At 50.1% G+C, this 121368-nt stretch overlaps 1 protein-coding gene across 2 annotated transcripts; it reads left to right on the top strand.

Annotated features, from left to right (window-relative positions):
- Window positions 1-31982: 31982 nt before the first annotated feature.
- On the top strand, window positions 31983-117390 carry MYO1C (myosin IC). 2 transcript variants are annotated; one of them, XM_078612014.1, is made up of 33 exons: window positions 31983-32237; window positions 61652-61724; window positions 85534-85677; window positions 86291-86406; window positions 86995-87193; window positions 88954-89034; window positions 90094-90273; window positions 90927-91025; window positions 93150-93263; window positions 94110-94181; window positions 94746-94865; window positions 96022-96089; window positions 97724-97829; window positions 98036-98116; window positions 98783-98874; window positions 101005-101099; window positions 101432-101478; window positions 102187-102267; window positions 103105-103210; window positions 103601-103718; window positions 103879-103992; window positions 104724-104800; window positions 105178-105246; window positions 107679-107763; window positions 109126-109285; window positions 109946-110029; window positions 110579-110672; window positions 111381-111436; window positions 112328-112463; window positions 114885-114961; window positions 116126-116217; window positions 116784-116883; window positions 117301-117390. In XM_078612014.1, the coding sequence occupies exons 3-33, from the start codon at window positions 85552-85554 to the stop codon at window positions 117325-117327; spliced, it is 3072 nt and encodes a 1023-aa protein (XP_078468140.1). In that variant the 5' UTR covers window positions 31983-32237; window positions 61652-61724; window positions 85534-85551; the 3' UTR covers window positions 117328-117390. The 2 variants fall into 2 exon arrangements, with proteins under 2 accessions (XP_078468140.1, XP_078468139.1); XM_078612013.1 differs by lacking the exons at window positions 31983-32237; window positions 61652-61724 and adding an exon at window positions 79558-79729.
- The last annotated feature ends 3978 nt before the right edge of the window (window positions 117391-121368 follow it).

Genomic DNA, 121368 nt, shown 5'->3' on the forward strand with positions numbered 1-121368 from the left:
AGCCGTGAGAAGATTTAGTTGGGGTGGGGGGGGTTAATGTGCTCTGGCACCCGTATGTCAGAGTCACCAGCAAAGCAGACGGTCTCTTTGAGGCAGAGGGAGGCCCGTGAGTGATCCGGCTGGTTTTAATTACGAGGAAACCGCCCGTTACTGTGGCTGAGACAGCAGCGAATTTCCAGCGTTTGTGCGATATGTCAATACGTGGCCGGAGACCGTTTCTGTCGTTCCCGATGGAGACAACAGGACAACACCGCTCCTTGCGAGAGGGAGCAAATGTGGCGAGAGGCTTTAATTTGTGAAACTTGGACTCCTTGAGGATAGTGCAGCCCCATGGCCGTCGGGTCTCAACGTGATGGGAGTTCTGCCATGATAAAGGTCACTGGTGTTATTTCAGTGTACAGCATTTCCATCTGTGACAGAGAGTTTTTGTGGGGGTTAGATGCGTAAATATAAATGCGTCGTTAAACCCGCCACAAAGCTAATTAGTAAGGTTTGTCACGTAAAAAAAACATGCCAATTTGTGACTACTTCAGCACACCGGTGTGTTGGAGAGTAAACCCACAACATTTACAATTTACAACATTTACAATGCATTCGAATTGTAAATGTTGCGGGTTTACTCTCCAACACACCGGTGTGCTGAACGAGTAGCGAATTTCCATGTTTTGTTTACTCGACAAACCGTATTAATTGGCAGTGTCGGCTTTAACGACGCATTTATATTTACGCGATCTAACCCAAAAAAAACCTCTTGTGGATAACATCGCTAGCGAAAGCCAACTTCGTGATAAACATTGTTACCATCCGTCAAGATTTCTGGACCTTCTTGTTATTTTTCGTGACTGCAGGGATTCATCTTCTTGGTTCTTTCGGTAAAGTCACGAAGAATGGAAATAATCAAATAAAAGAAAAAAACATTATATTATATTATTGAATTATGTTTTATATTATTATTTTATTATTTCCATTCTACGTGACTTTACCGAAAGAACCAAGAAGACTTCTTGGTATTCCCACGAATACCAAAGGTCCCAAGTGAAATTTTTTTTGTCATGCATCTCACAAAAGGTGGCAGCCAGCCCCCCCCTGCCCCCCCCAACCGGCGGTGACGAGCTCCGAGGGGCCCTCACCGGGATCCACCATGCTGCGGCCGATGCCCAGCGGGTCCTTGCGCTGCCACTTGTGGATCTCCTGCTCCATGCGGCCCACGCGCTCCGCCACCAGGCTCCACAGGCAGCCCTTGCGGGGGCCCGGCGCCACGCTCGCCAGGGAGGGGGCCAGGGCCGCGGGGCGCGGCGGGTGAGGGGGGGGCCCCCCCATGTTCGACACCATCACCTCCACCTTGCGGAAGCACTTGTTGAGAGAGAGGTTGTGCCGGATGGAGTTCTTCCAGCCGTCCGGGGCGCTCTGGAATCGCAGCGGACGTCGGTGTGACGACGATGTGATGATGTACCGCTCGATCTATTACCCCCCCCACGCCCCCCCAGTGTTATCCCGATTCCCCTATCGGCGTCACGTCAAGGGGCAAAGGAGCCGCCCCACGCAAGCGACGGGTGTAGTGGGCACCGCGGGCAGCATCAGGGGCCAGTGAAGCGAAATCCACGAAACTGTTTCTGCACTTTCCGCCACCGTCGCCAACCCGCGCTGACCGGCGTGGTGAAGTATGGTCGATATGTCTCCAGCAGCCCGCAAAACGGCGTGGGGGTGGCTCTCGTCCGACAGTGGATTGACACGCAGCTGTTACTTGTTGATGGCGCGGTGCTGTCCAACACCCGAGTTGGATTCCTTGCCGTGGCTAACAGCAGCGGTCATTGTTATAAATTGGCCTGGGTCCCCCCCCCGCCTAGATTGCCTCCGCCTTAACGAATTACTCGCTGTTGTCTATAAAGGAAGCCGGATTCAGCTTCGGTCACGCAATCCCCCCCCACCACGCACGCGCGCACACGGACGCACACGCGCCGTGCCGTGCCGGCCTCAATAAGGGCTCGCAAACTGAACGCGCTAAACGGGGAACGCTTTGCGTTTGTGGAATGTGCGAGGATTTACCCGGAAGTAGGGGAAGTTCTGGAGGAGGAATGCGTAGATCTCGTTGACGGGAAGACTTCCAGTCTTGCTGTTCTTCAGCGCCAGCGCGATCAGGCAACTTCACGGAGGCACATCGGGGTGAGAGGTGGAGTTGGGATGTGGATAGAGTTGGGATGTGATGTTGGGTTGAGATGGGAGGTGGAGTTGGGATGTGATGTTGGGTTGGGATGTGATGTTGGGTTGAGATGGGAGGTGGAGTTGGGATGTGATGTTGGGTTGGGATGTGATGTTGGGTTGAGATGGGAGGTGGAGTCGGGATGTGGGTAGAGTTGGGATGTGATGTTGGGTTGAGATGGGAGGTGGAGTTGGGATGTGATGTTGCGTTAGGATGTGATGTTGGGTTGGGATGTGGGCAGAGTTGGGTTGTGAAGTTAGGTTGAGATGGGAGGTAGATCTTGATTTGAAGCTTTCGTGACTGCAGGAATCCATACTCCTTTGGCCCTTTCGGTAAAGTCACGTGACATTACCAAAAGAACCAAAGGAGTATGGGAGGAAGAGTTGGGATGTGAAGTTGGGCTGAGATGGGAGGCAGAGTTGGGATGTGAAGTTTGGCAGAGATGGGAGATGGGAGTGGACGGCGGGCTACAGATCTCACCTGTAGGAGAAGGCCGGCTTGGGGTACGTGCGCTGGGGCTGGAAGGGCAGGGGGGGCCCCGCATGCCGCACGAGGAAGGCGCCGCTCGCGAACAGGAGGTCGGGCCCGGGGGGCGAGTACGACGACGATGACCCCGGATAGGTGCCAGGAGACGTGTGTCCGGGCAGCACCTGGGGTAGGGGGGGGCGGGCATCCAGGATGAATGCACGCAGATTACGGTGGGAAGCAACAGAACAACAGGTCCACGCGCAGCCCCTGTCCATCCACACTGCTGGTAACTGGAAAGCGAAGACTAAGTTGAATACGTAGCAGGCTTTCAAGACCACCAATTTCATCCACGATACGGGGGGGGGGGGGGGTTAGGTTAGTTCCTGCCTCCACCACTTCGCGATCACAAGTGACATCACCACATCTGCCCCTCTATATAAGGAACGAAACAGGAGGGTTTCTCCACAAATCTGGCTGTCGCCTGATGAAGCTGGTTGTAATTACTGGCGAAACGTCGTACTCAGATTGCAAATGTTGTGGCTTGGCTCTCCAACACACCGGTTAGTGCTGTGCTAGTGACGAATTGGCCATGTTCTGTACTCTTTGGTTCTTTCGGTAAAATCACGTAGGTAGAAATAATATAAAACAAAATGTATTTTTGTTTATTTAAATAACATAAAAAAATGTTTTATTTTATTTCTACCTACGTGACTTTACCAAAAGAACCAAAGAGTATGGATTCCTGCAGTCACGAAAGCTTCAAATCTAGATTGGCACGTTCTGTTTACGTGACAACCCTTACTAGTTGGCTGTGTTGGGTGGTGGCGGGTTTAACGACACATTTATATATTTACACGATCTAACCCAAAAAACCTGTATAATGAACAGACTAAGTGTTACTAACCCAACACTAAAACTCACAATAACATTTGTAAGAATCACAACCAAGAGACCAACAATATATACACAATTTAACACATTCCTGCGGAGGGAGCTGGTAGGAACGTTGGGTTGCTCGGTCAATGGCCAGGGTCAACGGCAGCGTGGTGTATTCCGCAAATATGCCCGACTGTGAGGGCGGGCACAAGCCGGCGTGAGTAGGTTAAGCGTTGAGTTTTATAAGGGCACCACGGGGTGACCAGCCCCTCCCCACCCAGCCCCACTCCTCCCACCCCCCACCCAGCCCCACCCTCCCCACCCAGCCTCTACCCACCCTCCCTTCCCCACCCAGCCCCACCCCTCCCATTTTTGGATGCACGACGGACGGACGGACACAATAATCCCCTGTGGGCTGGTGGAACCAGGTGCTTCTTGCCAGTAACATTTTTTTATATAAAAACAATTCATTCTCAAAACTACGCGGGACACGCACCAGCTGGGTGCCAGACCAGGCCATTCAACCCACGGCGAGCGCACCACCGCTCCGAGCCACCTCACCTGCGCATTGCGAGCGGCGTGCTGTGCTCGCTCGTAGAAGCAGGCCGAGGGGTCCTCGGTACCCTCTGCAGGAGGAGGAGGAAGATGATGATGATGCTGCTGCTGATGATGATGATGAGAAGGGGCCGACGGTTGGCACTGCGGCGCGTCGCTGCACCTCCACCCGTGGCGGTGGCCGCCGTCGATCGCCGGCTGCAGGTCGAGCGGCTCGAGGAGCACGCGGCTCTCGGCTTGCGCGCGCTGCCGTGGTGGCGGCGGCGGATGAGTCGGAGGAGGCGGATGAGTCGGAGGCGGCTGGGCGCAGTGAGACGTCTCCTTGGCCCAGCACCAGGAGCTCTCGCCTGGACAAGACGCACGAGGCAACACTCGGGTCACGTGCACGGTGGTCCAGATGTCTTGTGACCCGTCCCCCCCCAATTTTTTTTTATTGGCCCCTAATATTTGTGTTCTTTTGCATATATAAATTTCAGTTTTGAATGAATCCTGCTTAACAAAAAGGATTACAGCTCCAGATCATTCATTAATTGCCCCCCGAGCATGTTGTTTAATTGAACCTTGGTTTAAAAACGGGTGTCACAAGACATCTGGAGATCGCCCGAACGGAAGCACGCGCGGCCCGCGCTCGTCAATCCACCGCTGGACGAGGGCCTCCACCGACGTCGCGCGGCTCATCAGGGTCGTCTGGCCGCCCGGTGGGGGTGGGGCAGGGGGTTGGTTGGTGAAGGTCAGGGGTCGGCAAACCCGCGGCTCCGCAGCGGCAAGCGGTGGCTTTGTAAGGACTGCCACGCGACATTTCTCGCCTCTTGAAATACTGAGGTTGGGTTTTTTTTTTGCGTGCGTTTGTTTCACCGAATTCGAATTAAATGTCGCTGCTTCTTCTTGCTGTTACTTCGGTGGCGGAGCCCAGAGCATGCGTTAGCGGTGTGCCAGAGTCCTGGTCCAAATTTGCCAAATGTAACCCACTACAATACTCGCGAATGACTTAATTGATGATAAAAAAAAACCCCATACGCGGCAAGACAGTCCCTTGCTGGCGGGCTTAGACCCACTTCGCAGGCCGGCGCTGCGACCTGACGATGCTCGATGGGGTCTCAAGCTACACGGTGAACGCGATCGCTACACATTTGCTCGTGAGAGTCGTCGTCGCTGTTCTTCAACTCACCGGCGATGCTAAAGCAACAACAATAACAACTGTCGCGTCGTTAATCGCGCGCCCACGTAAACAATTCCATCGGGCTGTTCCGCGAGTGACACTTCGCGTCACGCACGGCGCACATTTGTCCGGATCATAAAGCGTGGCCTGAAATCCAACACCGATCCATCGTGAATGCTAAGTATTTTATATATATATACAATGTTTTAATGTGTTCAAAGCAATGCGATTTGTGTGGCACGGAGGCACTGGCCACCTGTTTGCGGAGGGCCGATGAGGCCCAGACCGTGCAGGTCGAATCCGGGGCAGCGGCCGGAGTCTCCCCGAGTGAGGGGGCTCCTGCCCGGCAGCCAGTCCAGAAGGCCGCGCTCCCGGTGCCCCTCGACTTGCGTCAGCTCCTCCAGCCCATGGCTGCCCAGGACAAACTCCCTGCAACGCCATCACCCACCAACATCAAAAGTCCGTGGTTTTGAATTGGTCTTCATTGGCACCAGCTTCAGCAACAGCCGGAGTCAAAACAACTCCTAGATGAAGGTCACGCCTCCCCCCCCCACCCAATTTTTTGTAGTGCACTCTGACCCCAGCGTCCGTGCTCTATCCGCTCTCACCAACCCGTACCAATGAACCCCCCCCCCTCCCCAAAGGACCCTCACGGGCATTCGGGGTTGGCCCTCATCAAGCAGTGGGTTGACAAAGCTGCAGGCAGCCAATGGGCTGCAAGGTGGCCTGCAGATGGAGCATCATTTTTTGAGCATTAGCCACGTGCACGTGGGTTCTACTCCCGCGTACAAAGTATTTGGCTGATTAATCGGCGATTTCAGCGGCGGACTTGGCTGCGGTTGTACGCGTTGTCATGCTCGTGCGGGCAACGGGCAGAACTCATTCTCGGTGGTGGAAATGTGCGTGTGTATAATGTATACGTCCGACTCGTGCGCTATCGCGATTGCATCGGCACCACTTTCTGAGTGTTTCAAGTTTGATTTATTAGGTATAGCCCTGTGAGCCATGCGGCTCTTGAGTCGGGTGCAACGGCAACAAACAAAAAACAAAACCATGAACAAGAAAACATCTTAAAGTGAATATGTGACTGAGTGCAAACAAAAAATCCAATTAAATACAGCAAAATATTGCAGAAAAAACACCGTACACCAACGCTGTGTGCAAAAATCCCAGTAGGATGCAAGTTAAACAACCAACAACCACAAGACAATTTAGATTAAAGTTATCAGGCCAACTCCGCACTTCCGCAAGAAACATGGCTTAACCATATGTTTTCGAAATCACTAAAATAAAGCTGTAAAAACAATGTAACAACAGTAATCATAGGAACTGTGTGAGTCGCGTGTCCTCATCCGGCACCAGCTGTCAGGTTTTGAGGCACTGGAGTAATATCACAATGACGGGTGCGTGCGTGTGTGCAATGACAATAGAGCCTGCATGCGGCGTGAGTGAACTGGTGGCCACGGGAGGTAATGACAGGCGAGTCAGCCTGCAGTACGAATGCACTAGTGGCCACGGGAGGTAATAACAGGGGTATCAGTTGTGAGTGTGAAGGGACTGGTGGCCACGGGAGGTAATGACAGGGGAGTCAGCCTGCAGTACGAATACACTAGTGGCCACGGGAGGTAATAACAGGGGTATCAGTTGTGAGTGTGAAGGAACTGGTGGCTACCGCAGGTAATGACAGGGGAGTCAGTTGTGAGTGTGAAGGGACTGGTGGCTACGGGAATGTTCGAGAAGGGAGCGTGGTCAGGTGACGGAAGAGGACCGTGGAGTTTGCCGGTGGAGCGAGAGTCCAGAGTCAGCGAGAAGGATCGAGAAAGGGGGCGTGGCCTCGTGTCGGTATATAAGGGGGAGATGCGCGGGAGACTCGGGGCTGTCGCAGTGGGGGTCTCCGCCCGATGTCAAGCGAACGTGACTTCAATAAAGTGCCATCTCAAGAGAAGTGTGTCAAGTCGTCACTGCACGTGTACCAGTAGCCTGCGCTTTGTAGTCCTCGCAAATGGACAACGTTAGGTCGAAGGCAACCGTCCACGTCAAATCGACAATTTGTCCAAAGCTGCGGAGTTTAGGTAACTGCGAAAAAAACCAGATGAAGTGTGAGGTGTTTGAACATCCTGCCACCTCCTGTTTTGCTGCCAAAAAAAGTCCCAGTTTGAAGTGTGAGGTGGTCAAAGCGCACCGTAAGCGCACCGCTAACTTCCACGACGACAACGCAATTCAATGACTACCACGGAGTTCCACCCCTGACGGCCACGTGTCCTGCCCAAGCCCAGATGCGTGGTCACGACTCGCTGCCCCAGGATTTTGTGTGCGTTCTAAATCGGACGTTATTAATACGGGGTGCTTCCAAAAATGTTTTTTAACACTTCTGAGAATTTGCAACAATACCGCAAGAAATGTGCCTCCGGGCTCTGGAGACCACCTGGAGAAGATTCCAGGCCACGCGTTGACAACGATGGCGAACAAGTGGAGACTCTTTGACTTTTTGAAGCTACGAACATACTTTTGTCATCATGTTACAGTGTGTTATTATCAGTTTTTTTTTCCATTGAAAACGATAGTCCCATATAAGTGTTACAAAATTAAGCACCCTGTATTATTATTTATCCCATCTATTCTTATTAACGGTTCAAAATACCTTTTTACAAGGCCGTAGCCATGGAGTCAACATTGGGGGGATCAAATCTTCCAGGGGGTCTGGGGGTCCCCCCCCCAGAAAAAAAATCTAAATTTGAAAACGAATTTCCTGCCATTTCCTACCTAAAATATCAAACAATTCATTAACACGTAGGATGGACTTTTTATTTATTTTTTACAATAATGTTTAATAGTGTATTGTATTACATTGCTCTGTTTTTCTATTTTCCTTTTCTTGTTTCATTGTATGTAATGGCAGAGATTAGGGATTAATAAAATACAACCATAACCACAATCATATAAACAGAAATCGATTTTATAGCAATATATTGGGGGGGGGACATTTTGAGCATATTTGAAAATTGGGTGGGATGTATTATAATTACGGCCTTATCTTTTATCCTGCGCGTGTTCCCTAATCCATGCGTTCAATGATGATGACGACGACGATGTCGCTGCTGATTATGATGATTGCCATGATAACGACGATGATAACCACAGGGGGGTGGGGTTTTCATTAAACAAATATAATCCGCATGTCCCCTTAACGCCACAACTGTGCTCCACAGGGGACTGTGGTGGTTTATTTTTTTTGTGTTTTGTTTAAACAAATAAAAATTAAAACCCTGGGATCTATTTCCCCAGCTGTTGCGCCATCCCCGTGCATTTTTTTTTCTTTCAGTTGCGTTGAAGGGGGTTGGATGCAGGCAGGCAACTCAACGGGCAAACAGCGGCAAACACTTCGCTCGGTGCACAATGGGGACTTCTGCCATCTGTCAACCGGGGCTATGTCTGTTGGTTGCCCTCAATCTGCGGGGGAAAACTAAAAATCGCTCTTGACCAACTGTCTCGCCGTTTGCTGTTAATGGGCGATTGATGTTACTTGCTGATGCTGATGCTGCTGCTAGCACTGACAAAGGCTCGTAAATAATGCTGCCTGCTGCTATTAAATGCACTATCGCCACACGCAGTCGAACATTTACGTGAATTGAAATCGATGTATCGCTAGGAATTATGGACTGCTCTCTTTGAGACCTGTCAACGTTGGTTGTGTCCCCACGTGATGTCCGGCGCTCTGCTGTTCTGGACGCTTCTTCTGGAGCTGGTGCTGCACGGAGGTTATTCAGGAACTGAAATGAAAGCTTTTGGGTGAGATCGCGTAAATAAATGTGTCGTTAAACCCGCCACCACCCGACACAGCCAACTGGTAAGGGATTTCACGTAAACAAAACGTGGCAATTCGTCACTGGTACAACACACCGGTGTGTTGACGACAAGTTTAAATTTACGCGATGTAACCCCAACAAAAGCCCCTCTATTATGGATGATATTGGTCGCGAAAGCCTCACGACGCGTTAAACCGAAATGGAAGCTGCCGGAACGTGGTGGGAAATGTCGGAGGAGTTCACTCTGAACAACAAGACCTCGGAAAGCTTCGTCGCTCAACTGCAGCGACAAAAAAAACCCCGACGCGGTCCAATGATCGATTTCCATTTAAAGGCGACTGAAATGCCTTTACTCGTACTGCTTCTACTGCGAGTACTTGCGGTTAGGAGAATAACCGCATTTACCGCATTTACAGAGAGTGAAAGTCAATCAACAGTTGACTTAACAACACAAATGCCTGCCCTCTGCAAAAAGGGGAAATGAGAAATGAAACGGACAATATGGTGATTTGGGAAACTCCTTTCGAATGCTAATGGTCCGAATTCCGGTGAGGTTTTTTTTGTGTGGCCCGGGCATGGTCACGGGCAACGGGAGTTGAGTTTGGGAGGATCGCCGCTACACTCCACCGTAGCAGCAAGTCGCAGAGGAGTTGAACTCAGCTGTGAAATGTTAATTATGACGAACGTTAAAAGCGTGACATTTAAGAGGTAAAATTTCAATCGAAACTAGGAATCCATCGCAAATGAACATGTGACATTTCACGTTATTTGAATAGTTTCCAATGCAAATAGCAATTTGTTTGGAGGAGTGTAAGTGTTTTTTCTCTCTCTCTCTCTCTGCAGGACTCAATCGCAACGGGATTGAGTTGTCAGTGACTCGTGAGTGCAACACATCCTAGCCGAAGAAATGTCTTTTAACATCTTAGGCTGAAAATGTCTTCATGCTGGGACGCTGTCGTACGAACTTGAACAAATCTCCGCTTATCTGATTCGTCTTTTTATTACACGCTTTCATTTAACTCACTCTGTCTGTTGTTGTTGTATCCTCAATTATTGTAACTCAATTTTAACCCACTTCCCAATGTGGTATCGACTGCAAACTTGGTATACTTATGGCATACTGATGGCAATACTATATTCTATCATAAGAAATAGATTTTTTTAAACATTATTTTTATGTTATGTTTCGGCTTCGGTCTAATTGTCCATGGTCAACTGACGTTGGCTGTAATTGGCCACGGCATCTTACGTTATGGCAAGCTTCAGGGCCACTTCCTGGAGTCGTGGAATTCTTCCATTACTAGTACATTTCAAAAAAGCGTGTTTTTTAAAAAGTTTTTTTTTTTAAATATGACTTTTTCTTCTACAAAATAAAACAACATGCCTTCGACAGCATTTCATTACTCGTGCCAGAATTAATTTCAGATTTTTAAAAAAGACAATCTTTGAACGTCCGTGCAACGCATTCCCAAAGGGCACACCTCGAAACGCAAACCCACCGACAGACAGACACCACAGACGCGACAGCTCCCAGCCGGAGTGACACACAACGCCCGCGCAGTGGCACAGCGCGCAGTGACACACACACACAGCAGCAGCACCTGACACATTAAGCGAACAATGGATGTTCGCGAAATGGGCCTATCCTCCCCCCCACACCCCCCATCTGCCACGGATTAATTTGTCTGCGGAGATGATGCTGCTGCTGCTGCACGTGGGTTAATCTCTGGAGTCGTTAGGGGGGGGGGGTGCTCGTCATTGTGGGGTGAGGGAGGCGGTGGGGGGTGGGTGATGGGAGCAAACAGGGTTAGGGCGAGTGGGAGGAGGGAGGGCGGTTGGGGTTGATGAGCCAAAAGGGTTGACCGCAAAGGGAGAGAGAAGATGGGTGTGGTGTGCGTGGATTGCGTCATAGGGAGGGTGGGTCATGACTACTGAGCGGGGAGGGGATTCAAGGATGATGACGATGGTGGTGGCGGCTGCACGAGGTGCACAAGCCAATGGGTGACGTGGCCCCTGTAAAGTTCGCAGTGAGCAAGTGGTGGAGCGGCCACGTGACCCACCAGCATTGCGGGCTGCCCCCTAATCCTGGCGAGCCGAGTTCAATTCCAGGCCGCGGCTAACGTCACTGGCGAGTCGATCGATCGATTGATAGATGTTTATTTTAGGTGCCAAATATCGCCCCTCAATGAAGTGGTCATCGGCGTAAATTGCAGCAGAATATCGGAACCTGTCCAGAACCTCCCCCTACCTCCCCCCGCCACTAACTTCACCAGCCCCCACTGACCAGCACAGCGAAGTATTGTCAAACAACCCCCGACGACTGATACGGAGTGGGGAAGCCTTTGTCTCGAAATTGATTTTTATATCTATATAAAAACTGCAAACTAAACCAAAAAAACACTCACAAAAGAACACAGTTCAGGGAAAAAAAAACGTTTACCCACCATCCCTCTTATCTGAAAATCATAATATTTGCAAGAGGAAGACGAATCTGCCATCCAATAAAGGAAACACATACTAATTAAATGATTACTAATCAATGATATAATTACGATACCCCCCCCTCCCCCGCGTCTGATTTCTGCACATGATGGGTTCAGTGATGACGTCATTTTGCTGCACTATTTAAGACCGGAAGCAGGTGGATGGCGTCACTATTCCGGCAACTCGCCTGATGATGCTGGATGCAATTACCAGCGAAACGTCATGGAACTCAAATTGTAAAATGTTGTGGATTTACTCTCCAACACACCGGTGGGCTGAAGTAGTAACTAATTGGCGTTTCATTTACGTGACAGATTCCTTACTAATTGGCTGTGTCGGGTGGTGGAGGGTTACGACAACATGTATATTTTACGCGATCTAACCCAAACCCCATTATTACGAATCCTTCTCGTTATCTCGCGGATTGCCGAGGATTTCGGCAAACTTGTGTGGGGTTTTTTCCGAATGCTCCCGGTGCCGCCCCCACACGCAAACACTCCCGATAACGCCATGCACAGAGGATCGCAGAGCTTGGGCGCAATTTTGACGCTGAGTCGTCGCCCTGCTGCTGCTGTCGCTGCTTCTCTCGCTCGTCTTTGGTTTCTCCTGCCACCCATGAGCAGTGCCGGATTAAACTAGTGCGGGGCCTGTGGCATATGTTATAAAGGGGCCCTAAATAAAAAAACATACAAATAAAACACACACAATTTTAACTTGCATAGTAAAGTAATTGTATTTTTTCATTTGCTATACAGCCAGATAATACGACAAATCGCTAACCTTAAACAGCCAGTCGTTCATAAAAGTTGAAGGTGGTATAGTACTATAGTAATCGAGCAAGTGCAGAATCACTGAACCGGAATTGATAGCTTGAAAGCATTTAGCGCGGGGCTCTTGAAAGTGCGGGGCCCGTAGCATGAGTAGCTACTCTTGCTACTAGGATCATCCGGCACTGCTTTTGAGTCATCATCTGTCTCCCTCTCTTTGCGAGCGAGCGAATGCTCTGTGCGGCGTGTTACAAGTTGGACATTTACAAACAACAACAAAACCCTGAGCATGGCCACGACAACCCGTGCCGAACTGCATTTCACGATCCCTGACACGGGCCAACACTTCACCTCGGTTATCCTGAACGTTGTCCAAATTGTAGTAAACACTGCCAAGATCACGCGTGGATTTTTTTTTGATTTTCTGTTTGCACTTAGTCACATAGTCACTTTAAGATGTTTTCTTGTTCATGTTTTTTGTTTGTTGCGGTTGCACCCGATTCAAGAACCGAATGACTCACAGAGCTATACCAAATAAATAAAACTGTCGCTGTTACTCTTCTACCCAAGGAGCGCAGACTGCGGTAGTAGTTTTGTTTTTAAATCCTTTATATTAAGTTCGCTTGCTTGCTTGCTTGCGCGCTTACGACCGTGCAAATCTTTCGGTCGTTTTTTATTTAAATCCTTTATATTAAGTTCGCTTGCTTGCTTGCTTGCGCGCTTACGACCGTGCAAATCTTTCGGTCGTTTTTTATTTAAATCCTTTATATTAAGTTCGCTTGCTTGCTTGCTTGCGCGCTTACGACTGTGCAAATCTTTCGGTCGTTTTTTATTTAAATCCTTTATATTAAGTTCGCTTGCTTGCTTGCTTGCTTACGACCGTGCAAATCTTTCGGTCGTTTTTTAACCCACTTCCCGTGATCCAATCGAGCTGACATTTTCCACACAGACTCGTTGTGCGTGACAATTAATTTTCGTGAAATTTTTTTTGCTAAATTTGACACTTTTTAGGAATTTTTTTTTTTATATTTAATTACCAATTGCTTAATGCTGCCAGGCAATCATCTGACCCATAGGTGGCAGCCATCTCAAGCCAGAGGACGAGAGGACTCTAGCCGCCACGCATATAAAGGATTTATAGTGAAAAACTTTGTTTTTACGGGTTAATTTTTTTACTGCATCACCAGCACGGCCACAGTGTCACCCATCTGGCGGCTTGTGTCTTTAACTTCTCCATCAAAAGAAGGATGTGAGCGCATTGGCCTGTTGATACCACGAACAATTATAATCAAATTAGAACCAGTGGCTCTTCACCTGGGGGTGCGAGATGCCCTTTCTGGGGGTGCGAGACGTGACCACATTTTTTGTTAGAAACACGGGCACGTAAATTTCGATTTAAAGCTTTCGTGACTGCAGGGATTCATCTTCTTGGTTCTTTCGGTAAAGTCACGTAGAAGGGAAATAATACATTAATAAAAATAAAACATAATAAAATAATATTTTATTATGTTTTACTTTTATTAGGTTCTTGCTTCTTTCGGTAAAGTCACGTAGAAGAGAAATAATAAATTAATAAAAATAAAACAAAGGGAAATAATAAATTAATACAAATACAACATAATAAAATAATATCTACGTGACTTTACCGAAAGAACCTAGAAGACGGGCACGTAAGTTACAACTTGCTTTGTTTCATCAAACCCCTATGCACTTAAATTTCAAATTTAAAGCTTTCGTGACTGCAAGGATCCATATACTTGGTTCTTTCGGTAAAGTCACGTAGAAAGGAAATAATAAAAATAAAACAATACAATTCTCACGACGTTTAGAAGAAAAGGGGTGCAAGGCTGCAGTGAAGGTTAAGAATCACACTGCATCAGCAACTCGGGGGAGATATTTTTCTACTTCTTCTTCTGAAACAAAAATCTCTGCATTTAGTTCATCGACCGATATCTCCCGCGATCATCGCCGAGTCCCACCCCGCCCGCTTGCTGACTTCATTGCCGGCGACATCGTGACTGTAATGTGTTTAACAATCAGGTTTGGGTTTGATCGAGGGGGGAGGAGGCAATGTGCCTCTGGAGACTCGTGTGTGCGCACACGTGTGTGTCTGTGTGCAATGGCAGTTGGCTGTAAATCATATTCACACAGCTGCTCACTTAACACGCCTGGATGCCCCTGAATCACGGGCCACACGCTGTGCTCCACCCCGACCGCCCTTATCCCTCCCCCGACGGGTGAAAGGGGGATTGGGGGGTGAGGGAGGATGGGGGGGAGGCTGGGAGGGTGGAGAGAGGGCCTCACTGGAGCACTTCCCGTATCGATATTTGCATCATTACCCCCATAGGACCCAACACGCCCCCTTCAGATTAAAAAAGAAACTCATGCATAAAGACCACGGTTGCCAACTGTCCCAGTTTGCCCAGTATTGCCATATTTAGAGGCTGTGGTCATGGCAATTCTACAAGTTTGTTTTCATCCTCTTGGTTCTTTCGGTAAAGTCACGTAGAATGAAAAATAACATAATAAAATTATTTTGTTATGTTTCATTTTTCTTATTTTATTATTTCCATTCTACGTGACTTTACCGAAAGAACCAAGAAGATGAATCCCTGCAGTCACGAAAGCTTTAAATCGAAATTTAAGTTTGTTTTCCATGAAAATAAATTCTGCAAGTTTTTTTTTTTCATCCAGGACATCGCCCGGATTTTTGTTGGTCAGTTCATTCGTACCAGCAACTATTCACCGCTCAAAGATGACGCATTTACACGCAGCCCTCTCCGCTTACGGGATCGTTAAATATTCTTCTTTTTCATTATTCCTATGACATGTCCCGGTTAAAAAATGTTTTTGCCGTTGTACCTCAAGAGGTGGCAACCTTAATAAAGGCCCCGTCACGCTGCGTGATGCGATTCTTGCGTGACCGCACGAGGGACATTGGTGACCACCGCGTGTGTCACGATGCATCGATTCCATCCATAAGCTAGTGGCCACGATATTCACCAAAAAAAAGGAATGACCGTATTCTTGAATCGAATCACCGCCCTCAAAGCCAACATTTCATCGAATCGCCGGGAATAAAGGGTGTTGAACCTACGTGACTTTACCGAAAAAACCTAAGAGTATGAATCCTTGCAGTCACGAAAGCTTCAAATCTAGGGAATAAAGGGGTTTAAAGACCCATAATTACGCGTCTAATAACTGGAATTCGTTCTCTGAAAATTGTATTTCTTACAGTGCAGAGTTACAGCATTGGCCTTGCATCATTTCAATACGGTCACGGAGGCTTTGTTTGTACTGTATGTTGAACTTATCTAGTACTGTACGTAGCCAACCGTGCTAATCGGAGGTGCGAGAAATTTTCCCGCCACGGACGTGCATTGTGTCATTTTCACACAATCGTGTCATTTTCACACAATTGTGTCATTTTAACACAATTTATGTTCCCGCCACGAACGTGTATAAGAGCTTTACTCAGGTTTCTGCATCGTCTATAGCGGTCTGTACAGTGGCTCCAAAAGCCACAGTTGATTCCACAACGTGTGTTGCCCCAGGGGCTGGCTGTTACGTTTCCCTAAGAATCCTCTCTCTTTCTCTCTAAATTGCACATAATCCACCACAGGACACAGGAGGAAGTATCCTGCGTCTTGCGTGTGCTACAATATATATGGGTGGAATTTAAAAATGTATTTTTTTCCGGTAGACTCACATTAATCAAAGGGTCGTCCTAAGGAGAGAATGGCCCGAGCTCTATAAATGTGGATCTTCTTCATCCACCACTGGCTCATGGTCAAATACACAAATGTGATTCATATTCTTGGTTCTTTCGGTAAAGTCACGTAGAAGGGAAATAATAATGTTTCATATTTTTCATATTTTATCATTTCCCTTCTACGTGACTTTACCGAAAGAACCAAGAATATGAATCCCTGCAGTCGCGAAAGCTTTCAATCAAAACATATGTGATTGTTAAACCAAGCATTGAGACACCAACTGTGACATTGAAAAACATGGTAACCTCACCCCGGCTCCACTCCCAATGTTATCCCGATTGTGCTGTCAGCATCACGTCACGAGACGCAGAAGCCCACTGCTCACAGAGCAGTGCAACCCATTCGTGTTAGACAACGGCTCGCGGAAGAGAGTGTCTCAGAGCTACATCTGAGATCCCTTCCAAGTGATCTCTGGTCCACGAAGCAGGTGACAGCCCGCCTTCCCCCCCCCACCCCGTCCGCTCTGCCCACTTTCCAGTAATGCTCGTTGCACGAACGTCAAGCGATTATATCCTGTACATTTCTAGAGCTTGGATTCAGCCAAATTAATTGCAGACACTGAAGAAAGTCGTGTGTGTGTGTGGTTTTTAAAAAATGAAATACGTCTGTGTCATCGCGCCCTTACTAATTGCACACGAATTGATGCAATGAGTATCACGTCGCGGTCTGCTTTTCGCTGGCAAGTTTCAGATTTACTGCAACACACCCCCGGCCCTTGGACGGGCAAAATGCGAGTTAGTTAATAGTTACCGATGAGCGGTTACCGATACAATAATACTGCACTTTGTCAGTTTGACACGTCGTCTTTTCCCGAGCCAATATTATCCATGACAGCGTTGTTGGGTTTTTTTTGGTGCGGGTGGTGCTGGTGGTGGAGTTGGATCGGAAACACATTCCTGCGGAGGGAGCTGGTAGGAACGTTGGGTTGCTCGGTCAATGGCCAGGGTCAACGGCGGCGTGGTGTATTCCGCAAATATGCCCGACTGTGAGGGAGGGCACAAGCAGGCGTGAGTAGGTTAAACGTTGAGTTTTATAAGGGCACCACGGGGTGACCAGCCCCTTCCCACCCATCCCCACCCCTCCCACCCCCCACCCAGCCCCACCCAGCCCCTCCCCACCCTCCCCACCCAGCTTCTCCCCACCCTCCCCACCCAGCCCCTCTCCGCCCTCCCCTCCCCACCCAGCCCCACCCTCCCCACCCAGCCCCTCCCTCCCCACCCAGCCCCTCCCTGCACGACGGACACAATAATCCCCTGTGGGCTGATGTAACCAGGAGGTTCCTACCAGTATTAACAACGCATTTAGAGTTACGCGATCGAACCCAACAACAACAAAAGTTGTTTCCCATTATTCCGGACCCCCTTTCTCACACCCTGGGCCACGGAACGCCCACACCAGAGTCGGCAAACGCGAAGCAGCCCCGCCACGATGCATTTCTCGGCCGTCGGAGGGGGCTCCTTCACTCCGCATTCACCCTTTGCGGAACGACACTGAAACGATGTCGCGAAGCTTTTACATCTCCAGCGAGGCCGTCGTCGCGACTAAAAGAACCAGTGCCGAGCGCAATGAGCGCCGGCGCCGAGATCACGGAGAGGAGAGGAGAGGATGCAGGTCGCCTCGAAGGAACTTCCCGTGGTCTCGCTCCCAGTGTGTGGGCGCAGCGGTGTGGTGTGGGGGGTGGTGTGGGGGGTGGTGGGTGGGTGGTGGTGGGTGGGTGGTTTGGTGGGTGGTGGTGGGGGTGGTGGTGGGTGGGTGGTGGTGGTGGGGGTGGTGGTGGGGGTGGTGGTGGTGGGGGTGGGTAGTGGTGGGTGGGGTTGACACGGGCATTGTTCGAGCGGCGTCACGAGCGTAACGGCCGCGGCGTGAGCGAGCTCCCTTGGGGAGCCAGGCGCGTGTGTGTGTGTACAGGACACGTGTGTGTGTGTGTACAGGACACGTGTGTGTGTGTGTGCGCACAGGTGCTCAAGTTTAACTGGAAAGCGTTAAAGGTGACTGTGATTTTAAAGTATTTCTCTCTCCCTCTCTGTCTGTCTCATTAACATGAACAGCGCGTCCAGCCCAGGATGCACGCGCAGCCTTGGCGTGTAGCCACTGGAGCCGTTATGCCGTGTACACAGGCACAGGGTTGGTGGATCACGCAGAGATCAGCGCGTGTGTACTGCGAGACTCCAACACCCCCCGCTGCGAGATTACGAAGAGACGGCGGTACAGCAAGTTGGTTCGCGAAACGCCTGCGGCCTTTTGTGCTGTTCCTTCGCTTTGTCCGGTTACTCTGTCTGGTTTCCTCCCACATCCATAATTATACTTTAACATCAATTGGCCAATCATCCGAATTAACCCTCCCCGCCTCCCGATACAGAGTCTTGGGACTCGGCAATGAGTCTTCTGCTGCATGGATGAACGCACAACCACCGCGCGTGGCGCAGCGGTTAGAACGCCGTTTGCTCGCTAACAGAAGGGCACGAGTTGAATCCGCGCTCAAGGTCCGGTCGACTTTTTCAACCCTTCGGGGTTCCGCGAGTGCCGTGGCTCGTGCGCGCATTGGTCAGCAGCTGACTGCGACGTGGGGAGTCAACAGTGGCTGCGAAGAGGAAATCCCTCGCACCCGCCACTGGAATATGGAATTTCCACCACCGCAGGCTCTCAGAGCAGCCGAAAGACGGAGCGCTAACGTAAATTCTGGCTTAGCAATCATCGGAAGGATTTGATAAACCATTTCGGGTCTTAATTGATTGTGTTCACGCTTACGGTGATTTTCAGACCGCATTCCATTTTCTGCTCCCCCCTCCTCTTTTCCGAACATATATGGACTCGCCCATCTGGCCAACTGCCAAATCGCTGTCCATGGTGCTGACGTTAAGGAAAAACCGCCACTTTTTTCAAATGTTCTTGCTGTGGATTTCACACCTGATTATGATTGCTTGTGTTGCAGTCGAAACGTCGTGAGAATTTTTATTGTTTAATATTATTTTGTCATTTCCCTTCTACGTGACTTTACCGAAAGAACCAAGAATATAAATGAAACTGTTCGCGGTGGTGCAGTTTCAATTCCTGTGCGCGATGCATTTATTGTGCAGCCTTTGTCACTCAAACAAATCTGGCAAAAAAGCAGTAAAGCACTATGGGAACCTCATTTGCCAGTAAAAATATGATAATTGTTTTTTTACCCTTCTATCTGACAACAAAACTGACACCTTTTTACAAGGAGTCATGTTTGCATAGACCGCAATACCTGCAGTCATAATACTCCACTGTGTTCAAGGACCACTCAGAATTCACGAGAGCTCCCCCCCCCCCATGAATATTAATCGCGACTGCTCGACGCTCCGATGTGGACCGCCTGAACATTCACGCAAGAGACATTCATTCAGTCTGCCAGAACATTCGAGAAGTCTGCCTTTGGAGTTGTCCGTCAACCTGCCTGAAGCTCCATGCGGTGTCCATCAGCACACGCCTGACATGACCACTACTTACAGGTTACAGGTTTGCACGCCCGTGTCGATTCTCGTATCGGCGGTTACCCAACTTTACCAAAGAGCTGAGCGGAGGCGTCACTCGTAAGAGCCACCCCACGTTGCCGCTTCATCGTAGCCGCGAGCCGTCGATTTGAAATTGCGCCCGCAGCAACGTTGATTTATAAAGGTTCATATAAATATATATATATATACATCAGCTTAAATCACGTGACTTCTGTGTGACCACCCCGTCTCTGAATCACTGCCCCGGCTCCACTCCCCCTATGAAAACAGACGCTGCTCCGCCCCGCTCACTGTCGCTTGCTCCTTCACTATTACGCTCTTCGCTGCCCTCTCCGTCACCCTCCAAGTCCCCGACGCCTTGGCTCGGTCATTCCTTCTCCTTCCTCCCTCTCCGCCTTCCTGCTGCTCATCTTGAGCCGTGCGCCCTCTGAGCAGCCTCGGGGAGTTTCGTCACCGGCATCTTTTCACATTTGGCCGGTCACCCTGCCCTGCCCTGTCCCTTTGCACGACCTTTCCGTTAAGTCCTTCACACTGCTCTCCCTTTCCCGCGGTGGCGTGCTACAAGTTTACAAGCGTGAGCTAACCTCGAACTCTGTTACATTGTAAAAGTTATCGGTGGCTCACAGTTCCGCAGGCGCACGCTCATGTACGCCGTGCGTTACATGATGTGGCGACACCGTCCCGTGTATGTGTCACCTTAACAAGCGAATCAATTGGTGTAACGCTATCGCAAGTGCTCATTTGTATTCATGCATTGATAACGTGAAAGATACATCTAGATCGGCAGTTGCCAGAACTTGCATCGCGTTTCTCTGTGCAGCAAAATTTTCTCACCGAAAATTTCCCCCCCCCCAAAAAAAAAATATACCGTAACTCACGGCTAATGTATTGACTTTTAGGGAAATGCGGCTCGCTAATTGAAAGCGATGTTTCACGTCAAGGAGGTGGCCTCGACGCCGCAGGTTAAGAACGCGGAATCGATTAACCGGTTTCGATTCAAGCAGCGCTGTCCAGGGTGCTGAAGCAAGGAGCTGCTCATCTGTTCAGCAAAACGATTTGTTGACGCTGCCGCTGCTGCTGCTGAATCGTTGACAGTGGTGAACAGGTAACAACGATCAAAAAAACAACTCAACACGTCCGTCGATAATAACATTACGGCTATAAAAGGATAAAATGTGAATAATAGACCACGTGTTGGGAAATGGAAATTCTTTCTTCTCTACCTGATGACGACCGCTTGTGTTGCGATCGAAACGTATCTACGTGACTTTACCGAAAGACTCAAAGAATATAAAAATGGAAATTCTGTGAAGAAGATCCATTGCCCGGAAGGTGACCTATCGTATACCGTTCGTCTTCATGTTTTACGGCTAAGACATTCTGCAATGAGTACCGTGTCCTCGTTTCAAACTAAGCAAGGAGATATTAAAGCATTGCAGTGATGCCATGTTGTCATGGGAGGGCGGCAGGGTGGCGAGATGTTAACTACCTCGCCTGGTATACAGGAGGTCGTAGGTCCGATCCCGACCCTGACGCTGCTGCTGTATATTTTGAGTTTGCGTTGTCTCTCATCATCATCATCACGGTGGCTAGGAGATGTTAACTACCTCGCCTGGTGTACAGGAGGTCGTGGGTCCGATCCCGACCCTGACGCCTGCTGCTGTATATTTGGAGTTTGTGTGTTCTTTCCGTGGCCGCGTGGATGTTTCTCCGGGTCCTCCGGTTCCCCCCCCCCTCCACATTTAGAATGAACATCGCGCGGTTTAGAGTATTTTGGCTGCTAAAAAAAACGTCCACACGATAAGCCACGTTTCGTTGAGCAGCTATCATTTGTGTTAGCCAGGTCGCTTCATGAAGACGAGCTATAGAGCTCAGTGGGGGTCTGGTCCTGGCAAAAAAAAATGTTGATCGTGTTTTGTGGCACTGTGCGTTGACTGTTGGTGGAACGTTCGTGTCGGGCCGTATCAGCTGTCACACCCTGGGCCACGGAACGCCCACTCAGAGTCGGCAACGCGAAGCAGAACCGACAGCTACACTTCTCGGCCGTTGAGGGCACTTCACTCCACGTTTAACCTTTGCATGATGACATTCAACAATTTTTAAAAAGTTTTACATTTCCACTACAGTCGTCGCACGTTTACTGTGAACCGCGTACGTTTTCTCACCGTCTTTGCAACTCATCTCAATGAACAGAAGCGTGACAATGTCTACGATATGGAGGATATACTCATTCAATCGACGTTAAGCATTCGAATACAGCACTATAATGCGTGGCATTTATTCCACACATGTGTATGACAGATGCAGCCTTGAAGAGCTTGATGAGATATAATATATGTAACGCGTTTAAAACACGATCGCGAGGCAATTACAACAGCGGCTGGTGTTGCCTGAGACTGCGTGACATGAACATGAAATCGTCAGCGGCCACGGTCCATGCACTGCTGGACGACGGCGCTTTAGCATCCCACCCCTCCTCGCCAGCTGATTCGTGGTTCCATCTCCACAACGGAGGTTCTTCTCGGGCGTGGGACCTCTCTGGGTTCCCAGTCTCTCCACACTCACAGGTCGCCATCCCTACAATCTGGTGACGTGCCCCGCTTATTTTTTCCCATTAGCAAATGCGACGTGTGGTCAATCTGTGCATGCTCTCTGATCCGCGCTTCCCCCCCCTCCCCCCCCCCCCTTGTTGCCTCGGCAATTTCCCCAAGCATGCACTTCCGCGCACTACTTTTTTGGGGGGGCACTTTTCAACTTTTGTATGCATTGTATTTGTCAACGTGCATGTTTCCCGTCCACGTGTCGTCATCGCAGCTAATTATCGACGCGGATCAACTTTCTTATTCAAGTACATCGAGATGTTGTGTTTCATTATTAAATCGTGACTTAAAGCTTTCGTGACTGCAGGAATACATATTATATGGGTCTTTCGGTAAAGCCATGTAGATAAAAAAAAAATATCACGACGTTTCGATCGCAACACAAGCAATCGTCTTCTCACTTGAAGATTATTATTATTTTTCTATCATCGTGGCTTTACCGAAAGACCCATAGAATTTCGATTTAAAGCTTTCGTGACTGCAGGGATTCATCTTTTTGGTTCTTTCGGTAAAGTCACGTAGAATGGAAATAATAAAATAATTAAACGAAAACATAATAAAATCATTCTCACGACGTTTAGGCCACAACTTTACCGAAAGAACCAAGAAGATGGACCCATAGAATATTTCATTATTAACTTCAGTTTTTTTCCCTCTCATCCACTCATGGTGCATGAAAGACATCATCACTGGGGAAGACAAAGGCGGCCGGACGTGGTGTTGGCCACCCCCTCCTGTGCAGTGCCGGCCTTCATAGGTGCTCGCTAACAGAGAGGCTATACCGGGGACATTTTTCTATTAGCTGTCGACCAAACTGAACGAAACCCACTTGGCGACGATTCCACAAGTTATCTGGCGATGCTGCTGCTGCTGCTGCGTCGGCAGTGATGCACAGTCACAAATAACCAAAACAAAAAACTCAACACATTCTTCAACAACTCTGTCAGTTGATCCGGATCCGCCTTCAACAATCGCCCTGGGTGTACGAACAATGCGTGTGCCATCTGTGTCCCTCCAACAGATATCTGCACTTAAAACAATGGAGGAGCTAGGCACGTTGAGATGTCACGAAGGGCGTAGCAAACGTTGTTCACAGCGACGCTGTCAGACGTTTACACAAAAATTCGACGGGGGGGGGGGGGGGGGGGGAGGATTATGGCGTAAACAAGAATGGTGAAAATATTTATTATCTCAGATTTAATGATGGATGGCATGGTCACGATGTGACGACCAATGGAAATGCATACGTAGCCCACCGTGCTAATCGTAGGTGCAGTGTGGAGTCTATGGGCAGTGTTAGTCTATGGGCAGTGTTAGTCTATGGGGAGTGGGTAGTGTTAGTCTATGAGCAGTGTTAGTCTATGTGCAGTGTTAGTCTATGGGCAGTGTTAAGTCTGTGGGCAGTGTTGAGTCTATGGGCAGTGTTAGTCTATGGGCAGTGTTAGTCTACGGGCAGTGTTGAGTCTATGGGCAGTGTTAGTCTATGTGCAGTGTTAGTCTATGGGCAGTGTTAGTCTATGAGCAGTGTTAGTATATGGGCAGTGTTAGTCTATGGGCAGTGTTAGTCTATGGGCAGTGTTAGTCTATGTGCAGTGTTAGTCTACGGACAGTGTTAGTCTACGTGCAGTGTTAGTCTATGTGCAGTGTTAGTCTATGGGCAGTGCTAGTCTATGGGCAGTGTTAGTTTGCAAATCAAACAAAATCATCTGGCGCTGCTGTTGCTGCTGCTGTGATGTGCAGTGGTGCACACTCACAAATAACAACAACAACTGAAACCCAACACGCTCGTCGACAACACCGTGGCCTTGAAAAAAAAAGTAAATACTGGGCGATGTTTTCGTGTTCGAAGTGCCTGAGAAGGAGGGACATTATTTGGCAGTGGGATTTCGACGGTGCTTCGTAAAAGAGAGAGGTAGAGAGATTAAACAAACGTGCTCACCTTTTAACCACGGTCTGCAAGCTATACTGGTGATCAGATGACGCGGAGAGCATGATTTAGGTCCTGAAAAAAAACAGAGAGACGGTGCATGCGTATACTGTACAGGCACACGGAGACATGGCTCATACCCACACGCGCATTCACAATTATCTTAATAATTATATTGTATAATGCGCGTTTCATCCTCGGATCCCAATGCACAATGCGTTAAAAGCAGGAGACCAAAAGCAGAACCGGGGCAACCGACCCAAACTAAAGAGGGAAGGCCACTTTAAAAGAGATGGGGTTTTCAAATCAGACTTAAATCTATCTACCGACTCTGATTTCCTGACTTCAAGTGGGATGGCGTTCCATACACATTGACGCATTTGCGTTGATTGCATGATTTAAAAAACAATACCACCACCTTCGTCATTAACAATGCATTTTAACATAAACATGCACATCAGGCTATGTTATAATCATAATAATCATAATAGTAGCCCCTTTGTCAAGTCACTACTTGATGAATGCCTCCTCCCCCCATGCAGTTTCGGCGGGGGGGGGGGGGTATGTTCATACTTCCCCTACCGTGCAGGCTATCCCGTATCGGGCTGCGAAAAAATAATAACGACGCGCTTGTGCACAACAGCAAACGCAGCCTCATGAAGGCACAATTATCACGCATAGTCCACTAACACACACGATTTCAATTGAACCTAACCCTGCTAAACACCCCCCCCCCCCCAGCACACACAGACACAGACACCCATCAGAGGGTGCGAGACAGTTGCATTGCGCGCTGGAAAATGATCGATACACGTAACGCGAACACCGCTCAGAGTCCAGGCAGACAGAGAGAGAGACAGACAGACAGAGACAGACAGAGAGACAGAGACGTACCCCAGGGTGAGTCGCGGGCAGGGATGCTGCAGTGCAAAGTGCCGAACGGGAGACGGTTTTTAAATGTTCCCGGGCATCGTGCGACGAGCATCACGGCGCAAGCGCGCGAGGCCTCCCCAGTTGCCCGGGGAAACACGTGACCGGAGATCTTATTGGATGATGACAATTTTGAAAGAAAAAAAAACGGAGATGAGGTTTGGGGGAAGGGGTGGCGGGGGGTGGGTGGAGGAGAGGGTTTGGTGTGGGTGGGGGGGGATGGAGGGGAGGGGGTGGGTGGGTGGGTGGGGGGAGAATGATGGCAGCATCATCATCATCATCGCCTGCCAGTGCGTTACAATTCTTAGGATTCGCAGTGGAGAATCAGTTCGCAGTTTTACTGCGCATGCGGGGGGAGGGGGGGGGGGTGCCAATTAACCCCGACGAGAAGATGGAATTAGCAAGGGGCACGATGCACAATGCAGCGCAACAAAAAAAACACTGCGATTAATACCGCGGGGGGGGGGGACGTCTCTAGAAGGGACGATGGGTGACGCTGGTCACGAACAGTGGCGGAGCGTGTATTGACGCACACGTGTCAACTTCTTTCGCACCGTACGTAGCCCGCCGCGCTAATCGGAGGCGCGAAGTGGCATGAGCCTGGGCACGGGAGGCGTCCCGTGCGAGCAGGACCACCGAAGGGAGATGGAGCGATGGAATGAGATCGTGCGCGGGTGCTAGGGGTGGATTGTCAGGATCGCAGAACGGTGAGATGACGGTGATGAAGAATTGGCGGTAGGTCTTGGATGGTGCATGGCTGATGATTAAGAGTCACACCGACATCCAGATATTTTAGTGGATGTTGGGCAGTAAACCCAAACGACTGTACAGTCGAGTGATCCTGGGTGTCATCGGTATCGAACATTGGCTCTGTTTTTGATTCGTGGAGTGTGGAAACCCATCACGACATATTAAACAATATATTGTTAAGCTCTGTAATTGTTCATACGTCAATCACACCCTCACTGACACGTGTGTGAGTTTGATCCTGGTGATCATCTGCATTGAACATTATCTCTGTTTTCAGTAACAGAGTGTGAAAAATAATCACCATGAAATACAAATAGTGTTAAGCTCTGTAATTGTTCATTCGTCCATCACACCGTCACTGACACGTGTGTGAGATACCGCCCTGACGTCACGACCACCGCGTTGACGTCACGCGTGCTCTGATTTCCTGCCTGATGCAAACCGCTCTCATTAATTAACGAAAAACGCCTTCATATGTAGAGGATCGCAGAACTTTGTGTGTATGTGTGTGGGGGGGGGGGGGGTTATCCGGCTCACCACCGTTTGTTCGCCGTTACTTCTGGGCCCTTTGAGTCGTCGCCTTTCTCTTTCTCTCTTCGAGAATATATTCTTGACATTCTAGATTTGAAGTTTTCGTGACTTCCAGGATCCATACTCTTTGGTTTTTTCGGTGAAGTCACGTGGGTAAAAAACTAAATAAAATAAATTAAAATGAAAACATCTAAATGAAAACAAATCACGACGTTTCGAAGGCAACACAAGACTCCGTCAGCAGGTAGCTGCTCCAGCAAAATTACTTAACGTAATTACTTTACGTAATTACTTTACGTAATTACTTAGTGTAATTACTTAGCTAAGCAATTTTGCTCGAGCAGCCACCTGATGACGGAGGCTTGTGTTGCCTTCGAAACGTCGTGATTTGTTTTAATTTAGCTGTTTTAATTTTAATTTATTTTATTTAGTTTTTTACCTACGTGCCTTTACCGAAAAAACCAAATAGTATTCTTGACATTGGTATATTATGATTATATAATATTCTTCATATTCTTATATTATTACTATATAATATTCTTAACATTGTGGTATTATTACTTTCTAATATTCTTGACATTGTTGTAGTATGTATACGTTGACATTATTATATTCTCTGTGCTGACATCCCAATGCAGTATCACGCTGCTTAAGAGTATCAAGAACCCGTTAATCCTTTCTAGGTGGATTAATTATTGTTGCTGTTGTTAACCAATACATTATTAAAGGCGCAATCATTTCGAAATCATGATTTTTTAAAAAGGGGCCGTCCATAAATGACGTCACGCGATTTTGGACGATTTTTGACCCCCCCCCCTCTCGTCACACGGCGTCACAAAAAGTCAGACCCCCCTTAAAATATGACGTCACAAAGCTCTGCCCCCCCCAGAAATAAAACATGCTTCAAATCGCTTTCAACTATTGTCATTGTAGTGCGTATTTAATGTGGCGCTGCACTCTGATGTCGTAGGAGAAAACATTTAATAAAAAGTCAATTTAATTAAGTAGAACGTGTTGTCTATACTTATTTAAATTTGCGCATTTTGATGTGATGTCACATTTCTCAAACCCCCCCCCCCCCCTCGTCACACATCATCACAAATGTCTGACCACCCCCCACCCACCTCCCCTAGGTGCGTGACGTCATTTATGGACGACCCCAAAGACAGAAACATCTCATTCTGACTTAATCAGAGGCTCGTCACGCCCCCTGTCGGTCGGAGGAATGTTGTACAGTACCGCCGCAGGTCTAATCATTGCCAGCTCGCCCGCTCGCTCGCTTTCGTGAAAAGAGAACGACTCAGAGTCGCCAGGAGCAACCACAGAGACGTGCAGAGGAGGCGACAGCCACGTGACGAGCCGGCGACAACAACTGCCCAAGCTCTGCGATCCTCTACGTGCAGTAGACTCTCGACGGTCCGCGTGCGGGTTTATCCGATGTTTGCGGATTAGCTCATCGGATTCCTCTAGGTATACATATTCAGACTCTGAAAATAGTTGAGTTAAAATTTTAGTTAAGTCTCTCATCACATTTCTAGATTTGAAACTTTCGTGACTGCAAGGATTCATATTCTTAGGTTTTTTCGGTAAAGTCACGTAGGTAAAAATTTAAATTAATAATAGTAAAATAAAAATCACTACGTTTCGGAGGCAACACAAGCTTCCGTCTTCAGATGGAACCGTCACAGCACGCTTGCTGTATCAAGTAAGTTACTCAAGTAAGAGTCTCTTACTTGATGCAGCAGTCATGCTGTGACGGTTCCATCTGAAGACGGAAGCTTGTGTTGCCTCCGAAACGTCGTGATTTTTTTTTTATTTTTATTTTACTTTTATTAATTTCAAATTTTTACCTACGTGACTTTACCGAAAAAACCTAAGAATGAAATGTATCTTTATAGCTCATCGGATTCCTCTAAGTATAAATATTCAAACTGAAAATAGTTGAGTTAAAATTTTAGTTAAGTCACTCATCACAGCCAGCTGTGATGCCACCGCCCACCCTTCCCGGAGCCCCGCCCCCCGATCCCTATCGGGCCACGCCCACCCACCACCCGAAGCCCCGCCCCTATCTAAATTAGGCTCCACCCCCGCAGCTCCTCCTACTCCTCGAGCCGTCTTCTGATTGGTCGCAATCGAACCGTGTGCCCAATGGCGCGCGCGTTGCCATTGCCGCGTCACGGGGGATTCGCGATCCACCAATAGGGAGACGGAGTCCTGCCGACCCCCCGTGCCCTTCTCCCCCCCCCCCCGCGATCTGGCGAAGGGGCGTCGATCGATTTATCGTCTCAGCGATTCTTGCAAATCGCTCCGCGGATCGATTCCTTTACCTCTTATTCCTGGTACCAAAAGCCTCTGCAGATTGTAATTTTATTCGTATTTTTTTAATGTATATAATTGGTAGCTAGTGTGAATTTACAACGCTATGAATCTATAGAAATATGAATTAAGGTAATGTCGATTCATATCATAATAATGCCAAAAATAGTCACACAATGTATTATGTCTGAATGCATTGCATCTAGAAATATGCCATCCATACCATCTGTAGGGCTGTACATTTGTCAGTGGTAGAGTTGATGACAGTCTTTGGTCTATAGCCACGTGACGAGCAGCAGAGGGCAGCTCGGCAACGTTCATTGGCCTCCTTTCGAGTGCTGTACTGTACTTCTATGCTCCCACGTTTGATCGCTTGCCTTCGCCAAACCGCAGTGACCGGCGTGGTGAAGTATGGTCGAATAAACCGCACGACACGTGGCGTGAGGAGGCCCTAATCCAGTGGATTAACAGCTGCACATGTCTGTCAAGGTGCGGACATGTAATATTTAGAGGTGCGAATATAGTGGTGAGAATGTAGTGTTGGATCTCTAAAGATAACGAATCCTTATAACCTATAGACAATATTGTGATATTGGCAGTGGTACACGAGCACAAATGACAAAAAAACCTCAACATATTCCTAAATAACGTTTCCCTAAAATTAAAAACCTATAAATGTATATTCTAGCACCGTGCGTGCATTTGTACGGGATATAACTTAAGTCCAATGTAAGCGATATGGATTTCGTATGAGTAGCCTCCGCTTGAAGTAATTTATCAGACTTTCGGATAGACAATATTGGAGGTATATATACTTCTCGATGACCCTTGAATTTCCCCTCGCCGTTTGGTATTCAGGATGTTGACCTTGCGACATCCTGTAGCCTTTCTAACTCTAGACAAAGCAACGTACAGTTGTGTGAAAAACAGGTTGGGGGATAAGTGCAACCCAATTTTTTGTGTTCACTTCTGCCCCCGTGTCTTGTTATGGCCGCAGCAAATACCGCACGGATTAGAAACTGGCGTCGCTTTAGAATAAATGGCATTGTGGGGTTTAAACGGCACTAGCTATTTCGATCATTCAAGCTGCTATCTGTTACACACTGCACGGTGGTTTATTAATTATGACTTGGAACACGGAAATATGAACTCGAAGATGCTATTCGTTTCCCAACGACACTCGCCCGCCTGCTTTTAAGTGCCCATTCATCATTGCATCTGGCTGGAGCAATGCAGTGCAAGGCGCATTACAATGGCATTGTCATTTAGACATCGTGACCGAGTGGATGCTGGCTCAAAATGTTTGAAATTCAGAATGTCAACAATTTTACAGGGGTGTCCTCAAGAAGAGAAACATTTTTTGCGTATTTCCCCCCCCGTCCCTCCGACGTACCGTTTGAGAGATACATAGCGTGGCAGGCTGGACAGACGGATAGACGCTTGTGAATTATACAGATGATTATTTATGAATTTGGCTGGACATATCTTGACACATATAGGACTGCAGAGCTTGGGAAATAATTGGCGCTTGCTCACCGCCTAGCTGCCTTCCAGCTTGTCTGCGGTCCCCCAGCGATTGTTAGATCCACATTTTATAAACAACACTTTTTTTTTGTATATAGACTGTATATATGAAAACATTCTCGTGATGTAAATACTCCAGTATTGTATGAAATATGCTGAACCCGTGCACTTTGACACCGTGGTCTTACACGTGTTCTGTTAGTGGTTGCTCGTTTATGACATTTATATTTACCTTTGTTTACATAGACAGATTAAATTATTCAATCCGGTCAGATTAGTCACTCGGATTCTTCCACAGTGAGTGATAATGATAGTCAGTGACTTAAACTGTAGGGTAGTTTTTTTTGTTTTATGAAGGCGTCATTAAGTTGTAAATATGCAGTTATTTATTTTCAAGTTATGAAGTGTTTACTAAATGTATCCGGTGTTTATTACCTGCACTACATATGGAGGCTGTCGCAGCGAGAGCACATTCTACGTGAGCGTTCTCGCTTATCCGATTCCTCCAGGATGAACACATGATTCTGATGTGCCGTTGCATTATCCACGCTCTTATGCGGGGCCGGATTAAGGCTATTAAGGGCCTAAGGCTCAGAGGAGGGGACGGCCTCAGTATGTACAGTGTTACATATTACAAAAAAAATTGTAAGTCATGACACATGTACGTAAAATCAACACGACTCAAGATAAATTCATAAAATTAATCACTACACTCTAATTTATATAAAAAAAAACATGTTTCTCTTAGCTTTAGCTGTGGCAGAGTCGTTAATGATGCCACCGTGATGATTGGGCATACACAACCAGGAGGGCCTTAGTAGCCTTTGACTCTGCTCTTATTTATGCGTTTGACTGGATGGGGGATATTCATTGTGTGAGTGCGTTGAGTATAAAATACATCATGGATGCAATGTTTTTATTGATGTCAGTACGTGTTTGCTAAATGTGTCATTCGGATTTGGGGAGGGGGGGCGGGTTATCCAGTGAGCATGCCAACTTCGTGAGCGAACGTTCGTCCTTTGTTGGGATCAACGTTGGCACGCGTTTGGGATTGTTGGGGCCAACCTTGGCCTGGCGTTCGGATGTTTACTGGGTTAAGTGGCAACGAAGCAGATGCTGCACAATCTTGGCGAACCGCTGTTGTAATGTGTACACCGAGAAAAGTACACGCACATACACACACGATTTGCACGCTGTATAACTTATATATTTTAAATATTTGCTGTACACGTTTCAGCACGTGCATGCCCATGCGTTGGGGGGGGCACACTTTTACAAAATAAGCGAGATGTTTCCGTCTCAAGCGATTTCTCCAAAAGGTGTTCGATTTAAATGAATAAATAGCCGTGCATCTTTATCCATAGAAACGTGCATTTAGATTATTTAGCTGCTTTAAATGTCCACACATTGATACGCCACTTTGTTTGGCTATCATTTGTGTGCAGGATGCTTCTGAAAAATGAGTTAATAGCTGAGTGGGCTTTACCTGGTCAGACACACAAAAAATAGATAGTTTAATTTTATTTTTTATTTTATTTCTAACTACGTGACTTTACCGAAAGAACCAAATAGTATAGATAGTTTAGTTTTATTTGTTAAAACTTTCAAGCGATGTCTTAACATTTCTTTCAAATTAAGATTAAATATACTTTTTGGTTTTTTCGGTCATTTTATTTATTTACATTTTTAACCTGCGTGACTTTACCGAAAAAAAACAAATAGTATGAATCCTTGCAGTCACGAAAACTTCCAATTCAAGATTAAATATTCCGATGATTCACTCATTCCTCGATATCGATTCGGCGCGCGGACTCGCTGTTCATTCCCGTCGATTCGCGGAATCGATCCGGCCCCAGTCAGTGTAGGTACGCTGACTCCGCTCAGCGCCCCCAGCACAGCGAGCAGAGTCCACACTTTAGACGCCGCTTCTCTCTCTCTCCCCTCTCGCTCGCCTTCTTCTACTTCGTTTCATTGTCACACGCGGATCGTTTTCATTTCGTCTTAACGCTGCTGCTGCTGCTGTTGCAACAACACTGCCCCCCCCCCCCCGTTGTCGTGCTGACAGCGAAGGACACGTGGAGGAAGCGTGGAGGTAAATGGTTGCCGGCGTGCGTCCGTGCGTGTGCGCGTCGCTGGTTTGGCGTGAACTTTGTGCACCTAGCCTGGCACAACGAGACGCGGTGACGTCACCGAGTTATGAATGGCTGCTGCTTGTAGGTGTTGTTGTTTAAGGGCTTGTTGGCAATGTAGTGGTGGGGGTGGGGGTGGTGTTCAACGGGCACTGTGCACTACGGGACCCGGTTTTTTCAAAAAATAAATCCGAGTTCGGGTCTCAGTCACGATCCCCTCGGCCTTAATAACCGAGTTGGCACCCCCCGGTGTGAGTGGTGGTGCTTGCTGAGATGTCGGCATTGTGCGTGTGGGCTGGGCCGGTGGGTGGGTGGTGAAACAGCGGCCGCCGGTCGGGCGTGGTGCTTGCCGCTACCCCCCCCCTCCATCCCGTGTGGGGGCATCGTGCCAGCTTGCAATAGGTGCTCGCAAACAGCGCTTGGCACACCACACCACCATACCACCACACCACCCTGTTTCATTTGGCTACGTTGATCTCATCCAGGTTGCTCGAGGGAGGGTGGTGGTGGTGGTCTGTCCCGTGGTGACCCCCTGGCCCAGGGAGACTTCCCGACGGACACTTCACGTGGGCCTCCCGAGTGCACCTAGCCTGGCACGGGAGCTGTGGTGATTTCACTCGGAGGATGACTGCTTTTGCGAGGCTGTTTGGTCGTGGGCAACCACTGGGTCATTTCGGGCTTGAATGAGTTGAGTTGCACGGTGGGGAAGGGGGAGGGAGGGGTGTGGGTGGATCTATAGAATCTGTATATCGGGGGTGCTTAATAGGTGCTCGCTAACAGCATCTGCCCCAGTGGTCGACATCCACAGCTGGATGAGGTCCCATCTGCACGCTGTGCGTGTCGGGTCATCATTGACCATACTTCACCGCGCCGGTCACTGCGGATTTGTGAAGGCGGGGAGCACAGACGTGGGAAGATTTAGGATACCGTAGCAGCCTATAGCACCTGGGATGCACGGTGGACGCACTGTCCAGGCTCATGTGGGTACATCGCTGTGGGGTCCGTACCCAGTAGTTGCTAAGATTGTGCTTACGAGGTTGTCATTCGCATTGTGTTATTGAGATGGTGTTACAGAATTTGCTGATAGATTGCCGTGCATCCCTTTCTGCTGCTGCTCTTTCTCGATATTGGATGGTTAAGTTGGCTGTACTCGAGAAAACATGTACGGTGTACACTGGTTGTCTTATGGGGAAACGCTGGTCTCCGGCACAGGAATGTGGATTTAGAAAAAAAAAAGTCTTCATCATTGGCTCAGAGCCAAGGAATGTTGTAAACTCGCCCGACCACAGGGCGTCTACGGGGGTCTTGCAGGTGGATCTTGTCTCTTTACTTGGGTTCGGCAGAAGAGTTGGTGACGGCTTGGGTTGCCATTCGCTTTCATCCAGCAGTGGATCGATCACGGATGCCGGCATGAGTGTGCTGCTGCTGCTCCAGTGTGTGTGAGTCTTCTGCCAGCGAACGAAAAATCTCACGGACTTTTAATTGAGAGATGTTTTATAAGTGCCAACTGTTCACTTTAGTGTACGACTATTTATTAGCCCATTTCTGCATGTAACCCCCCCTCCTCCCCCACGCTTATTCGGTCATGGGGTGGATAGGGGGGGGGGGGTATGACCATACTTCACCATTGCGCTCAGCACCTGCGCCGCCGAAGATGATTACGCGTGCGATAGGCAATCGGTGGAGCCGGGGCGACCAGGTTGATATAACACTGACACGGGAATCGAACCCTGAACGCTGGCATCGCAGGGCCAATGTGGAATGTACTACCCATAAAGGCTCCAGCAGGTCAAACGGACAAAGAGCTGCCTCCCATTGCTTACATTATTTGTAAGCACTTGGACTCTGGACTTGTAAAACTGTTCGTTTTGTAGGCTCTCTTATCGGCGTTGCGAGTGTGTAAAGTGCCTTGTTAGAACGATGACGAGTGATGTGCAGGTATGGCCCTTGCTCAGTCCGCTGCTGGATGAGGGCCTCGCTCAGTCCGCGCGGATTGCGGGGTGTTATTTTGACCATACTTCACCACGCTGGTCGATGCGCATCGGTGTAGGCGGGGAAGGCGAACATGACGGCGTAGCACAGTATGGGTACATCTCTACTTGCGAACATTCGACTCGCAAACTCTCAGAGATACGAACAAACTTGGTCCGTATGTCCAGTTGCCTGCTCGGACCGAGAGTCTAAGTTCTACCGAAGCGCAATAGATGGCGGTGGTAGCATCTACTTCTGTAGAACGTGAAGAACCAGTGGCATCTACATCTGCAGAACGTGAAGAACCAGTGGCATTTACATCTGCAGGAGATCATACAAATTTTAAAGCAATTTCCCGTGTTCAGTGTACATGCCGTGCAACGCGTTTGGAATCGACAGGAGTAAAGTTGGACTTACGAACAGACCTCTGGAACCTATCTCGTTCGTACGTAGAATGAGTCCCTGTACCGTACACCAATGGCTTTTCCTCAGAGGTCGCAACCGGGTACCCGATACCCATACCCTACCCGATGCCCGGCTACCCGTAACCGGCCGGGTACGGGTACCCGTTTGCGACCCTGGTGCGGCCGGGTACGGGTAGGCCGTGAGTCACTGGTGAGTCACCGTTTGTCACTCATTTCCCAACGTCTTGTCTCTACTCACAATTCAAGTTCCTAGAATCAACCCACCCGCGCCTGCAACATGGCTTCATCCCAGAGGTCGCAATCGGGTACCCGATACCCATACCATACCCGATACCCGGCTACCCGTATCCGGCCGGGTATCGGGTCTTTAGTGTGGCCGCTGGTGGCCTTTAGTGAGGCCCCTGGTGGCCTGTAGTGAGGCCTCTGATGGCCTTTAGTGAGGCCCTTGGTGACATTTGGTGAGGCCCCTGGTGGCCTTTAGTGAGGCCTCTGGTAACCTTTAGTGCGGCCCCTGACGTTGCGGCCCCACGACAATATAAACCCACCACGATGGTTTCAAAATGTGTGGCGGCCTTTGCACACCGATCACAAAGTGTGACCCGCCCTCTAAAACTGAGTTGAACGCTGGGCTGGAGAGTTAACGTATACGATGTGGTGTCGTTGTACACGTCAACTCGCCACTCCGTTCCTTGAATTGTAGATAAGAGTTCGAGGCTCGCAGTAAAGTTTTAGAGCGTCTGAAATATCTCGTTGGCCACATGTTTATCGGTACAGTGCTTGCAACTCTGTCCCTGGGTGTGTGTAATGCGTCAGATTAAATACGAGTGTCTGAGTAACCATGTGTGTGTTTATGACAGTTGTGGATGGGTGGGAGTGTGTGAATGTGTACCTGTGTGTGTGTGTGAATGTGTACCCGTGTGTGTGAATGTGTACCTGTGTGTGTGTGTGTGTGAATGTGTACCTGTGTGTGTGTGTGAATGTGTACCTGTGTGTGTGAATGTGTACCTGTGTGTGTGTGTGAATGTGTACCTGTGTGTGTGTGTGTGTGAATGTGTACCTGTGTGTGTGTGTGAATGTGTACCTGTGTGTGTGTGTGTGAATGTGTACCTGTGTGTGTGTGTGTGAATGTGTACCTGTGTGTGTGTGTGAATGTGTACCTGTGTGTGTGTGTGAATGTGTACCTGTGTGTGTGTGTGAATGTGTACCTGTGTGTGTGAATGTGTACCTGTGTGTGTGTGTGAATGTGTACCTGTGTGTGTGGGAATGTGTACCTGTGTGTGTGTGTGTGAATGTGTACCTGTGTGTGTGTGTGTGAATGTGTACCTGTGTGTGTGTGTGTGAATGTGTGCCTGTGTGTGTGTGTGTGAATGTGTACCTGTGTGTGTGTGTGAATGTGTACCTGTGTGTGTGTGTGAATGTGTACCTGTGTGTGTGTGTGTGAATGTGTACCTGTGTGTGTGTGTGAATGTGTACCTGTGTGTGTGTGTGAATGTGTACCTGTGTGTGTGTGTGTGAATGTGTACCTGTGTGAATGTGTACCTGTGTGTGTGTGTGTGAATGTGTACCTGTGTGTGTGTGTACCTGTGTGTGTGTGAATGTGTACCTGTGTGTGTGTGTGTGAATGTGTACCTGTGTGTGTGTGAATGTGTACCTGTGTGTGTGTGTGTGAATGTGTACCTGTGTGTGTGTGTGTGAATGTGTACCTGTGTGTGTGTGTGTGAATGTGTACCTGTGTGTGTGTGTGTGAATGTGTACCTGTGTGTGTGTGTGAATGTGCACCTGTGTGTGTGTGTGAATGTGCACCTGTGTGTGTGTGTGAATGTGCACCTGTGTGTGTGTGAATGTGTACCTGTGTGTGTGTGTGAATGTGTACCTGTGTGTGTGTGTGAATGTGCACCTGTGTGTGTGTGTGAATGTGCACCTGTGTGTGTGTGAATGTGTACCTGTGTGTGTGTGTGAATGTGTACCTGTGTGTGTGTGTGAATGTGCACCTGTGTGTGTGTGAATGTGTACCTGTGTGTGCGTGTGAATGTGTACCTGTGTGTGTGTGTGTGAATGTGTACCTGTGTGTGTGTGTGAATGTGTACCTGTGTGTGTGTGTGAATGTGCACCTGTGTGTGTGTGTGAATGTGTACATGTGTGTGTGAATGTGTACCTGTGTGTGTGAATGTGTACCTGTGTGTGTGTGTACCTGTGTGTGAATGTGTACCTGTGTGTGTGAGTGTGCACCTGTGTGTATGTGTGAGCGCTGCATTACGAACCCGGAGACCAGAGTTCGATTCCCACTCACGGCCAACAACCAGTGATTTTCTGAACGGGTCACGGTCCTCCCCTAGGTCGACACGACCTCAAATCAGTAGCTGATGCGGTGTGTAAACATCGCCACTGGGGGAGACAAAGACAGCCGGACTTGCCCCAACAGTCAGTCAAGGCTATAGGGGGGATCTTTGTCTTTGTATGAGGATGAGTTTGTGTGCGTTCCACAGTGTACCTGTGTGTGTGTGTGTGGGTTGTCCAGTGCGTTGGGGAGGGAGCGGTGGCGCAGTGGTTAGCGCGCTGTGCTACGAACCGGACGAACCAACACCGAAGACGATTATCTGAACCAGTCCTGGAGCCTACATCGAGGTCGATTCGGTGTTAACACGACTACCTGGTGCGGACGTGTAGACATCGGCAGGGGGGGGGAGGGAGGAGAGACAAAGGCGGCCGGGAGTATATGTGGTGTGTGTGTGTCAGTCCCCCCTTGACTCATCGATGTTGGCGCTTGGTGTGGGCGTGCGTGAATTTTCACGGGTGGGTGACACACGGAAGTTGAAGTGTGTGTGAAGCCATAGAACGATGCACGTGTGTGTGTGTCTCGTCGAAGCATCCTATTGTGAGAAACAGGAATGAGTCGTTTTAAACAAATACTGGCTTTTAAACCATGGCGCTTAATAGTTTGTGCAAAGCCCTCGTCGTGCGTGGCTGTGACTGACCAGTTGTGTCAATTCGCCACCAAATAACAGTTGTGACTTTGTACAGCGAGATGCTCTGATCTGTTTGTGGGGTTGTTCCTGCGTGGACGCATCGGAGAAGTTGTGCCACTACACCTGCGGCAAAAAAACCAAAACACACGTGGACGATTTAAATGTTCCGCGAAAGCTACACTTGTATTACAGTGTATTGCAGAAAGCTGCACAATTATTACAAGACCGTGAGCGGATGATGATGGTGATGATGATCATGGCTGGGGGGGGGGGGCTTTCAACCAGCAGTGGATCGATCGTTGCTCACGATGATGCACGTTACGATATTTTCTCAGGAACCGTTTCGTGTTTTTGGTCTCTCGAGTTGCATTAAAAAAATAAATAGACCACAACGTTCCAGACGGGGTAGTTTGGGCGTCGCGGGCCGACGGTAGTGGAACGTGACTCATATTTAAATGACTCGTCAAACCAACCGGCGTAGAATGTTGTCTTTAAATGTGCCTTTAAATGTAGCTTATGCGAATGTGCGTTTAGTGGCGAGTGACATCACTGACATCGACTCTGCTCTTGGTAAATCGGTAACGTCTGAACTGGATGACCTTTGAAGCTTACGCGAACACTTATCTGGCCCCACATGATTTACGCTACAGGGATGATGAATTATTGTTGAACGATATACAGGAGAAGCTGGACATGAAACACCCATTGGAAGCAAGGCTCTCTGTGTGTTTATATCCAAAGTAGTGTTTGTAGTCCGAAGCGTCACTTTGCCTTCACCCACCAGTTTAATGTAAGCGCGTGTCTGCTTATACCCAGCGCATACTCTACTACTCTGTTAGGAAGTCAGCAGTTTTAGTTTTTTGGGGAATGCTGGGAATGATGAATTTTCATCATTGGCTCAGGACTGCAGACCAGAGATGAGTCAGCTGCTGCGTTGCTCGTTCTCAGGAGAAATTTGCAGTAGGGGTGGGGGTGATGATTTACTAAATTGTCTCCAAATTGACTAAATTGTGGGTAATTTTTTGTTCTTTTTAATTTGGCAAACTTGGACCACGAAACAGGCGTGCGCGCACACACACAAATGGCCTACTCTTGCCAACGACGTCACGTGATCTTTAATGTCCAACGTGAATCTAGCGGCAGACAATGTTTTGGTTGTTTCGGTTAACATCTACGCGCTCGCAGTATTAACCAGGGCGGCCACCCGCTTGCGAATGGCCGTGTGAGCGTCTGCGGCAGACGGAGATTACAGTGCCGCTGGGCCCAGGTCTGCTCGTGCGCGATGTTTTACTGTCGATTTATTTTTACGTCTTTAACTTTTGGTATGCGGCTGTGGGTTTTCTAACGATAACAAAAAAACCTTTAAAAAAATGTTTATATCTGTTGGTCTTGATAATTCTATGGGCGCCTGCATTAATACGCGCAGTTAGTTCTGCGAAACCTGTGCAAATGTGCATCGTTGGTGGAATGTGACAAAAGTTCAATTGTCCCCTCGATTCATAAAACGCGGATTATGCAACAGCGAAAGAATACAGGCACTATAAAACAAACTTGTTGTTCACCAAATGTCGAATTGGAGGGGGTGGGGGGGGTTGAAGGCGCAGAACGTGTTGTACGTTTGTATTTATCTGTAGAGTAATCGGTTGTTACCCGATGATATGTTTGAGGTCACTGACCCTCGACGAATGAGGAGCAATTAATTAAAGCAGCTCGCATCTAATTTGTCCGCGCGCTTAATCTGTAACCCGGATGGATAATAATCTGTCCTCTGGATGATGGGAGAGTTAACTGCATGAATTGCCGGTGCATGCCACAGACATTAAGCCCACTTTCAGGATTACAGTATACCATATATATAATCTATTTATATAAAAAAAAACATTATTGTTTACAGTCATTTATCAGTGTCGAAGTGAGGCACCAGATGAGGATGCTCAATCTACTGCTGCATGTTTTTTTTTAAACTTCACGTAACTTCACCACGCCAGTCATTGTGGTTTGGTGAAGGGGGGGGGGGTGGAGGGTTTGGGGCGAGCACCCCCACCCAAATCTGATGTTAGCTGTGGCCGGAAATCAAACTCGGAGTCACCAGGTTCACAGCACGGTCCTATATAACCACTGTGCCACCACGTGTGAGTGTGCGAGGATTTTTTTCCTTCCCCAAATCAATTTCATCAATCCACCAACAAAATCCGTCCAGGCCACGTGCTGCCAATTTCACCCAACGTTCCTTCCCAGTGACAAGCGTGCATTGTAGGCGGATGTAAGACATTGTGGCCGATGACCGGGCCTTGAGAGCACAACTTAGAAGACAAAGCAGCAACACTTGGCGGAGTTTATAAATAGGTCCACACTCTTTGGCTTTCGCACACCCAACAGACGGGGGGTCCATTTAATTCACTGCCTCGCCCGAAGTAGCGGTTCACATTTATTTCGCTTGTCACGGTTGTGTGTTTTTTTTCATGCTGTTGCGGCAGCACGTGTGTCGTACCTGATTTGAACTGGTCGTGAATTGGCACGTTTTGTCCACGCGACACAAACCTTGCTATTTGATCGTGTGTCGGGTGGTGGCGGATTTGAACGACGTGTTTATTTTTACGCGATCTAACCCCCCCCCCCCCCAAATAAAAATAAACCTATAATGGATAATATTGGTTGCGAATGCCCGCTACGTGTTCAAAACTGATTTGTACTCTTAGGCAATAATAAAGAGTCCTGTAACCTTTTGGACTTGGACCACCTGCGTTTTGGACATTGCACCTGAACTGGGGGTAACACATTCCTGCGGAGGGAGCTGGTAGGAACGTTGGGTTGCTCGGTCAATGGCCAGGGTCTACGGCGGCGTGGTGGATTCCGCAAATATGCCCGACTATGAGGGCGGGCACAAGCCAGTGTGAGTAGGTTAAACGTTGAGTTTTATAAGGGCACCACGGGGTGACCAGCCCCTCTCCACCCAGCCCCACCCCTCCCACCCCCCACCCAGCCCCACCTTCCTCGCCCAGCCCCTCCCCACCCTCCCCACCCAGCCCCTCCCCACCCTTCCCTCCCCACCCAGCCTCTCCCCACCCTCCCCTCTCCACCCAGCCCCACCCCTCCCATTTTTGGATGCACGACGGACGGACACAATAATCCCCTGTGGGCTGGTGTAACCAGGAGGTTCCTACCAGTAACAAAAAAAATACCCCAAAAGAGTCCAACCAAGGTTAGCTGAGCGTGACTGGGTGCGTGAGTACGGCCGTGTGAAGGAACTTCTTCTTTGCACGCTTGTCCACATTTCCTAGAGTTGGGGTGAACTGATAATGTCTGCGCTTGCACCACTTGGAAGTATACACCACTTACAGTTCGTGTTGTGTTTTATGTGCAATCTCTTGGTGGCGAGATGTTGTGTTCCTCGCCCGGTATGCACGAGGTTGTGGGCAGAGGTCGCAAACGGGTTTTGATTCCTTACCCGTACCCGGCCGCACCAGGGTCGCAAACGGGTACCCGTACCCTACCCGATACCCGGCTACCCGTACCCGGCTGGGTATCGGGTAGGGTACGGGTACGAGTACCCGATTGCGACCTCTGGGATGAAGCCATGTTGCAGGCGCGGGTGGGTTGATTCTAGGAACTTGAATTGTGAGAAGAGACAAGACGTTGGGAAATGAGTGACAAACGGTTACTCACCAGTGACTCACGGCCTACCCGTACCCGTACCCGGCCGCACCAGGGTCGCAAACGGGTACCCGTACCCGTACCCGGCCGCACCAGGGTCGCAAACGGGTACCCGTACCCGTACCCGGCCGGGTACGGGTAGCCGGGTATCGGGTAGGGTACGGGTATCGGGTACCTGGTTGCGACCTCTGGTTGTGGGTTTCGGTCCCCACCCTGACGATGCCTGCTGTATAGTTTGAGTTTGCATGTTCTCCGGGTCCTCCGGTTTTTCCCTCCACAGTAAGGAACATGCGTTGAGAGTATTTGGCTGCTATGCATTTCAAGATAAGGCCACCTCGTTAAGCTATCATTTGTGATAGCCAGGTCGCTTCTAAAAAAGAGTTATATTATCTTAATTTGAAGCTTTCGTGACTGCAGGAATCAATACTCTTTCGGTAAAGTCACGTAGGTAGAAGAACACATAATAAAAGAAAATAAAACACGATGTTTCGGTCGCAACACAAGCGTCCGTCTTCAGGTGAGAAAAAAATGATCTGCTGTTGTGGCTTTATATAGGCACGGAAGGGGAGAGGGAAGGGGGGGGGTCACAGGGGAGAGGGGGGAGGGTTTGTGGCGTGCAGGGACGGGAGGGGGGGCTAGCACCGGGGGGAGAGGGGGGAGGGGCCTTACCTGGTAAAAAAAAAGTAGAAAATAGCTATTTGCCTATTCTTGGTTCTTTCGGTAAAGTCACGTAGAAGGGAAATAATAAAATAATATAATGTTTGATCTTTATATTATTTTATTATTTCCCTTCTACGTGACTTTACCGAAAGTCACGTAGAAAGGACATAATAAAATAATATAATGTTTTATATTTGTATTATTTTATTATTTCCCTTCTACGTGACTTTACCGAAAGAACCAAGAATATGAATCCCTGCAGTCACGAAAGCTTTAAATCAAAAGCTATTTGCCTGTTAGGCTCAGGTCCATCTCATTCCTAATTTCGCCATTTGGGCTTCCACATCCATTTGCTTGATTTGTCCTTTAAAAAAAAAAAGGCGTGCATTATTTTCAAGCCTTTTTGCTGGTTGTGAACTCAAGTAGACCCAGGTAACACTTTACATCAAGCGTATGTATGAATACAAATTCTATTCGAAGTATTATGGTTGTTTTTGCATTCAATTCAGTAGGTTATTGCAGCTTTTGTTGCAAAAATTGCAGTATTATATTGGTGAAGCACTTGGCAGCTATTGTGGTTGCTGCATATGCATAGCACCTATATTCTTTGGGTTTTTCGGTAAAGTCACGTAGATAGGTTGAAAGAAAATAACAAAAAATAACAAAAAACGACGACGTATTTTTTGGTATTTTCTTTGAACCTATCTCCGTGACTTTACCGAAAGACCCAAAGAAGATGAATACCTGCAGTCACGAAAGCTTTAAGTCAATGCATAGCAGCCTCAATGCACTTCACGTGAGGTGGCTGTTCCAAAGCTCTTCAACAGCAGCCAGAGAGCCTCAGACCAGCAGTGCTTTAAAGTGTTAACTTGCCTCTTAAGTGGCTCTTGATTGATTCAGAAAAGCAATATTGAGAACTGTGAATTGCAGCACTTGCATCATTGTTCACCTTTATTTGTCATAAAAACAAAAGCGTTTTGGTGTCGCTACCATTTTTAGCGATCGTTCTAATTGGGAGAATTTTGATGAGATGAACGCGGCTATTGTGTTTCTTTGTGCGACATGCGACCTCGATTTAATGGTCTGTGCGCTATTTCCACTTGTTGCCAGCTTTGATTTGCCTTTGCAAGGTGAGTGCGCACGCGTTGAACGGGAGCTGTGTACATGTGACAATCTAACGGGGCTTTGTTGTGTCACAGAAATGCACGGCAATTACACCACCCCTAGCACGTGGGTGATTTGACCATCTTCGGGCGCATTAAGATGCCACGTGGTTCTGAAAGCTTTCGTATCCATGTATTTTTTTTGTATCCTCCTTGCAGACGTATCGGTGTCCCTCTTTGGAGATAGCCATACTGAAGCTGCAGCTTGCAAGTGGGTGTAATGTGAAAGCAAACGTTTGGCATCCGGGTTTTTAGGAAGTTTTTTGTTGTTGTTTGCCCCGCTTTTGTCCTGATCGCGCTGTCGGCGTCAAACAACGGGAATCTCTCTCCCCTGGGGAGCAGCGGTCATCCTTTCCTCGTTCGAGAAGGGCCCCACAGGATGTCGCAGGGCGACCTCTGAGCAGAGGTCGCAACTGGGTACCCGATACCCGTACCCTACCTGATACCCGGCTACCCGTACCCGGCTGGGTACGGGTACGGGTAGCCGTTTGCGACCCTGTTGCGGCCGGGTTACGGGTAGGCCGTGAGTCACTGGTGAGTAACCGTTTGTCACTCATTTTGGGTAGGGTACGGGTACGGGTAGGGAACGGGTACCCCTACCCGGTTGGGTACGGGTACGGGTACTCATTTGCGACCCTGGTGCGGCCGGGTACGGGTAGGGGTAAGGAATCAAAACCCGTTTGCGACCTCTGCCTCTGAGATCCCTTCACGTGACCCCTGTTCCACACTGAAGGGGGCAGCACTTACCCACCACCTCCTCTGCCGCTGATAGTAATGTTAGTGGCACGCCAAACGGTGTATTTATTTCTCCGAGCTAAAATGCATCCAAATTAAGTTCAGAGACAAATTGAATGTCACGTGTGTGTGTTTTTTTTGTGCGTGCATTCATTGGTGACTGGAATGAGAACATCAACTTTACTGCAATCGAGAATCTGATTTAATCGCAGGCGGATTGCCCCTGGTCTAAACTCCGTATCTCATCGGTGCCGGCTCACAGCTCTGACCTCGGAGCCACGCGGCCACCCCAACTGTTTGGCGTGCTCTTTAATCACGATAATATCTGCGGGAGGATAAGCTGGTGGAATATTGCACGGGCAAGAATCGTAGACATCCCCATTAATGTAGCATTTTAAAAAAACAAATTGCCTTGGGCAGGACGCGATGTTAACGATAACAGACCAGGCTGAATTTGAGCCAGTATGGAGACTCACAAGATAGCAGTGGGGTGGGTAGAGTGATGTAATCTGGACTCTCTCGCTGTGTAGGACTAGAAACAATTGTTTCCACATTCGAAATGTTAATCCTGAAGTGGATAGAGACTGGTGAAATGAAAATCACGCATTGTGTTGTCCTGGAGCATCATGGATAAAAACAGAACTCCGTTCTCTGTATCCATGAATTTTAAAAAAATGTGTCAGTCCATCGGCCTATGAGCTTTCCAGACCAATGTTCCAGGGCAATCATATTAAGCAGCATTTGATGAGGCAAGCAAGCAAACTTTGGACCAGTTTCGACCCTCTCTGTGTATGTGACAGGTCTACAAGCATCCTGCTATCACCACGTGTGCGGCCGGGTGCTTTTGATGTTGCTCAGCCATTTGTTTGTGATGAAGGAACCACTTCTGGGTGGGTGGGGTGGAGAGAATGGCAGCGTTCCGAATGATAGCTCTCCCATTCAATATTCATCGCGTTGTGGTGTTGTGCAAACGAGAGGGAGTGGTGTGGAAATGTGTTTTTTTAAATGGTGAGGCAAGTCACGCGCGCCAAGCAGCAGCACCCCCTTTGTGATCGACCCTTGGTGGCTTCGCTCGTGGGTGAACGGGGAACGAGGCCCCCCACCCCGCTTCTCTCTCTCACTGCACTACGGGGCAGTGAGCCACAGCCCTTGTGAAGAGCGCTACAGTGGAGGTATGCGGGTGGCCCCTTTTTTTGTTTCGCCGCTTAATGCTGCTGCTGTGTCTATTTGCACAGTTTTGGCGTGCAGGCTAAGGGCAACCTGATATAGTTACCATAGAGTCAAGTGGAAAAAGTGGTTCTACCGTGAATCATGTGACTGACTCTTTGCTCATGGCGTTGCGCATGCCTCACCTTCCGACTGCATTTTTTTGTGGGGGGGGCGGGCGGTGATCGGTGGTGGCGCAATTGGTTATCTGAGCGTGCTAAGAATCCAGTGACATGTTCGATTCTGAAACCCCCCTCCCCCCCCCCGGCTAACTTCAGTGTCGAGTTCTATACATCAGAACTGGCTCCAGACCCTCCCACCTGGTATGGTGTGTAGACATCGGCACTGGGGAGACAAAGGCAGCTGGGTGTGGCGATGACAACACCACCACCACCCCGTAAGGCAGCGCCAACGTTAATCGGTGCTCGCGAACAACAACACTTTAGCCCAAAGGTGTGTTCACGGCTTACACGGAGGATGTTTTTGTGTGTTTTCGTGCCTGCCCTCCTTGGCTTAATTGTGTTTGTTGGGCCAACACATCGGCAACGGGAGAGCCGCAAAACCACCGCGGTGACATGCGCCGCTGCTGCCGCCTCTGTATGCCCATTGTCGCAAGTGCTGCTCCAGGAAGCGGTGCGCGCACATCGCAAGGCCCCATTGCATCCCGTAGCAAACCTACGGCGAGAGGAGAGAGAGAGGCACGCACACACACGGGAGACCCGTGAAGACGCAGGGAAGCCGGAGCTAGAGAGATGTACACAATGTGATCCTCGGGTTGCTTCACCTGTCTGCCCAGGGTTTTTGGCGAATATTTTGCGGGATGGTTGAGCAATTGGCGCATTGTGCTTTGTGTGGCACGGATTCATTTGCGACCGAGATCTGGTGGCTGTAACGCGTCGTGCTTCCAATACGGTGTGCCGCACAGATTCGATGGGCCGAGGCCCACTGAGAAATTTCGTCTGAATTTGGCCTGTCGAAAAGGTGACAGCCGTAGGCGGTCCATTATAGATACCCCACTGATTTCCTACGGCTCTCTGCTCAACACGCGATTGATCATTGTGAAAGCGATGGCTCCACATGTTACAGACGATTACGTGTATCAATAAGAATGAATCGCCGTATTGAGATTGGCGTGATACATGTGAGGTATTGGAAATGACGGCAGGAAACTCCTTGACGGGTAACACACTTCTTTTATTAAATCTTCACTTATCTCGATACAACGTGTAGTCTCTATTCTTCCGCGTACCAGACACCGGTACAACTCGTAACCTCTTCTCTTCTTATAACACACCGTACTGAACTCGTGTAGACTCCAAGCCTCTAGCTACACACACCTCACTCGTCTCGTGTAGACTCGCCTCGTGTAAACCCTATGCCTCTGGCTACACACACATCACTCGTCTCGTGTAGACTCTTCTCGTGTAGACCCTTCTCGTGTAGACCCTATGCCTCCGGCTACACACATATCACTTGTCTCGGGTAGATTCCTCTTGTGTAGACTCGTCTCGTGTAGACCCTACGCCTCTGGCTACACCTATACCACTCGTCTCGTGTAGACTCTAGGCCCCGGCTACACACTCGGCATGCTGACACTGCATGCTCACACTACCCCCGCCTCTGGGTTACACAGAGTCCCGGTCCTCTCAGGACAGCGGGACTAGGTACCGCAGGGCCCTGGCTCTTCTTCCCGTCTTCTGTCTTCGCTGGTTACACTCCCCCTGTGCGCCTGTGCGCATCCCCTTATATAGTCGTTCCTCCCGGGAGACGGAGCGGATGCGGACCTCGATGCGAGCATCGCTTGTTGGTGAACCAATCACAACGCGCTATCTCTACGATCCTTTCTCCCCAACGCGTGTTTTCACTCACCACCCAATCACGCCGCGCTGGCACCTGATCGCTACCCCAGCGCGTATATCACCACTACACATGTACGGGCTTGGAAGCAAAGTGTCGCTTTATCTACATTATGGAGAAATCTAACCTTATTTCAGGTGGGATATCTATAAATGTCACCCCAGTATTTACGACACACACGGCAGAGGGAGAGACGGAGGAACGTGGAGAGAGCGAGAAGACACGAGGGGGAGGAGGAGGGGAGGGGAGGGTTGGCTTTGGTTCTGACGCGGGAACTCACCTGGGGCCCAATTGCCGTGTGGTCACGTGACCTGCACACCTGAGCGCTCTCTCCCTTCCTGGCTGCGCTGCTCACGACCCGAGTTAATGATAGACGTGGAGGGTGTTTAGTGGTCTTGTACTGAAAGTAATTACATTCCACTCTTGTGCAACTGTGAGTATAACTTGCCTATATATTGCAGTTTATAGTTGGTGGGGGGGTGGGATTAAAAAAAAACAACCACTGCGTGAAAATAAAAACGTAGCTGCAGAAACGGGTTTTGCTACGGCGGCTGATTGTGGTATGATAGAGGCGCGATTATGTTCAGCTCTGGCTGCGGCTGAAGCAGTGTTAATGTTGATAATGGAACTGGGGGGTGGCATGTTGTCGGTTGTTGTAAACGTTCGATTCCAGTGGTGGTCCCGATTTTTAAATACTGCGGGTGAACTAAACCGTAAACGCACGCGCGCAGCGGACGTGAAAGATCCCGTGAAGTCATTCGCAAGAGTAGGCCGCTGTCTGCTTGTGTCATTGTCCAAATTCGCAAATTGTAAAGAATACTCGAAAACTATTAAATTCGAATACATGGCAATGATTGCCCCCCCCCCCACCTCCTCCTGCGAAAACACGGCCGGAGCCTCCTGAAACGGAGTCCCAAGGCGCCATGAGGCTTTCCTGGATAAATAATATAATCATAGTAGAAACGTAAACAGTAAAAAGTGACAGGAATTGTGTGTTTTTATTTTATTCGAGTCAACGGTGGCTGTATATGGATGAAAATCGTCAAAAAAACGTGTTGATGACCGAATATCCAACCAAAGACCGAAACTTTGACTACGACAAAATGCGTGATTAGAGTTTGAACGAAGATAGCTTGGTAACGTTGCTTGAGAATTTCAGTGCACCGAGTTCACCGATTGGCCGTCCTGATAATATCACAGTGGAAAAAATTCCGTGTCCCTGGCACCAACGTTTCAACAACGAGGAGTGGACAAATGATTTGCATCCTTAGTCGACTGAAACACATTCCTGCGGAGGGAGCTGGTAGGAACGTTGGGTTGCTCAGTCAATGGCCAGGGTCAACGGCGGCGTGGTGTATTCCGCAAATATGCCCGACTGTGAGGGCGGGCACAAGCCGGCGTGAGTAGGTTAAACGTTGAGTTTTATAAGGGCACCACGGGGTGACCAGCCCCTCCCCACCCAGCCCCACCCCTCCCACCCCCCACCCAGCCCCACTCTCCCCACCCAGCCCCTCCCCACCCAACCCCTCCCCTCCCCGCCCCCCCACCCAGCCCCACCCAGCCTCTCCCCACCCTCCCCTCCCCACCCAACCCCTCCCCATCCTCCCCACCCAGCCCCTCCCCACCCTCCCCTCTCCACCCAGCCCCACTCCTCCCATTTTTGGATGCAGGACGGACGGACACAATAATCCCCTGTGGGCTGGTGTAACCAGGAGGTTCCTACCAGTAATAGAGAAAGACTATTTAAAATCCGCAGGCTTATTCTTGAGTTAAAAACTCCACAGATTGTCACTGACTAGACTGATACCATTACTAAAATATGAGAAAAATCTTGAGTGTATTACTACCGGGCTGAATTCAGGAACTTAAAGTTATGTGGGTGTGTATATATATGCATGCTGTGATGTTGGAACGTGGGATTTTTTTTCACATTGAGGAAGCCGCTGCAATTAGAAATTCAAAGCCAACTCGTTGCACCATTTCCGCCTGGGAACATGTCTCTTACACCACACACACACGCGCGCGCACACGCTGTGACCCTCCCGATTGAAATTGTCATTGTTCAGGCTGCCTCTCCATTGACAAACCAATTATTTTCCCCTTGCGGTAGTTTGTTGTGGTCGGACGTTGAACCCAATGTCGCATGGTTCACAAGTGCAGTTGCCCTACAACCGAAATGCCACCGTTCACACCGTTAAGCATGCGTTATGGGAATACAAACCGTGTTTGCACGCGCTATTTGACGCATCCATCGCAGACAAAATAATTGGAGTGCAAAATTGTTGATCATATATTGGTTTCAACATATGATAATGATAATAATATAGCATTTTAGCCATGTGTAAGTCCACTACTGGATGGAGGCCTCCCCACGCCATACCAGTCTTGGGTGTTGTGTGCCAACCACTCTACCACCCCCATGCATGTTTACGTGCACATGATGTGTGTCACCAACATCAGCGCTGGGGTGAGCGGGGACAAAGACGATCGGGAGTCGAAGTAAATCAGTGGGATCGATAGTGGCGCTCTGCGCTGGCCTTAATGAGTTCTGGCTAACATGAATTGCCACTATTGCCTATGAACATCCAGAGCCCTGTTGACAATCCACTGCTGGATGAGGGCCTCCCCCGCCTCATTTGGCCGTACTTCACGCCGGTCGGTGCGGTTTGGTGACGGTGTGTAGGGGGAGCGCACGGCACTGTCCAACAACGGAGGTAACCGCCGTGCCCGTCTGCGACGTTAACCTCCTGCAGCAGCCCTTCGGCCGCCCGTCGTTTCGTACGGCGGCCGCCCGTCCGAGCACCTTCCAGGCTCGGTGCTGCGCATCCCCCGCCTACGATGAGCACGCTCTGGCCGCGTACGGTGGGAAAGAAGTCCCGGCGCGCTCGCGTCTTCCGTTCCCTGCCGCGATGGCCGGGCACGTTCCGTGCGAGTGGGGTTGGAGGCCGTTGACCCTCCGTACGTTGACGCGCGGCGCGTTAACGATGCCGCCAGATGATGCGTGGATCTCGCGTGCGCGCGCTGCGTTCCCCGCGTCTCTGGTATTAAATTTGCATGGGATGAGACAATCTCGCCGAGGAACATTGTGAGATGTTACTGTACAGTAACAGGTCGACGCCGGCTCGCGGACCGCTTATCGCCGCCTCCTGAAGCGTTTGTCAAACGATGTAAAAAAATTCACGTGGCTTCAACTTTTAATTTGCGTTCGGGACAGCCAGGAAAAGTAGGGAGGTTAACGCTTCTCGTTTCCGGTCTGTGTGTTCTCTTTTCCTCCGGTTTGATGGCGAGCGGCTCTTGTCTGACACTGTTTTAAGTACACCACCGTTTGGCTTCAGTTTGGCGAACTAAACGATAATACGGGCGTACGGTGCAAGTGGTCACACCGCAGTTAGTTCATCTTCGGCAGGTTGGGCGTGGTGGGGTGATGTGTTGGGTGCTCCCAACTCTTCCCAGGCGTCTGGCCAACGTGGAAGAGGAGGCCAAAATACCCTCGAGGTCAGTGGTTCTCAACTGAGGGCACGCGGACTCCTGGGGGGCCACGTGGCAGTGTCCCAGGAGGGGGTACGCGAGGTGATTTCTAAACGTGGGAAATTCTACGTCAGAGAAATTGCGCAATAATCGTGTATGAATCTGCCAATATAAAATAACATGCGAGACCACAATATTGAACTCATCGATGGTAAACAATGCGGGTTTGCAAGAGTAAACAACGAGCGCAAACAAATGACGTCACGCACGCAGAGGCATCCGTTAACTTTTTAAAATTCGAACTTGATTTGAAGCTTTCGTGACTGCAGGAATTACTCTTTGGTTCTTTCGGTAAAGTCACGTAAGAAATAAAATAAATTCAATAATAGAGTACGACGTTTCGATTGCAACACAAGCAACCGTCATCAGGTAGCACTAAATTTGAGAGAGAGACAAGACACGGAGACACACAGTCACTTAGCTCGTTAGGATACACCTCTCAAAAATTAATTCACACTTTTATTTCTCAGACACCGCATTGGGTCGGGCAACTACTCTGTTGAAACGAAATTGAACAAGGGGCGGCGGGTGGTGGGAGGGGTACAGCAGTAGCCAACAAATATTTGAGAAGCCACCGCTCCAGATGGACTCCCTTGAGCTTTCTACGATGGTGGCCCTTCTCTCAGCAGTGGCTTGAAGGCTTTACGGGGCTCCCATCGTTTGCGGGGGGGGGGGGCCCATCGTTTGCGGGGCCCCCACTTCAACCTTCGTCACCGTTTTACAGTGCATTGGAGTTAATTGCATCAGTGGCGTGATAAAATGGCAGGGGTGATGTGGTCGTAAAGGTGTTGGTTGGTTGACTGCTTCACCAGCACACAGGCCACAGATCGCTTCAACCGCTGACTCGGAGGTTGCAGCACAATTTGGTGGGATCTTCTCTCCATTGTTGGCTCAGGGCCGGGCAGTGGAAATTCCACGTTCAGAGAGTTGAGGTGGGGTGGGTCCGCTGGTCTCATTTGAATCGGCAACTGTGTTGACTTTGCACAAAGGTGGTGTACTCAATTTTATCAGCACTTGAGGGTGCATAATGCTGATTCAGTGCACAAAGTTAGCGTATGACTCACAAACCTCCGATTGATTGTGAGTCAAGCACTCTTGCCGCAAGTCCCACTTGGCCTCATGAAGTAAGCGCAATAAATTGCAGGGCTGCACCTTTGTTTTTAAAAAGGTTATCTTTTTTTGAGAATGATCTGGCCCCCCCAATCTTTGCTGGCAAGTAAGATAACCACCAGGCAACTTGGCCACCCTAGGCTGAAACAATGATGCCGTAAAAGACTTGTTGAATGTGTGAAGAATTTAGATAATTTCTATATATTCTGAATGTCTTTGCTTTGGTCTGGTGATAGGCCTCTGCAGATGAGACATCATGTAACTGTTACTGCTTCCGTAACAAAACGAGCAAAATAAAACTGCCTTTAAATAGACTTTGATCAGGGCTTGTACTACACCGCTGAGTAACACGTTGCTTAACAATTTGGTCAATATGTATGTATATGTACGTACGTTGAACTTTCGCATTGTACGTAGCCGACCGCGCTAATCGGAGGTGTGGATGCATAGACCTTCCACTGATATCGTTGCCTGATTTCATACTCTTGGAGAAAAAGGAATACAGAAAACAAGCTGACAAGTGTGCAAAGTAGCGTGGCGAGATACATGCTTGGAATTGCAGTGAGAGACTGAACGAGGAGCACGTGCGTTAGAGAACATAGGCATGTGAACGACATAGTCATGTTAACGACATAGGCATGTTAACGACATAGTCATGTCATACTTTGAAGAAAAGTAACACAATTACTCAACCCATTCATCAATAACACTGCGTTAAAAGGAAAAATACGATGTAATAGACCATTGCCCAGAACCGTCACCTATTATAAAGGATGCTTGACAAAAATTTCAACACTGAATTGGGACTGGTTTTTAACACACTGTAACGTGATGACAAATGTAAATGTTAATAGCTTCAAAGAGTCAGAGTCTCCCACTCGTTGTCAACACGTGGCCTGGAATCTTGTCCATGTGGTGGTCTCCAGAGCCCTGAGACACATTTCTTGTGCTATTATTGCAAATTCTCAGAAGTTTTACCTTTTTTTTTTAAGCACCCCTGTTTTTATATTTCCTTTTTAAGGCAGTGTTCTTGACAAATGTGTTGCGTTGGTCGTTGTTGCTTGTACACCACTGCGGATGCAGCATCACCACATTCACTGTGAAGAAAAGCCAAGTGGGCCCTGGGCAGGACGCTCCACCTCTCCTCCGCCAACTTCACTGGCTTCCCGTTTACTACACCGTCATCTTTTCAAATACCTGACGGTCGTCTTTAAATCTCTCCGTGGCCTTTCCCATCCACCCACCCACCTTATCTTGCCTCTCTCATTTTTTAAGTCTCTCCCCCCCCCCTTCTCTCTCTATCCCTCCCCTGTGGACCAATCTTGTTTTCGATCTTTCTCCCTCCTTGCATCTCCTATCACTGGAATCGAATTCTCCTGTATGTCAACCTCCTTCTGTTCCTGTCTTGAAGCCTCAACCTCTTCTCCATCGTCGATTCCCTCCTCTCACCCTTCCCCTCCCCTCGATCCCGTCCCTCCCCTGCCCTTTCGTGATCCCGTGTCCCCTCTGTTACGGTCACCCATTCCTCGGCCCTTGCAACTGCCCTCGCTGTCGAAATCCCTCTTTATTTTTGTTCACGCTTTTAAACTATGTAAAGCGCCTTCAGCCAAGGCGCTCGATAAATAGAAAATAAGACGAGGATGGTGGCCGACGGGCAAGACTGGTGATGGAGTGGCAGCCAAGGAACGGAATGTGTTCGCGAGGATAACTGCCGTGAAGACGGAGCGATCTGATTGGTTGAGGTGCCGGGCAGGGTCGTTAGAGGTGGCGGCCAATCGGGAGGCCTTCATCCAGCCATGGACTGGCCAGCGATTTTGATGAATAACAAACGCACCTACATTTATTTAGACTTGGGCTTTCCGTTTGTTGAAGTCATTGATTCCTCGACTCATTAAGCCACGGGGAAAAAAAGTCTCGCTGCTGGACGTACAGTGATGAGCGGGGGTTTGGTCATATCAACGACGTTATCGGTCTCGTTATTCTGGGCGTGGCCTGTAGGGGGTTTCCTGCCTTCGGTTGGTGAGGTGTGGTCAGGTAACTCCCCAGCACCTGTACGTGCGAAGTGAAAATGCCCTCGTTTTCCAGGAGTAGATTGCCAAAAGGGCGACTTCCTTCCTTGCACGGCCCGACTCTGGAATTGCCTCCCAATGGTCTCTTTTTCCCCAGCTCTTAAAATCACATTTGCGCCATCCAAGAAACGTGTGAACTCCCGTAGATTGAAACTTTGATGGCAGTGCTGTTTGTTGCTGACCGATTTGAGGTTTCGGTTCCTTTGTGTGTGCGTGCTCAGCATCTCTGTCAAGCACACAACAGGTTCGGTGTATTTTCGTTAAAAAAATCGTCGTCGTTTATTGCATGTGGCAGATTGCTGAAGAGATTTCCGGGATTATCCCGCAAACAGTCGCGCAGAGAAGTCTGCGTGCGTCAGTGTCGGGATAGGGAGGAGAGCTCAAAGAATGTTGGACAGGTGGCTGGTGCCGTGCCAATATAGCCGCATTTCCTTTCCACGCTGGTGCACTTTAGACTTTTTATCAAATTGCCCATTGACACAGTAGAGCGGTGTTGCAATAAAGTGCTCGACACTGCTGCGTGTGCGACTCCCTACACGTGCGTCGCGAGAGCGTCGCAGCGACAGGTTACCGAACGCCCGGCATCGGCGTGCCGAGTGCAGCTTCTGCATCGTGCAAAGTTCGCGACGGGTACGTGCCTGGCTCGTGACGAGGACGCCACCCCCATAGTGTGCAACGGTTGTTGTCACATTGAACTTGCAATCCGGAGATCGCCGGGTTCTATCATCTGGCACGGCAAGCTGAGACCAGTTTTTGCCGGTACCAAAACGGTGAAAAAAGATTATGCTTTTTACACTTTCCAGAAATAGTACAGGGGTTAAGATGTTCAAACTTGATGCCTTACAACAGGGGTGTCTATTCTGGTGTTTGCAGATCCTAACACCTCCTGTATTATTGCCGGCAAGGGTAAAACTTATTATTTTTTCATCAGTTGAAACAATGGTATCAGTTTGTTAGACTTTCCCTCCTCCCTGCCGCCTTTGTGGGGTGCTTCTGCCAGCAGAGGCAGGAGCAAGCAATTGCAGGCCTGTACCTTGACCTTTCTTCCTTCGTTTGTTCGGCACTTAACGACGCGTCAAATCACCGATTACATTCGAATCTTGAGCTAATGTTAAATTTAGACTTGATCTCAACAAAACTGTACGAGCAATGTGAAGAAACAGCAATGCAAAATGAGACGGTAGAAATCTAAAAAAATACTGATTTAATTTAATTTGCGATCTTGAATTATGGTAACCGATTGATTCGCGGTGGGGAGCGCTCCATGCCTTGTACAGATGTTGCTTAGAAGTGTCAAATACATTTCTAGCGATATGCAATGGCCTCGTGGCACAAGAACAATTAATTAAACGAATGTCCGCTTTCATCATTTAACGGGACCTTACAAGCGTGAAACCATGTGATCAAAGCACCCCGAGTGCACACCCACTCGTCACGTCTCAGAAGTTGAGCGGAGTTGATTCTCAGGCATGATCAGCCCCTGGGGATGTTTTCGGCTTCTGCGCGACGATGCGTTGGGCAGCAGAGGGCAGTGCAGCCAAATCTATTGTTGTACTCTACTTCTGTTTTCCCACATCTATGCTCCCCGCCTTCACCGACCCGCACTGACCCAGTGTGGCGAAATATTTCAACTAAATATTTCAACTAAATATTTCGCCACACTGAATTATATATTTTCTTTTTCACCAGGTAAGGCCCCACTGAACTGTGTAGTTCTCTTTCAGAAGCGACCTGGTCACGAAGTGGCTTATCGCGTGGAAAATGCATTGCAGCCAAAACACGCGACGTTGATTCTAAATGTGGAGGGAAAAACCGGAGGACCCGGAGAAAAATCCACGCCCAATATACAGCAGGCGTCGGTGTTTGGATCGCAGCCACGACATCCTTCATACCCGGCGTGGTATTTAACGTCTCGCCACCGTGGTACCCATAAATACGGTCCTTGAACCGCCGCGACCCGCACGGCATGGGGAGGTCCTCAATTAGCAGCGGATTCGCGCGAGGGGGGCTGTACGCGTACAACACGACTGCGGGGCGAACGGCGTTTGTTTGTCCGGTCCCCCAAGCACCAGACAACACAGCAGCGTTTGTTTAACAGGCCACACCCTGCTGATGAGACTTAGAAAGCCGAAACCGGTAAGGGATTCGCCTGCTCAAACAAATGATGCCAAAAATAAAGTGAGAGCGTCATGTCAATATTTACGCGAGTGAGCCACCTATTGCGAGGAGGCCGCGTAAGTATTGACACGCTTACGCGTCCCCCAAAGTGAGCTGCTCAGATGCAACACAATGGGCGAGCGGGTGTCATTGTGAAGGCCCTGCACCGAAGTGGATCGGGCCGGGGGAGAATTTCTGGTTTAATATTGGCCATGACGCACCGGCGCGGAAGGCCTCGTGAGACCCGCGATGTTAATAAGGAAGCAGATGGGAGAGGCCGCTTGAGCCCATAGCGGGGGGGGGGGGGCGGAGGAGTGGGGGTGTGCGATACATCCGAGATGATGTTCCAAAACAGCGGGCGGAGAACGGCTAAAAGCGGCATTCGTAGCGCCCCCGGTGCCTTCCGTTACCACGTCGTCGTCCGTAAAACAAAAAAATATTGGGCACAGCTGCCTGACAGCGCAGAGAGAGAGAGACAAGAGCAAAGACGGCAAGGGAGGAACTTTCGGCGTCGTAAAAAAGGCGGCACATCTCGGTAAGCTGAGATGGGTTGAGCCTGAAGAGTGCTTGGATGGGTGGCCACCGTGCATTGCAGGTTTTATAGACCCGCGGGGCGACGTGTTGGGCAGGAGAGGGCAGCGAAGAAATATTTCCATAGCTTACTTTTAAGGTCCTGTGTGTTCCACCCCTTTCACGAACGCGCACCGACCAGCACGGTCAAGTATCGTTAAATGGATTGCCAAAAAGAAGCTGCACGTGCAAAAACGAGAAAAAAAGTATTGCCTGTGTGGTGAAATTTGCGTTGCAGGCTCTGTGCAGCTGTGAGCGTGCCCAAAGCGCCCGATCTGGTGCGAGGATCAAAGTGTGCGCGATAACCCTCGCACGCAAGGGATGAGACACGAATTGAAGTATTGTCACAGGTCCCCCGGCGTTGTATTGTCACAAGTCCTGAATAACACGAGGTCATGATTCGTTTCAGGAAATGTTTCTTCTGTTGCCCTTGCAATGTGTGCATTATTTCTCCTGCAGTGGTAGGAATGTATTCGCTATGTAACTATTAATGTTCACGCCGTTAGATTGAACCTCGTGTCCCTGCACATGCAAAACCACGCGAGTCAGGAATTGGCCAAACTCGCCGATGGGATGAAAGCTGAAGAGTCGTGAGAATCACCGAGGAGGCTTTGCTGGGTTTAGTTTACTTGCCCTCTTTTGCATGAAATAGGATTGTGAGTCATGCACTGACTCAACTGAAACCCAGTTTGCCTATGAATAATGGAGACAATTACATGTGTACGGTGCATTCCGCGAGGCTTCTGCGGCTGTCCTGCTTTTCCATGCCCTAACTTGTACACTATAAAGCTCCCCTTGCAATCGCGTACGTGCGAGGCGTGTAATTCTTTTATAAATATTCCATGATGATATTTAATTTCTGCACCAAATTTGTACGCGTCATGGATGGTGGCGCATTTGTGTACGGACCGCAGTAAAACAAAAGCTCCACGGAGTAACGAACGAGTTGAAGGATTGTATAAACATCACTGCCGCCAAATTCCATGCAAATGTAGACGACAAATTTGGAAATGTTTAATGCGGTGCATGAATACGGTACTGTACTTTCTCAACCGATACTGTTTACACGTGAGCGTTTTTGTGACATCTTTAACCATAATCCCTACGCAAACTTGTCCCGACCGACCGCTCTTCCAATGCTTGTGTCATCAATCGCGGGTTTTATCATCGCAATGTATTTGTCACGCAGTGCAGTATTTTTATCAGCATCGCCATCCAGAGGACAAGTGTATCGCTTCAATTTGGACATTGAAACCCGCCAAAGGCGCTTCGGATCTTACTCATTCGCGGCCACCACCGGAAGAGAATCGCAGAGCAACTGTGAAACTTTGAGGTATCGTTGAATTAAAATGTTTAATTCATGACCTGCGTTGGTGGCTGCGGCGGGTTTGCAAGCACGACTATCGAAATTGCAAATGGGCCATCGTCAATTGTTAACACGGCCTTTGCGACGTAGAGATGAATCCCCCGTGGCGTTCACGCGCATGGCTCTTGACTTGCAACAGCAGGCCCCCCCCGTGTAACGGAGCACGCGCACTGCTGACGAGGAGACTCGCGAAGCCAAACCCAGTTCCACGGCTTGCCTGCTCGGGCAAATGCCGCCGAAAAACCTTGTTCGCGGATTTACACATTGGCAGACGGACCTCGGCGCATCGGAGCCCTTGTGCTCGTCGTTTTATGTTATTTGCTCGCCAAAATGACCCCCGCTTTCCTTGCTGCACTGAGTGTTACGTAACGTGACATGTTGTGTCCTGGTTTTCCAAAAGAAAAAAAAAGTCTTAAGCGTTCTCGATGAGGCACAGTACAAGCAATTAAACACTCCCCCGTGCAACGCTGCCAAATTCAACATTCGGGGGTCTCATCCATCTCTGGTCGGCTTCCGTGGTGCGTGATGATTCTAAACATCGCAGAGATTTTGTCACGATCCATCTTTCGATCACTTGATTGTCGGGGAACTTTTTTTGCCGTTGTTGTTGCCATAGTTATTTATTTGCCGGGTTGCGCCTGGGCACGCCATGTTTTACAGCTCTTGACGCGCTCCGAACAAGGTTACCTCGAGGAATGTCGGCGCGAAAGAGAGGAGCATTTTTTTTAGTCGCGCAAATTATTTGGTAACGCTGCTGCATTGGCAGCGATGCCCGAGGTTCGCGTAAAACTTTGACACGAAACTCAACACATTTGTCAGCGACATTGCCGAACAAAAGGAGAAAAAAATGTTTGATACCACAACGTCATCGGGGAAACTTTAAAAGTTTGATTTCTCATCAGGCCTCATGATGTGAATTAAGTGCAGTCTCCAACTCTTCGTCACTCTCGTATATAGCTCTCTTTTACGTGCGCTGTGAAGGGAGGCGCCATTGCCCAAATGGTCACCTACATTTGAACGATGGCTGGTTCAGCTCTCTCCATGCGGTTGCCATCAGGTCCACACAGTTTGGCCAATTCACAACGCGCGTTGCTTGTTACCTGTGCATCGGCTCCTCCTGTTATCCACAAAGCCACTTTGTAATGACAAAAGTGGCTCCATTTAAATTGATTTCACGGATAATAGTACAGTGGCCACTAGATATGAGCACAGCGCTGGTGTATAAACGCAACCACGTGCTTCCATTGCACTGGTGGGCGACAACTTCTTATGCACAAGCACACTACTTCAGATATAAGCACAGCTGACTTTATTCTCAACTGGCTGTGCTTATACAAGGACCCAGATTCAACTGCACTGGCACACAGGATATGAATTTGATGAACAAAAAATGCATTGCCGAGCTTGAGATTGGCACTCTGGATATAACGATCTAGTTATTACTACATTCACTCTTGAAAGAATATACATTTTTAAGCTGTGAAAAACAAACTTTCTAACTTAACAGAGCCTTGGGGCAGAAGGCGGATAATGCCTGAGAATGACCAGCGGGTGGTGTAAGATTGGATGTTGATTCTGTCACAGTAGGGGGCACAGGTAGTGCATCGGCCAGTCATCTCAGTCGGTCAACCCATGGAACCCGAGTCTGTCCCGTGACCTCCTGCCATCGGGCGTTCGACACTTCACCTGACCTTAAAGTGCACTTAGCCTGGCACAGACGCCATGGTGACGTCACCGACATGGCGGTTGTTGTTGTGTATAGGTTTGTTTTTTCTTTTGTCATTTTGGTGTATGCATGTTGAACTTATTTTCCACTGTACGTAGTCAACCGCGCAAATCGGAGGTGCAGGAGGCCAAAAAAATTAACGCAAGAAGTGAGTTTTAAATCTAGATTTAAAAGTGTTCGTAGCTCCAAGTGGTTTCCTGGTGACACCCGAGTCACCCTTGAAAAAGAGTCTACCCTTGTCTCTGGGGTTCTTAGCTGCTTAATGTAATTGAACTGGAGTTATCCGCTCTTTTACAGATAACTGTGTGAACGATACAACACAGTGCATATTTCTGCAGCGTCTGAATGTGACCCGTGTCTCAAGGCGCTGCACAGAAATAGTGGGGCAGACTGAAAAAGGGAATGTCTTTGTGGGGCTGGACTTTTACAGAGGCATACACACAAAGACAAAGATCCCCCGTATAGCCTGAACAGACTGTTGGGGCAAGTGCTGTTATCAAGCACCTATGAAGGCCTCTACGGCACACGAGAGGGTGGGTGTCCAGCAACACGCCCGGCCGCCTTTGTCTCCCCAGTGGTCATATTTACGCATCGCACCAGGAACTCATTTGAGGATGAGTCGACCTAGGGGAGGCCCAGCTTCCGGTTCAGATAATCGTCACTGGTGTTGGCCGTGAGCGGGAATCGAACTTGGGCCACCGGGTTCGTAGCGCAGCGCGCTGACCGCTACGCTACGGCTCCCCACGTGTGTGTGTGTCGTGTGTGATGGCATGGTTACAACGGATACCACGATATGACAATACAGCGGCGTGGATCGCCCGCGACATGATATTATTGGTCCACGGTAATGTTCGCGTTCGTTCCGAGAAAAACTCAATCGTAATGTCGCGATTACCGTCACGCGCGCTACAAACAAAAGGGTAGTGTTAATATTTGGGGAGTAACAAAAGCTATTTTTTTTTATACATGTATAAATATACATCCGTTACTCGTTATTTTCGTGCTTTGTAAAATATTTTCTTCAGCACTTGATGGCATTGCGGTTATGTGAGCTCATTGTTTTTGTAGTAAGGCTATATATTTCGAGTGTGACTGTAGGTATGTGCATTACAAGTGGGTGTAGGTAGTAAAGTTGTTAGAAAACTTAGAGGGGCATGCTTATGTTGAGTGAACTGCAGCCGAGAAACGTTTAAACGATCCGTAAACTGAAGTACAACAAGGAACTACAATTACAGAGTTTACGGGGAAGCTGACACTTGGCTAGTCACCGTCATCGTGAAGATTAATGCTGTTGTGTAGCGTACAGTGAAACAAAAATTACATCGCAGCAATCCCTGGCACCCTCTCACCCTGAACGCACTCGGCATGCTTGCACATGCACCTCTAGTAGTGATGGCATATACGCCGCTAACTTGCCAGGGAGTACGCCGTTGACGGTGCCAGCACACCTGGCGAGTTTCACAGATGACAGCCAACGAACGCGCATTGGGGTCGTTCTGAATGGGCAGGTGTTACGGCCCTGTAACGACGTGGACACGCTTGACTTTTAAGTTGCTGGTATTTTATTCAACGTGCAACGGAGGAAGGCGTTTCTCGGAGAATTATTGGATGAGAAGGGGGGACATCCATGTGACGATAGATAATTGCGTAACAACTTGAGGACAACTTGAATCCGCGTGCCTTTTTGGTTTACGATTCACCATTTTTTGCGTTGCGTGTTGTTTTATTTGTCTCGAGGAATATCAGCGTGTAGTTTGCATGAATATTAAATCATCGACCATGAGGCAAATGATTCGATGCAGGTGTAGCACATCTTTATTTTGGTGCGAGCTTGCGTGCGCTTCCGTGTGTGTTTTGTACACCGCCTCGTGATCTCTCGTTGAAAGGTTCTTTAAAAGTGTAAATTAGTATTAATATTGTCTTTTATAGAGAGATCTTATCAGATATCTCTCTGCTAAGAAGAAACTGTCATGTCTCCATTATATGAAGAAGAGCCATTGAATCAGAATATAAATATTCCTCCATTCACCAAAATAGTCACCGATGTTATACATTAACGCGTGTAAAAATATATTTAAATGGTGTACGTAGGCTTTCACGACCTATATTACGATTCATAATTAGCTTCTTTTGGGTTGGATCGCGTTTAAAAAGATATTTTCAAAAAAAAGTTTTTAAAAATGTTCACGGTGGGTGCCACTTTTCTCGTTGCAGCTCGAGAGGAACCTGCAGCAGCAGCAGCGCGGTGGGAAAATTGCAGAAGCTTAATTATTAGTGACGATAAAAGGTAAGATTTTCTGTTTGTCACATCAGCAATAATAATGTAGTGACATCGCGGATGTCGCTGTGTCATGCCGGCTCTTGAGAGGCACGGCGTGTGATGTAACGACATCGCTGGCACCACGTACATGTGGGTGTAGTACCGGCCCTAGAGGGGCCCGGTGAGCGCTGACCGACAGTGCTGGATGGCACCACGGTCTGCGTGCAGTGCCGACCCCTACAGGATGGGCTGTCAGGGTGCCGGCCAAGGGAATGGGGTTACTAAGGGCCGTGGCACTCTGGTTGACCCTAGAGGACACGTGACCGGTAAAGTCTACACAGGGCCCCCCAGGTGGGGGCTAGGGGTGGTCACGTGTCAGGGTCGAGATCCTGCTGGAGGATTCTAGAAGGTGGGCGTGGCTAAGGGCGGAGCCAGCCACGCCACAGAGGATATAAGCCGGGTCCCTGAGAGGGACCAGCTGCTGTTGTTCATCCTGAAGAATCTACGTGAATCTACGTCCTACAAGAGTCACCAAGACGTGGACCGGCACCCAAGCTGAGGTCCGGTCCGTCGTAGCTAACTCCAGTGTTATTAGTGCAGTTAGCCTGGTGGTCCACCACCACAGGTTGTTATCTTTTTCAGGGGTAGTACCCCGTGTGTTGGTTTTAATAAATGTGTTGCCTCCAAGAAGTACGTCTGCGACTCAGTTGAACTCACTACAATAATACTAATTTACATCTGTAAGCATCATTTCATCCGTAGATCCCATTTACCAGGATAATGATTTGCAATATATTCTTTGGGTTTTTTTGTTTCTTTAAACCTATCTACGTGACTTTACCGAAAGACCCAAAGACTATGAATTCCTGCAGTCACGAAAGCTTTAAGTCAAGATTTGCAATATGTTTTTTGTGCTTGGCTGTACCTCTGTATGTACGTTGAACTTCTTTCACAGCATACATAGCCAGCTGAGTTAATTGGAGGTGCGGGGAAGGACAACAAACTAAACACATGACAAACCTTACTAGTTGGCTGTGTCGGGTGGTGACGGGTTCAAACGACACATTTATATTTACGCGATCTAACCCAAAAAAAACCCTGTATTATGGATGATATTGATCGCGAAAGCCTACTACGTGTTAAAGCGAGCTCTTTGTCAGTCTACAGCTGGATGAAGGCCTCCGTATGCCGTGTCAGTCATAAGGGTTGTTTGACGCGGACGTCACCGCGCTCCGTGAGATCGCGTTGATGAAGTTCAGTGGCCGGCAGGACTGTTTCCAAATCGCATTCGCCACCGATGTTAGCTTCGACCTGGGGTCGCCGCGGTTTTAGCGCGGCGCGCTCACCGCTGCACCACCTCTCCCACGTGTCAATCCATTCTGCCAAAGGGAAAGGAAAAACAACCCAAAGGGAAACACGAGGATCTTTATTCAACCCTCCCAGACGCCGTCTCGACGGCCCTGTTCGCTCACGAAGTTCGCCGTCCCCGGTCAGCCCGGTTGCAGCGCCGTTTGCCGCCGTGATTTGCGGCTCGTCCCAACAATAGACTCCGGCCCCACTTTTATTTGTTGCGCAGAGGTGGGTTATAGGTTTTGCGCAGAGGTCACCGTGTACTGGCGTTGAGCGAGCTGTTACGGATGTTGGCTGCGTCACCGGAAAGCGTAAAATAACCGCGTATTATGCCTCTTGTGACGGAATTGCTCCGGGGGGTGGCGGGCCTAGCGGGCGGGCGGGCCGGGTGGCCGGTAGATATGTCAGCTGTCAAAGTGGCGTCGCGTGCGTGCGTGTGTGTGTGTGTGCGCGTGTGTGTGTGTGTGTGCGTGTGTGTGCGTGTGTGTGGGGAGCGTAGCGGTTTGCTCCGCTGCGCTACGAACCCGGCGATCCGAGTTCGATTCCCACTCAAAGCCAACACTGGTGACAAATATCTGAACTGGTCCTGGGCCTCCCCTAGGTGGACTTGGCCTCAAATGAGTACTCGGTGTGGTGTGTTAACATCGTCACTGGGGAGACAAGCTGCCGGGATGTTGTGCTGGCTACCTACCCCCTTATGTGCCGTACCGGCCTTCATAGGTGCTCGCTAACAGCACTTGCCCCAACAGTCTGTTCAGGCTGTACAGGGGATCTTTGTCTTTATGTGCATGGAGCGAGAGCGTAGCGGTTTGCGCACTACGCTATGAACCCGCACACCAGAGTTTGATTCCCACTCACGGCCCAAGACTAGCGACGATTATCTGAATTAGTCCTGGGCCTCCTCTAGGTCGACTCAACCTCAAATGAGTACCAGGTGCGGTGTGTAGTAAACATCGCCACTGGGGAGACCTAGGCGGCCAGGGCATGGTGCTGGCCCCCCACCCCCTCGTGTGCCGTGCCGGCCTTCATAGGTGCTCGATAACAGCACTTGCCCCAACAGTCTGTTCAGGCTATGGGGGGTGGGGAGCTTTGTGCGTGTGTGTGCATGTTGTAGTGTGTGTGTGCGGGTCCGCAGCCCGTTAATCAGCCCCGCGCTCTCGCCACTCACTGGGGCCAGCTTCCTTTCGCAAGAAAGGACGTTGTGTGGCTCGCCGAGCATGAAATGCGCATCTCTCAAAAAAAAAAAATTTGGTTTCCAGCATCCTGTTTTCGCCGTTTTTTGTTCTCTGCTGTCATTAATTAGATTTAGATTGACGTGCGTGTCCTTGGCCCGTAGGCTTCTTGGGATCGTGACGCCAAGTTGCTTTCACTTCTGACGGCAGCGGGATTGTGATGCCACGCGTCCTTTCCGTGCGAGTACGGGCGCGCGGGGGTAACAGCTGCGCCTCGGCAACTCATCGACCGCACGCTTTGATCTCGCCGAACGTGAAATGATGCCGCCGTGGTGTCACGGCTCCTTCTTCGCACAGTGGAGTTGCAATCGAGAGGCCGCCAATTAGATCCACCAGGAGCGGCAGTTGAAACAACGGCGTGGGTTTTCACACCTGTCACACTCATTTACCCAGCAGTATAAATACGTGATATTAGAGGTTTTTGGGTTCGATGGCGTAAATATAAGTGTGTCGTTAAACCCGCCACCACCCGACACAGCCAAATTAGTATGGTTTTTCACGTAAACAAAACGTGCCAATTCGTTACTAGTTCGGCACACCGGTGTGTTGGAGAGTAAACCCACGGCAACATTTACAATTCGAGTACGACGTTTCGCCAGTAATTACAACCAGCATCATCAGGCGACAGCCAGAGTTGTGGAGACATCGTCCTGTTTCGGTCTTAAATAGACGGGGAGGGGGTGAGTGTGACGTCATCACCTGTGAGCCAATCAGGTGCGAAGGCCAGAGGGGTAGGGCTGGGGGGGGGGCTAATTTATGCATATAAATTACAATGGATATCCGGTTGGGTTATTCAGAAGTTTGTTATCCGAGTAAATTATCCAGTGAGCCATTCAGCTCTCTTCCAAGGGCGACTCGGCCAGCAGACACGGCGAGTCGATCGGCAGGTCGTGTGGCACGAGATAAATGAAGTATTATGGGTATTCCTGTGAAAGACCCAACGCAGAAGAAGATCTCTGGGTTTGATCTTCCACGAAGCTGCTCACGGTCCACCCTAAACCGCATCCACTTCCACAAACCGTGACGACAGCAGCAGATGCGGATACACCTGATGATGATGCACACATGGAAAATCAAAAACTCCCTCCAGTGTTTGACTGTGGTCATCCAGAGCACACCGTACAACGTGCAACGATGCAATGCCCGAACCACAAAGTCGAAGGAGACATCATCACGGCCATACACAACTCCGCCAATCTGCTGCCCTTGACCACCTGAATGTGAAATTGTAGTCGTTGCTATGCATCTAGATCAGCAGCCGTGCGACAAGAAGAAAACGTGTGCTCTCTCAAGACATCTGGCCGGTGTGAAAGGAGTAATATTTGTGTTAATGCGTGGGTCAGAGCTGGACTTAAACAAAGAAGCTAAAATAGACACGTCTGACGTTCGTGTACAGGTGCATTGTGGTCGTGGTGGTGTCCTAGGAAATACGGGGCAGGATGAGAGAAAGTAACTCGGAAATTCAGAAGGGAACATGGCAGGGAAGTGCTGTGGATGTGATCAGGAAGAGGAGGTTGTGATGGGTGGGACACGTGTGCAGGATGCAGGAGGGCAGGTTACCAACACAGACATCGGTGTATTGTCGGTGATCAAGGCGAAGACATAAAGCCAGATGGTTGGTAACTGTAGGAATTGGACCTTGGATGTGTTCATGTGACACTGCACAACAGCCGAGGGCAAGCTCCTAAGAGAGACATTGTATTTGGCAGCCAGAGAGGTCGGTGAATGATGGTGGCGATGATAAGGTTTCGGGAAGAGGCAGATGGTGTGGTGATGATGAGACTGTTAGAGTAGACCTTGGAAGCCAACGTGTTGACCTGACAACAGCTGTAGCAGGATAAAATAAGCGCTAACATCGGCCCGTTTGGGCCTCTTGATTCGTATTTTTAAAAAAATTAACAACACAATTAACGGTGTGCGAGGTCACGGGGGGGGGGGGGGGGGTTTGACCAAAGTTCACACCTGCTGGTCAATGCCGGTTGGTTTAGTATCAGAATCTTTCTTTATACTGGAAAAATCTGATGAGCTATGAAGCTCTTTTTAACAGAGAGTAGGTGGGAGCGGGCGGGCTGGACCAGATCAGCTGTCGCCCCCCCACCAACGTTCGCCGTGGTTGGGAGTCAAACCCGTGTTGCTGAGTTAGTAGCGCCAACTGCTGCCCCACCTCTCTGCCCCTGCATATTATAAAAAAAACGTACCCAGAGTACATTTCGGCGGTATTCATTATACGTGCCGTTACTTGGCGGTTGGAAAACCGGCAAAACATACCCTCGGGTCTTCCTGTACAAGTATCTATTTTAGTTTCTCTGTCCGTGTTGTGTATCGATATTTCACGTTGTGTCATGGTTATTTTGCGGCCCGGTTTTGTTTAAAAGCAGGCTGCCGTTGACGGCCTGCGTCAGTTTGCCGACACCGCCGCCGTTCGTTAATTACCCTGAACTTTAAAAAAAAACTAACTACGCCCGTCATTGCGTAAAGTACACAAAGTGGCAGCAGCAACAACGGGTGGCGCTCGCTTGTTCGCGTAAACGACGACGCGTTTGGCAGGAAGCGGCCCTCTGGAAGACTCTCGTTTACATTTTAGCTCGCAGCTTGCGGGGGGCCCCGTTGCGGTCAGACGCATTTCTCGAGATGTGTTTACGGGAATGTACGATCAATCTCGAAGGTCTCCGACACTTGGGTACACAGGACATCCCCCCCCCCCCCCCCCGTTCACGAGCAATTCCGCTATTGTAGTAGACACAGGGTGTTACTTGTTGGGTCGTGTTTGTTTAGCTGCGTTTTTTTTTGTGTTTGTATGATAATGAGTTTGTTTAGATTGGCACTCTGGGCAGAAGGATAATTAATGACGGATGTGCCGAGTTATTTTGATAACAGGTCCCCCCCCCCACCCACCCCCCTCCACGCTGCTTCGGAATTTTGTTCTCGAACGAGCGTCATCGTCGGATGGCACTCGCCTCCGATGGCGATCCATATTCGCCCGTGGAAATTCCACGTTCCCACGAAGAAATCGGTCATCGTGTTCATTGCATAACCACTGATAGGTTTTTCATCTTCTTGTCATGCGACATATACACGAGAGAGCGAGTCCCTGCAACGACGACCCCTGATAGGATGGAATGTGTGTCTCTCCCCTGGTGGTGTTTTCTAATTGTTACAGCATAACCACGGTAAACCTGCACGGCTAATCTGGGCTATTGGTCAATTTCAACGAATTATGTTAAGCCCCCCCACACTCCCCTGAGAGATTTGTAGACCTTGCAGTATTAAACAAAATCCATTTTTAGGTGGAGGACTTATTTAAGCTTTACCCCCTCGGCATCATGCCTCAGCTCATTGTTATCTTTCTTTTGTGTTTCTCCGTAAGAATGCAGCAGTTTTGATTAGATAATAGAATCCTGGTCAAAGTGAACCACTATTTGTGTGTGTGTGAGAAAGGTGATTTGGCTTTGTTTTGGACCCGATTTTGGCAGTGATATAACGAGAATGGAAAACCACGCCCAACGCCATTCCACCATCGGACTCCGGGCGTTCCTGTCGATTGCGTGATATCCTCTGCGCGGGTCACGTTCGATCACTGCACAACAAGTCCCCTCCCCTCCCCGTCTTTCCTGTACAATCCACGAGCTGCCAGCTGGTGCCATGATGTCAAGGGCCACAGTCGCCCCTACATGGGCCCCCTCGCTGACCCGTCTTACTGAGGCACTGCTGTGGCGCTGAACTCTAAGGCCACTCCCAAGAAGGCCACGCAAAAGGACATGGGGGTTTGCAGAACATGTCTTCGGAACGTCCCCAGTCCGTCGTTCATCGGCGGGTGTAGAGCATAGTGTTAGATTTGAAGCTTTCGTGACTGCAAGGATTCATATTCTTAGGTTTTTTCGGTAAAGTCACGTAGGTAAAAAATTAAAATTAATAAAAGTAAAATAAAATAAAAATCACGACGTTTCGGAGGCAACACAAGCTTCCGTCTTCAGGTGGAACACAGCCACGATGATACAGCTGTCGTGGCTGTGACGGTTCCACCTGAAGACGGAACGCTTGTGTTGCCTCCGAAACGTCGTGATTTTTATTTTATTTTACTTTTATTAATTTTAATTTTTTACCTACGTGACTTTACCGAAAAAACCTAAGAATAGAGCATAGTGGTTCGCAATCGGAAGATTTTGCGATTTCAAATCCTGTTTGGGGCGGAGGAGGGGGGGGATGAATCGTCCCATCATCGTGCAACAGTGGTTGCCTTATGGGTAGAATCGCTCCCCCCGCCATAGCAATGTCCTTCTCCATAACAGAGGTTTTTGGGTTAGATCGCGGAAATAAAAAAATGTGACGTTAAACCCGCCATCACCCGACATGGCCAATTAGTAAGGTTTGTCACGTAAACAATACGTACCAATTCGTTGCTAGTACAGCACACCGGTGTGGTGGAGAGTAAACCCACGACGTTTACACTTCGAGTACGATGTTTCGCCAGTAATTACAACAACCAGCATCATCAGGCGACAGCCAGAGCAGAGTTGTGGAGAAATCCTCCTCCTGTTTCGGTCTCAAAGCTGACAGTTGAGGCATTGAGCTGATGTCTGTTTATGGGTTCTGGATAAAGGGGAGCCCTGGGTGTTCATTTCAAAATGTAGCCATTCATGAATGATGTGGAATTTATTTTTAGGGTGACGATAAACGCAATGGCATCGTGAATGTAGGAAGACATACTATCTATGGTTTTAATGTGCATATTTCTACAATGCATGCAGCGCCATGGAAAATATAATTGATGTACAAATTGAATTGCGACCCATGATCATGATGACTCGTGAAGCGATGGAGCGGGTAAATTGTTACACCCCCGGTAATACTTGCATTGATAGAAAATAGAGTTCATGTTGTAATTCGCACGCATTCCTTAAAGCACAACAACAGTGTCTGTAACATGCAGCGGCATTGTACAATCTAGCCGCTAACCATGCAAGGTTGCGTGTGACGAGTCGAGTTGCACGTGGATGATTCGTATTTCTTCGTTTACCACTGTGGAATTTGAAAGCATTTCTTATTTTTTAAAATAAGTTTTTACTCGCAATGCGCGTGACGTCATAAACGCATGCGTGTGCGGTGACGTAACGACTGCGTGAGCGCGCGCTCGACCGCGTTGCAGCCAGCAAAACTTTTTTTTTCAATTGTTTAAAAAGGACTTAAATGTACAGATTGCTTTGTTATGACTAAATATGAGCACGGGCTGAGAACTGTCTCCATGAGCCAGGATAAAAATTGCTCGCCACCAAAAGGTGCCATCAACGTGCAAGCCACGCTGACCGGCGTGGTGAAGTATGGTCAAACAAGAACCCCCTGTGACTTTGACACGGCAATGGTCGGCCGTTATCCAGAACTGGATTGAAAGAGGGTATGTAAATTATTGTTTAATAGGAAACTTATTAAAAACAAAGAGAGAAAATGTATTAATAATTCCTGTTATTTTGTCCAATGAAAGTGAATTTGTTCTTATGTGTTAACAATTTCAACGTTTAACAAATCCCAACGTCACCTTAGGTTTGTAGACTTTTTCAGAAAACAACTTGCGCGGAATCGCCATCGGATGGTACCACAAAGCAAAATATCTGGTTTGGGTCCACGTTCTAAAAATGTCTTAAAGATAACAGGATGGATTTAGCGTGTCGCGCTTTGCCAGTTACACAAATATTATAAACAGGAAACCCCGCAGTTATTAATTCTGTTTATCCGGGATTGTCCAAGGTCTTGCATTGATCTGTAAATGTGTGGGGTGACAGAAAAAAAAACTTGGCGAGGCCTTCATCCAGCAGTGGATTGACCATGGCTGGTAATGAGAGTCTTGAGGACGTACCAGTCCACGGCTGAATCGCGCCGTTGTCCTTAGACTACAGATAACAGTAGTTGCAGATAGGAAGCATGTCAGGCAATTGGCATTCGACTGTTCCTTGACCTTAGTCGTGCAACAGTGCGGACAATCGATGAGCAGTAGCAGCAATGTGCACTGAAACCGACAAAAAAACCGATCGTGGGCACGATGTGGGCACGGGCTGCCACGCGCAGTGCAAGTCGTGGTCGGGCGGGCGCTTGGCTGGTTTTCAGAGCAAGTAAATAGACACGCCCTGCGCTGTGCCCGACACGGCAATAAGGGAAGTGACCTCGGACCCCCTCCGAGTTGGGTGAGGCGTCTTCTCGGCGCTGGGGACGTGCACGGTGCCATGTGTGGGCAGGGCGGTACTGCGGGCAGGGCCGTGGGGTGGAGAGGACTCGGCGGCGGGGCGAGTAGGGGGACCTGTGCGTGCATTGTACGCCGAGTCTAGAAGCGTCGTTAGCTGAGATGGGTACGTTCATTTAAACAACGACGGCCTCGTCGCTCGGCGCACGTGGGTAGCTCGGCAGAATTGTGCCTGGATGGCCAGCGCAAAATCCACCGTTGAACCGTCCCCCCCCCCGCACCACCACTTACCAACCTGCACTGACCAGTGTGGTGAAGTAGGGTCAACTATCGCTCGCAGCGCGCACGGTATGTGGGAGACACTCATCCAGCAGTGGATTGACGAGAGGCATTGTACGTGTTGTGCATGAGGTCAGTCGAAAGCGTCTCTCCGTTCAAATGAGCATGGGGCAGCTCTCGTCCGTCGGGAGCCCCGGGCCAGTGGTGGAAACTCCACATTCCTGTGCCGGGGACCGGTCTCTCGAAGGGCGCCACGCATATCTGCCTTAATGCACGTAACCAAAATATGCGGTGCAAAGTAGCACAAGATGCTTGCTGCTCAAAGATACGAGGAACACAGGTGGCAATAATAGTGTGGCACAACCATGTGACCACAGCCATGGAAACAGAACCTCGTGAACACAACCACGCGAACACAACCACGTGAACACAACCACGCGAACACAACCACGTGAACACTACCTCGTGACCACAACCACGTGAACACAACCACGTGAACACAACCACGTGAACACAACCTCGTGAACACAACCACGCGAACACAACCACGCGACCACAACCACGCGACCACAACCACGTGAACACAACCACGCGACCACAACCACGTGACCACAACCACGTGAACACAACCAAAGCTTTTCCATTGGACAATTACTGTGGATTTCCCACAAAGTGGTGTGCGCTCATTCGATCAATGCGAGCACGTTGAAGAACACACCGGGTGTCAACCACAGTGCCACCTGGCCAGATTATAAATACAGAAGTGTAGCCTCAAGTGATTATTTAATAATTCATTGTTACTCATGTATAGCCCCCCCCCACCCTCGCCATTCCACGTCGATCATGGCAACTGTTTGACCGTACTTCGCCACGCTGGTATATGTTGGGTTAGTGAGGTTTGGGGGCGGGCCTGGACCGGTTCAGGAATCGTTCGCCCACCGGTGTTAACCACGGCCGGGAATGAATCTGAGGTCACTGGGTTTCAAAGCACAGTGTGGCTAATCTTCACTCCTTCACTGCTCCACCGAATGATTACCATACTTGAGTGCGTAAAAAAAAAGAGAGATTTTATTTAGCGGAAGGATATTCACCGTGCAAGGGTTTTAAAAATAAGTTTAGGAAAATGGGATTTGTTTTTCTGCACATACACTCATTGGAGGATATTTGAGTAACTGTGCGTAATTCTCCAAACTTGGTTATACGTGCGTTAACAGCGCCCTTGTGTTTTGAAATAAGTAAACATCAGCAGATATTGAGCATTCAATCGTGCGCCGGTGAATTCTTGACGCTAAGGCAATGGAGCGAACCAAAATATATCACTCGGCTACAAAGCAATTTCTGCTTGAAAAAGCATCTTCAAAAGACTCTTTCTTGCACTTGTTTTTTTTAAATTAAAATACCGGGTACGTATGGAAATGGATTGTGCAGCATTACGCAGTATGGGGTATTGCATTACCGTTCCACCGCATTTGATAAATTCACCCGGCCTGTCAAAACAAACCCCCAAGAAGCCACTGTACAGCAGGGATAGTCTTGACACGTTCCTTCTAGAATGTTTATACGTTGAAGCATTTTTTCGAATGTTACCCGTTGGCTCGACGGCTGGGTAACTGTGCCAAGAGTCTCAAATCTACGCTACAGAGGCCCCCCCCCCCCCCAGGTGTCTTGACATCGGTCTTCAGCCGGTCACCGATGCCTACGTAGCGTAGCCGATGACGGGATGCTTTTTTGTCGAAGGTGAAATTGTAAATTTATGCCGGCCGGGTAAACAAACGCAATGATGGCTCGTGGTTTTACGAGTCTGCACACAGCAACTCATTGTTGGGAGCAGCAGTTACCCCGTTAGGGGTTATTTACGGCTTATTTCCCCATTTAACGTTTTGGTTGCCGTACACTTTGTAGTTAGACACGAGAGAAGCTGAATATAAACACACCTGAGTGAAGCAAGCAGTGTAACCAACACGTGCTGTGGTTACACTGCAGGGAGGAAACGCCAAGGACTGCTTCTGATACGAAGCACACGGACTTCAGATATATAAGCGCAGGCCTTGCTCACAAGGCCTGTGCTTATAACCTCACCCGGACATTCGATGTTACAATTTATGCCGCTAATTTGTTTAACAGTGTATGCGTAAGAGTTTTGATTTCATTCTGTCATTCCTCAGTGTTGGAAAATGATTGCAGGTTTTAATGCCTTTGGGTATACTTTCCTCATCACAGGAATGTAGAATTTCCACCAACGGTTAAGGGTTGCCCAACGAGATGAGTACCGCTCTGCACAGCAGTTTAACCAGAGACACTGATGTATGTTTTATGCACAATAATGCCCTTTAATGATATGGCCACACCTCACCGAACCTCACGACTATTTTCCGAGAAGGCCCGGCAATGGGATCTTTGAGTCGATCCGTTAAGGAGTTCCCTGTGGTGTGCGAGAACACTCAGGGGGGGGGGAACCCAAAGGACACACCCATTGCAAATGCAAAAGCCAGCGTGCAGTTCAGATAAACTATCCCATCATTGCACCTCGCCGTTACTGGGTGGTGAGCCCGCAGATGCGTGCGTCGGAGGCAGTGCATCCAAGTTGCTTGTTGTGGAAGCGGTACCAGCAGCAGTGACTGTGTAGTGGTTGGCGCGCTGCGCTATGAGGAGCCCAGCGACCCGAGTTCGATTCCCGCTCATGGCCAATACCAGTGACGAATGTTTTTTTTTAACCGGTCCTGAGCCACCCAGAGGTAGACTCGGCCTCAATCGAGTACCTGGTGGGACGTGTAAACATCGTCACTATGGAGACAAAGGCGGCCGGGTGTGGTTCTGGCCATCCAGGCCCTCTTGTGCCGTGCCGGCCTTCATAGGTGCTCGCTGGCAGCACTTGCCCAAACAGTCTGTTAGGGATATACGGGCGGGAGGGGGGGGATCTTTGATAACAGCAGCGTGCTCAGATCAGCCATGCTACTGCGTAGGTGTTCACAGATGTGCTACTGTACAGCTCTCCGATGTGTTCTCGGAACGTGTACTGCGTGTTGCTTGTGCACGATGTCAGACGTTTCACTCCGTTTCCCTCCACTGGACATCTGGGGGAAAAAAGAGCTTCATAGCTCGTCGTATTTCATCAGGATGAATAAAAGATTCTGATTCTGCTTCTGTGTAGGAACTGAACAACATTCACGGCAGCAGATAAATAACAAATCCCCCAGCAAGCACGTGGAGCGGAACGTCGGGCAAAATGACGCGCCTGCAAATGTTCGAGTGCCGGCCTCGCTCGCTGCTCCGCGGGCGGTGAGCGGCCGCGGGAGCCACGCGGCACGGTGAACATTGCGTTCGTTTTCTGGCATCCGCGTCCCGCACACACACACGCACGCACGTGTGTGCAGCAGCAGCGGGGCGTGCGCGTACAGAAACACCGACTCGGACTCCGTTCCAAATGTGCAGTCGGCCCTCCTGTCCTCATCTCTACCCCCCCACCACCTCCGCCCCTCACCCCCTCACCCCATCACCCCTACCCGCATGCTTCACTCCTCACTAACTTGATTATTTGTCCTGCATTTTAGTTTTGACGGCAGGCAAAACAATGCCAGGCTTCCTTGCCGGCTTTGTTATCTGGAGGAAACGGTTTGTTTGGGAGTCGAGGTGTGCAGTTGTTTGTGCAAGTATATACTCTGTTTTCTATCCTTTGGTCAATCTTGTGAATCCATCTAAAGTGCTACCCGCCCGCTACGTTTGAATAACCTCGTGATGTCCCATCCGAAGGAAACTTAAGTATTAATAGCCTGTTAATGATCAGGACCAGGAAAAACAAAAGCGGCAAATCGATCAGTTCTGGAAATGAACTAAATAAAATTAACTTGAAATGAGAAAACATCATCGAGTCAAGCTTGAGTTCTGATGAAGTTCTGATGGAAATAAACTAAAGAAATCAATTTAAGGATGAACAAAATTAACTAAAATTAAAGAAAATTTACTTGAAATGGGAAAAGATCATAGAGTCTAGCTTTAGTTTTGATGAAGTTCTGATGCAAAAACATGATTTGCCACTCACAAAACCTCCAATCTCCTCGTGTCTTTTCGTGTCTCTGCCACATCTCCTCCGTCTCCGGCCTCCCTCGTGGTCTGCCCACATCATCTCATCTGCACGTCCCCCAGCCCCCCCGCACAAGTTCTGTCTCCTTCCCGCATTTTTCGCTTTAACGTGTTGCCACCGGCAAAAACGTTGCTGGGTTGACCCGCACCAAATTGTACGTCGCGTGTCACTGCACTTGCCTTAATTCCGTTTCAAGTACAGCAGGGGATACCCGGCTACCCGTACCCGGCCGGGTATCGGGTACCGGTACCCGATTGTGACCTCTGGGATGAAGCCATGTTGCAGGCGCGGCTGGGTTGATTCTAGGAACTTGAATTGTGAGAAGAGACAAGACGTTGGGAAATGAGTGACAAACGGTGACTCACCAGTGACTCACGGACTACCCGTACCCGTACCCGGCCGCACCAGGGTCGCAAATGGGTACACGTACCCGGCCGGGTACGGGTAGCCGGGTATCGGGTAGGGTACGGGTATCGGGTACCCGATTGCGACCTCTGACTCGCGCCCACCCCTTGCTACGGGTGAAGTCGGTGCCACGTGATTACACGCACCGATGTCCTGCCCCCCCCCCCACCACTTCCGACATGGTGTGAGGGAGGCCTCCATGCATTTGGTGGCATTGAAAACGATAGTAAAATCAGTAAATTCACTAATTAATAATATAATAGGTTTTTTTTTGCGTTTGCGTGTAAAAGTTGAGCAAAGCAGCCGGGGAAAGTGGGCTTACGATTGTTTATCCCGCGACTCTCTCAGGGTCTTCGATGAGTTTGTTTTTCGGAGCCTCTTGGCACCTTGAAAACCCACGTTGACTGTTAAGAATCATTAATGTGGTCTGGGATGACTTTGGGCATTAATTTGCTTTTAATATTTGTCCACTAATTTCGCAAACAAAAGCATACAATCGAGACGTAAGAAATGCAAAACCAAATGGAATAGATTAACTTTATCAAATCTTGACCCTGAATGGTCCAAATTTTTTGACTCGTTCCCTCCCTATAATCCGATCTCTTGTTGCATGCGTGTCTCTGGGGGTTCGTCGGCTCTTGAGGCGTGAGGTTAGTCATGACATGAGTTTGGGGGTCGTTTCCGTGGCGATTGTTGGCTTCGAGGCAAGAGGCTGGCGATGTGGGGAAGTTATATTATTGTAGCTGTATCCACTGCGGGCGCAGTGTGACTCGTTATGTAACCCGCAGAGATTGAAGTTTTTGTTCCGGCCTAAAAGAGGAATTCTTCACTCTCCGTGATGTTTACTTACTGCATATTCAAGCGGTTTCAATTAGCGCACTTAACTAGAGGTCACGAACTTCCGTTTGATATACATGTTTTTTTTTATTCGTAGATAATGTGAGCGTGAAGAAAGATGAGAAGACAAATATGTGATCCGTCCAAATATATACATACAAATAAAAATAAATCCTGTGGTTCCCCGCTGAATTGAGCATGGGGCGGTGCTCACTTCCTGTTCACTGCCCTGAGTTGTGGTCGGAAATTCGACATTCCTCTGGTATGAATTGTTCCCCGACAGGGATTTGAACTCGTCACCTCCCGACTTCCGAGCCTGCGGTGGCGAGATGTTAACTCCCTCGCCTGGTATGCAGGAGGTCGTGGGTTCTATCCCGACCTTGATGCCCTGTATATTTGGAATTTGCATGTCTCTCTCTCTCTCCGTGGTCGCGTGAATTTCTCTCCTGATCTTCCAGTTTTTCCCCTCCACATTTAGAATCAACATCACGGGTTTAGAGTATTGTGCTGCTATAAATGTACACATGATAGCCACTTCGTTGAGCTATCATCTGTGGCTAGGGCACTTTCTGAAAAATAGCTATAGAGCTCAGTGGGTCTTACCTGAAATCAAAAAAGCAGTTTAGTTATTTGCACAAAATAAAAAAGCGAATTGCTGTAGGGGTTACTGTCGTTCAAAAGCCAAAAAGAAGGTAACGTGAATACAATTTTTTGCGTAGCTTTAAAACCGCATTCCCAAAAACGTGTTTGTGTGTGCAAGTATGCTGGCCGTGACTTACTGCCTGCAATTTTTTTGTTCGGCGAAGCAGTGGGCGAGTGTGGGGTTGGAGAGACTTCACCCAGAAGTGTTTTTCCTTAAAAGGAGCCGAAGCAGGGCAAGAATTTCCGTGAAAATGTCTTCACATTCTCAAATCAATGAGCATTCTCATTCCATGTCTCCCGAGTGCAGGCAGCAGTCCCGCAGTACACGCGTTTTGGTTTCCCCTAATACCACGGCGCCACCACCGCCGTGGTATCGTTTGGCAGCACGCTGGGCTTTGCCAATTGGCGATCGCCGGTTCAGTTCCATCTTCCGTCGCAGCAGTTACAACAACGGGGGCGACTTTCTCGAATTTACCCCCCCCCCCCCCCTTAACTTCTATCCACGCAGCCTTATTGAATGGTTACACCACAGTCGGTCGATCAAACAGATCGCATGCGGTGGGGCATAGTGTGGCTAAGTACTCCCCACCCCCCTTACAACACGTCTGGTCAACGCGGCGGAGTCGGCTAAATACCCTCTTAGAGATTTGAAGCTTTGGTGACTGCAAGGATTCATATTCTTAGGTTTTTTCGGTGAAGTCACGTTTTTATTTTATTTTTATTTTACTTTTATGAATTTTAATTTAATTTTTTTACTTACGTGACTTTACCGAAAAAACCTAAGAATATGTACTCTCTTAGAGTTTATTCCAGTGGAGCCTCTTCCATCAGCAGAGGAGAGAGCCAAGCGATTGCAGGGCCACCCCTTTACCTCCATCCGAACCGTCGTTGCACTCTTGGTTCTTCCGGCAATCTGTGCCCCGCTCGCTTTCCCATCATCCCAGCCAAAGAAACGCTGTGTGGCTTTGCCTAGGCTGGGCACACTTTGATACGGCATTGTCTGCCAAACAAAGTGGGCGCAGTCCGCCCCCCCACCCACACACCCCTCTCTCTTTCACGCGTCCTGTAAGGTCGCACCGTTGGCTGAACGTTGCGTTACCGCCGCTTTCCGCTACCCCCCCCCCCCCGTGTGTCCCCCTGGCCCACGCGTACTCGCCTGCCCCGTCGCTGCTGCCGTTGTTCGCGTGACGAGTCGCGGCGGTGCCAGCCCCCAGCAAGCGGGCGGTGATCTTAAAGGCCCGTGTTATTTTAGTGCCCGCTGGAATGGGCCCCCGTGACTGCCTCCACACTGATTCGAGCCTCGTGACGATGACATTTATTCGTAGGACGTTCCCTTGGCTGTGTAACGCCGTTGTAAAGCCCCCCTGCATTCTTTCACAGTGCCCGTACCAAACAAAAAGAGGCCCAGTGGCCAAATCAACGCGGAAATGTGCCAGACCTCGTCAGATGTCGAGAGCTAAGCAGACTGGATGGGCAAAATTCGTTATTGTACTGTACTACGGTGCTTCCACGTCTGTGCTCCCTGCCTTCACAAACCCACACTGTGGGCCACCTTGGTGAAGCATGCTGCAATGACCCCAATGACCCAAACGACGTGGGCAAGCCCTCATGCAACGCTGGATTGATGTACATCTATACGTGCGCACAAATAGATTATATTCTTTGGGTCTTTCGGTAACGTCACGTAGATAGGTTAAAAGAAAATAACCCATCTATGTGAATTCCTGCAGTCACGAAAGCTTTAAGTCAAGATTTTACAAATAGATTGTTTGTCGAAAGGGGATATGGAGGGGTGGCCCCGGGTGTCTGGCAGGTCTCGTATAGTTTTATGAAAGAGTACTGCGTTTGTGACTGTGATCCCCTGGGTTCAAATCTGGGCAGCTATCCCCGATTAATCCAAGTCCTCAAGTGTAATCAGTTTATGATGATGTCAGCCAGGCCACAATTCACTGTACAACAACAACAAAAAAGCCCACTGCATTAAATATGGGTTTTCGCTTAACTTGGCATAGTTCATCTCTTGAGAACAGACGCTTCTGGTCTGATGAACATGTGGTGATCATTCTTTAACATGGCTTCCAAATCCTGTGCCCGAACGGAGTGTGTGTGTATAAAGGGGTCCATTGATAGGAAATTCTCAACCGTTTCTGACGCCGAATTCTCACCGATAGGGATGCCACACTGCACTCTCCATGAGCGTTGTTTTAAATTGAAATGTCTCTGTCTGATGACGGACGCCGATAGGGACTGTACTAAGGATTTATAATTTGAAGGGTGGTAAACTAAAAAAAGCTGGCATTTTTTTTTCAAGCTAAATGAAATCGGCGATGTTTATTAGTCTGGGCCCTGGCTTGCGTTAGCTCGGTTGGTTATGACAAGGCCAGAGTGTGGAGATCACACCGCTGTTCTTTTCCACGCGAGACATTTCCCGCACAATCCATTCCTTTATTCTCCCTCCCATCTCGCCTCGCTCCCCCTGCTGCTGCACCGCCTTTCCTCCACCCTCCCCCCCTTCCCCTCCGTCTCGCTGGTGCTCACGCGCCCCTCCACAGCTGGTAATGTTTAATCGGGCCCCGTTGATATTTTAGTTCGGAGGAAAGGGTGGGAGGAGGAGTGGTGGGGAGAGAGAGGGGGGGGCAGTTGCTGCTTGTTTATACACACGCGCAGCACTCAATAACCTCACCACTGTGCCACGCACGCCTGCCTGTGCGCAGCTGCCCGTCATTCCTCGTCTCGTTTCAAGAGCGAGCGTCTAACCTAAACTGAAACCTCCGCGCCCCCACAAGCAAAGCCCGAAGCTTTCTCCCGGGGACCCCGGTAGACAACCCTCGCCGTGCCGGCGGAGGCGGCGGAGGCACCGGCGGACGAGCATCGCGGTGACGGTCGTCGGCTCGATTCCGGGCGTCGCTCAGAACTTGTCATGGTGCTTTTGCACGCGCGTGCCACGGCCGAACCGCACTCGGCTGCCCGCCACGGATTACTGGCACGGGGAGCACGAGCCGGAGAGATGTGGGTCTCGCGCACCCTGGCGAAGGTACCGAGCTGCGGGCGGGGGGGGGGCACGCTGCGAGTTTTTTGTGCAAGATAAATGTGAACCTTCCCACTACCATGGTTTTATGTTTCTGCGTCGGCTTTTTTTCTCATTGCCATGATCTCCGATGAACTTTTCGGGTTGTTGACCCACCCCCCCTCCCTCGTGTTGGTTCGACGGATCTCCCGCCGGCGCGTGGGGCGAAACGTCGGACGTCGTACCGAACAACAACACCGCGGTACAACCCGGGAATCGCACCTGGGAGAAATGTAAAGTCGGCGATTAAATAATAAGAAGCTTGGAGCTGTAATAAATAAATAAATAAGCATTTTTCTTGTACTATAGAAATTATATTGACCGCCCCCCCCCTCTCAACACTTTTGTAAATTTGTAACGAAACAATCCTTTGCTTTGTCTCTCTTTGCTGGGTTAGAAGCTGCATGCGCACATCTTATACTTTTTTTTCGACAACATTTTTTTTCCTCCCTACTACCCCCCCCCCGTTTCCCTCCACTTCGTGCATATTTGCCATGCAGCAAGGCCTCTCTCTGACCTCTGGCACACAGTCCGGAGGCTTTGCAACGTGCGACAGCGCTCGCGTGTTGACAAAAAAGGCCACCACTGCGCTGGCTTGTCGCATCGCATGCGAGCTCCTCTCGCTCGGGGGCAGTATTCGAGCGTATTGGCGATACAGCGGTGGTGCGTGCTAATGTTATTATTGATTTTCCCCGTGATACCGCAAACCCCCATAATAGAGGGGTTTTTTGGGTTACATTGCGTAAATATATAAATGTGTCGTTAAACCCGCCAGCACCTGACACAACCAACTAGTATGGGTTGTCACGTAAACAACATGTGCCAATTCGTCACTAGTACAGCACTAACCGGTGTGTTGGAGAGCAAAGCCACAACATTTACAATCTGAGTACGACGTTTCACCAGTAATTGCAACTAGCTTCAGGCGACAGCCAGATTTGTGGAGAAATCCTCCTGTTTCGTTCCTTAAATAGAGAGGGGTAGATGTGATGGGGTCACGTGTGAGCTCTTCACGTGTGAAAAAATTTAAATCTACTTTCTGTGATGGCCATTTACAAAAACATGTTTACCAGCCTCGGTCGTCATGGGCACCGCTCCGTCATCGAGACCACCGTCACTCCGAGGGCATCTGAGCGGAAGCGATCTCCTTTCGCCAACGCACACACACAAAACAAATTAACGGCACGTGCCAATTTTAGGAGTTTTTTTTATGCAGTTGCATTTTAAAAAGACAAAGATCTCCCGCATCGCCTCAACAGGCTGTTGCGGCGCAAGTGTTGTTAGCGAGCAACTATGAAGGCGGAACGGCACACAAAGGGGGTGGATGGCCAGCACCATGCTGGGCCGCCTTTGTCTCCCTAGACGGCAATATTTACACACCGCACTCGGTGCTCATTTGAGGCTGAGTCGACCTAGGGGAGGCCCAGGACCGGTTCAGATAATGGTGTTGACCCGTGAGCGGGAATCGAACTTGGGTCGCCGAGTTTGTCGTGCTACACTACCGCTCTCCACACACACATGCATACACACACACGTACAAAGACAAAGATCTCCCGTATAGCCTTTAACGGACTTGCGGCAAGTGCAGTTTAGCGAGAACCTATGAAGGTCGGGGCGGCACGCAAGGGTGTGGTTGGCCAGCACCACGGCCAGCTGACTTTCTCTTCTTAGTCGGCAATATTTACACACCGCACTCCGTGCTCATTTGAGGCTGAGTCGACCTAGGGGAGGCCCAGGACCGGTTCAGATAACCGTCACTCGTGTTGACTCGTGAGCGAGAATCGAACCCGGGTCGTCGGCTTCGTAGCGCAGCGCGCTAACCACTACGCTACCGCTCCCCACACGCACACATATGTACACACATACACATTCACGCGCACGCACGCAAAGTAATTTACCTCTCGGTGGGTGGAGCAGTGACGCATCTGCGTGCCGAGTCCAATTCCCTTCCACGGCTAACATCAGTGGCGTCAAGTGTTATATCTTAACCGGTCCAAAGCGCCCAAGTTTTTATGAGCCCACGCTTGACCACCTTGGTGAAGTATATTTCAACAACCACCACGACCGCCATTCCCTGTGGGAGGTGTTCATCCAGCAGTGGACTGGCAAGGGGGGAAGCAAGTGTAGCTTGCAAGCATCAATGATGGTTAGAGCCACGATTGCGCCATGGAAATCTGACCAAGCTGTATTAAGTCTCACAGTTGATTATATGAGGTACGCTATTCTTTGCTGGCATTGAGACTGCAACACGGGCATACATACGCCCTATTCAATTAAACAGTGATTGTGCCAGGAACAACCTTGCACCTGGCATATGAACGTGGAATCTTTCGTACTGTTTGTTGTTGCCACGTTCTGATCATCCCCTTTACCGGACGTCTGTGGGAAAAGAGCCTTGTAGCTCATCGGATTCCTCCAGTGTAAATCAGTCTTCTGATTTTGACGTGCCGCAAGGGTTGATGCTGCGGGCAGGGGCAGCAGCAGCACCGTTCCAGGTGCTCGCGCAGGCTTCTGAGACGCTCTGAATTTTGCGTTGAAGCGAAACGCTTTATTGTTTATTGTTGTTGTTGTTGAGCGTGAATCTTCTTGCCGTTGCCGGTATTTCCGTGGTGCACCGTTGGAATGTGTCGCTCGATCGACCTTGGTTGTTAAATTTAGCTTGGGGCGGGCGGGCGGTAGGGCCAATCCGAGTCGTGGTTCTTTGGCCTAATCTGGTTACGGGGGGGGGGGGGGGTCTTTGTCGCGGTGCGGGGTGCGTGAGAGGGGGGCGGGGGGGGTCAGGGTCGGGACGGGACGGCGGGGAAAAGCCGAACTGAGAGTTGCTTAAACTGGAACCGGCTTGTCGTCGTCGAAGAACGAGTGTTTCTTAGACTCGTAGAGACCCACGGACACCGACCCAGGACGTATAGACACCCACATAGACCCACAGAGACCGACAGAGGGGGTGGGGGGCACCAGGCCAACACAACCCCCTCGTGGAGAGGCCCCTTGTGGAGCCATCACGTGCCTCTCGTATTCCTTCACAATGTGTTTTGAGACAACTTGGATTTGCCGATGAGGCTGTGGGGGGAGGGCGAGGTAAAGGGTGCAGCGATTTTGTTGTTGTTGTTGTTTGTTTTACTCGTCCGTCGTCCGTCTGGGCCCACGTCCCCGCCGCCGGCCATGGTAAGACGTTGCTCTCCTGCGTCGAGCGCTTCGTCCGCGTTGGGCGAAGCGTTCGTGGAAACACCGTCGTTCGTGCGCTCTGTGCTCCATGTGCAATGCAATTTAAAAAGAAACAAAAACATCGCTCATTTCCAGTTTTTCGCAAGGGGAATTTGCGGGGCCGTTTCGGTCGCTTTGACGCGCGGGGTGCTTCGTGTTATAATATCCACTCGTCGGCACCGGGCGCTCTCTGACACATGGCAATTGAAGGAATTTCAATCGGGCGAAAGTTCTAACTGCTGACTGAAGATGTTGACGAATGCCCAGCTGCATTTTCCGAGCCCGTCTTTTACTGTCGGTTTAGGAGTAGATTGACATGAGGGGGACAATTGTACCTAATTTATACTCTCCTTCGAGTTGACTGCCACAAAACGCTCCTTACAAAGGGCAGTTGGTCGTACACCCCATCGCAGGAACCTCCTGAAAACGCCGCGAGGCCTCGGGGAGAGGCTCTCCTGCATTAACACCTCGTGTACAATCGTCGTTTGCACTATGAGACATCTCCTTTACCAGTGGCAAAATATAGTAACAGGTTTTTACCCTTTCAACTGGTACAAAAACTGACACCTTTATATAAGGCATCATGTTTGCAATAACCACAACACAAGCAATCAAAATGCAAACAAAAAGAAACAACTCTGATGATGATAATGATATGCACTGTCCTTGAAGTTGATTGGTCCACACCCGAGACAGCTTTTCTTAGAGCCTAGTCTCCATTGGTGTTGGACCAGATGACGCCAAAAGGCGTACAACTCAAAAACAGCGCACTATCAGAGTATTGAGAGCTCGGGGTAAGCATTTACACTATGAGACATCTCCTTTACCAGTGGCAAAATATAGTAACAGGTTTTTAACCTTTCAACTGGCACAGAATGCAGCTGATGGTTCGGTGATGGTTCGCCGGTGGAAAACGATCATAGTTATCTTTTTTTGCCCTACCTCCCTTATCCGCATCTTTAAACCTTTGCCCTCAATCAATCAGTTGTAAAGTTTCCGTGGCACAGGACGACGCCCGCTGATCTCCAGGTCTTCCCGCGCGCACCCTCTGCTCTTTTGGAGCGTGTTTTCTGTCCCCAGACCAACTCCCTTCCTTGTTGTTATCAATCCGGCCTTCTTCTTCATCTGTCTTCGCGGGCCTCTGTATGCCCAAGAACACGCCCAAGCAACGAGAGCCTTTTGCTGCTGTTGTGCGGCAGGGTGGCGTTGCGGCGGTTAACAACTGCGCCTCGCAGCTCGAAGGGGGGGGCCCGGGTTTGATTCCCGACTCGCACGCCTTTGCGCGTGGATTTTGTATGATCTCCCCCGGTTCTGCGAGGTTTTCCTCCTGGTTCTCAGTTGTCCTTCTGTCGCTGACATTCAACGTACAATGTGTGTAACTCGTTTTGGCCAAATATCACAGTGCTGAGAAAATCTACCTGCAAATTACTCGATTGGGATTACACGCAGCAAACATCGCCCCCCCCCCCCTACTGCTTAGTGTTCATAATAATACAAAATGATGCAATTGCTGTAATCTCTGAATTTTACCCCTTCCTCACCATCTACAAGCTGACACTAATAGGACGAGGTGTTCACCTTCTCGACAATTGATTTTCACTCCTCACTTCCTGCAGGACTTCAGTCTTCGGTCACGTTGGGTGGCATCGTTCATTCGGCTGCAGGTTCTGTGCTCGTGGAAACAACCGCAGAGTTTCCATCTCATTTTGTCCGAACAGACGTCATTTTTTTTACGAGCTGGTCCGGTCAAGTTTCCTGAAATCTCAAGCCTGTCCAGGAGGAAGCCAAGCTTTAGGAAACTTAATCTAAAGAATCCGACAGATGACAATCCCTGTTACACACCACCCACCGGTCCCAACCGGGGGAGTTGATTTACAGCGACGTAGATTTCGCCGATTGGGAAAACAATGAGGTCGTCTCCTTATCTTGTATCTCAAGGATATCGTTTTTTTCAATTGCAGAAATGTAATACGCGGTTTTAAAATACATTCTTTCTGGTCGTTCATATCGGGGGCTCTATGTCAGCTGGAGCCGTCTGGGGCTGAGCGCCCGGAAAAGATTTCCTCCCAGGCGTGGCCCCCCCCATCCCCCCTGCTACAGGGTGGGGGCAGGGGGATCAGCATCTGGTGGGTTGGGGAATGCTCGGGAAACATTCCATGAAGTGCTGGTCATAATGCCTGTATCGTAAGCAAATCTGAGAGGTGGTGAATGTTTTAATCAAAGCACATGCAGCTATGCAAACATAACTAAAAGCTTTATTTTATCAGGTAAGGCCCACTAAAAGCGACCTGGCCACGACTGATAGCTCAACGAAGTGGCTTAAAATGTGTACATTTATATATACCAAATACCGGCGGACCCGGAGAAAAATCCACGCGACCACGGGGAGAGAGAGAGACATGCGAACTCCAAATATATACAGCAGGCGTCGGGGTCAGGGTCGTGTCCACGACCTCCTGCATACCAGGCGAGGTCGTTAACATTACCCCCCAGCCACTCCGAATGCTGGGGCAGTGGGACGCTGCGTGAAATGGTTCTGTCACTAACGAGGGCGCCGTGTCGCGCAGGGACCGGCGGGCGTCGACATGGAGGGCGCCTTGACGGCGCGGGACCGCGTCGGCGTGCAGGACGCCGTGCTGCTGGAGAACCACACCAGCGAGGCCGCCTTCCTGGAGAACCTGCGCAAGCGCTTCCGCGAGAACCTCATCTACGTACGTGCAGCGGCGGCGGCAGCAGCGGCGGCCAATCAGGACCCGCTGCAGATTTGACGCGTGGGGCGGTCCGACCGACGGGACCCCCTGACAACCTCCTCTCGAGGTTGCGTCCGGCCACCCTGTTTGGAAAATGGCCACTCGAAGCTGGAATATGGGAAAGCGCTCGGTTATGACTGATAAGACCACGATAATTATGAATATTAAGGGTTAACAATATGTAAATGTCGAAATATTTTTCGTCCCAACTATAGCATCCCCCACTGCCCCCCCCCCCCCTCGTCTTTTGATTTAATTCCCAAATTCACGCTCAGAACTATCGACGCGGAACTCGGTGATGTTTGCTACTGTGCGTTGCTTGCCTCGTGGAACTAAAACAAAGTATGCAGTTGAACAGAAGATGCAGCTGTGTTATTGGGCTGTTCCGCGCGTCGTTTTGGCGCAACGTCCGACGTTTTGTCGCCACCGCTTGCTGGGAGCTTCTTGGAGACTTAATTTGAGAATCTCCCAGCGGAGAGAAATTCCGCCCGCCGGCCGGCATGGCCCCGAGCGAGAGATTGCAGGGCCGCACCTTTACCTCCTACGGCGCCCGTCCTTGTGCTTTGCGGCGCAGACGTACATCGGCTCGGTGCTGGTGTCGGTGAACCCCTACCGCGACCTGGAGATATACAGCAAGCAGCAGATGGAGCGCTACAAAGGGGTCAACTTCTACGAGGTGCCCCCCCACATGTGAGTCTCACGGTGCCCTCCCCCCACTCCCTCCCCCCCACTCCCTCCCCCCCCCACTCCCTCCACCCCACCCCCGCCCCTCCCCCCTGCCACCGTCCGTGCGTCTTGACGGCAGCAGCGGTGGCGGCAACAACAACAGCAACAAGTCTACCGGTTTTCGTGTTCACGAAATTCAATTTGACGCAAGCGCTGATTCCGTTGGATGTGAACGACAAAAAACTCTAATTCTTTGCCAAGACAGCGATCTGCCCTGTTGGTGCTTGTTTTGCCACGAATGTCACGTGTTCCTGGAATGGCCCAGCAGCACCAACTCCGCCGCTGTCACTGTTTGTGCTCCGTAGCCTAACGCGGACCTGTAGCCACAATTCTCACGAAGGTCTGGACAAAGGCCCCCGCCGTATACCGATGGTCCAATTCATTTATTTATGTTTATATTAATAAAAAATGTATTATCTGCCTTGAGCAATGAAGTCTCAGAATTCTAAATTATTAAAGTACGACCTATAAAGACATAGGAGAGCTCCACATCGTTCGTGTTCGTATAACGACGGCGACGGTTGTGGATGACACTGGTTAACGACGCCGCAGCTACGCGATCTCCGACAACGCGTTCCGCTCGATGCGCTCGGAGCGACGGGACCAGTGCATCCTGATCTCGGGCGAGAGCGGCTCGGGAAAAACGGAGGCGTCCAAGAAGATTCTGCAGTACCTGGCCATCACGAGCCCGAGCAGCGACCGCGTGCACATCGTGCGCGACCGCCTGCTGCAATCCAACCCCGTGCTCGAGGTGAGGGGCCACGGGGACACGCGCTCGCCCTGGTGCTGCAGATTCGGAGAGCGTCGTTTTAAAAGCCGCCCGTTTTAGCCGAGTCGTTGACCAAGTTGTTTGACCGGCGGTTCAGAGCGTCGAGCCGGCACCGCTGAGGATTCTGGGTTTTCTAATCGTGGCAGCTGCCTACGATGATATCGGGTTCTCAATCTTTAGTGAGTTGATTGTCTCAGCCCCCGGGTCGTCGATGACTGGAACAGGTGAATTAAAAAAAAATGTCACGTAAATTTTGGTTCTGCACCTAATTTGCCAAAATTTCAACTCTCACAATTACACATCAGTCTGACTGTCGCGCAACGAACATTACTCTTAAGCGACGGAGCGCTTGTGGGAAAGTGCCCCGCCACCCCACGTCCGCACTATATGGACCAAAGGTCACTTGAAGGAATCTCTCTCGGGGAGTTCAGCGATATCCGCTTCCGCGGGCCGTTGGCTCACACCGAGATGGTTGCACTGCTGTGCGAGATGTCCGAATGAATGCTCGAGCACCTTGGCATGAGGCTTGATCGCACAAGTGATGAATAGCTTGAGGGGAAAAGAATTATAAACATACAACGGCAAAACACTGACCCTGACGTGCAGTGTGCTCGCTGAGCCCGGCTGGACAATTACTTGGAAGGGTCCCCAGTGTCACTGAGATTGCCCGAGTCTATTCTGGTCGTGTTTACGCTCCCAACATCGTGTCCTGGTCGTGACGTCGCTATGATTAAGTGCAATTACGTAAGGCAAGTACTGGGGGGTGGGTGGGGGGGGGTTTGTCGTCAAAATAAACGTCAAAAGATATTCCACCAGGCAGGGTTTTTGCGCTCGGTGTGGAGTACCCATCGGCCGAAAGGTTGAGTGCTATTTTAGTTGAGCAATGCCAAATGACCTCCGTCTTCTTGGGCATTTCTATCACCTGCTTCCTTTGTAATCCTCCAAGACAGCGCTCAAGTATTTAATCCGATTGGTTTCGTCGCTGTACCACCGCGAAAAAAAAGAGTAAATCATACATCAGAGCGAAAATGGGTTGCTGCAATCCCTTTGTCAAGCCCGAAGCCAGGCCTGACGGAAAAGAAAATATCACGAATGCACACATATAAAAAAAAGAAACATTGATGCACTTACAGGTTAACGTAATGACATTCTTAAGGCTTATGCTAGGCACACACCACGTGATTTTCCCACAGTTAACCCTCTTCCCCGACCGCACCCGGCCAGGCTGTTGATGACAATCGGAGTGAGTGGCGGTAGAGGGGGGGGGGGTCGACCCCAAATGCGGTGGGGATGAATTCCTTCCCGATCGAACGACCCGATTCGGGGCGCCGCTGTGAAAACAACGAGAGGCTGCTGACGCGCAGCTCGCGAGCGTGCACCCGGAGGCCCCCGGCGACCTTTTACGGAGAAAACAACCACGGTTCCGGAAAACAGGAAGTCGTTCAATTTGTGAGAAATAAAACTGGGGGGGCGGGGGGGGGGGAGTAATTTTTACTTGAAATAACTTCCACGATTTCTTACGCTTATTCATAGAAACCACGAACGCAGGATGCGTGGGCACGCATACATCACCACCCCCGCCACCCCCCCCCCCCCACCGTTGCCCGGAATTAATTATTTTGTCCTAGTATTTTCACATACATTTTCTCAGCGCTTTTTTCCAAGCCTATTTTTTAACTCGTGTTTGTTTCTCTAAAAATCCCTCGCCCCCCTCCCCGCCCCCCAACCCCGTGTCGCGACAGGCGTTTGGAAACGCCAAGACCCTTCGCAATGACAACTCGAGCCGATTTGGAAAATACATGGACATCCAGTTTGACTACAAGGTGAAGCAACGAGCATCGCGTCGCGTCGTCGCACTCGGGAATGAATTGTTGATTAAAAACGTTAACGGTATAACGCAAGCATTTTGACGGTGAAACGGAGAGGGAGCGTTTTTTTACGGTAATAATAATCATCATTTACGTTCATTTGTACGGTGCCTTCCACTAATGTCTCAAGGCGCCGTCTAAGAATAAGGATGAGGAAAGGCCAAGAGAGGCAGAGGAACTAAATACAATAGACTGACTTAAGAAGATGCGTTTTAACTCGGGGGACGTAACAACGACGACGATGATGATGATGATGATAATTAATCGTAAATTTAATTGCGTGCAATGTAAAAATCTACTTTACCGTGTTGAGGACCCGTCTCTCTGTGAATTACAGCCACCGTTCACTCCACTCTCTCATTGTTGCAGGGCACAATACACAATTTCCTCGCCGCGATTGTCCAAAGTGCTCCCCTGTGTGCCCCATACAGTTCATTCACAACTGCGGGTGACGCAACCGAATTGTGCGCGCGCTCTGTTGCCGGCCCAGTCTCACAGCGTGCATCATCACCATCGTGAAAGTTCTCATCGCTTGCTTCGCAATGAATACGTTCTCATCAGATGTTCAAGTGACTCCGAGTGCGCTTGTGCTTTCGCGCGTGGGGACTGGTGGCGTGTGAAGCGTCTATTGTATTGTGCAACCGGGTACCCGATACCCGTTTGCGATCCTGGTGCGGCCGGGTACGGGTACGGTTAAGCCGTGAGTCACTGGTGAGTCACCGTTTGTCACTCATTTCCCAACGTCTTGTCTCTTCTCACAATTCAAGTTCCTAGAATCAACCCACCCGCGCCTGCAACATGGCTTCATCCCAGAGGTCGCAATCGGGTACCCGTACCCTACCCGATACCCGGCCGGGTACGGGTAGCCGGGTATCGGGTAGGGTACGGGTACCCGTTTGCGACCCTGGTGCGGCCGGGTACGGGTAAGGAATCAAAACCCGTTTGCGACCTCTGACCTGCCCCAAGAGTCTGTTGAGCTCACACGGTGGGGTGGGATCTTTGTCTTTACAACAGGGAGCTCCGGTCGGTGGACACATTCTGAACTACTTGCTGGAGAAGTCGCGAGTGGTTCACCAGAATCACGGCGAGCGCAACTTCCACATCTTCTACCAGCTGCTGGAGGGCGGCGAGGACGAGGTGCTGCGGCACATGGGCCTGGATCGCAACCCGCAGAACTACAAGTATCTCATCAAGGTGATTGTGCAAAGACGAATATCCCTCGTATAGCCTGAACAGACTGTTGGCACAAGTGCTGTTAACGAGCACCTATGGCGGCCGGAACGGCACACGAGACAGAGGGTGGTTGGCCGACGCCACATCCGGCCGCCTTTGCAACCCAATCTAATCGCTGGCCGTAATCAACCCCTGCTTAGCTTCTGAGATGTGATGAGATTGGGTGCATTCAGGATGATTTTGCCGTTTGCAGTTTGCCTCTGGGTTGGCTGAAATTTGAGGCAAGGGCTCGCAACGCAAAACACTGTGGGCCCGTGGAGAGCAGTCCACCAAAATTGCAGTTTATGACCGCGAATATAAACATTGACGAGCACTTCCCGTACAAGGCACGTCTTGTGTGCCACTGTGGAGAGTTTTGCGGTCGCGCTGCTGTGTGTTCGGGTCGTTACCGCGTGTGCTGTTCCGCACGATGCCCTGACGTTTTGCTCCAACGTGCCGCGTGGGGAGCCTCAGGAATTGAGCGTTTTTAGTCGATGAATAGACGAACGGCTCCCGGAGAAGCTGCGAGCACGTGGAGAAAAACTTTGGATGTCGCGCCGAACGACGTGCGGTTATCCCCGTAAAAAACACCGGGGAGGAGTTCTTGTGCCGATGGGATGATGTTCGTGCGCCAGGGCCAGTGTTCCCGCGTGAGCTCCATCAACGACAAGAACGAGTGGAAGATTGTGCGCAACGCCCTCCGCGTCATCAGCTTCAGCGACGAAGATGTGGAGGTGCGGAGTCTAACTGTGCGCGCGTGTTGCCGTTTTTGCCGGTCGGCCCTCGTGAACGGCGATGAGAGTAGTTACACGCGCCTTGTACGCTGCCCTGTTGTCGGTACGCCGCTGGATGAATATTGTGGATGATGGTGCTTGCCTCGTGAGTAAACTGCATGCGGTGACCGTTGGCGAAGGTGGGGAGCGTAGACGTGGCATCCATAGTACAGGGCAGCAGTGGATTTTTCTGCACCGCACACGTCTTGACCACGACCTAGCTCCCGGGTGATTTGCCCGGAGAGAAGAAACCGACGTGCTCCGGCGCCTTCACGATTGCGTGCTGCCACGACAGGGGTCAGCTGTCGCTTTTAAACATTAATGATCAGATTAGGAAAAACAAACAACTCCACGTGGAATGTTGCTGGGTTAAAATGTTGTTTTCGCGTGGGAACAGTTTTACAATGTAACCAAAACGCACATTGGAAAACGGTAGCCTCATCTGGCTGACGGATCAAATGCTGACGGACAAAATACAAAAGCTCGAGGCCTTTAGACCAAAGCCAAATTTGTTTTCTGCAGTTGACACAGGGATGGCTGCACTCTCACGCAATCCCGTAGGCCGAGTCTGGTGATTTGGGTACCGGGAAAGTAATCTGATGGCTGCAATCAGGTCGACCGTTACTGTCGAGACTTGGGCATAAGAAGGAGAGACTTTGCCAAGAAAATCCCCTAGAAAGGGGGCTCTGGTGGGAGCTTTGCCTGGCTTGGGACCCTTACAAAGGGGGCTCGCATGGGAGCTTTGCCTGGTTGGGACCCTTAGGAAAGGGGCTCACTTTGGGGCCTGGCGAGGAGGGTGCTGCATGCTGCCATGAGGCTGTTTCGGGGTATGCTCCCACACTTGGCTTGTGTCACCATTGTACATTTATCATGCTGGTTTGCCACGTAGAATAGCCACTGTTATCGGGTTGTGTAATGGTGTGTGATGGATCAGGCTGCCGTGCAAGGAGAGACATTCTCTCTGGTGACCGCCGCGAGCTATTGTTAGTGTTTCCCATGACTTGATGCGGTGTCATGTGGCCTAAAATCCAACGACTCGGCACGTCTTGTTTGGCGCCCTGTGTATGCGGGTTAGCTCGCACGTTGTGATGATGCATGCTGTGGAAGAGGGGGGTGCGTGCTGCCAAGCAGTGCTCTTCACGCGGTGTTCCTGCAATGTTTTTTTGGTTAATTTAAAATTGATCATCTGCGTTATGAGACCTCCTTTGCCAGTAGCAAGATATAGTAATAGGTTTTTACCCTTTTATCTGGCACCAAAACTTACACCTTTATACAAGGGATCATGCTTGCAATAACCACAACACAAGCTCCTTTTTGTTTGCATTTTGACTGCTTGTGTTGTGGTTATTGCAAACATGAGCCCTTGTATAAAGGTGTCGGTTTTGGTGCCAGATAAAAGGGTAAAAACCTATTACTATTGATAATCTGATTACAAACTGTGAATCGAGGAGTCGTATGGGGTTACTGTTACCTGCCCTTTGGTAATTCGACCTACTTGTCAACACTGCATGAAAGCCTGTGTGTGTGTGTGTTCTGGGTCGAACCAGTTTATTTTTCCGGAACCCAATCATCGTTGCACTTAGCCTGCAAGATAATGTTCCCCACCTTGCGCATTTCCACGAAGTGTGTCATCGGTTCATCCGTTACAATCGATTCTCGCTCTCATTATACGTGCATCACATTTGTGTCTCGTAAGAATCGTTTATTTTACTTTTGCACACGTTTTATTGATAAAAAAAATTTGTATTTTCACCTCGCGGGTTAGAACGAGTGAGGTAGAACGAACGCAGAGAGAGAATGAGGACAACTTTTAAAGCGGTACAAAGGAGACGGCCACCGAGACAGACCGCATCGAAGAAATGAGATGCTACGAGCAAGACAATAAAGAATCGATCCTGGAATTGTGCCCGATTGCGACGATTCTTTGCACTGCACCCCCCCAATCCCCCCGCCCCCGTAGGGTGAATCGTTACATGCCCAATATGCTTGCCATGCTGAATGAAAGCTGTCCCCCGCAAAAATCCCTCCTCATGTTCCGCACACGTGATCGTGATTGTTCTGATCCGTTGGTCTTGGGCTGCGCAGGCCCTGCTGGGGGTGGTGGCTAGCGTCCTGCACCTGGGGAATGTGCAGTACACGGAGGACGACCAAGGCCACGCCAAGATCGCCGGAGATGCCCAGATCCGATATCTGGCTCGGGTATCTCTCTCTCCCCACACGTCCTCTGCGCACCTTTCTGTAGCCGACCGGCCTCGGGCTCTCTGGTCTATTGGCACTGCACTACCCTCTCTGACGAGTACCGGAGATCCGCACGCTGCTCGCTCGGCCGTCGCTCTGGCCGACCGTGCAGTCACTCTTAGAGGCCGATAATGGTGGGACCTGCAGCAGAGTAATACGGTACAGTGTCGCATATCTGACAGCCGTGTATTCAGCCTGACCGATGAACCGCCCACACCCACATGCAGCGTTAATTCGCGGATATAAGAGTCACTTTCTGCGGATGTTCACACGCGACGTGGCACTGCAATTAGACCGCGTGGTATTATTTAAATGTATAAATCCGACACAAACTTCTGGGCCGACACTGCAAAGCACTTCTCGAAGGCTGCTCATGATCAAAAAGTAAATGTGTGCATTCTGACCTCGTCTCCTCGCCGCGGTTATCCCAAACGCTGCGGCTATTGATTGTCTTGCAAAGCAAAACGCCGTTGACGGTCGGTGGCTGTTGGCGGCCCTAAGCAAGTGGTGGAAATTCCCCGCACCCGTGATGGGAGCCAGTCGATCCCATCGGACAACCACTGTTGGTGTCTCGCATAACTGTGCAAAACATTTTTTCGTATAGACCTCGTACGGATAATGGGCCCGAGGAAATAAAAAAAAAATCTAAAATAAAAAAAGTCTAAAATGAAAAAAATGAAACCAATTTCGGGGATTTGTACGCGGGCTGCCTCCCAATGGCGGAATCGCGCGCTCCACCCCAGTTTGCCGTTCGGGAAACCCGTCGACCACGGTCCGTGTCTCTTTGTCTCGCGTCACGGCGTGCAGCTGCTCGCGGTGTCGGTGACGCAGCTGCAGGAGTCGCTGACGCACAAGAAGATCATCGCCAAGGGCGAGGAGGTGAGCAGCACCGTGTTAAATGTGATGAAAACGAGAACCATAACCTTTTTTGTTTTACCAAGGTAAGGCCCACTGGGGTATGGAGATATTTTTCAGACGCGACCTGGCCGTCAATTACAGTTCAACGATGCGGCTTTATCACGTGCAAATTTATAGCAGTCAAATACTCTTAAATGCATGTTTCTAAATGTGGAGGGGAAAAAAACCAGAGCACCGGGAGAAAAATCCACACGACCAAGTGGAGAACATGCAAACTCCAAATATACAGCAGCAGGCGTCGGGGTCGGGATCGAACCCACGACATCCTGTATACCAGGCGAGGTAGTTAACATCTCGTCACCGAGGATTGTACGTATGTATGTTGAACTTCTTCCGCTCCGTACGTAGCCGACCGTGCTAATCAGAGGTGCGGAAGAAGGACAACAGACTAAATGCAAACATTTTTTTTTTAAGAAATTAGTTGTCAATAAGAAATGAGTTGCTGTGGTCCCATCCAGCTTCGCCTATGTTGGGGTGCGCGCATGCACACGTGTCGACACGCTTTCCCTGTGGGCGTGCGTGCAGCTGGTGAGCCCCTTGAGCGTGGATCAGGCGGCCTACGCCCGCGACGCGCTCGCCAAGGCGGTGTACGAACGCACCTTCTCCTGGCTCGTCAATCGGATCAATGAGTCGCTGGCTAACGAGGTAGGAATTTTGACTGAGACGGATATATGTGCGTGTGTATGTGTGCATATAGTGTGTATGTGTGTATATGTATGTAGCGGTTAGCGCGCTGCGCTATGAACCCGGCGACCCGAGTTCGATTCCCGCTCACGGCCAACCCCAGTGACGATTATCTGAACCGGTCCCGGGCCTCCCCTAGGTCGACTCAGCCTCAAATGAGTACCTGGTGCGGTGTGTAAGCATTGCCACTGGGGAGACAAAGGCGGTCGAGCGTGGTGCTAGCCACCCACCCCCTCGTGTACCGTTCCGGCCTTCATAGGAGCTAGCTAACAGCACTTGCCCCGACAGTCTGTTAAGGCTATACGGGGGTCTTTGTTTGTATATTGAGCTTCTTTTGCACACGTACATAGCCAACCGTGCTCATCGGAAGTGCGGGGGGGGGGGTGGCGAAGGGCAATGAAGTAGACGCAGATGCCAGGAAGCACGCAGTGATGATGGAACGCCGCCAACAATAAATAATTTATTGTGCAGCAGGGCTGTCACACTCACGTCTTTGGTTTAATGTCGCTGGGGATGTTATTCGGGAAAACAATTCACTGGCGAATATAACGGAGGCCCTCATCCGGCAGGGTATCGACAAAGGGCCGTAAGTTGGTATTCCTGTAGCTTAATCCATCGTTGACTGTTTCTGGTTTTGTTTGGTAGCATAAATATCTACTGTGCATATCTCAACTTCAGACAAACGCGTGCAGTCAGTCGTAATAGCAAGAAGGCAGTCGGAAGAAGATGGGAACACGTGCCCCTTGATCAAGGCGGCATTACAACCTCTTAACGCAATGGGAGGGGCCTTACAATGGGGTTTCTAAATTACGCGGCATGCTTCAACAACACCTGGCTTCCATGCTAATGAAGTAATTTTTTTTTTGTATTGTACTTTGCCTCCCACGTGATCATTAGGGGGTTGAAATGTAACGGTGGTACCCTTTAGTGGGTTGTGGGGAACGAAGGCTGAGGTTGGAGACGTTTGCGCGTCGGCGGTGCGTAGCGTGTAAACTTCCTCCACTTGCCGAGTGTCTTGGGCCGTGGCTCTAGGAGGGGGGGGGGGGGCGGGGGGCTCGCGTTATGATGGGCGAGCGTGGACTTGTCGCACAGCGTCTCGCCCCGTTTGGCATTTCAGGATACGCAGCAGAAGTCTGTGATTGGGCTCCTGGACATCTACGGTTTCGAGGTCTTCCAGCAGAACAGGTGAGGGACATCACGTGGCCTCTGGCATCCGCGCTGGGGTAAAAACGAACTTTGTGCAGGCGAGAGCGCTTGCGGTACGCGGAGGTGGTAAAGGCGGTCGTCGCCGTTGTTTTCGCTGTTGTCGTCCGTCGTTCTTGCTCTACATCAGGGGTGACCAACCCGTCACAGACCAAGAGGCAAAATGTACTCGTGAGTTCTTCAAAGAGCCAAATGTATAATATATAAGTGTGTGTATATCGTGACAGTTTTCGGCACAGCACGGGGAGACATTAATTATCCTTGGCTGCTACTGTTGTAGTACGTTCTATGTTTACGCCCCTTGGATAGAGCCGCGTGTGGGTGGATTTACGAACCGCGTGCGGCTCGGGGAGACGTCGGTTGGCCCACCGCTGGTCTACATCAACATCAGCCACACGAAGAAGAACTTTGATTGCAGTTTCTAAGCGTTAATTTTTCAGGTGTCTTGTAGATAGAGTAGACGACGTTGGATATGAGCACACCTTATGGTGGGCACAGTTTGCCGAAAGGCAAAACATGCTTAGATTGCACCGCTGGGTGGCGGGGGGGCAAAATGCAACTTCTGATACAAGCACACGACTTCGGATTTAAACAAACCTGGTCATGTGCTGATAGCCAGCTGTTACAGTAAAATATCATCAGAATAGTTATTACTGGTAAGAACCACCTGGTTCCATCAGCCCACAGGGGATTATTGTGTCCGTCCGTTGTGCATCCAAAAATGGGAGGGGCTTGGTGGGGAGGGGCTTGGTGGGGAGGGGCTTGGTGGGGAGGGGCTGGGTGGGGAGGGTGGGGAGGGGCTGGGTGGGGAGGGGCTGGGTGGGGAGGGAGGGGCTGGGTGGGGAGGGTGGGGCTGGGTGGGGAGGGTGGGGCTGGGTGGGGAGGGGAGGGTGGAGAGGGGCTGGGTGGGGAGGGTGGGGAGAAGCTGGGTGGGGAGGGTGGGGAGGGGCTGGGTGGGGCTGAGTGGGGGGTGGGAGGGGTGGGGCTGGGTGGGGAGGGGCTGGTCACCCCGTGGTGCCCTTATAAAACTCAACGTTTAACCTACTCACGCCGGCTTGTGCCCGCCCTCACAGTCGGGCATATTTGCGGAATACACCACGCCGCCGTTGACCCTGGCCATTGACCGAGCAACCCAACGTTCCTACCAGCTCCCTCCGCAGGAATGTGTTTATACTGGAGGGATCTGATGAGCTATACAGCTCTGTTTCGTAGCTGTGTAGTAGGGGCGTGTCAGAACGTTACAATCACAAACAATACAAAAACACGATAGGAGTGCACAGTATAGGAGAAGCAAGCAAATCACAGAAAAAACACAAATTAAACTAAACTGTTTTCATTTTACCAGGTAAGGCCTACTGAGCTATTAGCGTTTTCAGAAGTGACCTTGCCACGATTGAAAGCTGAACGAGAAGTGGCTTATGTGGAAATTTATAGCAGCCAAATAACCTCAACGCACGTTTATACAGCGCCGTCGCGGCAACCGATTGTGGTCGGTTGATGCGCACGCGCACGCACGCGCAACCTGCTTCAGCGGCGTCCTTCCTGCGGCCCGTCATCTCACTCCCCCCGCGTTGCCCGTCGTTTTCCACCGCCGCCCTCGTGTGCCGTGCGCGCAGCTTCGAGCAGTTCTGCATCAACTACTGCAACGAGAAGCTGCAGCAGCTGTTCATCGAGCTCACCCTCAAGTCGGAGCAGGAGGAGTACGAGTCGGAGGGAATCGAGGTCAGGTCGAGCGTTGTTCTGTCCACGAATAGCCGCCGTGTGACCCCCCCCGCCTCCCCCATGGCAATGTCTTTTGAGTGGCCGGCCTGTCATGTTATTTTTTGATAGTTGCGTCGGTTGATCCGAGCCCGCAGCGTTATTGCGAGTGCCCGCACTAAGCTGCTGGCTTATTTGTTTTATTGAAGTTATTTTTTATCATTGCGCAGTGGGAGCCAGTGCAGTACTTCAACAACAAGATCATTTGTGACCTTGTGGAGGAGAAGTTCAAGGGCATCATCTCCATCCTGGTTTGTACCTTTTACACTTTGGTCACGTTGAAAAGTTATACCGCGTCTTCCGGATTAATAAGATGCCTGCTGTCAATAAAGTTATCCCATCGCTTGGCAAGGCTCACATGCATGCTGTTGTTGAATCAGTAGTGGTATGAATCTATCGAATCTCTCCTGCTACATACATGTATGAATTGGACATGAATGCGTGTATTTAATGCACCGTGCTTTGTTTGATAGACCTTTGTTATTATCATTTAAAAGAAATATTCCACGTCTGCGTTTCAATCATACTTTTGTTATACCACATCTATTAGATTTTTCTGTCAAGGTCTTGAGTAATTCTTTTTCAATTCGACACTTGTATGTATCTTACATTTAATTGGTAATTAATTGTGAGCATAAGAATCGGTATTTATTCAATTAGCCAACAATTAATTATTATTATAATCATCTTCTGCTTGTGCACCTTGAAAGCATTCCGATCGTTGGCCTCGTGTCACGTGCCCAGTAACGAGGAGGGGGGGCCGGGGGGGCACGGGGGACGTGGGGGGGGGGGGGCGTGGGGGGGGGGGACGAGGGGGGGGGGCAGGGTGGGGGGGGCTGGGGGGGGAATGAGGGGGGAACGAGGGGGGGGAGCCCTTTAATTGACGGCTCGCGTGACCCCCTCCGGTCACCGCGCAGGATGAGGAGTGCCTGAGGCCCGGCGATGCCACGGACCTGACTTTCCTGGAGAAGCTGGAGAGGACGGTGGGAGAACACCCCCACTTCCTCACGTGAGCGCCCGCCACAACACTGCTCGCAACGACGAATTCTTAGCAAAGAAGAATTCGAATAACTGGAGGAATTGCGAGCTGTGTTTTGCTCTCTTGCCTCTAACCAAAATCACCCAGAATGCCCATTTGACACCTACCGGTTTTTACGAGCATTACTTGCAATGTTTTCTTTACCGAGTGTTTTGGTTCGTGACGAGCACGCCCTGCAGCTCTGTTTGTTGATTTGATTACTCCATGGTTGCGTAATGCGATGAGTGGAAATCAATCACACGATCGATTTTCACGTTAACTTTATCATGGTGCAAAGAAGCTCATTCGAGACGTCCATTCTGACGGGGATGAAGTCTTTATTACTTAAGAATAACGTGTTTACACGTCCGTTCTGAGAGAGGGCTGAAGTCTTTATTACTAAAGAATGACGTATTTACAACTCCGAACGTAATTACTACCCCGCGAACAGTCAGCCCCGATGGTTTCCACCTCGTGGTTCCGCTTGTCCCGTGCGTGCCTCTCTCCCCATATATACCCGCTCGGGTCCGCCCCTATCGGGCAATGCCCTCCACCCCACGACAGCACTTATGTTCAATTATCTGAACGTGTATTATTTATAACCTACACAGCAGCTTACTGCCACCTGTTCACAATTATCTCAACGTGTACCCGCCAGCACTTTCTCCGTACAGTCCCCCACAATGGTTCTGCGTGTACGTGTGTATTTCTATGTCGGCACAGAGGCGTGGATTTCTTTTTTCTTCACGTAAAACAATTTGGGCGATTTCCACGTGAAAATGTGTGACAGGTTATAGCAGCTGGAATTTTTAGCATGTTCTTTAGCGGTGTGATCCAGCGGTGTGTGTGCGTTGTCAGTGGGGAGCGGTAGTGTGCCGTTTAGCGCGCTGAACCACGAACCCGGCAGCCCGAGCTCGATTCTTACTCACGATTTCTAGAAACTGGTCTCATCCATAAGGCGAGCGTTCTCCCCTGAAATGGCCAACGTTATGCGTAGGATCTGAGTCCGGGACTTTTGAGAACGGGCATCTCCCGAAGCTTTCTGGCCACCCCACCGGAGGTGCATACAGAAGGAGCTCTTCGGGAGATCGCGAATCACGTGTGTTGTATCGTGTTGCATCGGAGTAATCCAAACATCTCCAGACACATTTTTCAGTCGTCTTGTTTTTTGAGTATTTTAGTTTTATTTTTCATTCCGTTTGGCTCGTAATCTCTGGGGACGTCTTAACTTCGTTAGGATCATGTGGGTGCCCGCTGAGTAAACAGTGAATGTTCCAGGGGACCTAGGGTACAATAACAAGGCGACATGAAGTTGTAATACAAACATTACGGACGGGAAACGAACACGTACGCAATAACAAGCTAACGAGTAAAAGTGATGACAATTTCAATAGCGGAGTTACACAATCCAAAAATAAATGTTACTCGGTTTGATTTACAACTGCGCGCACACGATTCCTCTGTCATTTGTGGCCTTGTCACTTCTGAAAAATAGCTAAAAGTTCAGTGGACTTTACCTGCTAAAATAAAGAAAACAGTTTTAGAGCAGTAGTTCTCACCTGATGACGGTTGCTTGTGTTGTGATCGAAACGTCGGGATCTATTATTATTTCTACCTACGTGACTTTACCGAAAGAACCAAAGAGTTTAGTTTTAGAGTATTTATACTGGTAGGAACCTCCTGGTTACACCAGCCCACAGGGGATTATTGTGTCCGTCCGTCGTGCATCCAAAAATGGGAGGGGGTGGGGCTGGGTGGAGAGGGGAGGGTGGGGAGGGGCTGGGTGGGGAGGGTGGGGCTGGGTGGAGGGTGGGGTTGGGTTGGGGAGGGGCTGGTCACCCCGTGGTGCCCTTGGCCACACCGCCGTTGACCCTGGCCATTGACCGAGCAACCCAACGTTCCTACCAGCTCCCTCCGCAGGAATGTGTTTATGTATTTGTCGTGATTTGCTTACCTTTCCTATAATTTTCATTCCTATCGTTTTTTTCGTATCGCTTGTTGTCGTAACTTTCCGACTCGCCCCGTACTGGAACATCCGTGAACAAGCTCGCTTCGTAGCTCACCGGATTCCTCCAGGATTTGCAAATATTCCCGACGATTCCGATTCTTGCGTGGACGCAGGCACAAGCTGGCGGACCAAAAGACGCGCAAGACGATGGCACGGGAAGAATTCCGCCTCCAGCATTACGCTGGGGAGGTCAACTACAACGTGTCAGGTGGGGAACCCGCACCCGGCCACGATCGGTGCGGAGTGGAGCGTGTGTCACCGACGCCCGCGTTAGCTTGGGGCGTCCAGTTCTTGCTGCGAAGTTAACATTGCCAGCAGGGGCCCGAGACAACGCGGAGTTGAGAAGTAACGACGGGGGCCTTTAAAGTTTCTGAGAAATCAAGGTTTGGTTTGTACACGTTTTGTCGACAAGTACGGTACTCGGGAGAGCTGACTGTCATGTAGTTGTTGCTGCGACTCGTTTAGCCCTGCTAAGCAGCGTTATCGAACGGAAGCACTGCTTTGAGGTTTAATCGTATTCCGTCGCATTGCCGTTTGCAGGGTTTCTGGACAAGAACAATGATCTGTTGTTCCGGAACCTGAAAGAGGTACTGCCGAGTTGTGTGAAATTTTCCTGGCAGGCGTTCATTCATGCACAGTCACTAATATGAATGGAGTGATATTTATGGGAGTGATTTTTTCATGCATTTATTTTTTATACGGTGTCAAAACAACGGCCGTTGCGATTAACCCAAAGAACAAAGAGCTGTTTCCAGTACGTACCGAGGCTCAGCCTTTAATGACTACGGGACATAGTGTAGAAATATCTACACTGGGGAAGACAAAGGTGGTCAGGTGTGGTACTAATAACGCCACCAGCCGTCATAGGTGCCGTGGTGGCGAGATGTTAACTCCCTCGCCTGGTATACAGGAGGTCGTGGGTTCGATCCTGACCCTGATGCCTGAATATTTGGAGTGTGCATATCTCTTTTTTTTTTCTCCGGATCCTCCGCTTTTTCCCCTTCCCATTTATAAACGCGCGCCCTAGGGTATTTTACTCCTGCTATAAGTTTCCACGCGATGATGAGCCACTTCGTTGAGTTATCATTTGTGATTGCCAGGTCGCTTCCGAAAAATAACTATATGGCTCAGTGGGCCTTGCCTGGTTGGGGGAAATAAAAAAGGTTCTCACCAACTGCACTTAACCCCCGGCAGTCTCTGTAGGCTCTTTGGGGGTGGAGGGGGTCGTTGTACACGTGGCCTTGCTGCTTGCGCAGTACCCTGTTATTCACGGCGTCTGTGCGTGCATCTTCTAGGCCATGGCCGGAGCGGAGAACGCCATCCTGAAGCAATGCTTCCAGCGCAACGAGCTGGTCGACAAGAAGCGCCCAGAAACGGTGATGACTCCAACGGGGCGGGGGGACCACTCACCGCCTCGCCGCACGTACACGCCCGCGGTTTAGCGCGACTTTGTCGCCATGCCAACAGCAGTGACAGCAGTGGAACGGTGTGAACGAGCCGACGGCGATATGTAAATACGCTCGGGGTGCGATATGATCGTTTTAATCGGCACGTGCGTAGCGATCAGCTTGAGGGTTTTACCTTCATCAAGTGAATCTCGTGGAGCTCTTTCCTCGCAATAATTATTTTTGATGATTACCGGCGGGTGAAATATTAGAAATTAAACATTTCTCAACTAAGCCCGTTATTACAACCTCGTGAATAGTTTTTATGTGTATGTTTGCTCAACTGTGTTTGGGCACACAATAATAATTCACCCCTACCCAGCGATCGTAAAAGATTCGTCACGATCTGGGATTGCGATTGAGTACAATAATCTAGTCTTTTTTTTACCGCATGTATTTAACCCAATCTCACCGGATCTCAAAAGCTAAGCAGAGTTTGAGCTTGGATAATGCGTGGATGGGCGACCACCAAGCACGGCGGGGTTGCCGATAGGTTGTGGGGCATTGTGGTTGGGCAGCAGAGGGCAGTTGCAGCAAAATTAATTCGATCATGCTTCCATGCTCGCGTATCTGTATCTCCTCACCTTCATCATCCCGTACTGTGACCAGCGTGGTGAAGTATGGTCGATTGACCCCCACGACCCGCACGGCGTGGCGAGGCCCTAACCCGGCAGGCAAGAGGCGTGACGAGAGGCGGTGCGCGTGATCACCGGGCAAGAGTCGTTGAGTCTGAACCGCTGCGTGCCTGGAATCGTTGTGGTGGGACAGGCGGCCACGCAGTTCAAGGGCAGCCTGGCACAGCTGATGGAGATCCTCATGTCCAAGGAGCCGTCCTACGTGCGCTGCATCAAACCCAACGACGCCAAGCAGCCCAGTGAGTGCCGCCGCTCCAGGCCTACATCGGTCGTCGTCGTCGTCAGCCGTGCTCTATCCACTGGTGGATGGAGGCCCCTCCCCAAGCCATAACCATCTCTTGTTTGTCCTGCGAGACACCCACCCCCCCCTACCCTTGTTACACAAACACTCTCCCATGATTGTCGACCGCATCCACTCCCAGCGGGCTCCATCCGTGAACGGACTTACACGTGAGAATCAAAACGTAGAATTGGGCTAAATCCGGACGTTGTGTTTTTCATACACCACGCTCGCGTATGATCTCAGCATCCCCGCGATGGAATGCTGTCGCGTGCGCCACCGAGTCGATCGTCATCTCCTCTTGCCCCCCCCCCCCCCTCGTGCCGCCACGCGCGCGCGCTCTCTGCAGGCAAATTCGACGACGTGCTGATCCGCCACCAGGTGAAGTACCTGGGCCTCATGGAGAACCTGCGTGTGCGCAGGGCTGGCTTTGCCTACCGCCGCAAATACGACGCCTTCCTCAACAGGTAACCGCCCGTCGCGTCCACCGACGGGGGCTTTTTTGCTGTTCCCGCGAAACTTCACTCCCCCTCGATTCCTCAATCCGTTTATTGAGGATGTGTTTTTTTTACTTTTTTTACTTTTTACGGGACGCCGTATGACGTCGCCTTTGTGTGCCCGGGGCAGGTACAAGTCTTTGTGCCCAGAGACGTGGCCCACGTGGCGCGGGCCGGAGGTTGAGGGCGTTAAGCGCCTGGTGAAGCACCTCAACTACCGGCCGGAGGAGTTCAAGATGGGCCGGTACGCGCGCCTCTCAGCCACGACCCAGCAATCGCCGCTCGTCTTATCTGTTGCGAGTTGAAGTATCTTATCTCCCTGTTCTTATGAGAATTGTGGTGGTTACCCATCCATCTCCTTTGATGGTCCTGAATCATTTGTGAAATTTGAACGTTCCTATGGAGGAGGGTACGAGTCTATCCAATGACCTCTTCGCAATGCCAACGTGGCACAAGAACGCGAGAGGGTGACGTACGATGATACGTTTAACGTAATTGTATTCACGTTTTAAGTGCGAACGTCTTGCAATCGCGTAAGCTTTGTGCCCACGAGGTGCACTCACCTTGCACGCAGGGTTCTGTTTGGAATAAACCCTGTACATAAGGCCACCCTATCCAAAAGCCATCTTCCTGTTGAGGCAGCCGACTTATATCAGACACCGTCTGTGGATGGAACCGGCGCTTATTTCACAAGAGCCCAATGTCCACCGTTTGGCGTGTTCATAATACGAGGTTTTATTTTCCGAACGAGTTCTTTCGTGTTCCTGATGCCGACCACCGCCTGCCCTTGGGAATTGCTTTCAGAATCAGAATCTTTTGTTTAGGCCCGCAGGAGGAATCCGATGAGCTCTGAAGCTCTTTTCCTCGCAGATGTCCAGTCGGGGCGGTTCACACTTACAGACGTTTGACACACGTACAGACTTCGCTGCCAATAATATATATGAACGTAATTGTGTGTTTTTTTTACTTTTACAGGTCCAAAATTTTCATCCGGTTCCCAAAAACCCTGTTTGCGACGGAAGATGCGTTTGAAAAGCGAAAGCACGGCATAGGTGAGTGAACACCTCAGGATCGCCTTGCCTGGTCGCTTTCACTTATTATGGCCGTTTGACAAATGAACATAATGGGCAGTGGTTGCTCCCAAGGCTCTGTTTGTCGATGAATAAACAGATGATGGTCATTGACAATCCCTTTGTCAATCCGCTGCTGGATGAAGGCCACGTCACACATGTCCTTCCCCCCCCCCCGCTCCTCCAATTGGCACACATGGCTACGTACGATGCGAAAGACGTTCAACATACATTCATGCGTACACTTGCATATTGTGTGCGTACATCGTTTAAATGTTATGTGCTTACGCGCACGATTGGACTCGTGTATCGCGAGCGGGTGGACGTTGACGGACCCGCGCGCTCGTGTTGTCCTGCAGTGACCACTGTGCAGGCAGCGTACCGTGGACACTACCAGCGCAAGAAGTTCCTGAAGATGCGGACTGCATGTGAGTGGGCCGCGCGTCAACACGCACCTCACTCAGAGGAGCGCCGCAGCTCGTCGCCGTGGCCCCGTGGCCCCTCCCCCTTCCTCGCTCACCTCGGTCCCCTCTCCCGCTATTACATCGCTTGGCTCTGCTGCTGCTACTTCGTCGTCGTCGGTGTTAAACGTCACACTTTGTTGACCCCAGACCTCCACTCTGCCCCGGCATCTTTGCCGACCCTTGCGCCGCTGCTTGTCTGGTTTTTAGCCGGACGTGTCGTGCGATATTACGCCTCCTCCGATCCATCGCGCAACGAGGCAAGGGATCGGTCCATCTTGTTGGTTTGGGGAAACTCTCACGCCGTGAACTCGTCCGCGTGGACGTCTTTCGCTTTCGTGGTCGTGTTGGTTTGGGGAAACTCTCACGCCGTGAACTCGTCCGCGTGGACGTCTTTCGCTTTCGTGGTCGTGTTGGTTTGGGGAAACTCTCACGCCGTGAACTCGTCCGCGTGGACGTCTTTCGCTTTCGTGGTCGTGTTGGTTTGGGGAAACTCTCACGCCGTGAACTCGTCCGCGTGGACGTCTTTCGCTTTCGTGGTCGTGTTGGTTTGGGGAAACTCTCACGCCGTGAACTCGTCCGCGTGGACGTCTTTCGCTTTCGTGGTCGTGTTGGTTTGGGGAAACTCTCACGCCGTGAACTCGTCCGCGTGGACGTCTTTCGCTTTCGTGGTCCCCCTCGTCCTACGGGTCGTGGATGTTTCTCGAGTTCCCGCCGTTTCCGTCCAACGCGCGGGAGTTTCCCTTGATGAGGAATTTGCCAAACATCCCAAAGGCAGGAGGGGGGACATCCTTTGACGAAAGAAACTTGAGACTCGGTGGGGATTTCCGGCCTGAACGACATCATGTTACTCATCGACCACTACTTTTTCCCCCCCACAAGGCGAAGAAGATGCGTCATATTTATTTTTAATCGGCACGGTCGTCTTGGGTTCTAATGTTCGCGTACTACGGACAGAGTGACGCGACCCAACTTCTGCGTCGCATGACTCAGCTCGGCTCACTCTTACCACTCACATCCCCTTCGTGTCCTGTTACGGTTTCGTTCTGGCGGTAATCTAAGCCTATCGTGCATCAGCTCTGGCCGATGGGCGCAGCAAGTCACAGCTTCGTGAGAATGTCGTACGAGTGGGAGTTGAGGCGGTACAGATGTGGGCGGCGTGTGACGGTGTGCGAGTGCATTACTGCAAGGTGCCTTGGAGGGACACGTGGTGTATTATTCCCTGGACGTGTGTAGTGACACCCAACACGATAGTCTTCATTAATAGGAATCTTTATTTCTTCCAGCACGAGACAGTCTTCAAAGATTCCTTTCACTTCAAGTGTCTCGAGCTTCTCGCGTTTCCCCCCTCCTTATATATCCCTCAAGCCCCTCTCTCGAAGGTTCCTTGACCCACTTCCCCTCCAGCCAATCACCTTCCCACTTTCTCTAACGGATCCCAACCGACCTCCCTCTCAATCATCCTCCATTTCCCGCCCTTTTCATTTTGAATTTCTCCTCCAATCCCCTTCATCCATTTCCCCGCCTCTAACCAATCCCCTTTCAGGCCCGTTAAGTACCAATCAGAGGGCTTTGTATTTTACTTCCTGATTATCCATGTCACGTGGTGTCCACCACGTCAGGTGAGTATCGTTGGTAGTGATGCAATCTCAACACGTGTAAATCCACCCAACCAGGGCAGTCACCTCACCACCGTGTGCAAATCTAACGATTTGACGTTACAAATGAATCGCTGGCAGCAGCCATAAATACGTGACTCGCCAAAACGGGGAATTGTGTGTAGAGGGTCGTGTGACCTGCCAATTTACTAGGCCCCAACGGCGGCAGTCGTGAACGCAGCGCGGTGTCGGACGATGAGCATGTCCCGTCCCACGAACGGCGGCTTGGCACGCACAAGCGCACAAAGCGCGCCGTTGGCCAACGCAACAAGGGCATTTCGCAAGGGAAACACGGCGTTCACGACGCCGCACACATTGTATCCGTAGCGATAATAGTGTTCAGTTTTGTATTGGCGTCGTGCATGCAAATCGTACCTCGCATTCGCCGAGGAAGCTGGAAGGCAGCGAAGCGGCGGGCAAGCATCAACAGTTGCGCGGGACTCTGTGTAGTCTTTTCATTAATTTGGTTTATTTCACGAGTGTGCTTACCTTAATAGGTGTTCGCAAGTAACACTTGCCCCAACACTCCAGGTCTGGGTATTGCATGTGCGTGTGTGTGCGGAGACAAAGGCGGCCGGGCGTGGTGTCGGCCACCCAAACCCCTCGTGTGCCGTGCCGGCCTTGATAGGTGCTCGCTAACATCACTTACCCCCACAGTCTGTTTTCTATATGGGGGATATTTGCCTTTACTGCGTGTTTTACGCCTTCGTGGGGCATTGATTGTGTTTCGCGCGTGTGCAGCTATTGCGGTGCAGGCGTGGTGGCGCGGCCTCCTGGCACGCAGGCACGCGGCACGCCGACGCTGGGCCGTGCTGGTCGTGCGCAAGTGAGTTGCTTGCGCCCCTCCGTTCATCGCCATCACCACTCGCGTGGGGGGGGGGGGGGGCCCGAAACCACCCCATGGCCTCAAGGACATCGTGTGGCCTCGGTCCCAGGACTTTGCTTCAAGGCACACCAGCCTTGACACAGGCCTCGGGCCCAGAGGGATCCGGCCCTGACCTCGATATAAGAGAGGATCTTGGCCTTGATAAAAGACGATCGTGGCCTCAGTATATTTGAGGATCCTGGCCCTGTAGCTCCAGGCCTCGGCCTTGGCCTCGTGGGTCCCGGGCCTTCAGTCCAGGCCTGTGTTCGAACGCAGGTTTTGTTTTAATATTCCCGGTTTAAGTTCCCCGTCATGTTACGACGTTGAAAAGACTCTCGTTCAAAACTCTTTTGTGAGCAGTGCGTTACGTAATGTCACAGGATCGGCCCCCAGAAGGTGACGTCGTCTCTGAAGTCCGTCTAGAAAGCCTTGTCTTGTGCCCTGTAAAAAGTTTTTTGATATCGAGCCAAAACGGGGTTGATCTTCCATTTGTTAAAAACAAATTAAATGGGGTGCTTTCAATGCGGTCATTGATGACCGAGATTATATCATCAACCTACTGCAATTAAGAACGCAGTTTAAATTCAGGGTGGCTAAAACCAGGAACGCATGATCTCAGCAGTGACCACACAGTGTTTTGATATCATGACTATACCATTGAGCAACCTTGCCACATCTTAAATTGTCATTTAAATGTGTACCAACTCGCTTTTGTACCATACCTTGAAAATTATAATGTTAAGTTTTTTTCTGCTCTGAGTAAGTTTTGGTAACAGAATTACCATGCATAGGCAAAAGATCTGACCTGTCCTAATCATTCAGGAAATATGTTCCTTTCATAAGCACAACCGGGTGCCACGGTGGCCAGGAGATGTTAACTACCTCGCCTGGTATGCAGGAGGTCGTGGGTTCGATCCTGACCCTGTGACACCTGCTGAATATTTGGAGTTTGCGTGTCTCTCTCTCTCTGTGGTCGCATTGATTTTTCTCCGGGTCATCCGGATTTTTTCCTCCACGTTTAGAATCAATATGCCTTTCGAGTATTTGGGAGCTGTTAAACTTTCCACACGATAAGCCACTTTGTTGAGTCATTGTTTCTGGCCAAGTTGGCCAAGAGCTACATAGCTCAGTGGAGCTTACCCGGTTAAAATAAGAAATAAAAATGTTAGTTGGTTTAAATTCTAATGATGATTATGACTGTAAGTTAACGAGAAGATTTCCACCTTTCACATCCACCAGTTTGCGTCTTTGAGGGAGCTGCGAGGCGTTTGTGTGTAAGTGGTTCCACTGTCGTGCCCGCCCGCCCGCCCGCGCGTCGTTCAGGTTCGTCAGCGGCTTCTCCCACCGCCACAAGCCGCGGTGCCCCGAGAACGCCGACTTCCTCGACTTTGTCCGCGTCTCCTTCCTGCAGCGCCTGCGCTCCCAGCTGCCGCACAGCGTCCTCGACAAGGCCTGGCCGGTGCCGCCCCCTGCGCTCACCGAGGTAGCCACGACGCCCCACCGTGGCCAGCGCTGCGCGTGGGAGGGGAGAGAGGGGGGGGAGTGTGGGGGGGGGGGCTTCCTTTTCTTAACCCCTCCTTAAAGAGAGGTGAAGGTGCAGCCCTGAAACGGACATCCTTGTGCCACTGTTGGCGGAAGGACCTTCACTCGAGGAGGGAGGGGGGGGGCGGCTCTCGATAGAGACTCCCTCTGTGAAGTTGGTTTCGCTGCCGGGCGACGAACGTTATTCTCTGCAGCATTGCCCTATTACACGCATATCATGGTGCTGTCACGTGACATGCAAGGCATGATGGGAGGACCGATCCAATGGTCACAGTTGTGCCTTTTGCTGTCGAATAAATCACCTCGTGCAGTGTGTTATCTCTCTTTATTTGTTTCCAGCCTGCACACACGCTGGAAACAACTGCTAATACTTTAGTTTCTAGAAAGTATTAGCATTGGGCTTTTTTTACGGTGCAAACAAGATAGCACAAATACAAACACTTCTTGAACTGTGACCCTGAATCCACAGCACCTTCGTACGTTTTGGTTGTGCATCTCTTTTAAGCCCACGCATTCGGGCATGAAGTAAATACGAGCTTTATTTGTTGTACTTTAAATGTTTGACACCGCTCCTCGGTCGGTGTCGTTGCCGCTGCTGCAGGCCTCGGATCAGCTGAGGACACTGTGCATGCAGAACATGGTGCGGAGCTACTGCAAGAAGATCAGCCCCGAGCGCAAGCGACAGGTGAAGGAGCACGACTCATGTGTGTGCGCTCTGCAGCACGTGGCAGCAGCAGCAGCAGCAGCGCGGACTGGCACGAACACCCCCACGTGTCCACAAGCAATCTGAGCGGACTGATTAATGTGAAGTGTTCGGTCCTGAACAGCGCCCCCCCCCCCCCTCTACCACCCTCCCCCCCTTTAACACGGATCGGCAATGCTGCTGAAGTGTTGGGTCAAACAAGTGCTAATGACCGACACAATGTGGGAAGGCTTTCATCATTTGGACCGTGACGCCAGCACCCCATTGCCTCCCCATTAAGAAAGACATCAGGGGATCTTTAGCCTCCACTGTGAAGCAGAGAGGGCCGCGTGTTTCAATGGTGAATGCACCCGCAGTATTAACCAGGGGCGGCCTGCCGGATTCGGACCACGAACCTCTGCTACAAGCGGCGAAACACCCTTCCCCCGCTGCGCCATGTCACCGCCCCAGACGTGCGCGCGATGTGCGCGACAGGCTCGCCACACCGGTTGACTGGCAGGTGTTGGTCTTGCTGGTGGTGTGTGCACGTAGCTGGAGCAGAAGGAGTTGGCCAGCCGGCTCTTCAAGGGACGCAAGGACAACTACCCGCAGAGCGTGCCCAAGCCGTTTGCAGACTCCCGACTGAGTACGTATCTCTCGCACGCGCAAAGACATGGATCCCCCCCTCCCCCTTAGAGCCTTTAGCACGGGTTTGGGGCAAGTGCTGTTAGCGAGCACCTATGAAGGCCAGCACGGCACACGAGGTGGTGGGTGGTCAGCACCACGCCTGACCGCCTTTGGCTCCCCAGTGGCGATGCTTACACATCGCACCAGGTGCTGATTTGAGGCCGAGTCGACCTCGGGGAGCCCGAGGACCGGTTTAGATAATCGTCACTGGTGTTGGCCGTGAGCGGGACTCAAACTCGGGTCACCGGGTTCTGTAGCGCAGCGCGCTAACCGCTACACATGCACACGGGGACACGCCTACACACATGAGCACGTACACACGTGACACAAAGGCAAAGGTCCGCCGTATAGCCTTTCCAGACTTGTGGGGCAAGTGCGGTTAGAGAGCACTTGTGAAGACCGGCAAGGCACACGTGGAGGTGTGTGGCCAGCACCATGCCCGGTCGCTTCGGCTCCCCCCAGTGGATCTCACAATCGCCCAGCCACTGGTTACTCCGTTCAGTGACCACCCACACATTCATTCAGACACCGCCAGCCGCCTGTCCCTGTTGTATGTGTACGCCTAGAAGTTAGATTGTTTTATGTACGTTTTGTGTCGAATATAACTCTGTGTTGTTTTTTTTCCTGAATAGCCACTTAAAACGATGTAAATCGTCTTGTTTTACAGATAACAGTGACATCAACCCTAAAGTCCTGCAAGCAATTGGCAACAGCAAAGTCAAGGTAATATGACAAAGACAAAGATCCCCCATATAGCCTTTATGACTGTTTGGGCAAGTGCTGTTAGTGAGCACCTATTAAGGCCGGCACAGCACACTGGGGGGGTTTGTGGCCAGCACTGCACCTCACTGCCTTTGTCCTCGGTGCTGATGTGGACACACTGCACCAGGTACTCATTTCAGGCTGAGTCGACCTAGGGGAACGCCCATGACCAGTTCAGATATTTGTCACCAATGTTGGTTGTGAGCGGGAGTCAAACTCGGATGGTTGGATTCGTAGTGAAGTGAATTAAGAGTCACAAAGCTGTAATCGGTTCACGGAAACCCTGCAGCCACGTGATTTTACGTCCTCCACAAAAAGCAAACTGAGAATCGATTCTTGACGAGGATCGCGGTCCACGATCGCCCAATTCTATGAATCACTGCGAGGGTGAATGGCGACACAGGGCAGCAGACACACAAATGTGGCACTGTGTGAGCCCGTGACACCCAGTACACACACACAGGGCAGCAGACACACACGTGGCACCATCAGCCCGTGACACCTAGTACACACACACAGGGCAGCAGACACACACGTGGCACCATCAGCCCGTGACACCCAGTACACACACACAGGGCAGCAGACACACACGTGGCACTATCAGCCGGTGACACTCAGTATATACACACAGGGCAGCAGACACGGCTGAGCAGAGGTCGCAAGCGGGTTTTGATTCCTTACCCGTACCCGGCCGTACCAGGTCGCAAACGGGTAGCCGGGTATCGGGTAGGGTACGGGTATCGGGTACCCGGTTGCGACCTCTGCGGCTGAGCGTTTCTTCGCCGTGCCACCAAACAAAATCGGTCGGTCACTCGCGTGACAGCGGGCTGCTCGTTTTTCCCTCTTGCGCAGTACGGCGTGCCGGTGACCAAGTACGACCGGCACGGCTACAAGCCGCGCGTGCGTCAGCTGTTGCTGTCGGACCAGGTCGTCTACGTGGCGGAGGAGGGAAAGCTGAAGCAGAGCATCGACTACAGCCAGCTGGCCGGTGAGCAACTCGCAGCACGCTCGGCTCGGCACAAATCGGTGTGGATTTGTGTAGCGCACAGATGCAAATTCATCTCGAGAGACGCTGCACGCACGCTGCACAAAACCCCCCCCGCCCCCCCCGGGTAGCCTTTATCGGATTGTTGGGGCAAGTGCTGTTAGCGATTGTAACTTGTGAATGTTGCGGGTTTACTCTCCAACACACCGGTGTGCTGAACTAGTAACGAATTGGCACGTTTTGTTCACGTGACAAACCTTCCTGTTTGGCTGTCGGTGGCTGGCGGGTTTAACGGCACACTTATATTTATGCGATCTAACCCAAAAACCTCTGTTATAGCGAGTAGCACCTCTTGCAGGCCGGCACGGCACACGAAGGGGGTGGGTGGCCAGAACCACGCCCGACCACCTTTGTCTCCCGAGTGGCAATGTATACACACTGCCCCAGGTACTCATTTGAGGCCGAGTCGACCTAGGGGAGGAGAACCAGGACCGGTTTAGATAATCATCACTGGGTGTTGGCCATGAGCGGGACTCAAACTCGGTTCACTAGGTTCATAGCGCAGCGCGCTAACCGCTACACCACCGCGCACACACACGGACAGACGATGGGACATCTGTTAATGTTTTGCCGTGCTTCCAGGCACACAGAGGCAGAGGGCACAAACAACAGCGTGATTTCATTTCATGTTGTGTGCACTTTGTTTTGCACTTCGGCCTGGAATGCGCCCAGTCTTATTGAGGTGTCGGGAGCGAAGCAGGGTTCGATGGCTGTGCCTCGATATTATGACCAGAATCAAGGATGAGAAAGTCGTGGGGCACGCATCAGTGTTCCGCTGCAGACACTCTCATGCCTGTGTAAGCAAAGTATGCTTGTGCCTATGAGTACACACGTGTACACATGCATGTGAAAGTCACCTTTACAGGATAGTATATACAGGGACTTCTCTACTTACGAACGAGTTGGGTTCCAGGTGTCTGTTCGTAAGTCCAACTGTACTCCTGCCGATTCCAAACGTGTTGTACGGCATGTACACTAAGCACAGGGAAATTGCTTTACACGTTATATAATCTCCTGTAGATGTAGATGCCACTGGTTCTTCACGTTCTGCAGATGTAGATGCCACCACCGCCATCTATTGCGCGGCGGTTGAACTTACGACTTTCGGTCCGAACAGGCAACTGGAAATACGGACCAGGTTTGTTCATATCTCTGAAAGTTCGTCAATCGAATGTTTGAAAGTAGAGAAGTCCCTGTACTGCATTTGCCTAAACACACGTGCGCACACCCTCAAAACAAATGTGGCTTTTTTTTCTTACCTAGTTAGTCTTGAAATGATACCCATCTCGTTGGCCCTTTGATCGTCTTGATAGCCCGTGGCCATGTCAATAACGAATGCACATTCAGTCCTTTGTACCAGGCGTGTAAAACGAACACCTCGTTTGTTTTCATTGCTCACTCGTCAAATACTCCGCACTGACCACACCCAGTCGAGTCACACTTCGCCTCATTTGCTCTTGCCCATTAGACAATCCCCGTATTCTACAAATTATGAGACGATCTGGAATGTAAGACGCCTGCCCGCCTGCCTGCCCGCCTGCCTGCCCGCCTGTCCATCTCAATCAAATTAAACTAAAACAATTTTTATTTTTGCCAGGTATGGCCCACTGAGCGTATATAGCTCCTTCTCAGAAGCGAGCTCGCCATCACAAATGATAGCTCAACGAAGTGGCTTATCGATGTGGAAATGTATAGCGGCAGCCAAATGCTCTAAACGCGTGATGGTGATTCTAAACGTGGAGGGGAAAAGCCGGAGGACCCAAAGAGAAGTCCACGCAACCGCGGGGAGAGAGAGACACGCAGACTCCAAATATACAGCAGCAGGCGTCAGTGTCGGGATCGAAATCACAACCTCCTGTATACCAGGCGAGCTAGTTAACATCTCGCCACCGTGGCACACACATTTTAACAAATTTAGCCACACATCTGCCGGGTTATACTATGCACCCCCCAACCTTTACAAGGGGAGGGGGATGTGCATGTCATTATAATCGTTAATAAGCGTTAATAACCAGCAAAGTTGTACAAAGATACTCGGGATGCGTGTGCTGCTGTGGGTGGATTTGTGATCAATAACGATGGACGACAGTCCGTCTTGCCACTTTGCCGTCGATCACTCTTCGACCTTTCAACGCCGTTGTTTTTCCAGCAGCATTTCTTTCACGAGCCTCACTGCCGATGAGATTTCGGAAGGCCAAAACCAGCCTCACAGTTTGCTTGCGTAAACACATTTTGAGGAATAATATTGGTCTGTAGAGTCAACAGACTGATGGACTAAAATACATCTTTGAATGCATGCGTGTGGAGAGATGAACAGGCGTGTGCGTGCGTGCGTGTGTGTGTACGCGCGTTTCTGTCTGACAGGCATCTCGGTGAGCTCGCTGAGCGACGGTCTCTTTGTCCTCCACGTGCCTTGTGAAGACAACAAGCAGAAGGCAGGCCTGCACCCGGTCGCACGTGGCAGACTTTTGTATTCACACTATTTTTGAAATGTGACCAGAGAAATACTGACATTGACCAACGCCATTTTATCTTCTCAATGGCCCAGCCTTACGAGATAAGCAAGAGGGGGATGACAAAGCTCACGTTCGCAAAGCGGAATTTTTCGTCGCACAATCTTTCACGAGTCCTCTCCTCAACAGTCAGGCCTTAGCCTCAAACTCCCGCAACTCTGTCGTAATTGAATCATTATAATAATAATCTACTCTTGGTCTTAAGCCTCACCTTACCATATTAATTAAAAAGTGTGCCGTTCCTGGCCCTTCCTCCCTCAACCATTATATATACGGGGTAGTATTTCTTGTGATCTCTCATTTACTTGATACAGCTGTCGTGGCTGTGACGGTACCACCTGAAGACGGAGGCTTGTGTTGCTTCCGAAACGTCGTGAATTTTTTAATTTGTTTTATTTTACTTTTATTAATTTAAATTTTTTACCTACGTGACTTTACCGAAAAAATCCAAGAGTATGAATCCTTGCAGTCACGAAAGCTTCAAATCTAGAAATAATAATCTAGCCTAGTAAGTTGGGACTAAAGTTAAGTGAGGTTGCAATGAACACATTTGTAATTTTATTTTGTAAATTACCTTGCCAATGTATGTTTTAAATGGGACATGTATGAGTGGTCACTGAAACAATTTATTTTAATTTTTGTATGTATATATGTCTATTAATATATATGTGGGGAGCGGTTAGCGCGCTGCGCTATCAACCCGGCGACTCGAGTTCGATTCCGGCTCACGGCCAACACCAGTGACGATTATTTGTTCCTGGGCCCCGCCTAGGTCGACTCAGCCTCAAATGAGTACCTGGTGCGATGTGTAAAAACATGGCCACTAGGGAGGCAAAGGCGGCCGGGCGTGGTGCTGGCCACCCACCCCCCTCGTATGTCGTGCCGGCCTTCATAGGTGCTCGCTAACCGCACTTGCCCCAACAGTAGGTAACATGCTATATGGGGGAATCTTTATCTTTGTTTTTATCTACGTGTGTATGTATGTACGTATGCAGGAAGCACAATTGAATGATGAGTTTTGAGACGAGGTTCTGCTGTGTCTCTCGTTCGTCCCTCGTTTGCACCGCTCCCTGTGGGCTCCTGCAGGGAGACGTGGTGCTGCAGAGTGACTACATAATCGAGACTCTCACCAAACTCGCCATGATCGCGAAGAAATCGGACAACATCAACATCACCCAGGGCAGGTGTGTAGGCATTTCACAGCACCACACGCACATGTGTACGTGCGTACGTATGTGTACTGTATGTTGAACTTCTTTTCGCACCGTACGTAGTCAACCGTCACTCGATCGTGTAACACCGTCGCTAGGGTCGGGAAACATACGGGTTAGCAGGCATAACCTGTGAGTACGTCCACATTAGGGGGGCAACGTTGCCGCTATGCCGTAGTCCCAACTGAGTAGTTTTGCAGGTCTCAGTGTCAGCGTTGGGATGTTGAGCCAACAGCGGTTACGTGGCATGCTGCCTTAGCCTTGGGAGGACACCGGAGACGCCCCGGAGAAAACCCACGCGGAACAAGGGGAGAAGGTGCAGACCCCACGCGGGGAATCGAACCTCGCCACCCGAGGAGGGACCATCCGAGTTGCGCGCCGATGCCCCCCCCCCCCTCCCCGCGCTGCCACAGCGGCGCGTTGCGTCGCCGTGTGTTACACACGGCGAACTTGCCAGATTGCGGTCTCCTGATCTGTGTCCTGTGGTGCGTGTTGTGTTGCGCGCGCACGCCCGCCCTCTCTCCCATTGTGTGGCGCAGCATCAAGTTCAGCTCTGGGCCGGGCAAGGAGGGAACCATTGAGTTCTCGTCGGGCTCGGAGCTCATCGTGGGCAAGGCAAAGAATGGCCACCTCTCCGTGGTGAGTTGAACCTACGGTTTACCACTAAGTGTGGATGAAGGGACGTCAGAAGTGGTTCTGTAACGTCATCTTCCAGGGATGCCCTCTAACACTGGGTGGTGCGCCGCTCACTGCAAAAGTTCATGCCTCCGTCTCACGGCACGATGCAGATAGCACAGTAACTGGGAGGGGAATAAAAAAACAACATTGTCATATGTAGGCCTCCACCACCCCCCCCCCAAACCTCCACCACTTCTCATGATCCGACGATGCATCGATCTCCCGAACACCTGCACGTGGAATTGTTGCAACCCGAGTACATACGTGGTTTACATTTAAGGACTGGTGAACGGAGACACGTGAACGTTGGGGGCGATGACGGCTTGACCTAGGCTGCGTTCGCTCACATGTCCCCTGTGTGCTCCTCTGTTTCCCCAGGTCGCTCCGCGTCTCAACTCGAGATGATGTGGCTGCTGCATCCCTCGTGGTGGGAGGGGGTGAGGGTGGGGGTGGTGGGAGGTAGACCGCAAGTGGGGGGGAGGGGGGGGGAGCACCGTTCCTCGCACAGTGGAAGAAGACCATCTTCTCCCGGCATCTTAAGGCACACCGTGGACCAGCCATGAGCTCACCGACCGCTGCGCATTTATTATCGATAGTTCACTTATCTCGTTGTGCGCGTGTGTGTGATTTTTTTTGTAATTCTTTTTGTTGCATACTTCCTCGAGTAATTGTTCATGTTTGTGAGATTGCATCTTCACGATCCATAGCTCGACAGGGGGACCCATGGGCCACTCACAAAAGTGGGGCACTGTCTTTTTTTTTTTATTATAGATACGCACCCCATGTGTTTTTTGGAGAGCAGTAATGCAATCTGTTGAGGCGGACTGACACTAATGCCAAAAGGATGTGTACGAGTGGCTTAAAAATATGTTGTCGAAGATTGTGATTTGTGAAACGGTGCGTCGGGCGGGAGGGGCGGGGGGGGAGGGCCTTCGTCGTCGGGTCTTGAGACTTCTTTCTGTCGCAACACGAAAACTAAAAATATTTCTGAGGAATCCTAAACGATGAGTTTGTGAGGCAGCTTGAGATTAGATGAGCTTGCTTCGCTTCCCTTCGACAAATCATGCTGGGAGTGACCTAAAGCCATTAAGATTCCATAAAAAAAAACCGGCACGTTTCTTTCGGCCTAGTGATATAGGCTCCACGTCCGCAAGCTTTAACGTCGGAGGTCACTCTGCACTTGTCCTTAATGCCGAGGAAGTAATCAAAAGTTGCTGCAAAGCACCGGGCAGTGTCCCTCAAAGGTCGTACGGGAGAGGTACCTCTTCTCTTTCTACGCCGGTCGTGGTGGTGGTGGTGGTGGTTTTGGAAAGAGGCTGCTCTGTTTCTGTAATCCGCACCGATGCCAAAATATAATGCTGGATCAATGCATAGTGATAAAGCACGTGGCATATGGCTCCTGTTGAACTATGTTTCCCTTTTTGGCACACTTAATTTTCTTGTACATTTTGTCCGATTTATAGGTTTTGTAAACGTGAGGAAAGCGTTGGCATGGAGTAGTTGGATTGCCTGCAATGGCCGACACCGATGGCGAGCGATATCTGAACTGGTCCAGGGCTTCCCTCTTAAACCAACTGCCACTAACCATTGCGGGGAAGTACGGTCAAAAGCCGTGACAGACACAGCAAGAGGGGGGTGGGGGTGGAGCCATTTGATTGGCCTGAAAATTATAATTGTGTTTTCTATAAACACATTTCCTCTAAATATCTTTCTCGTCCATTCTGTGTGCTTCACTTTTGTCTGTAAAAATGTCTCTTCTCCAGAGCAACATATAGTGCCAGCCCACACCCATCCAACACAGGCTACCATCTGCCATACAATCAGGGGAATGTGTGAGATACGCGCCATCCGACGACGCCAATGAGATCATCATTTCTTGACCGTGATCTCACACGGCTTGGAACATCGCGTGATAAGTGGACGTCCTTTCATTCCGCGCACACAAATCGCATTAAATCCGTTGACGTTATGTTTTTCAGATGTGGAATCCAACCGATAATAATGGCACACACTTCATTGTCTCTGTATTCGCCGGCGATGATCATCGCGATGTGACGCGATTCTCTTACCGTGCGTGCGCGTGGCATCGGTTGGCGCCAGCGTCACGGTTACCGGCGCCGCGTGTCACGGCAGTTTTGCTGCGGTGTGAAGCCAAACTGCCAAAAAAAAAAACATAAACAAGCCACGAAAATTTGAAGAGAGCCATACTGGGAGCACTTATCCAAGGAGAGGCGACGTCTCTTTGAAAAAAAAATAAAGCCCCGAAGAAAATGAGGTTATAATGGGGCGGAAAAAAAAATGTTTGTGCAATTTGGGGAAAATTGTAATTCTCTTTATTGTGCTTCTTTGCCTTTCAATCAAACTGCATTTATTTCTTAAAACATGTTGCTATGATATTATCGATGTATGTACGTCAGGCTAATGAAACTCAATTTCGCTGCGTCATTGGCACACGTGTGTGTGTGTGTGTTGTCTTGAGAGTTCAAAACCAATGTCGAGGGGGAAGTTAAATTCACCTGGCCCCTGGTGACGGCTGTCCTGCAGTCCCATCAGCCACCTGTGGGGGTTGCCCTGCCACTTTACCGGCGAGCTCCTCCAGAGAGAAAAATTCCCGTTGAATGCACGCAAACTTTCTTGACTCTCTCCGTTAGGTTCGCAGTCAGTCCAAGCGTCTCCCTGTTCCAACAAGCGTTGGGCAGTGCCTTCCCCCCCCCTCCCCTTCCTCTCCTGGCAGCCCTGAATTTGTTGAACAAACCGGACTGCTGGTAAAGAGACCACAGGAGCTGGAAATCTTTCCAGAGTTTGCTTGCTTAAACAAAAATGATGCTGGATAACGTTGGTCTTGGAGAGCTTACCAAATGGGGCTGATGGAACAGAACAGACTTTCTGCTTGGATGTGCGAACATTTCCACATTCTCCATTCCTGCGGTGGGGGAAGCCCAGTCGATATACCACGACCACTGTTGACCTAGAAACTTTCACAACCATTTATTGACCACGGCGAGACGATGGGTGGGAATTTATGAACCCCCCCTCCCCCCACCACCCCCTGCACTGCAGTTTGAACTCCCACCGTTCTGACCATGACGCGAGCGATTTTTTTTTGTGTTTGATGACCACAGCGCCCGCTGGCCGCGTTCTGTTGGATCGTCGGTGCCCGTCGCTGCGTCGCGAGTCGCGGCGCCGCCGCTCTTGAGGCTTCGTGGGCCCGGCCGATTTTTTCTCCCTCCCGTTGCCGCTTCCGACTGCGCAACGCAGACCGCGGGCCGAATTCTCGTCTCGGTGAACGCTGATTTCCGTCTCTTGACTTCTGATTGTTGTAAAGTAAGAAAAAAAAATACCGGTCTCTTCGTCGCTTAACAAGGGGGGGGGGGGGGAAGGGGTGGGCTTGGGGAGCGTTGGTTGGCAAAGTCTTCGATGAGTTTTTGTTTGGGCCGTTTGCTCAAGTTGGGAACCTGTTCCCCACCCACGTGTCACCGGACGTCTGGCGGACTGGCGAAAGAGCGTTCATTGCAACAACGTGATTGTCACATTTATTAAATGCAAGTTTGAAAAATCGAAGTGATTTTCCATTATCAAGTGGATTGTGCATTGTGAGCGATGATACATTTTGAGCAAGTGGGTTGGGTGGGTGGGAATTCAACGTTGCTGTGATGTGGTGAGACCATCTACAGGACATCCGCTGCGAGTCGGGATGACGGCAAGAGGATCGTCGTGGTGTCCCACTGCAGGGGAGACTGCATTCATAGCCGTGTACTCGTGTTGATGAAGACTGCAATAAAAGTACCGTACACCTCGACATGGATGGGGGCTGGCTCTGTGCAGCATGTGCCCCCCCCCCTCCTTGCGGTACCGAGTATGGGGTGGTGGTGGTAGTGGCGGTGAAGTCTTCGCCTCGCGTCGCACGCTGGCTTAACACATTGTGAGTGTCCCACACTTTACCCCACCGCTCGCAAACCGCGCAATGGGGGGGCTATCTGCAGTGCGTGCGCGTGTTTTCCCCCCGTATCCGTTTATACTGCTGGGTGGACAACGGGGTGGGGGAGGATTTGAGAAAGGTGTTGTTGCTGCGCTCTTTGGTTGAACTGCTTGCCACGCCACAACGCGCCTCCCCCAACCACCCCCCTTGCCGGACACGGCAATCGGCCACTTGCCGTGAGTCCGGGATGTGTTTCGTGCACAAGTTCTGGCCGCCGATCCTTGTGTGCGATCGGTGAACTTTTTCACGTGATCGTTTGGACCACATGCATTATTAAACAACATGCAACGACTGTTTTAGTGATCGATCAGACGCAGACCATCATACAATCTCCCTTGCCGGGTGCCACCACAAAGAGCTGGAAATGCTTCACTGCTACCGATTTATGCGGCCAGTAAAATGTAAATTGTACGATAAACATACCCGCTTGCAAAAAAAAGGTTATCACTTAATTTGCTTGTATTGAG

The sequence above is a fragment of the Lampetra planeri genome, chromosome 37, assembly GCF_965212315.1.
Source record: "Lampetra planeri chromosome 37, kcLamPlan1.2.h2, whole genome shotgun sequence".
NCBI lineage: Eukaryota > Metazoa > Chordata > Hyperoartia > Petromyzontiformes > Petromyzontidae > Lampetra > Lampetra planeri.

Excerpts from the sequence above, each read along its gene's own strand:
- MYO1C (XM_078612013.1), top strand. The coding sequence starts at position 79,616 with ATGGTGCTTTTGCACGCGCGTGCCACGGCCGAACCGCACTCGGCTGCC. Across the intron at positions 87,194-88,953 it reads AATCCAACCCCGTGCTCGAG|GCGTTTGGAAACGCCAAGAC; the intron begins GTGAGGGGCCAC and ends GTGTCGCGACAG. Across the intron at positions 101,100-101,431 it reads GGTCAACTACAACGTGTCAG|GGTTTCTGGACAAGAACAAT; the intron begins GTGGGGAACCCG and ends TGCCGTTTGCAG.